This window comes from Mesocricetus auratus, unplaced genomic scaffold, assembly GCF_017639785.1.
Source record: "Mesocricetus auratus isolate SY011 unplaced genomic scaffold, BCM_Maur_2.0 Super-Scaffold_100020, whole genome shotgun sequence".
In the NCBI taxonomy this organism is placed as follows: Eukaryota; Metazoa; Chordata; class Mammalia; order Rodentia; family Cricetidae; genus Mesocricetus; species Mesocricetus auratus.
This window is the reverse complement of record NW_024429201.1, coordinates 28951545-29095723: the sequence shown is the minus strand read 5'-3', so window position 1 is coordinate 29095723 and position 144179 is coordinate 28951545. Positions and strand designations below refer to the sequence as shown.

The following is a 144179-nucleotide window of genomic DNA, read 5'->3' as shown; positions in this document are numbered from 1 at the left end:
AGTTCATGGATGACGGATGTGCTGACAAGATGACACTCTCCGTTGCCACCAAACAGATGTGTCCACACTGAGCATCCTAAAGAGAGAGAACATACTCACATCAAAGTTCCTACAAATTCAAAAAGAGGTCTCCAACAGCAAAGCGTTTTCACTAGTCTGAAAGGCTTCCAAAAGCACACACTCATGACCCACGTTAAGGACAACAGTGAGTGGGGACTTTCTATCACATCCTAAAGAAGCACGGGGCTGTAGGCTAAGTAGATAGAAAGAATGAGAGCAAATGAGTTGGAAGTATAAAATGGAGAAGTGGATGGAGAATGGTCCAGACAAATCTGGAATAGAGAACTTCCAGCCTGGATAAATTACTTAGTCCAACAAGGTCTCATGGTAACATAAGTGAACCACGATGATAAGAGCACAGTTCCAGATGGTTTTAAGCTCTATAAATAACATTTTCATCAGAAATAACTCTGAGAAAGCCCTAAAACTTACAGCTACTGTTGTAGCCTTAGCTTTGTTCTCATTAATATTTACTTAAGATCAAGAAATTACAAGCTAAGAAACAGGCATATTTCATAATTTAAAGGCCTTCCATCTTCTAAGTTTTGGCGTTAGAACTATCTCAGTACCCTGTGATAATACATTTTATTTCCTCTTACTTGTTCACATACTCTCAGATCACACTTTTTCTTTTTATGGAAATAGATGTGATATTCAAGGATAATTGTATTCAGAGGCAGGCCACCTAAGCATCAACCCTCTCTTCAATAGGAATAAAGCATCATGGTGCCATCATTTTACCACAAGTTGGGCAACATGCTGGAAAATTCTTTTGCCCACTTTTCACTCCTTGTCTAATCAGTTCTTATTCTTGTCATAGTTAGATGCTGTAGAGACGGAAGCAGCTAAATAAAGTGAAAAATGTCAATTTCATTACTTAGCAATAGGTGCATTATTTCATAAATGAATAGTGCTACCCATATTCATGTAATTTATGAATCAAAATATCATTTGAGGGAAACATGAGTGCCCAATTTCACATTTAAATGCCTGCATTAGCTGTCAGCTGGGCTAAACCCACAAAGACGAACAGCTCTACATAGATGAGGGTATTCATGGTCCACTTTTTCAATTGTATGTAATACGGTGATCATGAAGATATTTTCTGCAATTACTTCCTTCATAGCTTAACTAGAATTTCTTTTGCCTTTTACTGAATATGCACTACCTCTATGTAGCACATAATTAATTTTTGAGCCTTTAAAAATTCCATTCATTTCCATTCTATTTCTCTGTTATATTTATTGATACTTTTATTTGTTAGTAAAGTACATTTTAAGAATGTTATGCATTAGACTATATAAGACACTGCAGAGCATATTGTTTGATGTTAATGTTGCTAACATATGTCGCTATTTTTATGCTACTGTAATTTTCCAAATTAATGGATATTAATAGATAGCATCACTTGCTAGATGATCATACTGGTGTTATGCGTAAGTAAGTGTGTGCTTGTGCACATGTGGTCATCTACATGAAGGAAGAAAGAAAAAGATAAAGAACAAGGTAGGAAAAGGGAGAGACATCATGCCATCTCAAGTTGGCTGTGAAGATCGTCAACAAAAACCAAGTTGTGTGTTGTAGCTAGAGCATTCTAAGGGCTACCTTTAAAAATATGTCTTACTTCTCATTCACTTCTTTAAGTAGTGTTTTCAGCTCCTGTTGGGGGCTGCACATGTGGTGGAGTGTATACTCATTAAGCCAGCAAATCACACAACCCTTGCCCTTAGGGACTATTCTAGGGGCAGAAGAACTTAAAGGCTACAAATCAATAAGGGATCTATAGGGCCGTAAATGAGATAAATATTTTAATAGAATGGTGTCCACAGTGAGTGCGAGGGAGGAGGCACAAACTGCAGAAGAAAATATAGTGTGGTTTCTGGTCTGGTTTTTAACAAAATTAATAAGTAATATTCAATGGTGGACAGGAGTAATAAGGGATTTTAGGAGCAGGAAACCTCTCACTGATGCTTTGTAAAATTATCAGTGGTCTGTCTGGGGTTTATGAATAGGACAAGAGTCTACTGTAGATGTAGACAGGGAAAACGTCTACAGAAAGAAAACAAGAAGTGTGCAAACAAGTCTAAATAAAGAAGAACAACCTTTGAGTAGTGTGGTTAGACTATTATTAGCTCATGAATATCTTAAATGGTAAAGGTGAATCAGTTAACTCATAGAAAGGGACTCAGAAATTCAAATGAGAACAGAGGTTATTTGAGTAAAAACAGCTGTGTACAAGTGTCCTGAAAATGGGGATGATGGCACAAAAGATCACAGTTCCAATTTAATAGGGTGACACTGCTGGTTCTAAGACAGTTGTTGTTACATTGAATAGTATCCGGAGGTTACCTGATTTCTTAATCAAGAAATCCACATTTCTGTATTTATTCTCTCAGTTTTAAAAGTTTCTAACTAATATTTGCTGTGTGTGTGCATGCATGCTTATGCATGTGTGTGTGTGTGAGAAAGAGAGAGAGAGAGAGTCTATGCTCAATGGTAACAGTGGGTTCAGCATCTGATGAGTGTTTCTGTCTGCTTTGAGGATGGCATTATGATTATATCCTCAAGTAGAAGAGCAAAAGTCACATCCTCACAGAGCTAAAGGGCAAAAGAACTGAAGTCCCTCATTTAAACTCTTTCCAAAGGGCAATAGTCCCATCCTGATGGCCCAGTCATTTTTTGAGGACCCCACCTCAAACACAGTTGCATTGGTGTTGTAATCTGAAATGCAGCACTCAAGAGAAAGACACCATGCAACAGGATTCAAGCCGAATTTTTGTTTTGTGTTTTTTTTTTAATTAGGGAAAGAGATCCTAAAAGGAGAAAGGGGAGGTTGGAGACCTGCCTCCAGGGACAGGAGCAGCAAGAAAGAGGAAAGGAGAGGGAATAGACAGAGAGAGAAAGAGAAAAAGCTAGAAAGAGGAGGGTGGAAGTTGGGTGGGGCTTTTAAAAGGGAACATAGTAAATATGCACAGGTGGTGCTCTCAGTAGCTGCTGAGGGCATATCCTGCCAGGATCCCAAGGGAAAGCCAGTACAAATGCCTGAATACTAACAACTGGAAGTAAGTTTCAACATAATTTTGGGAAATAGGAGCAATCAAACTATAATGCAGACTGTTTTACTCACTCTTTGAGATTTGAGGTGCAATATAAAAGTTTTTTTTTAATTTTGTACCTCACTCAACATATCTGTAATGAAGGTATCATAATCCTAGCATGATGCCAGCAATGATGCACAGAAATATTTGAGGAAATGATAACTAGATTAATTCTAATGAGGACTTTCTCCCACAGGGAGGCTGTCTATTGATACCATACCATTTTTAGAATTGTAAATTATGTCCTGTTCATAATGGTCATTGAAATGCACTCTTGAAAGTCGAAAAAACAAAAGCATCTATCATTAATTTTAGCTGTCAATGTATATTTTCCTTTCAGATGCCTTTGCTAGAAAGTCTGAACCATCCCAGTGGCTCCATGGTTGTCATCACTGTAACTATTTTGATAAAGGCCACAGAACTGAGGGTCAATTCCTCTATTGTGTCTTTAAGCTCGCAGAACCCAGACCCTGACAGGATCCTGGCCTTAGCTGAGTTCTCCCAGTAAATGCTTCATTTTTAATTTTATTTTGTATAATTAAATTCAAACATTCAAAATTCAGAGTAGAAGGCATGTCCTATTGCTACAGTGTGCGCGCGCACACACACACACACACACACACACACACACAGCCTTGTCATGACAGTATGCAAATAAACACGATATAAGATTTTCAAAATGGTAAACCTCCCTTGATTTCAGACTTTGAAAACTAGAACAATACCATGTAAGACAGTGAAAGAACATTGAAAGCTGTACATATGCGACATCATCATGGTATATGTGACAAATTAGATTTATAACTTGAGCTATACCAAGTGTGAGTACATTATAGTGAAACAAATAAACAAATTTAGAGGACCAGAAAATAATACTCAAGCCAACCTTATGAGATTGCTTTGCTTCACAATGGCATCAATGCTAATGACAATGGCAGAAATATGGAAGAAAAAGTCAATATAATTATGTCTCACTCAGCAAAACTGTAAAATTAGAATGTCTAGAAATAGACAAAATGTTGGTCTCTTTTGACAACAGGCATATTTGTTATTAATACTTAGAATTCCTTTGAGAAGGTGAATAGCTCATTATGGCTATAGAGAATCTCAGTAAGAAATTTGAAGGATTCAAAATAACACTTAATTTCCTTAGAAACCAAAACCTATGCTCTGGATGTTCCCACTAGGTAAATGTGTCCTTAGTGTGCCGAGTGAGGGATAAATAATGTTAAGTATGCTACCACTTCAGTGTTCCTGTTGCAATTAATGTAACCCTCTAGGGAGAAAAGGGTATCATGAACACCCCTGGTACCTAAAATTGGACATTAAATTGAGTCAGATCTTCACAACTGCCTAAACTACACTTTTTAAAGCATACCATCTGAGACATCAAAGTAATAAAAAAGGCAAATTTGATACTCCAGGGCTTGCTTCTCTAGCTACCTGGATGAATTAAGGGAATAATTTAAATAAGAGCAGAATCTGGTCTATTAAGAAAATGCTTGTTGGAATAACAAACAGCATGTGTGCATTAGTCAGCAAATTCTTAACTTTCTCAAGTGTGTGAAGAAATCTGAGGATGCTGGCCAATCTCCTTCTTCTTCCTCCTCCTCCTCCTCATCGTTGCATTTGTGATAGCAACGCAGACAGAACCACTTTCATATGTAATTTGTATGTTCTTCGTTCAACTTTCAGGCCACCAAGATCTTAAAACAATTTTAGACTAACAGGAATTAGATTTAGGATCATATCCAGCTAGGAACCAGATAGTATGTTCTGGCAATTACTGTTTATTATCTCCTTTATGTGGATCCCAGACATAGGGGCAGCCACATTCCCCCATGAATCTTAAAGGTCAGAAAAACCATTTCTTTCACATTGATGATGAGGGTCTTAAGAGCAAGCAAGGCTTGGTGATCTTTACAAGATCACTTACTGCTCTGAATATTTGCTGCAGAATCATATAGCAGCCATTAGTCCATCCTGTAGATACCCTATTTGCATCCTGAACATGCTTGTGTGTGAACAACAAAACTGGGAGGAGAAATACTTATGAAGGAAAATTTTCAAAAATCTATGAAGTAATCAGTGACATCTATTTAAAGGACTATGCCTGAATAAAGAGTATACAAACTTGGATGCTTTGAGGGCAAGGTACCCAGAATGAATGGAAGAGCATCCAAACAATAGACAAGACCTTGAACTGTATTGGAGTGCGGTTGGTCCTTTCACATTTGCTTGAGTCCCAAAGAGCTAGAAATAACAAAAGAAGAGGAGGATGTATATGGGTGTGCAGGCCTTCCCTCTTCATTCTGGAGGTGAGACAGATGATCTCTGTGAGGTGAGCTGAATCCTACCCTGTCCAAAAAAAAGTGAGGGAGAGAGGGATGGAGGGAGGGAGAGGGAGGGAGGGAGGGAAGGAAGCAAACAAAAGGAGCAGCAGCAGGATCAGGTCCCTTAGCTACAAACCAGTTCTATCCAGAAGCCACACAGGATTAATGGACGATTTTGATCTATTGGGGAGAGAATATGTATGGCTTAGATATCTCCTCCTATCAAATAAAAAAATCTCAAAATGTTGTCAGGATAAAAGCACTTACACATCAACAGGGTGCATGAGCTTTCTGCTTTGATGTGTTCCTTGTCACCCAAACACATGGGGATAAAGCATACAAAGGCAGAGCTAAATGGACAAAGATGATCAAAAGCAAAATAAAACAGAAAAGATACTCAATGTATTTCTTAAATATATCCTAAAACTGTCATATGATCATCTAAGAACAGAAAATAACTGCTATTGTTTCATCTACTGTGAGCAAAGGAAACAAAAACACACACATATGCATACACATTCACACATATACCACACTATACATACATATACACAAAGTCATGTGTACACACATATATACACATATCCCATACAACACACAAATATACATCACACATGAACCACACCATACACATACACCACAGAATGCACACGTACACACACACACACACACAAACACCATACCACACCATACACACACACCAAAGAATGCACATACACACACACACAAATACCATACCACACTGTAACGTAGAGTCTTCCTACCAGCCACTTGGGTCTCATCACTGCTTTAGCGCCCAAATAACAAACAAAGCACTATATTAATTATGAAGCTGTTGGCCATTTGTTTGGTTTCTTATTTGCTATCTCTGACTTAATGTTTTAATCTGAGTATTTCTATGTGATCTTCTCTTACAGGAGAAAAGGGTCAGGACCTCTTACTCCTCTGGTGTCCTACATCATGACTGTGCCTCTGTTTCCCAGAATCCTCCTCGACTCCTAGTCCCACATATCTTGCTTTCCTATTGGCCAACAGTGCTTTATTTAATAACCCAATAAGACAAGCAGATATACACAGAAGGACTTCCCCCATCACCACACCATACACACACACCACAGAATATGCACATACATACTCAAACCACACCATACACTGAGACATGGACACACGTGCTCACGTGCACACACACCTTCCAGGCAAGTCAGCAGCTACACACAGGAAAGGAGTTGTCTATGGCTGACATCCTTCCATGGAAAACATTTACCATTGTATTTCTTCTGGCTCTTTCTGTGGTCATTGTTTCTAGGGAGCATCAGATTTCAGAAGGCAATGAACACAGCCACTCTTTGAGGACCAAATATCAACTCAAACACCTGGAGGATTAGTGATCAGACTTTCATTGCTCTTCAATACCACTGTAGGAAGAAGCTTTTCAAGAGGCATAGGTAATTTAAGACCTAGCCTTAAATGTAATTTTTTAAAATTAATTTTTATTTGAATTAAAAACAATATTATTTTACATACCAATCCCAGTTCCCTCCTCCTCCCATCCTCCTATTGCCTCCACCATCTCACAGTCCCAACTCCATCCACTCCTCAGGAAGGGTGAGGCCTCCCATGAGGGAACCATCAAAGTCTGTCACATCATTTGGGGCAGAGACTACTCCCTCCCCAGTGTATCTAGGCTGAGAGAGCATCTCTCCATAAGGAATGGGCTTCCAAAGCCCATCAGATACTAGGAATAAATAATGGATCCATTGCCAGTGACCCCATAGACTGCCCAAGTTCCCCACTGATACCTACATTCAGGGTCTGGTTCCCCAGCTGTCAGTCTACAGTGCCTGAGCTCCCACTTGCTTAGGTCAGCTGTTTCTGTGGCTTTCCCCAGCATGATCTTAACCCCTTTGCCCATCACTCCTACCTCTCTACACCTGGATTCCAGGAGTTCAAGGCATGGGGACAGCCCCAAACTATCCAGGGCTTCATCTGCCTCCATCTGATCATAAAAATAGATACAGAATGAAAGTATTTTATATAACTCAAATTTGATTTTGAAAGTGCATTTAGAAAATAAATATAGATGCTAATGCTCACTGAACTCTAAGCCTAACCGAGTCAATGGAGTAGAAACAAAGTTCTACGTGCCAGCAACTTGTGTGATTAAAGGGATTTCTCACTAATAGGTTGCACAAGATATATAGGATACAAGGTCAAAACAAAATTATGAAAGTGTGAGCATACCCATTATAATCAAATAGGAAACATCTCTGAAAATGCCTACCCAGTAGGAGAAACCTTAATATTGTCCTGACTCCAGCAATAACCCTGAGGAAACACTGAAAGACTTAAGTTATTAAAGTACACAGAAACAGCTTAGACGAAGTGGGTATGTATTTACCGATGGAACAGTTCAAATTACAGAGATGTCAGTTCTTCTCTTGATTTTTAATTTTATACACAGTTGTTAGAGTTTTGCGAGGAGCATATGAAACCTTAATTCTTTAAGTAAGTTTAGCTATCCAGCCTAGATTAATCAGAGCTCATGCGAAATCCTACATTTACTTTTACAGCCCATGTCAAGTCTATTGGCTTCTATTCATTGCTGACTGTGGCTGACCATTCTCAGTTCTTATTCTGCCCCTTGGGACTTGGGGCTCTGATCCGCAGTGTCAAGGCAGATCACCCCAGGACTCTCCTCCTTTCACATAGGCTGTGTATTTCTCCCACAGCTTGAAAGCACTCCTCATGCCTAGCATTGTGTGGTTGTGTAACCTGTCTGGTAGAGCTGAAGTGAACTGTATCCACCAGACCACTCATTCCATACTTAGCACGCACGCACACACACACACACACACACACACACACACACACACACACACCCTTTCCAAAGGAACATTTAATGCATAAACGCTTCAGTTCTGCTAACATATGTCTTATGATGGGTGTGCCAGTATCCATAATGTTTTTTCTAACCCCTGGAAATAGGATTTTCAGGCCAAAATAATGACTCACCAAGGTGCCATTTCTAGAAACCTAGTCATTTCTACCTAGAAGACTGGTCGATTTCAGGAAGTAATGAATAAGTTACCCAAAGAAAAGTTAAACCATAAAATAAATTGAAGTCTTGCAAAGGTTTTGGATGAGTTAAAGCAGTATTTTTTTCACATAAGAAAAATAACCTTAAGTAATTTTTAATGTGTGAAATTCTGATTCTTTTAGAATTAAAAAGCAATAGGAAAAACATAGTTTTAATTTTTTATATTAAGATAAACCTGGATAATGACAATAATTTATAAGACTGTTCTGAAATACATCATACATATAAAGTTGTAAATTTAACTGTCAAACACATTAATTTTAAAAAAGCCCATGCAGGTCAAAGAATTCACTCACTCTGACTTTACTTTTTAGCACTACTTTATTCAATGTGGAAAATAGGAACTGGATATTGAGAACCCCTTCTATAAAAGATCTATTTTAAAAAGAAACAAACTAAGAACAAATAAGATTCAGTTCCATGACACAGAGAATATAGAGTTGAAACTATTGTTTCTTCATGATCAGAAGATAGGCCAGAATGGACACCGGTTTCATGATTCAGATAGAGACAAAGAGGGAGGTGGGCTGAACAAGTTCTTACTTTCGTTGTACGGGAGTTTTATTCACAGGATTTGTTTTAAGTGTTAGGGGGGGTATTTTGGTTCATTTTGTGTTTGTTTTGAAGCTCAGTACCACTTTATAGCACAGATAGATTTAGAATAAACTGTGTAGCAAGGCTGATGACAAATTCATGGCAATCCTCCTATCCCCTCAACTCAGCCACCTGAAGTCCATGGTAACAGAAATGAATCACTAGAACCAACTACACAAGGGGGTTCTAGAGTCTTTGTTAGGACCCTGTTCCAACAGTTATATGCAGAGCAGTGCTTTGGGTTTGTAAGAACAATCTCACTCATTTTACTCACAGTTTACCAGGACTTTCCATTTTAGTTCTCATTAGTTCAGAAAATTTCCAATGCCTTTGATCTTTGGTACCAGTAACTCAAAGGTTTTAATTTCCAATAAAATGATCTGATTTCTATCAGTGTGTCAACTCTATGAGCAATCAAACACTTAAAAATAGTCTCTTCATCATTATTCTTACATTAAAAACTGGTTGTCTACTTCCTAATTATGAATTCATTATTTTCATTAACTTTAATCATGAGCTTTTTAATAACAACGTTGACAGGCATGAGATATCCAGGAGGGACTAATCCTCTGTCTGCTGCCTTTGAGTGTGTGTGGGGGGGGTGTGCATGTGTGAAAGATAACTATGATTACAACAATCCAAACACACTGAATCCTTACAATAATGCTATATACTTAACCTCTTCCATTCAGAATTTCTTGGATTGCAGCAAATGTGTAACTTAATGTGTGCCAATTCCAAGGGGGAATGGAATAGCAAAGAATCAGGTTGAAGATTCTTTCTGGGTGTGTCTCATAAAGTGTCTCTGGGTGGGACTAATATCTGACACAGTAGCACAGGCAGAGTGCCTTCTCCTCTGTGTGAGAGGACCTCATCTAACTCACTGGAGTCCTATGAAGAACATGAGAAAGAATTATTTCTCTTTTCCTAAATGCACTGACCCAAAGCAGAATATTTAGTCTCCCTTCAGACCCACCATTGACTCTTGTGGTTGTACTGCCTTGGGTTCAAACAGGAACCTGATTGTCATGTATTTGCCTTAGCTTGCTAACTGCAGACCTTGAGTCTTTTAGTCATTACAACCATGAACCTGTCAGTATCCTAAGCATCAAGAGGTAAAATAGTTAGTTGGATATCCTTAGTTAAAAAACAAGCCTGTCCCTACTCCCTTTCCATTCAAAGGGAAGGTACCAGCCAGGAGTTTCTTTTGTAATCTTTAGTGAAGAAACATCCATTTATCTATCTGGTCACCCAGTATAGATATCCTTCTAAAACTGAGGAAAACAACATGGAGGGCTAAGAAGAAAAATATTCTTACTTCAGATATTTATGATGCAATAGAGGAGAGAGATGGTAAGAAAAACAAACACATATCTCTTAGTAAACATTTCTCTATAAATATCTCATATTTCTGCACAGTTTGCAATAAGAAATATTGAGTGCCTAGAAGGGAATAACAAGAGGGGAAGGGATCACAAGAGAACACAGTAGAGGGAAATTGGCACGAAATGTTTTCTGTAGAATTGAAATTTAATTTCATATATATGACATAAAACAGAAGAAGAACAATAGGGAGAGAAAGGGAGGATGTCTAGAGGAAAGAAGACAAATAAAAACATGAGAGAATTAAAGTGAAGTACAATGCTAGACATGTGAAAATGTCATAATGGTATCTATCATTTGCTAACTAACGTTTTAAAAACGATTGAAGGCCTTTGTTCCAAACATTTCTCAAGGATATTTATGATGAAATGCTTAATAAAATATAGTCTGTTCTTTCAAAACAAAGTGAGGTTTGCTCACAGCCTTGGAGGATGCCACTGGTGAAAGGCCATCACTTCTTGCTATATATCGCTGTTTCTCTATTCATCTCCCTCTGCTAGATTTGAAGGCTGAACAAGATAGAAAGTCACTGGAAGGTTTGCAGCAAAAGTGTGATATAGTTTGATTTGTGACTTTAATAGAATCACTTTCTGAAATGAAAATAGCTCAAAGGAGACTGGGCCAGAAGGAAAGTGTCGTGAAATTAAAAGATCAGTCAGAGGAGAAGAGCATAGTGAGAAGTGTTTCCTCGAGTGACAGGGAGACAGGAGTGGAATTCTCTACATAAAGGCATTTCTCTTTTTAATATTTAAAATCATAGCTACTGTGCTAATTTTCTGAACCACATTCTCTTTTAATTCACTGAACTATAATTATAGAACCCTAATTAGTGTTGGGAATCCATTAAGCAATAAAAAATTCCTTCCTAGTAGTTTAGAGATATACTTGTCCTATATGAGAAATTAGGGATAATTTAATTTTGATTGTGTTTAGTTAGAATTAGTTGATTGGCAACTTATAATAAGTACTTCAATTTTAGTATTTTCTGATATGTCATGAAGCAAATAAATTTTTACTGTTTTTTATACTACATGGCCTCTCCTACTCAGACAAAGCCTTTATTTAACACTTAATATGGTAAAATCATGGAAAGGAGGCATTTGTCATCTCAACCATTGTTTCCAAGTATCTTTCCTTTCTAAACTATTTCAGTCTCAAATGGATAAAATTTTACATGTACTATAAAGAATTCTAGCTGTTTCACTGACATGATTAACCCCTTGTGTCATATAATAATGAACCTGATGTAAACTCAAAGCACACTGAAGGCAGGAAACCGATTGTGGTAAACACTAAATAAAACTGTGAAAGAAGATGATCAGTCTGTTGTATACTTCATTGTCATTCATCCCTGTGCAGTGCTATAGGGTGGAACATACCTGTCCTGTTACCATCATTCTGGCCCACTTGCCCTGAGAGCATTCATGGTTGAAATGCTCAAAGTGAAAACTGCATTTTCAACAACTAGACAATATCACGAATTATTGAAAAATTAACCTTCCTAATAGCTACAAGCAATAGTACATATGTCTGACTTGACTTAACTCTCCATCCTTCAGTTATGCACTCATCCATCAATGAGTATATACACCGATTTATCCATCATAGCAATGATGTATTTAATACTCTAAACTAGGAGATAAGCAAGGTACAGGAAATTCAGTAACTCTAAATACTAATCTTCGAAGAAAATCTACATGCTAAGAAAGAGAACATTATGCCATAAATTTTCTGCTTATTTGCTCAATAATGAAGATTCCTACAAGATGTGAGGAAGGAAACAGGACTTTCGTAGTTAGAAAATGAATATTTAGTGACACAGTTAAAGATAACCACTTTTAGAGGAAGAGGATAACACAGGAGAAACATTATCTTGGTTGTTTTAAGAGCACAATCCCATCCATTGTTTGATCAGTGAAGTATATGTAAATATATAATTATACTTTATAGTAGTTCATATTTTGTTACAATCTATGTCAAATTTTTAAAAGTAACTTGATAAATAAAAGAAAGAATTCTTACTTGTCAAAGGAATGATGCTCAACATAAGAGGTTATTTAGAAAAACCTCACAGTCTCATTTCCCTTATGGTCATGGAAGAGTAAAATTATGGCAAATGCAATCATAGATCCCTCCAACACACAGGAATTCCAGAAACGGAGTAAGTTTGAAGTTGTAAGTGTAGGCTGTCTTATTAAAGACATTTGCATCAATAAAGAGAAGTCAAGTGTGTTATACTGGTTCACTAGGATGTCTAACAGACTACTCCAATTGCAGGATCTAGGATGTAAAGTATATTCTCATTTCAAAGATTTTACTTTGAAAAGCAGCAGGGTGCCCTACTCATACAGAAAGTGAATAGGGAAGCCCTCAGAGGTGCTGAAGTTAAAGGTTATTGCAGTATTGCTCGAGCTAGAAACAGGACATAACCTCTTGACCTTATCAGTATGAAGCTACTTTGCAGGAACATAGAACACAAGAGTGACAGGGTCATGGAGAGTTACACCAAGATTCCAAAGGACATGATGAGAGGACATGCAATATATAGTTGACTTAGATCATCTGTTGGTATCCTATTAAGACAATAAATAAAGCTTTTCAGGTGAAAACTAGGTTGTTATGAAGATCTCTGGATATTAGCAATATCTGAAACATGAAATAAAATATAGGTTGAGCCAAGCTGTGGACAATAAATAGAGAAGCTGCAAATAGCAAAAGCAGAGGAACAATGATGCCCAGCACTCTTTGAGCTCACATCCTGACAGCACATACTCTAGTGGCCAGAATAAATCCACAAGATTTAATGCTTGTCCTCTGAGTTTCAGTCTTGCTTTGATTCCATTGTTTATTTCTACACCTTCATTATCATACTTTATAATAGGAATGTTTAGTTATTGTCTTTGCTTATCGGATGTATTTAATTTTTGAAAAGTATGCCTAGAGGGACTCACTACTAAGAGTTTGTCTTGAACCCTGGAGACACATTCAATTTGGATCCTTGAACTATGTTGGAAGTATTAACATTACAGGGACTCAAAGAAAGCAGAATTATTTGCATGCATTGAGAGATGATCATTAACTTTTTGGCAGTCAAGAGATTTGAAAATAAAGTAATATATTTCAGTGTCAAGTTCACAAGGAGTAGACTGTTGATGCTTAGACTTCATTGTAAGTGTGGTTAGATTTTTGAATAACCCAGGAGATAGGTGAGGTACACCTCTGGGTCTAGGTGGGCACTTGCAGAGAGGATTAATGGAGGACCACAATGAAGTTAAGCAGCACCATACACAAACTGTGGGCCTGGCATAACTGGGTGGAAGGAGAAAAACATCTGGGAGCCAGTATTTTCTATGACTCTTCTCTATCTTGCCTTTACTTCATTACTGGGTTGAACCCTTTGAAGCCATGAGCCAAAATAAATCTTTGTTCTCTTTGGTAGTCTGTAAGTTTTTTTAAATTTTTGCTCATTTGTTAGTTTTATGTGTGTTTGTTTTATCAAATCCCTGAGAAAAGTAACATAATAGTGATATCAAACAGGAATAAATAATTGAATAAATTGATACATTAATTAATTGATGAATAATTGATTTTAAAATGTCCCAGATTTATTTCCAAGCCAAACCAATCCAGCTTTATTAAAGATATTTCCCATAAACAATCATGGTATTTCAGGCAGGACATGGCAGATAATCATTAACAGTTTACAAGAACTTCCAAACTCCCTTCTTGTATGGACTACCAAAATCAAAAAGCCACTATAAAACCCGGTCTTCATTCAATGCTTTGAAAAGGGGAAGAGCTTAGAGTGAGGGCTGACATTTCATATTAAGGATGTTGTTTAACAACTTTTCACAAGCTGACCCTGACTTTCAGGAAACGAAATGAAAACGGCAAGAATATCAATCTGAAGATCGACAATCTTGTATGTAAAAGGAACTGCTGCTCTTTTGAGGTTATCATTTTCACCACAAAGTCCAGATTGCCCAATAGACCAGAAAAACCAATTTTAGTGGGTCAGGTTCCTACAGGTCTCTGGTTTTAAGGGAGTTAAGTCTATGTTGATGGTACATGGGGAAGAGGATATAAAAATGAATTTAGAGTTTTCCCCCGCAAGGAATTCTGTGCCATGGTGACCACATATGTCAACACCAGGACGTCTCTCCTGAGCCAAGAGGAGACTTTCTAAATTGTCAGGGAAAGATGTTTTCCATCACTATCATCAATCCATTTTAGGAAACATTTTGTTAGTGACACATGTTCCTTTCCCCAAAAAACAATGGAGTGTTCTGTGTGCTAACAACATAGCTTTAAAAAAAAGTAAAACAAAATTCTACATTTTTATAAAACTTGATTAAACATAGTATTTCAAACTGTAAAGTCACCAGAACTACAGTTATCAAAAATGCACACACTTTCACTTAGCATCTCCGGCACCTTCAGCCTTTTGTGCCTGGTCTGTTTTGGCGTCTCCATTTTCTGCAGGATTATTTGCATCCTTGCCAGCATCTGCTTTCCCCTTCTTCCCCTTGGGTACCTTCTCGCCCTTCTTTGCAGGGGCCTTTTCAGGCTTGGGCTCCGGCTTTGGAGGAGCAGGTTTAGCAGACAACCTTGCAGATCTTCTCTGTGGCTCATCCTTCAGCAGATTTCTTTTTGGAAAGTAATGAATAAAAATGCTTGGAGACGGTGGTTTCATGGGTATATGTAACAACCCAAAGTCAATCAACACTTCACGTTTTACTTTAGTTAGGTCTTCATAGTAAATTGTAGGAAAGTATACATTGCATGTCCTCAAAGTAAACATTGGTATCTTTGGTACTCTTGACCTCACAATCACTGAGATATTTTAGTTGCCTCAAATCAGTAGCCAGCCCTAATTCTCTGGCAGTTATCAGAAAATAGTCCTTGATATTTAATTGAATAAATGAGTTGACTTCAGTAAGTTTGAATACTTGCAGAATAATGATTCTTGGTGAATAAATTTGAAACTTATTTAAAAAAGAAGTCTAAAAGTTGAGAGGGGCTTTAAGAGAGGCAGCTGTTTTCTGGGTACTTCTGTATTTGTCTGTCAGCCAGTTCTGGAGTTATTCTGAACTCTCTGAAACACATACTGTGACTCGCATAGCTTATTCATAACAACACATTATCGAGCATCTTGCACTGAACATCTAAATGCTTATAAGGAAGTAGAAGAAGGAAAGCTAAAGACAATTATATCTTAAATCTGATATGCTAGGCATAAAAATTTAAAACCCAAAAGAAAGGGGAATACCCCCAAAAAAGGTTCTTACAATATGAATGTGTCCACTGAAATTTAGGAATCCATTGAAACCTGGAAAATTCTATTGTTCCCATTCCCTAGTTGCCCCCAAACATTTTTCTCTCCTTTAAATTCTTACATTTGTCTCACAGAGGAAAAAAAGTGATTTAGAGCCCATTGTTTTTTAAGAAGGACTGTAAGAAACTATGTCAAATATGAGATTTAACTTGGATTTATTGAATAAAGCCAGTCAATTGGTTTAGTAAAATTTCTTCAAATATTTTAAATTCAATTCCAAAATTATTATGACCTAGGAATAAAAAACACTAGCAGCACTATGTTCTCAGTTTTTGCACAAGTTTTGAGAGTTGATGGTATGTGTTTTATTTTCCTTCAAATAATAAAGTAGTTTTATCAATTTAATGACTTTTGTAATGAGTCTATTTCTGAGATTTTACATTTTAACCTCCCTTTGGACTTGATAAACACCAAAATAAACAGACTCACAATTATAACTCAAGCATTGTATTCTGAATCAAAAGATATAATCAGAGACAAGTCTTCTCTGTACATTAGATACTCAGAAAGATAGTAAAGGTGCAAATTTTTGTGGCACTCATTTTTAAAGTGTCACTCTACAGTGAGTTTGTGGCATAAGGATGGAGAGATAAAGTTTAGGGAAAATCAAACTGGCCCTTATGACAGAGGAGCAATAATTCACACGAATGGATACTTACGCTTCCAGATGGATAGCATTTATGCCTCCTAAAAAAAACTCACTTTAATGTTGGAACATTTACATCTTACTTTAATGTGTATTCTCCTGAGATATTCATAGAACACCAGGCTCACAACATGGGTCATACAAGCTTTACTTTTGTGCAATCTGTTCTAACTACTATACCATGTGCCTCAGGGATTTTGCTTACATATTCTAGAATGTTATTTAACCTAAAGATAAATAAAACCCTTTACAAGAGAGTACAGAGCCTGCATTCTGAGGCTCAGTCCTATTTTGTCCTTGGGTGCAACTCAACCCACAGAAAGATTATTCACACCCATTCCCAGGTCCCACTGCACTCCAACCACCAGGTATGCGGGAACTCCAAATGGCCCCTTTGTGGAGCAGGAGAGCCTGCGAAGGAGGAACAGAGAATTCAGTCATTCTGCAAAAAAGTTCCCCTTCAGTCCAAGTTTTAGAATGCTGGTACCTCTTCTATATGAGTGTAAGAACTAGAAAACATGAAATGTTTAAAGAAAAGGTGATGCTTTAAAAGTTGTAACTTTTTTAAAGTTTTTTTTTTTTATGTGAACTGGTGTTTTGCCTGCATGTATGTCTGTGTTAGGGTGTCAGGTCCCTTGAACTGAGGTTACAGACAATCATGAACTGTTATGTGGGTAATGGGAATTGAACTCAGGTCCTCTGGAAGAGCAATCAGTGCTCTTAACCACTAAGCTAAACTCTCCAGGCCCCAAGAGTTGTTGACTTTTATTAGTGTATAAAAATTTTGTGAAATAATGATGCACATTATGACATTTACATAAATGTGAAAATATAGATTTATCATTTTGACCTCCAGTACACTCTCTATTTTTCTATTATACCTCTGACCCCTTCCTCTTCTCAAGAATTTCTCGTATTTTAGCCTCTTTTGTTAAATCATAGTTGTAAACATGAAAGAAAACAATATATATTACTTGTCTTCCTGAGTAAATTTCACTGCACTTGTGAGTTCTAGTCCCACAATTTCCTTAAACCATCAAAAACTTTCCTATGCTTTATAGTGAAACACTACTCCGTTATGTTCATATAGCATGTTTCTTTACCCATTCATACATTGATGGACTCCTAGGTCAGTTCCATAGCACGGCAATAGTGATGGGGGCCGAGACGAACAAGGGTGGGCAAGTATCTCTGTGGAATGCTGAACTTTTTTTAGGTGTATAACCATGAAAGGGAAATATAGGTTATATGGTATAGAATTTGGAAGTCCAAATTTCAACTTATTAAACTTATTAAGTTAATATTCCAACACATTCATATAGAAACATTTTGCTCTCAATTTGGATGGTGATATCAGTGGATAAGACTGTTAAGATCCCCAAAGTGTTTAAAAATGTTGATGCTGATCTGACCTTTAAAAGTACATTTATAGATTACATTGGGTACCAATTCTACGAGTACAGGATGAAAACTTTAAAAACATTTTATTGTAACATATGGCTGAAATGGAATGCACTGTAGAAACAAAATTATTGAATACTATTTCTAACCTAAATTAGAAATCCTGGCATACATGAGCTGACAAGAATGAAGGACTATAGAACATAATGTTAACTTGGGGTTTCCTAACCATGCATTCCTGACATTTGGAACTGGACGATTTTACTTTTGAGGGCTTCCTTGTGTATATTTTAGGACTCGGTAGAATATGTAACACCTTTGTTTTGGGGGATATATTTTAATTGAAAAATATTCATACAGTATATTCTGATCCCCTCATCTCCTGACCCACACAACTCTGCCTCCTTTCTTTCTCTCTCCTTAGGAAAAAAGGTAGATAAGATAAAATAAAAATCCACAACATACATATACACGCTAGTAAAAATACAAAATCAGAAACCATAGTATAAAGAAAAAAACAGCAAGATTAAAAAATAATGCCCAGACAAAGCAATACGTGATGAAAAGTTCATAAAAAGTTCATTTTGTGTTGGTCATCTGCCACTGGGCATGGGGTCTACCTGAAGTGTTACTGATATACCCATTAAGGTTCCATAGGAGAAGACTGTTTTCTTCATTTCTTGTGGGTTTCAGATGAAGATTAGCTTCATGGTTAAGAATATGAGCTCATGTTCACTTTCCCAACTCAGCACTGGGAACTTCTGCAGCTTGAACCTGTACAGTACCCCAAGGCAGGATAACTTTTGGGTTGAGAATATTAAACATAATAAACAATCCCTTGGCTATATCCTAACCTATACATGATCTAGTAAATGGAGTCATATTTTCCTAGGTGAAAATTTCTTTGTACAGAAGTCTCTATATTGTTCATTTATCTGCATCAATAATCTGTGTTTTGTAGAGACATGTTCTATGCTTCCCATCTAATTTATAGGGGAAAATGAACTTTGCATACATTTTGAGACTTACCCAAATATTTGATAATATCAATATCATGAAATTTGGAAAATCCAACTACTATGGCTTTGTATCCACGTAATTTACTAATATTTTTCCTCCCTAAAACTAGGGAAAAATAGCCAACTAGCGATATTACAAGTTAGATTGTCCCCCTCCCCACATGCATCTGAGTTTGGTGTGCAACACCACAATTCTCTTGAGGCTGTTGCTGTCCTTTAGTTTCTGGGCTTCTTCTGATCAATGCATGTAAGTACCAGAGGCATTGTCAATCTTTTGCTTTCCTTTGTCTTGTAGGAACTAATGCAATTTAAAGAAAGGAAAACAGCATATACTGGAACAAAAGGCTAAAGATCTTTAAATGTTTGCTTCTTTTTCCTTCACAAGAGCGTGAGACAGAGGGGTATATTAACACAGAAGCAAGGTCAGAAGGGTGCTGTTTGTTTCTTTGTATTAAATGTAACTTTGAAATGGAAGGGAGGAGGAAAGAGGACAAGCCAGTGGGATGCCAAAGAGGATGGGGGGGCAATATATTGCACCGCATAGTAACAAACATATATGAAACTCACTACTATATATGATAAGTTACTTTTTAAAAGTGGGAGTAAGCTGGGCGTTGGTGGCACACACCTTTAATCCCAGCACTCGGGAGGCAGAGGCAGGCGGATCTCTGTGACTTCACGGCCAGCCTGGTCTACAGAGTGAGTTCCAGGACAGCCTCCAAAACAATACAGAGAAACCTTATCTCGAAAAACCAAAAAAAGTGGGAGTAATACCAATCATCTGTAAAGAAATACAAAATCATAACCTTTGAAGGCAAATAGAACTACCAAAGATCATACTTCGTAGGGCAGCCCAGACCCAGAAGGACACACAACATATGTTCTTTCTCGTAGAAGGCTCCTATCTTCAATCTTCAGATGTGAGTACACATCCTGAAAGAACTGTATAAACCAAGAAAGTAAAAGGGAAGTTTTGCCAGGGTACAGTTGCATAGAAGCAACAAGAGGGGGGATAGCAGAGTGTAAGTTATTTGATTGGAAAAAAAAGGGGGAGGCTCCACTTAGGGAAGTGGATGAAAATAAAAACAGAAGAAGGAGAGATGAGGATAAAATAACAGTAAAGATGCCTGGGAATGTGATATACTATAGCTACCTACTTTAAAACACCTATATTACACACACATCTACATATATATATATGATTTAGATGAAGTTTTCATCTGGGCCAACAATGTTCTCTCAAAGATCCAAAGAATATCTAATAAAAAAACTCAAAGCAAGAAATGAAAGTCACTCTTTTAAGTTATTGGCCATAGTTGTTGAAGAGAGTCCCCAAACATTATAGACTATTATTATTGTCCATGGTTAGTCTGATAGGAGGAAGGGAAGTGCCTATTGCTGACGGTACATGCACTTCAGAAATACTCTAGAGGCTTCTGAGTTAGAACTGACCTGAATACCTCCTCTTTGAGGAATGACTTCCATGGGACCAGAAGGTGTCATGAAAGCTTCCAAAGAAGAGAAGTAAACAACAGAACTACCCAGATATAATAGTTAGGAACTACAAAAATGGCCAGTATGGCATGATAATCCTAAAGTTGCAGTAGCAGTAGTTACCAGCAACTCTCTAATTGGACTTAAAACCCAATCAACAAGAGGGAAACCATGCTTCATACTAGAAAACTTGCCAACTCCCCCAGAAGACCTTGGAGAAGAATCTACAGCCAGCATTTTATAAAACTACCATAATCCTTAATTACATTCTAAAAATATTTGTCCTTATTCCCACAGAAAAATGCAGTTATCACCCCCAATCAAGGAATTGTTTCTTGGCATTATGTGGCATTATGTGGCTAAAATACCACTAAAATTCAATTGTCAGGATTTTCTCATCATTTCTCTTATAACCAATCTTCTAGGGAGTACCACTTGTCATTTTCCTAATAGAGAGAATTTAGTACTGCCCATATGCTGCAAAAATCATCAGGCCTGCCTCCACCCTCCAGTATCTGGGCGTGGTCAGTGCTATGGGGATGTAAGATATCTTCCTACATTTCCCCTTTTAGTCTAAAGATTTAGACTTCAAACAATATGTCAATATGCAAAATTTCTCAAACATATATAAAGCATATATGAATAGAAGATGATAAACAAATTATAATTTACCTATATCCTATCCTAAGTATATCTATCCCATCTAAACACTAAATTTATCTGAAAGAGATGCCCAAGTCTGAAAAACACCTTCTAATCCCAACCCTAAACTAACTCAAACAATTGTAAATTATTCTGTAGTATCAACAGCAGGGAAAGGGGACATAGTATTTTCAGAATTACTTCCTGCTGAAATGGGACGATGATAACCTCATGGGATCCTGTAGGAAGAAAATGTTAGTATAGTAAGAATCTCAAGTGGACTAGCTACAACATTTGTACCCAATCTCTGTTTGGTGGGAGATGCCTGATTGAAGTTCTTGACTTCAGTTCTAATCTTCATTGAAGCCTTTGTCTGAGGCTCTGGTCAGAGTGTAGAAGGTGCACCACATCAATTAATTAGTCTGAAGTTGTGTAGAGCCATGTAGTCCCAAACCTGTTTCAGGGTGGTACTTGTCAGTTCAGATGCATCAAGGTGAGGTAGAATCAATGAAGTGGGGCCCCATTTTCTTTCTGAAGTGTTTGAAAATTTCTGTTAGGAAATACTTTTTCTCTGTGGAAAACTCAAACATTAATGTCAACAAGGAAATTTCAGTGTTTGTATGTATGCATACTGGGAAAGGCAACAATAAGGAAGACAGTAAATATGAGGGAAATTAGACTTTCAGAGAAAAAACTGAGTATAAACAAATGACAGTCCCTAGATTTTGTTTTCTTCTCTCTTAGATCAATTGGCTCCTTGATATAATACAGAAACTCTGAATTGTATTTTAACAACATGCTTGCATTTAGAGGAGGAGACACAAATCCAACTCCAAAGCCAGCTTTTGTTTAAGTGAACTGGGACCAAAGGAGTATTAGGAAGTAAAGAGAAATAGATTTTATAGGAACAAAGTTAAGAGAATTAGACATTGATACTAAATATTAGATTCTTCTTTGTTTGATGGTTCTTTTGGGTAGACATCCTCTCCTTTAGGTATTTACATATTCAGTGTCTCCTTGTCTTTTGGAGATGGGTTTTTTCTGTCAAGACAAGGAAAAAAATACTTCTCTTTCCTTTTGTGAGGTCTCTTTGGACCTCATAGACTATGACTTTGTGGATGAGCTGTCATCTTTCCTCCTCCCGAGGCTTCTCCTGTTCTCTTCGAATCTTAAACAATTTTGATGGAATCCAAAGCTTTCATCTCCCGTGAAAACAAAGGTGAAACCATCCTCAGTGTGGTAACCCAGTTACAGAAGACAAACATGGTATGTACTCACTAATATATGGATATTAGATACAAACCAAAGGATTACCAGCCTACAATCCACACCTCCAGAGAAGCTGGGAAACAAGGAGGACCCTAAGGGAGAGGCACATCATTAGAGGGAGCCACCATAGGTTTAAAGAGCACTAGGAAATTATACACAGATCCACAAGGATGAACCCAACTAGGAATCTAAGCAATAGTGGAGAAATATTCTTCCCCTATAATGAGAATGATGACTACCTTAAATGCCATCCTAGAGCCTTCATCCAGTAGCTGATGGAAGCAGAATCAGATACCCACAGCTAAACACTGCCCAAACTCCTGGAATCCAGTTCCTAGAGAGAGGAGTTACTAACAAAGGGGTCAAGACCATGCTGGGAAACCCCACAGAAACAGTTGACCTGGGGAAGTGGGAACTCATGAACCCCAGTCTGATATCTGGGGAACAAACAGGACAGAACTGTTGGTGTCAGCTAGGAGGACTGGGCAGTCTATGTGGCCTCTGGCAGTGAAACCAGAATGTATCCCTAGTGCACAAATGGACTTCAGGAGCCCACTACCCATGGAGGAATACCCTTATAGCCTAGATACACAGGAGAAAGCCAAGGCCCTGCCCCAAATGACTTCACAGATTTTGATGATCCCTCATAGAAGGCCTCACCCTCCCTGGGAAGTGGATGGGGGATGGGATGGAAGCATTGGCTTGGGATAAAGGAGGATGGTAGGGAGATGGAACTGGGATTGATATGTAAAATAAGATGGTTTCTAATTTAAATACAATTTATATAAAAAAACAGAAACACACAAATTAAAAAAAAAAACCTGAGAAAGAAAGAAAGAAAAGAAGCAAGAAAGGAAAGAAGAAAGAAGTCATCAGACCTACCACTTTTTTTAGTAAAAAAAAGAATGAATTATCTAAATATCACACCTTCATGAGTATTAGAATAAGAAAGGTCAACTTCCATTCTGCACTCAAGAGACATAGGTCTGAGAGCAAACACAATATACACATCACCTCTGCTCATTAACAACAGAAGTGCTAGATCACATGAACACAATAAAAACTGGCTTATTTCTGCACACAAATACAGGGCACTGCAGCTGTCTGCAGCTACTTTCATTCTTGGTTGGAGTTTGCTCATCTTCAAGGCAATTTTGTTGTCCCAGGTGAACATTTATTTCATGAATTTTAACGTGAAAACTTATAAGTGTACTGGAAATAAAGTAAGGACAATCTAATAACAAACATTGTTGAAAACAGACAAGGGTTGGAATTAGTTGAAATCAGGATCAGTTCTTTAGAAACAATATCAATTCTGAAAATACGATAAGAAACAAAAGTGGCTGTCGGAATTTTAAAAAATGACCATCTATATCAAATACAAATTAGTCTACTGTTTATTTAGGTGTGGTTACTCACTGTTGTTATTTGGACCCACCAGGAGTATTCTTAAGTGTGGCCTTGTAAAATATAACCTTTTCTTTAAATAGTCATACACCTTTGCTATAAACATTTCTAGTGTCCTTTCTTTCCATTTCTAAACACAATTTATTTCTGCATGGGGAATAAAGATACTGTTTCTGGTTCTACTTTGGCAACCTAGTGTGCATCTAGAGTAAAGAGGGAGCAGAATATTTATAGTAATGAATTGTTCCTGTTCCCTGGACTCCTGATTCCATTGGTTGTACGAATATTCTAGTATTAGCTCCGCAAGCTAGAAACAGCCAAGTCACTAATGTTACAGAAAAGTTAGCTATTGAAGGGAGTGCTTTTCAACACTTTATTTACTCTGCTGTGTTGTTGTAACTTTTCTGGCCTTGATTTCTGTATACAGACCTTAAGGACACAGCTTACATTCAAATTACCATGGACTCTCACACATTCCATCAAAGTGTTCAGTATTCTGTGGTTTCGTTTTTAGAAATGCTAGCTAAAAACAAGTTGAGTAAATTTGTACAACTCTTTTCTCTTCCACAAAATCTCTTCTTTTTTCAATGTCCCAAGTTTAAGAAAGCATCATTCCATTTTTACCTCTAAAACATCTTCAGCATTCATTACAATTTGTACCTATACTATCCATTAACATGATTACTTTACTCATGCCTCAACTTGGATTCCTAGTCTCCAATATTACCCACCTTTGTCCTACTTATAGCTGCTAGTTCTTGGTGCATACATCTCCAAATGTATGCTTTTACTATCTAAGGACCTTATCAGCAATCACATTGTGTTCGTTTTCCAGGCTGCTAGCATTACTCCTGCTCTGTTTCTCAAGCAGCTCCATCAGTATCATCTGTTATGCCTCCTCACAAGCTCCCAGCAACTAGAAATTTTTTTTACCAAAACAGTTTGTTTTTTAACACTTTTTTCTTCTGCTTGGGATTTACTTGTTGCATATTTCTGTGTCTACCAAAACATTATTAATATCCAACTCAAAATCTAGTCTGCCTTCTCAATAGATAAATCAGCTGTCTACTTGTTAAGTGCACACACTGTAGAATTTCATTTATACCCTCTTATGGCATCAACTCTACATGTATACCTTTTTACTACCTGGTGTATTTACTGATGAAAGCACACACCACACCTTCAAATCTATGAATATAAAACTGTAATTTACTCAACTTTATATGTTTTGCAGGAATGAAATGTTGTAAGTTTATGAATGGAATAATAAAATGTATAGTCACAGACTTAGCGAAGCATGCAAGTACTCCATCATTCTTTTATTCGTTCACTAAAGATTTGTGTGTGTGTGTGTGTTTATCACTTGCCTTATAATGTGTGTATATGTAAACAGGAAAATTCTACAAGGATACATTTTATTTAATGCTCAGGGTTCTCTGAGAAAAAAGCAACCAATATATATGTGCCAGAAATGGGTCAAAATAAGCTGTCAACTTTTAGAAAAATGTAATCTATAATAATGTTTCCCCCAGAAAAGCTGCCAGATGCAATTTCTTATAAAGATACAGAAGTGAAATTAAATGTGTTAATTTAAGCATTATCTCTGCATAAAACATGTGTATATAGATGCAAGGTTTTACCTTCTAGGAAGTACTTTAAAACAAAATAAACACACAGATGATAGCTGACAGCTGACAGCTGACAGCTTTGTGGAAATGATGTTGGAAAAACTCTATAAATTAAATCTGTTAACTTCAAATCACACTAGGTAATATTAAATTTATAATAAAATAACAGTATCTATCAAAATGGGGACAGATCATTATAAAAACAACAGTTTATTTAATAATTTTATCAGCAATATATACATCACTTAATATTAATTTACTAGGTATCAGAAATTTTATAGTTGAACATATGTTCTTAAAAACACTTCTGCCTACATCCAGACTTGAAGGAGGTTTGTTGGAAATTGCGAGATATAATGAAGACAAGATTTTGAATTCTAGACACAGCTATTGCTGGTAAAACTTTATTTACTGACAGAATAATCTTATGCAAAACAATGAGCTTTTCTCGACTTAATTAAAAGTATAAAATCACAAGATTAAAGATAAGTTTTTGAGATTTCTACTTCTAGCAAATATGAAGTAACCCAGACTTGTTGTAAGTCCCTACCTGAAGTAATGTCCACGAAAGCCCAAGTGTTTTTATTTTAGGCCTCTGGACATAGATTTCAGGGCTCTGGACATTGATTTCAGGGCCCTGGATATTTATTTCAGGGTGCTAGACATTGATTTTAGAGCCCTGGACATGGATTTTTAGGGCACTGGATAGTGATTTTAGGGCACTGGGCATTAAGTAGCTGTGGTATCCAAATGTGAAAAGTGTATGAAGTGATCTTCACTTCATTCACTCTAGAGACTTTTCAGACAAGCTACAGAAAGGACTCATGAGTGGCATTTGGATTTTCTGAGTTAGAGAGATGGACATGGAAGTCTATAACACCAGTATTAGACAGAAGAAAGCTGTATTGAGAAGGAGAGTAGAGATTACAGAAACTGATTTTTCAGTGGAATTCAGATCAGTGCCTGTAATTAAGAAAACTTCCCTATACCAAGAGAAACGAAGGATATTTTCTGAAGATTCTGCAGGATAGGAGATAGTACCTGTCTCTCTACCTAGACTACAGCATCACATAATTGGCAAACCTGAAGTAGAGTGTTCAGAAAGGTCTTCACTCAATACTGAGAAATGAATAAATCCAAAGAAAACACAGCCTTTCCTCTACCTAGTAATTCTTAAAAAGCAAGAATAAAAACATCTACTGAAAGTTCAACATATTTACAAGTACACATTGAGAATAACTGGTGACATAAAACTTAAAATTTCAGCCACACCACCAAGATTATTAGGCATTTGGATGCCTAGAAAAATTCAAAGCCTAGAATAACCAATCAATTGAATGGAACTTAAGTGTTGGTGCTATCCTTCAAGGACAATAAAATGATTGTTAGATCTATACCCCGCACAAAAAAAAAATTCTCATGGAAGATATATGAAGAACAAATAGAACTATAAGAAAAACACACTAGATTGAAGACTGACAGTTTCACCATTTTCACCCAAAATAACCAGAAGAAAGACAATAATAGATATCTAATAGGGAGAAGTAAGCAAAAGACTTAAAAGGAGAAAGCAAAGCTCCAGGAGACTGTGTGTCCATTGCTCTGTGCATCTCAACTATGACCAGCGACCTGCACGTTACGAAGACACAGCTAGAACCACACAACTCTCATGATGTCCTGGTCAAGAGACTGTATCCCCTCAAAAGGGGAGATGAAATAAGTCCTCTTTCCTTTTAAAAAGAAATGCCCACATTGATTCTCTGAAAATATCAAAAAGTAACTAACTGGTAGGCACACTGATGAGAAAAATTAAAGGAAAAATTCTCAACATTGTATCCTAGAGAGATTCTGTCAAAAAAACCCAGCAAGTTGGTTTTACCAACAGATTTGTGCAAATGCACTTGTTAACTTGCAATCAGTAAGTATTTTTAAGGAACATAAACTAACTAAATAAACACAAAAATAAAAATAAAAACATCTAGATTAAGTCCATGCCCTAATGAAAACTTTAGACCTAGATTATGTGCTTTGCAGAAATCTATCTAGCAGCCAGACAATCATGTCCATATCTTCATATCAGAATATATAAAATGTAAATAAACTTTTACAAGTATAGACAACTGGTTTCCAACATTTAAATAATTACAAAGATGGAGAATGGATAGATTTTTAAGAAACAATAGCTGGAAAAATTAAACACCCTGGGTAAAATTATGAACTTTGATCCTTAATTTGTACTATGTGGAAATTAACTTGAGGAACTTACATGCAAATTAAGCACCTAAACAAAAAAGCATTTTGAAGATATAGAAAAATTATTTACTAAATCATGATTTAAACAATAATTTCTTGGACAATAAATGTGACTCCATTAAAGCATTGATGAAGTAGGCTTTAACATAATCCAGAAGTTCTCTTTAAATGATAATGATAAAAAACTATAAAGACAATCCACGGGCTGAAAAAAGGAAAACGAATAGTTCAGAATCTCTCTCTCTCTCTCTCTCTCTCTCTCTCTCTCTCTCTCTCTCTCTCTCTCTCTCTCTCTCCCTATCTATCTCCCTATCTACACACACACACACACACACACACACACACACCCTAGAAGTTTTTAAAAATCTTCAAAGGTCTAGAAAATAAAACAAATAGTTTGATTAAAAAATGAAAATGTAAAGACACGTCCTCAATGATTCAGAGATATAAGGAAATAGATAAGTATTCAAACATTAGTCCAAGAGTAAGAAAAGACTGGGAATGTTGCTCATTGGTTGGCTTGCATAGTACCGTCAGGCACCAGGCACAAGGTCTCAGTCCAAGAACTGCAAAATATTTCAAAATAAAATATATTCTTCCAAATTATATCTGCAAAAAGATCAAGCCAAGGAAACGCTAATAAGATCCATCTAATAGAGTGGCTATAATTAAGTATTGGCAAGTATCTAAAACCAGTGTCCTGTGCACACAATTCTGAACATGTGTCATGGTGGACCATTTTAGAAAACAGTTTCTCAGTTTCATAAAAAGTCTTAGATATTTACCCATGTCAAATAAAAACATATGTCCACACACAGGCATGTACATAAATGTTCAAGGAAGCTATATTCGGAATAGCTTACAACTGGGAATAACCCAACTGTTCATCTCAAAATAACCTTGCTGAGTGAAACAGCAAAACAAAAGAGCACACACAGCATGAATCCATTTACATAAAACTCTAAAAACTGCAAACCTATTTGTAGTACAGAACACAGATCTGTGTTAGTGTTAGAAAGAAATAGAGAAGGGACCAGTGAAGAGCCATGCCAAAAAGACTCAGTGTAGTTTCTAGGTGTGATAGATACATTCTCTATTTTTGTTGTTGACAGAGCTGCTCAGTCCTAAACCTGTGAAACCTTTCAAATCATTTATTTTAAATAGGTGTAATTTATTGCACATCTACTGTACCTGAATGAATGCAGTTGCTGAATCTATCTTAAACAATAATACACATATATACACAATACAGTCATTGTTTGCAAAGTAAACTAAGAAATGCTGAAGTTAACGAAAAGAGACAGAAAAGGAAAGTGCGTGCTGACCCAAGCTGCAGCCTTCAGCTTCCACAGCTAATGCTAAATACAGAGCCCAGCAAAGATTTGAAAGGTACCTTTCCTGAATGCAGGATCTAACCCATTCACTTCTAAACATCATGACTTCAATATGTGTTCCCGAGTCTCTCTGAGAGGCACCAAATAAAAAAAATCACACTAAATTCTGACATGGTGACAGGAATACATACATTTGTTTGCCTAGTAAAGATGTGCTGCATTATTTATGTATTTCATTGCTTTTTGGATGCTTGGATGTAAAAGTCAGTTGAGGTGATGGGGGAGTCAGAGTAAAGGGAAAATTTGAACTGTCTCTTGAATTATAGGTTGTCACTCTTCTAGAAGGGAAGGAAGAATACCTCCATTTATCCAAAGGCCAACCCAGTGAAACAGGGGTAGCCTAAACTGCCCTTTTAAACTGTCCTGTAGACCATTGTACCTCCTTCCATTCCCCCCACTTCTCCACACCACATTGTGGAGCTTCATGTATGTGGCCTCACTCCCTCTTGGAAACTTGGATAGTTTGAAAGTGTGAGAATCATTTTATTCTAAAGTGTCTTGTGGTCTTAGAACTTTATAGCAAAAAAACCACTTATTTCTTGTTTACCTTGAAAATCTATACTTGGGGTCAACAGTGTGGTATCTGAATGTACTACCTCCTCTCTTCTTAGAGAAAAAATGGAATTTGCCTTTTCTAGAGCATACATCTAAGGAAACAAGGAAGTCTAATACTTTAACAATACCAAGAATTCTAAAAGCTAAAAACTTTTAACCATCATTGGATTGGCTAATCTATAAGTTTCAAGGCAAATTGTGGTATAATAGAGAAAGATAGTGAGGTACAAGAGCCACACCAGCCTGGGAAAAGACTCATTTTTACCTTAATGAAGTGCAGGTGAATATATACAACTACTGGAAATCGATGCTTAAAACAGGTAATTTTTTAACTTGCAGTTCACATAACTAAATGGTAGAATCAAGATTCAAACTGCTTATAATCAAATCTAGGCTTTTCACACTCTACCATGCTATCCCTTTCCTAAATCTGGAGGTTTTGAGACTGTAAGACTAACTCCACAATTTGATGGTAAGGTCCTGTTGCCGATGTTCCACTTACTAATGTTATTGAACATGCAGAAATCGAGCTGTTGACCTACTAGAAGATTTTCCTTTATTGACTGGCATTCATGGCTCTCGAAGGTACACTGCGTGCTACAAGGGAGAAAAGTAATCAACAATATCACTCATCTACAAAGCCTATCACCTGAAACAGTAATATATAACAATATTAACAGAAAGATTTGGGAAATATTCAACCACATCTTGATGCGATTTAAGGCCCACTTCATGAGAGGAAAAGCATGTCTGACACATATAACATAGCCAAGAACCTGAGACTAGATATGCTATGGTCCTGTGGGGGAACCTATTACCATTACTGTACTAAATGATGATAGCAACAAAGTGACTCCTAATGACATGTTGCTACATATGAACTCACAAAGACAATGAATAAGTCATGTTCAAATGAAATAAAATCCCAGAAATGAGATGGGGAAATGGACACAATTCTCATCTGTAACCAAGAAGCTATTTACAACTGACACTTGCTGACCGAGGAAAAAAATCAGTTTTCTCCTTTGGAGTGTCACTATGTCTATTAGTCACACTTCAGAGCAGGCCCTACACCCAGGAGTGTTTGGTCAGGACAAACCAGACTCCATAATTTCATTTAATTTTTTACTTATTTTATTTGTTTGTGTATTTGTATGTGGGTGAGGGTGTACTTGCATGTGCCTGTGTGCACTTTTATGTTTAGTTTTGGTATTTTTTGTCTTAATTGGTACTTGTTTCTTTTGTTTTTGACCTTTATGTTTGCTTTATGGTACTTTGAAAGACAAAGAACATGAAGTTGTTGAGGGAGGGGAGGAAGGTGGAAGGAAGGGAAAGAGAAGGTCTGGGAGGGGTGAATATAATCAAAACATAGTGTATATGAAAATTCTAAAATAAAAATATTTTAAAACACTAATCAAAGTGTAATACATGTCCTGTAAGGGAGGGAAGAACTTAATAAGTGGGTTTCTGTAGATGCATGCATGTGTCTTCTAATGGCAGAGATACAAAAACAAAGACACGAAGATTTAAACTGGAGAGAAAAGAGCTGGAAATTGAAAGTCTAATCTTTCCTCACTTGTGTGTTCTGTCTTGAAATACAAAGAAAAGTATGAATTATGGAGTTGTGGAAGTTGTGTTGTGCAGTCCACGCTTGTAATTTGTTAAGTGTACTTCAAATGAAGTACTAAGCTTCATCCTATAAATCAGTAGTGGTTCTAAATCCTCCTGATGCTGTGACCCTTTAATCCAGTTCCTCATCTTGTGCTGAATCCCAACCCTACAATTATTTTCATTTCTCCTTCATAACCGTAATTTGCTAGCTATGAATCTCAATGTAAGTATCTGATATGCAGAATATTATATATGAGGTCCCAGTGAAAGAGTTGTTCAAAACCCCAAAAGGGTCATGATCCACAGCTTGAGATTCACTGCTCTAGATACATGCAAGCAAGAAGGATCCCAGAGTCGCCACAATGAGAACCCACACTAGCCAAGCAGCAAGCTAATACCTCATGTCACCCATTACATGCAGCAAATTTGGAAAGTTCCCTACATGAAATGATTTCATATACTGTCACTTTCTGACAAGTCTGCCAATGGTGCCCCTTTGTCAAGCATCTCTTCCTATTCTGCCAAAAGCAACTCATCTACCCCTCTGGGTTGACCTCCCTAGAGTATTTTACTACCTAGTCCTTCTGTGCTAAAGCTGAAGGAAGTATGACATGGAAAAAAACAGCCTGTTTGCCTCAAGCTTTCAAATAATTCAGTAGGAGAGAAAGAATTTCAATAGTCACTGACTACCAGGCTTTCTCTTCAATCCTTGAATGGTTGTGACAGAATGTCACTTCGCCCAAAGCCTAAGCCCTTTTAAGTACTCCTTCCAAAATCATTGTCAGTAAATAATTGGAGGAGAATGTGGATGACAAAGACAAAGACAACGAGAAAATAATTATTTGTTAATCTATTCATGAGAGGGGCTATTAATTGTCTTTGTATTTAAGGAATGCTGTCACTTTAAGTCTGTGCTTAAGACTAAGTTTGATGAAGCCAGTTGCTAAGTGTAGCTAAGGAAATCTGTGGGGAAAACATTTGTAAGTAGATCTCTTTCCTCATACTGAATGAGTCAAATAACAGTTGGCAGAGGTCATAAAAGAGAAAAGACACAAGTGATAAAATTTCATTTTGACTGTATTCTGTCATTGTCAGTTTGAATGTAACTCCAGTCACTGGTGAGAATGCGAATGTTAGGCCATGTTGAGAAACTTCTGGGAAACCCATTTGCATGGAAGTTTAATGAGGCCCCAGGGAAATAACTGAGCCTGTATTCATTTCTGGGTTTCAGCATAGACATGTATGCTTGGAAGATGGGAAGAAAGGTGTGTGCTGGAGAAGAGAGAGGCAGGGATGGGATAAGGGCAAAGACGTTCCCAAAACAAGAGTATCATGGGCATTCCCCATACATGTGAACAGACTAGCTCAGACACCGAGGCCACTGTTCTGCGGGTTTATCACTTTCTTCAGAGTGTAGGGCTGTGCTTACTGAAACAGAATAAAGCAGAAGTGACTGCATTTTATTTTCCCAGAGAAACTCCTAAGTGAGCAATGGGAATCCTTACAAAAATATACACCTCCTTAGATATTCTAGATGCTGGGGCGTGGGGAAATCCTAAGTTTTCATTAAATATATCAAAAATCTCCTATTCTTAAATATACACAAATTCTTATTGTGCCTTGTTTGGTTGTCTGTCTCTGTCTCTCTATTTCTGTCTCTATATCTTTCTCTCTCTCTGCCTCTTTCCCTCTCCTGCTTCCTTTCTCCAAAGTTCTCTCCCACCACCTCTCTCTCTTCCTCTTGCTCTTCCCAATCCTTCATTGGTAATATTTTCAAACCATCTGTTCTCAACATTTGTCCCAGAGCTGAACTTTTGAGGAACCCAAAGTGAGAAACTCGATGAACCTAGTTCCTCACCATGTCCAATAGCTCAGCATTCAACTATCTTGACGCAGGTGGTTAGAAAGGAGAGAGAGTCCATCACCACTCTGCCAGGCAGTCTCACATTTGGACATCATGTATATTAGAAGTGGTGAGATGCTCAAAAATGTTTACCTGACAGAACAATGTAAAATATCCAATTTTAAAGAAAAATAATATATTAAGAAAGTATGAAGTTTTGCATAATGAAATGATGATGCAAAAACTATAGACAGGATTTAAATGTACAAAATCAAAGAGTTAATATTGAATGTATAAGGGTTGCTACCAACAAATAATAAAAATATAAAGTAACTGCATTTTTAAGATAGATGGAAGGACACAATTAACTAATTTGCTAAGGAAAATCTAGAGTGAGTATCAGGTAACTTAGTAGGCAAATCTATTCCTCTATTTATCTCTTTGGGTAATTGTGCTTCCTATGTTGTGTTCAGTGATTCACCATTCATGGAAGTGAAATTTTTGCTGTGGAAATACAATATTGTCAATATTTTTTAAATCTTCCCTACATTAGTGTTTTGGCACTATATTTCTGATACCAAATTGACAAGCCACTGTTCTACACTCGAAATTTGCCTGGCATTTCTCCCATTCATGCCTTTGTTTTTCTAGTATTTCAATATTGTTAGGCAGTAACATATTTGCAGATTTAAATAGTGAGCCAAAATAAGCCTCCCTTTTTGAGTTTAGCAGAGAAATAATTTTTTCTTTCTTTTTTTTTTTTTTTTTTTTGGAGGCGTGGGTTGCAAAGGGCAAGAATTGGCCTGTGGAGCACCAGAGTCTGCATGCTTTGCTTTGCTGAGGGAATTGTGGGAAGCCATTTAAAAACTCTTAGGTCTTAGGCAAGCTGCTCTGTCTCTGTCTGTCTGTCAGGTCTATCTTCTCTACAACACAAGGATGACAACAACATGTGATGTCCAGGACAGTCATGGAGAGCAAGTAGGTTAATGAGTGCTGACTTCTAAAAACAACTCCTGTTCATTACTGGTGCTCAAAAGCAGAGAGTAGTACTATCACAAGGGTTTCCATATCCTAAAATTTGTTCCACGTGCCACCGTATCTCAGTTCTCTCAATCATCTCTAAAGCCTGCCATTGAACATTTAAGGTTATCTGCAGCAGAATGGAGTTCAGTTGTAAGTAGCAAGGTGAAATCATAAAACCATGTTTGTCATTTGTTCTGTTAAGTCTTAACCTGGCAGAGTATAACAATATTTTTGTAAACAAATAATAGTTATTGTTTACATGGTAAATAATAATAATAAATTAAAAGGTACATGTAAATAAACCATCCTGGTCCAATTCAAGCCTCTCTTCCCAAAAAAGGCTCTGTAACCTCCTTTGTATTCAACCTTTCCAAAATATCATATAAACTCTTGGAAATAACGGGGAGAAAAATGAAGCCAAAAATACTACAAAAGTTACAGTTGTACTTTTATCCACTCTTCTTATTTAATAATACTGTTTGCATATAGTACAGATTTTTCTCTATGATAGCTTTACTGTACTTACCTTATAGAAATATATTAAACTAGTCATCTATTCACATGGTATTTATAATATTTCCTAGTATATTGTTTTATCTATCAAAGAACAATAGCAATAGTAATAATTTTTTCTTTTCTGTTTTTTTTCATACAATGTATTTTGAACATGATTTCCCCTCACACAACTCCTCCCAGAATCTCTCCATCTCCTTAGCTACCCAAATTCATGATCTCTCCCCCTTCAAAACAAAAACAAAGAAGACAAAAACCGCAAATCAAACGAAGAGCCTAGGAGACACAATAAGAGGATGAGGATGATAGGAGGAGCAGTAGGAGGAGAAGGAGGAGAAGAAGGAGGGAGAAAACTGCTCAGAAAAAAGAGAGGGGGATTCCATTTCATATTATCCATATTTTGTGACCCAATTGCTCTCAGACACGAAATGTGGTTGATTTACCTCATGAGATGCCATTGAAGCAAACTGGTTTCCCTTTTCCATCAGGAATCAATCACAAATGCTCTTGGTTAAGTGTGGGATTTTGTGTTCACTTTCCCTTCTCTTGTTTGAACCTGTCTTGTGTGTATTGTCACAGTCTCTGTGTATCACATATATGTATCCCTCCTGTTGTGTCTGGAAGATGCTGTTTCCTAACAGTCATTTCTCACCTCTGGCTCTTACAATCCTTCTGCTGCCTCTTCTGCAAAGTTCCTGACTGCTGAGGCAAAAGTATTAGCCAAAGACATCCTACTTAGGACTGAGTGCTCCAAAATCTCAATCATGCTGTCAAGTTATGGGTCCCTGTGATAATTACCATTTACTACCAAAAGCTTCTCTGATAAAGGGTAGGCAAGGCACTTACCTGTAAATTTTCTCCTGAATAGATTTACTGTGACTTACTTTATAACAATATATTAGGCTAGTAATCTATTGATATGGTATTTAAGATATGTCCTAGGTTATGGTTTTAGTTGCAAAAAGAACAAAGGATTATCACTATTCATTCACATTTAGATATTACTGAATGAGTTTTTTTAAACTATTTCATTGAGACAAGATAGTCCAGGTTGCCCACAAACTTACTATATAGCTAAAGATAAATTTGAACTCCTCCACACAATTAGTCCTGGGGTTACTTGGTTTGGGCCTGTTTCCATTTTTTAAAAACACAATCCTAAGTCAAGAGATTGAACACTTTCAATTTTGGAAAATATCAGCAAATTTCGCTCCTTGGATGTCCCATCAATTTCCTTTTCTGTTCATGTTTCAGGGTCTAATCATGATTTCCTCACTCCTGTATTGACTGTATTAAGAAACATTTGTATTCTCAGCTGATGGTTAAAAGCAGGATTTTGCAACAATTTGAACTTAATTTTGTTTTTCTTTGTAGAATGGAGTTTAAGCTTAGTTGATTATTATAATCATCTCACAATTATCCTTGTGAGACAATGCATATCACTATGTCTTCCTTGCTTAAATGTATATCTGAAGCTCTGTGGTTCACAGTATATGATTTAGGACAGTGTTTCTCAACCTGTGGGTTGCGAACCCTTTAGGGGTTGAGTGACCCTTTCACATTGGTCACCTAAGACAATTTGCATTTCAGATATTACATTATAGTTCATAATAGTGGCAAAAAATACACTTTAAGTAGCAACAAAGTAATTTTATGATTGGGGCTCACCACAATATGAGGAACTGTATTAAGGGGTTGCATCATTAGAATGGTTGAGAACCTTTGCCTTAGGGGTTTGGTTTGTTTTCTTTTCCTTTTTCATAATGAAAATATTTTAAATGTCAGAGCTGAGAGTTTATTGGTCTTCTTGTTTCTTTTATTTCATGCTTCACAACAAAATAGCATCTCTAAATTATGTGACCACAAAGGTCTTCAGGACTTTTTTTAAACTCATCTATTGATTTTCTTTTCGGCAAAAACTATACTAAGGAAATGTAAGGAAGGAAATCCTTTTTTGCTTGCCTACAGCAATTCAAAGGCCAATGCTAAATAGTAAGCATGGAAAGCACAGATCCCAAGGCAGTAAAATGGGACTGTTAGGCTCAGTTTTAAATTAGAAATGCCTTTTCTGAATATATAAGCAATCACCTACCTATACATACAGAAATCAAAAGATCCAAGGGTTAGTTCATTAATTACAAAGGAATCAAACATAATACATCTAACTTTTTCTTCCAAAGCAAAACTTACATTGAGGAAAATTCTGATATTTAAGACATGTTACCAACATTATTTTTCTGCTCATGATTAAGAATAAGTAAATGGGCACATGCTTAGATGGGCACATACTTAGATAAAGGAAGGAGGGAATTTTGTTCAACTCTGACTCATAAAAGCCTGAGAATCCAGCATGGGACTGATCAAGACCCCCTGAATGTGGGTGTCAGTGAGGAGGCCTAGGGAATCTATTGAGCCTTGGGCAGCAGATCAGTACTCATCCCGAGTATACACACGGACTTTGGACTCCCACCCAACAATGTGAGGTGCACTCTCACCCTGAACTCTTGGGGGGAGGGTCTAGGCCCTGCCCTGTATGAAATGACAGACTATGGACACCCTCATGGAGGGCCTCACCCTCCCTGGGGAAATGAGGGGATAATGGGGGGGGGGTTGGGGGGAGGACACGGGAGGAGGGGAGGGAAAGGGAGAGGGACCTGGAACTGACTTGTGAAGCAACCTTGTTTCTTATCTAAATTTAAACTGAAAAATAAATTTTAAAAAAATGTCAACAAATACAAACATGGCAATTCATATGATAGTCAATTTCTCTTCAAATGAGCTGTTATTTATGAGTCAATATTTCTATTTCTAATCTAAACTCACGTAGATTTTCTGAAAGCTCTTACCACACTTCGTTGCTGAGTTACAGAGCATGCAATGTCAATAACTGAATCAATGATTTGTGCTGGACAATGCTATTGCTACATTAAGTTGCTAAGCAGTGCATTTCCCTACTGTCTTTGTTCTCCTCATCCTGGTAATATCCCTCTCCCTAGTAAACAGAACCTACTTCTAACAAACTTCTCCAAAATAACCTTTCCTAACTGTGTACTGTTCTACAGGAAATAGAAATTTGATACTATTAGAGCATGTGTCTTATAGCACTCTGCTTAGATATCTTTTATTAATTAAAGTAGTTATTCATTAAAAGTTATTTCCTGTAATATATTTGCATATTATAAAATGAAAAGCAATTGTTTTGAATGCCAAGCAATATTTCTTAACTCTAGAAAGAACTGAATGGTGGATGGGGCTATGTTTTCCATGGATGTTAAGGAGAGAGTTTACCAAATTTCTAGATCTTACCCCCCTTTGTTCCAATATTTATATTAATCATTATTTGATGGATAGATCACCCTGTATTCCAAAGCAGTAACAATAAACACTGGCTTGAAAGCACTTGTGAGTGAAGCTGCCAGTACTTAGAGATTGCTTGGAAAACAGTTTTCTTCATGTACATTGTTGTCTTAGAACAACCCATCATATCAACAAAACCCTCTGTGGTCTGAATCTACTTGTTTCAAAGTGAAACTTTCCTTCCTGGAGTATAAAAGCTAAGTTGTAAGATTCATAAAGCAAAAGAGAAGTACAAGGAACAGGAAGTGTAGGAAACTTTCAAAGGAAATTCCTAAAATCAGAAGCACAAGTCTCCTCCCAGCAGTTATAAAAACAGAAAGGAGTTGCTGAGGAGAGGAGACACACCCTCTCCTCATGCTGTCTGCAGTTTCTTCTGAGACTCAGCTGTCTTGAGTGAGAACCCAGGCTCGGCTCTGTGAGTAACTTCAGGAAACTCACTGGTTCACAAAGCTAGATTTGTGCGTAACCATTTCTTTGGTCTGTTGTTGCTGCCCTGTCTGGGGAAATAGACATTTGTTCAGATCTGTCCAAGAAACTCACATGGCAGATGGTTGTTGGAATCATAATAATTTTTTTTGAAAAATAAAGCAGCTTGTCTTCAAGATATTGAACTAGGTGGTATCTATGGCAACAAGAAAATAAATGAAAGGCAAGAAACATAAAGTCACTTCCAACAAATGCCAGAAGTTTAGAGGAGAGCTTAAGGAGCAGAGAGTGAGACAGTCCACCTCACGCTCAGGCAGATAGTTCTGGAAGGCTTGTTAGACAAAGGAGCATGTGCAGTTCGTGGCAACCAGTGGATATGGAGAACATACCTGCCTTACATATGCTTGCTGTAGTCTTGGAAGTGTTTCTTTGTTCTTTCCCTTTCTGGAGAGCATGACTTCTAGTGAGGGGATAGTAAATGCATATAATGGTATGCATACATACCTACAAAGATTTATGGATAAAGTTACTCAGTGAAGGCTGTTCACTGGGGCATTACTTTAATAAAAGAAACAGAATACATGTCTGTGTGAATGTGGGAACACACACATACTCACACGGATTGTATCACCTGAATCTTAAGGCATGAGGTAGTAATGGAATCTAGGGAAATTTGGATTGCAAACGTTATGAATTATCCATTACATTTAAGCCCCATATTTTTAATTTTTATGATGTTCCGATATGAAAGCTACAAATGAGAATAATTATTAATTCACCAACACAAAGTTATAAACTTAAAACATTACAGTTTCTTTGAAAATACATTTTGAAGATCCATTGTGTTGTCCCGCAATGTCAAAAGTTGAATACACATAGGTTAGAATAAATAACTGTTGTTTAAAAAGCAGCACATCTCTGGCCTGCAATGTGTTACCACTCCCGGATTTCTAGAAACAGTACTTCCAAATCCATTAAATATTATTTTTTTTTACTATTGAAGTCTATTGATTTCCTTATATTGTGTTCTCCTGACTTTGGAGTTTCAGACACTTAATTTTACATTGTGAAGCCAACTCAGCTCATGTCCATTTACAGTCCCTATCTCCTATTCACCTCTTCACCCAAAGTATATCATAATCTTCCTTGACTCTTTCGTTTTTCAGTGGTAGTCTCTTGTGTTTGCATATCTTCCCTCTTTTGTTCAACCATTTCTCCGCACTGACAATATTACCTAATTTTTTGAGTTCTTTTCTAATAACCTACTAATGATAAAACCATTCCCCACCCATTGATTAATCTCACTAAGCTAATTCAACATGATAGACATTCAACTACATTTTTCATAAGTGGTTTCCTGATGATCCCGCTCATGTACTTCAATAGAAAATGATTATTGCTTTGAATTTTCCTGAAGATTTCTCTTTGTATTGCCTTAAATAAGGTTACTTTCCTCGATCCTGGATCTATTTCATTGTTCAGTTCCCCAAAGAGAGAACAAGGTTTCTACAATCTTGAGACTACATTTCAGAAGATGTCCTCAATATACTCACAGTGTGAGTGACAGTTTGCTGAACATAAAATTCTAAATTAGATTCCATTTTCTCTGCCGAAATTTTTTCCAAGTAATTTTTATCTTATTTTTTCCCTAATGTTCTGAAATTTTAAAATGGTATCCTTGGGTCTAAGGCTACCTTACTTTATGTCAGTCACTTGTGGGCATTCTTAGTGTAAAAACACAGTTCTCAGGGCTAAGAGTATCAGTAAATTATTTCTCTGATAGCTGACTCTCATGCTATGTTGTTTGGTTCCTTTGACATCCCTTAGAAGCTGCACTTTTTATATGTAATGTTATCTTTTCTCTCTTTCATATAGTTCTAATAATGGGTTATTTTTCTGTGTTTTCTAGAAGATGCATTCAACCTTTCAAATCCTCCTCCTAAACACTTCACTTCTATCCTTTTACAGTTTTGAATTTCAAAGAACTCTTATATAAATTTGTTTATTGCATTTTCTTTACATTCTCTTTTTCTTTTATGCCAACAATGTACATTCTCATAGCTGAGATTTTTAACAATAGCTAGCTTTCAGTTGTTTTGTTTTCCTTGCTATGTACTAAATGTTGTCCTTTTGTTTCTGTTATGTGTAGAGTAGATGAACCATGAAACCCTGAGACTCAACAAACCCATGTGGAGTTTATTGGAGGAAGGGGTGATGGGACAAAGGGGAAGGGGACAGAAGTGGAGAAGGGAGAGAGAGAAGGGGAGAGGGAGGACGAAGAGAAAGAGGGTGTGTGAACTTGTGGGAGGTGCTCGCTTAAAAGGGGAAGCTTGCACATGTGTATTGAGTCCTTAGGCAGTCTAGTAACACATAAAGTGTGATGCTACCATGTAACACAGGACCCTTTGAGCTGCCTAAGTATCCTCCTGAATACCAGTATGTGTGTCCCACCCATTTTCAAGGGGCAGGGGCAGCATAATGCCTGGTTCCAACTTTAGCTCTTCCAGGTTTAAGCTCAGTATAGATTTGAGTTTATATCTTTGTTGTTGGAGGTTTGCTGACATGCCTGGTAATCCTTGCTTCTTCAAATCTATGGCTGAGTGTTAAGAAATCAGAAAATCTACATTAGTGGGGGCAGGGGGGAAGCTGTAGGTGTGTGTGCTTTGCATTGTTTGGTTATTTAATCAGTTCAGGGCCACTCAATGGCTTCCTGGGGAACTAGTCAGTTTCCCCAGAAAAAGTACAGTTAGTCTTCTATTTGAAAAGATGGAAGCCCAGCATGAGGCTTCCTGTTTACACACTACTGTTCCCACACTTCCTCTTTACAGGGAAGAACAAGCCAGGAATCTTTTAAACACTCCATCAGAGATTTTCCTTGCAGTTCAGCTCTCACTTGCACAGTCATTTCCAACCCGTGCAGTATCTATCTAGAGCTCACAGTTCTTCAGCTGTTCAGGGGTCTCTGGGTGAAAAGCGTGTTGTTTCCTTACTTTATTGTCTTTCTTGATTGGATTGACTTTCTGGGATTTGCTATGATGGCTACCACTCTTCTTCTGGAACTCTCTCTGTAGATCAGTCTGCCTTTGCCTCCCAAGTGCTGGGGTTTAAGGCATGCTCTAAGTTACCATTATTCTGTCTCTGCTTTGGCTTCTGAAATTTTCTGATTTCACCAATAATGTCTTCCTATTGAGTCTCATTTGCCTGTATTTATAACCCAAGCATCTTACCTGCCATTCTCTTGTAGTCATCTGGTTAAAGAAAGGCTAATGCATGGATGTTACATACAATAAAGGCTAATGCATGGACGTTATGTACAGTATGTTTGACTTTGGAAATTATACTATATAATATGCTGTTGTTTTTAAAACTTTACAATTACTAATGAGGTTATTGTATTTGCCTACTTAATTGCAATTTCAAAGCACTAAATTTTCCCCCCAAAAGCCTGGAAAGATATAGTATTTTTAATTAATAAAAGGAAGTACACTTAGATAGTAGGGAATATGGACACACTTTAAAATAATTTTGACAAGATACTGAATTCATCTTTTGGCCTGGAGATTGGGTAAACTTGTCAGTCCTAAAAAATGTATACATACAAGTGAAATTACATAGACAGTACAGATTGCATTCATGTATTTAAGAATGTCTATGATATAGATAATTAGATAGATAGATAGATAGATAGATAGATAGATAGATAGATAGAGACAAAAGAGGCCATGAATCTGAATGAGCAAGATGGGTAGTATGTGGGAATTTAGAAGGAAGAAATAGAAGGAGGGGAGATGGTGTAGTTATAATGTCAAAAAAAGTTTTAACAATTTATAAGTGAAAAATATACACTACTCTTATGATAACAATTATGAATTGACTACACTTTTATAATCATGAACATCACAAATACAATACTAAAAATTCAAAGAAGAACTATGTTAAGAAAGTAAAAAAATATAACAAATATGTAACCTTAAAAGTAATATTCCAATAAATGTTGCACCCTTGACCTACCTTTTGGAATCAGTTCTGGAGGTTATTTTCTGCTTTGAAAAAAATATATAAAAAATACAACAGAAGGTCAAGTATCTGGAATGCTTAAACATCTAGTAGTCACAAGTTCTTATTGTAGATACATGAGCACCAAACTCCAGCAATTATTCAAAGATTGGAATTCATGAAGGCTAAGAACTGTACTTTTTCTCTCAACTGGACAGCTTGATTTCCATCATATTCATTAGAGGACACTTTGGAACAAGTTTTAGAATATATTTTAAAAAGAATTCTTATGTTATTTCAGTATCACAGGTGATAAACTAGGAGGCCATGAGTTTTTAACCAAACTACAGCATTTCACGAAATGCCCTAAACATCAAACAAACTGTTTTCCTGTGATTCCCTTATCTGTACCTTCCAGGCAGAGACCTCTCACTAGCAGGGTTATCAAAACAGTGGAAGATTCCAGAGGAAAGAGCCCTTGTTTGGGCTGTGAAAGCAGCTATGGGGAAGGTCTGATTTACATGCTGGTGGCCAAGATCCAGGGATTATTTTCTACAGCTCCCATCAATCAATTTTAAGTGATATTGACTGTTTATACAGCCGTAATGTCAGGATTCATAGCTACTGCAAGCCAATATAGTTAGAACTTTAAAAAGTAAACGTTCTCACATACCACAGTTAAGCTAATCAAATATCCCACAAGGTTGTCTAAACAAACAATATGTGTTAGTATCTGTTGGACAACAACCATTGTTTATCATGTGTGTGACATTTGTCCTCGTCATGAATAATTTAGAGCCAGTATCATCTTTACATAATTGGCCCTGATATTTCATAAGCTATTCTCGGTGACACTATGACCATGGATCTGGAATCACAGAGACTGATGCATGGGGACCACCTGTGGGCAAAATGAAAAAACAATATAATTTTTAATTCTTTTGATTACAAATCTCAAAAAGCCTATTGAAATTCACTTAGGAACAAAAGGAACACTACATAGACTAGCATTTTTTGGGTTGTCTTCCCTCTCAGTAGCATTCTTCATACACAGTACTAAATATGTATCTATGTCCCCAGACATACAAATCCTCAGTACGAGAAAATAAATTGACAGAGAGGCTACACTGAATGAGTCGCGTGACTCCCCGGGAGATTCTGGATGACTTGTGATTTCTGTTTCTACCCTTAGGGTAATAACTAGCTGTAGGAATTAAGTATCAGTTGCTAGAGCTGATCTACACTCCCTGGAGATGAAGGCACAGGTGTAGAAGGTACCACTAGATGAAGAGAGTTAAAAACGAATAGACATCCACTCAGGCCTACAAATCTGTGTTTTATGTAGAGACTATGACAAGTAATATAATTTCAATAATATATGTAACACAATGACCATCAATAATGATTTTTAAGATGCTTACTCACATGGGTTATCCATTTAGACACAGATATTTTAAATATTTACTTTAAAAGCTAGACTCCATATTTTTTTCTCAGGCCACCATTAGAATTACAAAGGTAATTTGCACAGCCACTCTTTTAGACCAGATACATTTCCTGTAGATGGCCTTGTTTCGCTACATAGAAGATGATATTTAAAGTAATAATCTGTCATTTGAAGCAGACTTAACCTACAGTTGTCCACAGCAGGGAAGGTGTTCTTGGTTTTGCCTTTGTTCTGCTCGATACTGGTCTGCTTCTATCGAGTGCAGTCACCTGGACAGATGGTAGAAAGACAACGGGAGTAGAGTCAGAGGTGGCAAAGCTGGAGCGAGTGAAAAGCTAGGGCCTGCTCCCCGATAAGGAGAGAGAGAAGCTGGAAAACAGGCATAGAATATGTGGAGAACACCTGATGCAACTAATTTACACTACATTGGAGTCTAAAATTTTTGGTCATAGATCAATCGATCAATAAAACACTGCTTTCAACACAGAAAGTCAAAATCACTTTATACTTCAGAAAAGTCAGCTCCTATGTTGGCAAAATTTACCTCTCATGCCCTCCTATACTCTTTAGGTTTTGTTTGTTTGTTTTGTTTGTTTTTTAAAGAAGTATAGCACTGAAAATCATTTGAACTGCTTTTTAGAACATGAACTTTATGTATTCAAAAATTGATTTTTATGCAGAAATTTAAGCAGTGTGGCTTTTTGTTAAGCACTTTTTCCTAATGTGCAGCTTTTCTTATTGCCTCATTCTACCCCTGCACTTAGAGCTGGAAGGGAATCTGCTATTAGCTCAGTTATCAACACACATTACCCAGGCATGGGTAGAGATGGTGGACAGGGAAAGAACAGTTCCAGGCTCTATGTGGACACTATCAACGTAAAGTCTCTAATTTAGTTTTGCTCTGTGTTTCTTTTAATCTTGGAGATTGAGAAAAATTGTCTTTTCTAAGGGACGGTGTATCAATTGTTTATCCAATACTAAATGGTCATCCCAGAAACCATACATAGAAATAGCATTATAAAGATTGAGCTGGTTGTATCTAGGAAAATAAATGTATACTCATATGCATAGCTGCATTTAGCAACTATTAATGAAAAAGGTACCATGAGTTTGAAAAAGGACAAGTATATGGGAGGATTTGGAGAGACATAAAGAAAAGGAGAAATGTATTAACTATATTATAATCTCAAACCTTAAAAAGGAATCACTCACCATTTGTAGTCTGTTGGGGCAAAAAGTATTGGAGTAAAAGACAGTGTACAGAGAACTGTCAATAAATCAGCATTGACTTCCCTTATCAATTGCAGAAAGCAAACTTCTTAACTAGAAACCAGCTGGTAACAACAATAAATTGGTTGCTCACAACTTCAACTAATTAGAAAGCATTAAAATGCACCAAAAGTAAAGCTTTTTAACGGTAAGATAAAGTTTTATAGAAACTATCCAGTGTAAGTAAGACAGTGTAAGAAAAGAAAGGAAATTTATTTTTTTAATTTTGGTCATTAGGAATTAATAGATGTTATTAGAAAAATGTGTCAGTGTTCCCCTGGTTAGCAAAAACTAATCAAGCAAAAAAATGTGGGGGCCAAGTGTGGGAACCAATTCTTTGGAGTAGTAAATGATTAGGTTGGTTAGGAATGGAAGATTTGCATGGGAAAAGTAGATTCCCTTAAAAGGGATATAAAAAGCAAATTGCCTGGGCTCTCTAAGCAGTATAAAGGACTTAATCCTGAGGGCAAGCAAGATTATCTGGAGAAAAGTTTGAAAAACGCTGGGTGATCTGGAAAGAGGAACAGACTAACAGTCCACTGAGCAGAAACTAGTCTTTGTGTAACTCTTTCAAGGTTGGTGCAAATGACAGACAGACTCCACTGCGGATGCAGCCTGCATGTTATCAGTGGGGATGGGCAGGAAGGGATGGTTTCAGAAGACATGGCAAAGGAATGTCAGATTAAAGAACAGGATATCAGACTTTCTGAGTCTGGGTGACTGGACCATACTGATATGGTAACAAGAATGTGGACATCAAAAGTATGTCTTGTAACAAGGGAAATAATAAATGGGTTTGAAAAGTAAGTGGGAATAGTGATGTCAAGGAGAATGCCTAGAAACTAGGACAGGAGAAATACATTTGGTGTTTGTAATTATAGGGGGTCACAGATGAACCACAAGTTTAAGCCATACTTAGGCAGAGGATATGAGTAAGAGAACTGAATCCTGGGTAGGTGCTCATCTCAGGATAGAAACAAGAGGAAGTGACATCTGGGAACAATGTAGCTAGGTCGTACATCAGAGGCCACATACACTAGGAACTAAGGGTATGCATTCTCCAAATGGCAGAACTCTCCCTTAAAGACATCATGACCTTGAAAAAAGACATTTTCTGTCTCCACTATGGAGAACTAAACAGGACAGGCGTCTGCTGTGATGATTCACTCTTGATGGGTGTGATAGACGCATTGTACTGTTCAAACTAAGGCCACAGTGCTCCATTGTCCATATCTACACAAGAACTAACAGTTCAATCTTAATAATCAAAATGGGCAAGAAGGAAGGAAAAAGAGAGGACAGGCAAACAGGAGATAGTATAAGGTGCCTTAGGAATATTGACCACTGTGACAACTGTGAAAGAAAGGAGAGAGTCCTCCAGGAAGGCTAAAGAAATAACCAAAGAGATGAAAAAAACAAACAAACAAGAACACACTGTATTGCTGGAGAAGAGTTTTTCAATATTTTAAAACTGCCATCTGCCCTCTAATAATTCAGAAAATAAAGTCTAAAAATTCTCTAAAGACCCATGTTCTCAACTGATTAGATTAGATTTTATTAATTAATCTTTAATTTGTGATACAAAATATACATCCATAGCACGCTAGCAAAAAGGACTCATAGCTTTGATAGGATCAGCTCAATTTAGCTAGAAACCAATGTAGGATCATTAATACTATTTCAAAAAAGAATGTTTTCTAAGGTACTTGCTGTTAAGTAAATACATTCAATAAACATGGATAACCATGCCACCTAGAACTTTGTTTTTCTGTAACAAAGAGACAAAATAATAGTGGTTTACAGCTATTTCCATTGCTTATCTGAAACCCTATAGGTGTACACAATACAGATGGCTAGAGAAGCTCTCATTCCACACTGACTTTATCTTTTGTTTATCTTTCTGACATCTCAGTATCCAGAATGTTCCCATATATCAAGATGACTGCTTCAAATTGCATTTGCCCAGATAAATGTTATCTCTAAAATTAAATAACTCTATACTAACATTTATTCATATGCATAGAGTCGTTTTATCTATTTTAGCTTCCATCTTCAGAATAAATTCTTAATGCCAAAATGTCATTCAGAAAGGGCATAACAAATTATGATACCTCACACGCCCTCAAAAAATCAAGCATATTGTTTTCTCTGTTATCATTTGATAGGTGAAAATGCTTCTTAGTAATTTTAATTTGTACGTCTTTGGTCATAAGTGACCTTGAATAACCTTTGGTGAATACTAAGTACTCTCATTTATCTTGGGAACATTGTTCTAATTTTCTAACAATTCACTGGAAACTGAAATGAGAACATGTGATGCTTTCTCAATACAAGGGAACTTTAATGGTTTACTAAGTTATTCTTTCTATTATCAGAATTGCTATTCAGATCACTTAAAATGTCATGTGAGATAATGATTTGAAACTTGACATATTTTACACGTAGAACTCATTGCTGCATTTGTAGATAGTAAAAAATGCCCCAGACTGACTGACAAATTGACACAGACAGAGGAGGGACGACGAGCATTCACAGCCAGCTTTCCTGTTGCCATCGTCTTTTACAGATGGAAAAGTTAAATATTTCTACCACACACATCTCAAAATCACTATTAGCAAGTAGAAAACCTGTTTGAAGGAAAAAACAATAAAAAGTAAGATTTGAAAAAGAAATTAGAGTACTTTCAAATTCATAAGAAAAGGACTCACTATAGGTTTAAGCTCACATTCTCACTCTCCAGTGGGAAAAAAGGGATGGGAAAAAGGGAGCTTATAGAAGTATGACACAGGAATTCCCTTCCTATTCTTCCCCTCTCCCTAACATACCTTCTTCTAAATGCTCGTTCTTGGTCACTGAGTAGAACAAATCCCAATGTGTCCCCATCCAAGATCCTTCCTAAAGCATTGGGCAGAGGATCTCCATAGGGTAACCCTCAGTCTATTCCAAACCAATTAAATTTGCCAAAAAGTTCCTGTGTTTTGGTATCCCCTGAGTAAATCCTTTCAGAAACACAAGGCAGTTTATTTCTGTGTGTCAATCAAAACTTCAGACATACAGAATTTATGTTACAGGACACACATACAAGACATCAAACAAAACAAAAACCAGTATCTATACTATCTAAATCTGCACTATTTTAAAACATCAACGTATTCTACCTATGTTGGTGATTTCAAAGTCCTATGGAGTATTTTGATTTTATCATGTTGGATTCATTTATCAGACTTTATATGTATGTTTTACTTTTTGCATGAGTTGGTTTGTCATGGTGCCTGATTATTTTGTGAACTCATGAGATCTTAAAGCAAAATAAACAAGAAGGAAAAATGACATTAAACAACCCCAATATTAAACATGGCTTGAAACAGGCATCACAGGAAGTGAAATGAAGAAATGTTTCAAAAAACAAGTCTTCTTAATTAATTCATAATTACTTTCCTGAAGAAGTGTCCAACAGAATTGAGTCCTTGGCTACTGAAAGGCAAATGCTTATGTTTAGGAGCTAGGAAGCTTTTCCTAAATGGCTTTACAACTGGAGAGTACAAAGCATGTTATAAGAAGCAAAGGGCTATTCTTTGTACAGCTGAGCAAAATAAGCAAAATGATTCAAGTGCCATCTATAGGAAATGTTGAAGTAGGGGAAGATAATCTGCTTGATGATTGATGCATAACCTTTATACAACATTTTTTTGCAGAGTTAAACATTTCGGCTTAAATTCTAAATAATTAGAAACTTCTCATGCATTTACGCAGTGGGCATTAACATTGGCCCCTTCTGCTATTAGCTGTGATTTCACTGGTGTCTGAGTCCAAAAGGGGGACGTGGAACAGCTGAACATCTGATGCATTACTTACAATCTTTTCATGCTGGGGATGTGTTATGAGTGCTGCGGTTGACAGCTGCAATTGTTTGTAATTATCTCTATTTTCCTCATAGGTGGTCTCTCTGCTGCTACCGTTTCTAAGCAATCACATGCAATGCTGACTTCTTTTAAAGCTTGTAATACTGGGATGAACTTCCTTCCACTGTATTCATCTGCATCAGGCAAACTAAAACTGAAAGTGCCTAATGACAGCGAATGTCAAATGTGCCTTCCCTGAGACTACTGGCACAAGTTACAGGAAATGGAGACGTTTGATTATTACTTAGGTGGCTAAATAAAATAGATGTTTGATATTAAACTGAGGCAGTACTAAAGCTAAGATAGCTTATTTTGACTGAATGGTCTTGCTAGTATTGTGCAGCTCAGTGTGGAGAACTGTGTGTCTATATTACATCATAGCAGGTGGTGCTGTTCAAGACACACTACCCCCCAAATACAGCATCTGAGGTACTGAATAGTTGAAGCTGGAAGGATTTGAGAAAGGCGAGTACAAGAAAGAGTTTGTGACTCTCTGAAGCAGATCTGGAAACCTCGTGTAAAAGATGCCTCCTCACACCTCATGCCTCAAATACTACAAGGGTGTTAGAGGAACTGAAGTAACAGGTCTTAGCTCACGTTTCCTTTGTCTTGCCGTATTTCTCCACAGCTCTACACCCTGTATCAAAAACACAAAACACACAGGTTCTACCACTTCTTTTGGTCTTTGTGTCCTTATGAAGTAATCTTGGTTACATAGCATTTATAGTTAATGTTTTTGTATGTTTTCTTTTGTTCAGCTGTCTTTTGTTCCAAGGGCCCTATCTAAGATCTGAGATGAGAAAGGAATTACCTACCTACCTACAAACACACACACACACTCACGCACTCACACACACACACAATCACTCACACACGCACATGCATAATCACAAGCACAGGCACACGTACGTCCACGTACATACATGCTCTTGCACACACTAGCAACCTTACCCCCATTCACCACTCAGAAGGGGTAAGGCCTCCCATGAGGAGTCAACACAGCATGGTATATCAAATTGAGGCAAGAGCACTGCCCTCCCCACTGCATCAAGGCTGAGCAAGACATCCCACCATAGGGAATGGGCTCCTCTTCATCAGTGTTCTTCACACAAAGAGAAACTGGAAATAAAAAGACTGCTTAGCACATCATGATAACCTCTATCAGGGGAAAAGTATACAAGTACTACAAAAGGAAGTGAGGCAGAATGTTCAAAGAGGAAGAAGAGGTGTAGCACAGAGGTCGAAAAGAGTTGAGCTCCAAGAGGAAGAGGAATAGGAAGAAGACAAATATAGCATGCACAGGAAGGATATTGTTGACACTGAAGCCACCCTTTGTGTTCTAGGAAACCTAGCCTAGAAAAGAGTTACAGAATAGAAGAAAATGCTTACAAAAGATATATTTGACAAAAGGTTGATACCTGAAATACAGCAAAGAAATTTGGAAGAAGGAAAAAAAACAGGTCAATAGTCAAAATACACTAAATAAATCAGATGAATAAATTGAGTAGTAAATCAAAATAGAAATTTTCCCAAAGAAGTCACAAATAGCCATAACCAAATGAAAAAAAGTGTTATCATCAATAACAATTTAAAACTGGAAATCAAAACCATACTGAGATATCAAATTTCTCCAGTAGAATCTTTGTTAGTAAAAAATATTTTAAAAAAGGTACTGGTGTGGAAATGGCACAAGGGAACATTGGCGCACTCTTAGTGGAATCAAGGAAAACAGTACAGAGGTTAGTAAAAGAATTAAAGAATAGAATTGCCATATAATCCGGCAGGTATAACACTGTACATAGGCCCACACAAAATGAAATCTGCTTGCCAGAGACACATTTGTACTATTGTATCCATTGCAGTACTTTTAACAGTAGCCAAGAACTGGAAGCAGCCTAAGTGTACAACAATTTATGAAGGGGATAAACGAAAATATAATATTGTATCTAATTCAATATGACTCAGCTCTAAAACACAATGAAAGACTATTATTTGCAATAATGTAGATGGACTGAGATCATTGGGTAAAATTAACCAGGCACAGGAGGACAAACACCTTCTGGTCCCATGCTCAAAACTGAGATCATTGAAATTAAGAATAGAATAGTAGTTACCAGAAGCTAAGAGAGCAGAAGGCAGCAAGAATAGGAGGGAAGGGGGATTGGATTATTAAATATTGTGTCACAGTTAGGCAAAAGAAATACTTTATTGCATTTTTGTTTGCACTGGGCTGTCTGTAAGTAACAATAGTGTACTGTATACACATGCTTTAAAATTAGGAAAACAGAAATTAAATGTTTTAGCCACAAATATATTGTGTTTACTTTGAAATCAACAAAAATACAACATTAAAATATCGCATACTACAAACATGTCATACTAAATTTTAATTAATAATAAGACCAATAAAGACTTTAAAGATATATTTAAAGAGAAAATAAAATGAAAGAGAGAAAGAATAAGATTGAATCTGTGCAGATTAATGTATTTAACAATCAAAGGAAGACAGGCCTCAGCCCTTTCTTCATTTTCATGGTGGTGCAACCATGAACTGTCAGAAAAAGTGAGGAGTCTCCATGAATAACTACATAGTAAATTGATGAAAGTCACAGACCCATCATTATTCATTCTCAGAAAGCAAGTTCTCTTCCACAACAGAACATCAAGCACAGTGACCAATGCAATGCTTTAGAGTCATTAGCCCAGTAGACCACCATCCCCAAATTGATCTTCCAGAGTCAATTTAATGTACATTTTCATGACCCACCTTATTCCAGGTGAGCAGAACAATTACTTTCCCTTTGTTATTCCCATCATCATACTTCATTATGTCTGTTTCATGTATAGACATATATATGAGACCTGCTAAAGACATGTGAATAAGCATATCTTCAATTTTAGAAGAGAAAAAATTGCATTTAGAACTGATAACTGGGTAATAGAGTGTTGCCTTAAGATATTTATAGCTCAACCTTGAAATATCTTGACATAGATTTTCTTTACTATGTAAATCAAATTTTCATCAAGGTACATTAGAACATTCTCACTAGGATGATATTTCAATGATTTTTAATTATATGTATATGTGTGTGGGTATGAATACAGCCACCAAAAGGATTGGCACTGTTAGGACACAGGTGTGGTCTTATTGAAGGAAGTGTGTTACTGTGGATGTGGGCTTTGAGGGCTAAGATATGCTCAAGTCACAGCTAGTGTCTCAGACCACTTTCTGTTCCCTGAGTCAAGATGTAAGAGCTCTCAGTTCCTTCTCTAGCATCATGTCTACCTGCATGCTGCCTTGCTTCCCTCCGTAACAATAATAGACTAAACCGATGAAACTGTAAATGAGCTACTACAATTAAATGTTTTCCTTTATAATAGCTGCAATGGTCAGTGTGTCTACTTTATAAAACTTACCTTGGTCGTGGTGTCTTCACAACAATAGGACATTGACTAAGGCAGTGTTTATCACAACAACAGAAAACAAAACTAGAATACAACATGCTAATGTGACCTAGTAATCCTTTGGTTTGTTTTATTGAGGATTGTCATGCAGATCCTTCTGCAGTTGTAAGAAGGTTGGCAGAACTTCTAGACCAAAGTTTAACTCACACTCATCATTGGACAAAATGGGGGAGAAATCAACTGTTTCAACCAACATTCTTAAACATTTTCTTTTCATTCAGCCTTGAAATATGAACCATATCCCTATGGTAACAGGTACCAACTGTAGCTAATGATGAGAGCCAAAGAAGATATATTTTAGAGACCAATAATATAATGCAAATACTGCCCTTTCCTTCCCAAACCCTTGAAAAATTATATGCATAAATAATGCTATGTTCTGGATACATACTGATTTTTTTTAGAAAACTTACCTCTAATGCTACCATAATGGGAGTGAAGCCCTATGGAAGACAACTGGGTCACTAAGCCTCCATTTTCATGAACAGATTAATACTGTCATAAAATAGATTAACAACAGGAGTTTGGCTTTTGATTTCTGTGTTTCAGCCTTTAAAAACACCCAGTATTCTCTGAAAACCTCAAAATTAATGTACCATCTTGGAGGAGCAGCATCTAACCATATTTTGAAACAAGTCAGAGATTTTGTCTTAGACTTCCTGGTCCGTGGCATGCTAAGACATTAATTTCTGTCCTTCAGAAGTTCCCCAGTTTCAGGTATTCTGTTATGTCAGCACTAATGTACTAATATAAACAGTATCATCATGGAGGAGTATGAACAACAATCTATGTAAAGAATTCAATTTTAGGAGATAAGTCTTTAGTAGAAATGGGCAATAATTAAGTTCGTGTATGAAATACTCTTGTAAGATCTTGGACTCTTGAGTGAGAAAAATGGAGTCAAATCCAGGCACTACCACTTTTATAGTATATACATCATTGTTTAAATCTTGAGTATTTCGCAAAAGATCATGGCTTGATTACCATTGCAAATGTGCTCAGACATGGAGCCTGTGGAATGTAAATGGCCAAGAAGTCTCTAAATTATGAATGAACTAATCTATTTACAGGTTAATAACTTAATGGGCTATTGTGGCAAAGTGTAAGTTTTAGTAGACGAAGCTGAATGGAAAGAAGTGTTTGTGCTTCCTAACTGCCATGAGACAAATAGTTGGGTGAACAACCTGCCTCTTGCCATAGTATTCCATTTTACAGTTGGTTTAGTAAAAACATATTCAAAGCTAAGACCTTTAAAGTCATAAGCCCAAATGAAGCTATCTGTATTAGTCAGGATTCCCTATAGTCACAGAACTTATGGAATTAATCTCTCTCTCCCTCTTTCTCTCTCCTTCCCTCTCTTCCTCTATCCATAGATAGATAAACACAGTTATAGAAATAGATGGGTATTTACTGACATGACTTACAGGCTGCAGTCCAGATAATACAACAATGGCTAAGTTGAATTAAAAGTCCAGTAATCTAGTAGTTGTTCAGTCCCACAAGACTGGGTATCTCACCTGATCTTCTGTATATGCTGGAATCCTAAAGAAGTAGGCATCTATGCCAATGAAGAGATACATGTGCTAGCAAGGTGAGCATGAGCAGGCAGAGAGAGAGAGAGAGAGAGAGAGAGAGAGAGAGAGAGAGAGAGAGAGAGAGAGAGAGAGAGAGGGCACATATTAAAGGTGTGTCTTACTGCCTCAAAATCAGAATCAAAGGTGCTTAGCTTCCTGGTTCAAGATCTCGATCAAAGCCTGTTTCTTCCAGGCTTCAGATGTGGATCGAAGGTATATGTATTCAAGCCTCAAAGGTCTGGACTAGAAGTGGATTCAACCAGTTTAAACCAAACAGAAAATCTCTCACAGTGTGCTCTCCATTTTTGGGTTGTAGGTCCTTCCAGACTGATTCAATTCAACTGGTTTAGAATTAGTGTGCTTGGATTGCTATGATAGAATACTGTAGTCAGAGATTGACTACAGTATTGTAGGAGCAATAAAGTTCAGTACAACCTAATTTTTTTATACATCTGGAGACTGGAAGTACAAGTCAGAGGTTCTTATAAAGGTTCCCTTGTTGCTTACAGATGACCACTTCTCTTGGCATGTCTGCATAGCAAGGGAAGGGGAGGAGGTGATGACAGCCATAGTGTTTGTTGTTAATCTCACCTAATTACCAGTTTTGTCAGATTAGTGTCCATCTCTTACTACAACAGTAATTTTTCCTGCCTTCTTATAGGCTCTAATTCCAAATACATTGGAACTGCAGCATATGAGCGGGGAGTACAACTGTGTCCAGACTAATATGTAATCCAGATGTCTTGCATGTATAATCAGTCTCAATCAATTAATTGACATGAGTATGGGGGAAATCCTCCTTAGAAGAAAAAAATCTAATGACACTTTAAAAAATTAAATTCCAATTCTCTAAAATCTTTTGAAAACAGTATTTTCACAAGAAAAACAAGCAAACAAAAAAAACTGGCAATAACGAACTGCAACTCAAGGCAGGGTGAGGTAGAGGAAGGAAGGCTAGAGGCATGGATACAGCTCAGCGAGCATTCATGGCAACAGCATTGTGGGGCTCGCAGGGGGATTTAGCTGGGACTACAATCTGTTTCACACTCTTCCCTCTGTACAGGAAAGTCCTTTGGGTATTTAGGTGCTTTTTAAAATTCCACTAGACTTCTCAATCCCTCTCCTTGCCTTTCAATTATACAATTCAATTATCCAAATATTTTTCTGCCAGACCAGTTGGCTGCTAGAGCACATCGGCTTCCACTTCTCGGTGAATATCAAGCACAGCTATTTAGAGTATTCTAAAGATGGAGCCAGAAATGCCCAACTCTCCAACCCAAGTTATTTTGCAAATTGGAAAAATGTTGGAAAATGAATTAGACAGTATCCTATATTTAGTTTTAATCAGTATATTTCATTTCATGGTTATTACTAGCTTTTCCCTTGAAATACAGTACCTTTGTTAATTTTTAAAGTGCGCTGATATAAAAATGTACAAAAACACTTTGAGTAAAGCTTTTATGGACTATGTTAGCATATCTAAATTATAACAAAGTGCAGAAAATGGGGTAATGCAAGAGTATACAGCAACTGACTGGGGTTTAGAAGTCAAGCTGTGTGTTGTTCAATATAATAAATATGTTACAGCATCAACACTGAGAAAATGATGGTAAACACTAGAGTACATATATAAACTGAATGCAGCCAGCCAATACTCTTGAGCACTGGTTCATAAGTACTGATTTATTAGGATCTTAGGAACTCTGCTAGTCAGGCATTAAGTTACTGACAACATGAATTTCACTATTGTAGAAATATTTCATGCCACAGAAATCAGCTAATTCTACACAAAGGATATTTCCCCCAAAGGATAAGTTGCTAGATATTAACCTGAAAGCCAATTTATTTCATGCCACTGATGCTCCTTTAGAATTTTAAATATAAACAAGCTGTTCTGTTACATATACACCAGAAATTTATCCATCCCCTCTCAACTATTCAGTTCCAAGTCATTCTAGTTTGTGTATAAAATAACTAAATATATTTTAAAAGAAGAACTTCTGTTTTCTACTATCTACAGCCCCCATTCTATATGTTTGTAGGTCAGCCAAATCATGGTGTCTAGTGTCCTGACCTTTCCAATGCTCATGGATCCAGAAATTACTGAGTGTTGATGAAAAGAATCAGATATTGAGTCTCATTCTTCCAAACAGTGATACTGTAAGCAGGTTACAGAATCCAGGAATCCGAAACACATTTCTAAATGGCATTGATGATTCCAGTAAATGGATCTCAGCTTACCTTACTCCCCAAGGCATTGCTACTCAGTGGTGCCCTGCCAGTAGAGTTTCTTTTGATTTCTTATCTCATGGCCAGAAACATTTCCAAAGCTGCCTACTTCAACAGCAGTATTTCTCAGATCCCCAGGGTCTGCTTATTGTCTCTCACAATCCACCTCCTCCTCCTTGGCAGTCCCACCTTTCATTTTCTGGTAATTCTTTCTCAGCACTTTTCCTTTAATGTTGTATATGGAATAATAATTAAACTACTTAATTCAGTCCTTTATTTTCTAAGGGGCTTCTGTTTGCCAACAACCTCTTAGGCCAATCAAGCTAAGACCCTGCTTATTTGAGTTATGGAGTTACTTTAACAAGAATCCTTTTTTGATTAAACAAAATAATGTATGCACTCTCCCAAAAATTCCCCAACTTTCTTCTATATGTGGCTTTCAGTATTCATTCATATGGCAATTTAATAGTTATTAATGTTCCTCTCTACTTTTTTCTGTACACATACCTCTTTGAAAATTCATGAATAGTTGTATTTGTGCTGTTGGTACATTGTCCTCGCCTAAATCTTACACAGGAATGAATACATTTGAATCACCTACTGCAGAAGCACAAAGGAAACATAAGAGTCTCTCTCTCTCTCTCTGCCTCTCTCTCTCTCTCTCTCTCTCTCTCTCTCTCTCTCTCTCGTGTGTGTGTGTGTGTGTGTGTGTGTGTGTGTGTGTGTGTGTGTAACAGAGTCAGATGTCAGAGACAGAAATAGAGAGAGGAAGTTACAGAGAGGGATGGGTTCGCTAGAGAGAATTTATCACTGTCAGCCTGAAGAAAAAAACAGTGGGAAGGAGAGAGCAAAGGAAATGGAGGAGTATTATGTAGAAAAGTGGATACCAGAAGCCCCTAAGACATCACTTACCTGAAAGCAAACTCAGGAAACAGTTGTTCCTTTCTGAAGTGGAAGCCTTGAATACACACCCTATTGTCCCTGTTGTTTGTTTATGAGGTTTTTGTTTTGACTTGACTTTATGCTCCTAGAGATCACCCCAAGGTTCCAGAATAGAGCTAAGCAGTTCTCTACCACTGATACACACCGCAGCCATGCTCCTTTGCTCTGTTTTGACTGTGATCTGCATTGTGAAGAAACAACCCAGGATGAAATTTAACTCTTTCCAACTACTTCTCAATTTGCTACCTACTGACAAGATAGAGGCAGGACTGGGTACCCAAAATTTTCTATAGAGAATAAAGGCCTGGGAAATGGTCAACTTTCTTTATTTCTCTATCTCTTTCTTTCTTTTTTCTTTCTTCCTTTGATTTTTAGAGACATGGTTTCTCTGTGTAGTTTTGGAATCTGTCCTGGAACTCTCTTTGTAGATCAGGCTGGTCTCATACTCGGAGATCTACCTGCCTCTGCCTCCCAAGTGCTGGTATTAAAGGCTTGCTACAGTACCACCTGGGTCCACTTTTCAATGAATACTAGTTTGAAAAGAAACTCTCCTTGCTTGCCAACCATAGGCACAGATTCATCTATAGCAGGTTTGTATACATTGCAGAAGGGTCTCTTTCAGGAGAGATATGCATCAGGGGTACTAATTCTCACTGTCCTGTAGACAGACAAGTTAAAAAAAAGGTGTAAGTGTGCAAGTCCTTGTTACAGATGGAGTGTACATCAGAGCCAAGACTACACATCCACACTCGGCAAGTCAGCCAAGGTACCAATAGGAGCACTGGGAAGCTGCTCATGTGTTTGCAGTCCCTGGCCTATTCTCTACGCGGCTAACTTTAAAGACTGTTTATACATTGCCTTCCCTTACTAGCCTGGGTAAATGCTAAGTGTTCTAAAACAGCACTGAGCTCTTTTGTGCTAATATCAATGTTAAATCTTATGTTAAATTTTTTTATTTTAATTTTAAATAGCTTGTTTAACATGGCAATCACAGTTCCCTCTCCCTCCACTCCTCCCACACCTCCCCCACCATCCCCCTAGCCTCCCACCCTATCGCCATTTCCTTCCACATAGGGGATACCTAGAGTCTGTCATTTCACTCAGATCAGGGTCCAGGCACTCCCCTAAGAGTCCAGGCTGAGAGAGCATCCCTCTTTGTGTTATGGACACATGATGTCGGTTTGTATGCCAGGGATAAACACTGATCCACTGCCCAGGGCCCCATATGTTGCCCAGGCCTCCTCACTGACTCTCATATTCAGGGGGTCTGGATCAGTCCTATGCTGGCCTTCCAGCTGTCGGTCTGGGGTCCAAGAGCTCTCCCCCTGTTCAGATCAGCTGTCTCTGCTGGTTTTGCGTTTTGCCAGCCCATTCTTTGCCAGTTTGCTCATTGCTCCTCTCTCTGTGTCACTGGGTTCCTTGGGTTCAGTTCAGTGTTTAACTGTGGGTGTTTGCCTCTGCTTCCATCAGTCACTGGATGAAGGCTCCAAGGATGGTTATAGACATCAAGCTCAATATCAGGAATGGTCATTCGAGGTGGTCTCTCCACTATTGCTTAGCTTGCCAGTTGGTTTCATCCCTTTAAATCACTAGAGGTCACACTGGTGCCTGATCTGTCTTCTAACCTATGATTCCCTCTTCCCCCTATTTATCCCCCACTCAACCTTCCTGTTCCCCCATGACCTATTCTCTCTTCCTCTTCTCCCCTTCTCTTCTTCCCAGCTCCCACTCCCCCCCACCCCTCGCCGTGTTCCCCATCTGTTCAGAAGATCTTGCCTCATTCCTCTTCTCTGGGGTACCATGCATATCTCTTAGGTTCTTTCCTGTTTCCCAGACTCTCTGTCAATGGAAGTGCAGATTGTCACTATCCTGATCCATGTCTAAAATCCATATATGAGTGAGTACATACCATGTTTGTCTTTATGTGACTGGGTTACCTCACTCAGGATGGTTTCTTCTAGTGCCATCCATTTACCCTTTACAATAGCCATAAACAGCATCAAACATCTGGGGATAATATTAACCAAGGAAGTGAAAGACCTGTATATCAAGAACTTTGAGTCTTTAAAGAAAGAAATCAAAGAGGATACCAGAAAATGGAAAAATCTCCCATGCTCTTGGATTGGTAGGATCAACATAATAAAAATGGCAATCTTGCCAAAAGCAGTCTATGTTAAAATTTTATACTCACACTAAACTGTAGAGTCACAAAAGAAAGAAATCGCACACTGGCGATAGGATGTTCTTTAGCACCCAGTGGTCTCTCACAGTGGAGTCTAAAATTGTTTGTTTAGTTGTCTATCTCTTGCAAAGCCATGTCATATTTACAAAGTCTTTTCTTCTCTGTTAAATGTTTTTAAGGAGGAGAAGAAGCTAATGGTGCGGAAACTTTTGTAGCATGTAGACTCTCCACTCTACTTGACAGCTCCAGTGAAGTGCCCTTTGTTAATTAGGCAAATACAAGTAGCTTTTGGAATTATTAGTGCACGCTGCCCCTCCTTCCACCTAGGCACATGTTCAGATGGTTTTAAAAATAAACTCTTTAATCGCAATCCATTTTGTGAAATAGTATGATTTAGTATATTACATGGGAATATGAAAGGTGCCAGCTAACTCACTTAATAGTGACTTGAAAGACCTATGTTTACAAGGGATGACATGCTGCGTCTGGTAACTTTTTCTGAAGTATACAAAATGTTATCTTGCAGTGAGTGGACTGGTGTACAATTGTATTACCATAACAATAATCTGTTTATGAAACATTTACATTTATAATTTAGAAGACAATAATCAATGAAATCCTTCTAAAATTCATTTGTGCTTACTGTTGCAGACAAGAGGTGTTTGGGATTTCTACTGAGGGAGGCCAGTACACCTCCGGATTGTGCAGCCCATGATGCCAGACATGTGTACAAGCCAGGACCTCTCTGATATTTTCACGGTGTTTTCAGGTTTTGTAAGTAGTCATTTATGTCAAAAAGTAACAAAACATAAAAGCTATGCTGTGGTGGCAATGTTCACAAAGCTGCCTGGACGATGAAATTAGTAATATGCTGTGCTGTTTGACAGGGTGTCATTTTCCCACCTTATCTAAATGCAACTTCAAAACCCTGAGGAAAAAGACATTACATTTTAATTTTATGGGTGAACTACAATAGGTTCACTTTGCATTCACTGAAATTCCTATGTGCTGCTTGGTCAATATGCTAGCCAATGATTATCTAAACTAATAATTTTCAAACTTTGCCCCCTCTGCCTCCTACAATCCTTCCTCCCCTTCTTCCGTGGAGTACCCCTGGCTCTGCCTAGTGTTTGGCTGTGGGTCTCTGCATTGGTTCCCAACAGTCGCTGGATGGAGCATCTCTGATTACAACTTGGCTAGGCATGTATCTGTGAGTATAGCAGACCATCATTAGGAATCATTTCACTGACGTTTTCTTTTTTAAATCAGACCTACTTGGTTCTATCGTGGGTCTCTGGGTGGTCCTGCCCTCTGCTCCTGGCCGTCCAGACAGCGTCATGGCACGGGCTCCCTCTCATGGCATGAGCCTCAGTCGTTGGCTGACCACTCCAACAAGTTCTGCTCCACCTTTACCCCAGCACATCTTCCAGGCAGGACAATTATAGGTCGAAGGTTTTGTGGCTGTGTTAATGTCCTAGTCCCACCGCTGGGAGCCTTGTTAGGCCATGCTTGGTGGATATTCCCAGGAGGCTTGCTCTTTTTATTGAAGGGAAATGGAGGATGAGGGGTGAGAGGGGAAACTGAGGTCAGGATGTAATGTATGAGAGAAGAATAAAAATCCTTTTTAAAAAATTCAAACTTGTCTTCATTCTTTTCTTACTAAATGGAGGGAAGAAATGATGAAAATGCTCTATGTGGACAAAAACAAAATAATTAACAGAATAGTGCTCACATAGGAAAATAGAAAACAATACACAGAGGTGGACATGTAATGGAATAATTCATAGAGTGATGCTGCCGAGTACATCCATCATTTAATAGATGTGCAAAGGTTTCATTGCTCATCTTAAAAAAACAAAAAACCAATTTAATATTTATAAATACATATTAACTTGCACACATGGGTTTGTGTATGATATTCACATATATTAAACCTGGAGGAGCAAAAATTTAGCAATATTCCTAACAAAAATAGAATAACTTTGGTGAGTAATGTTTCTACACTGACTTCCTATTCTTCTATAGCAGTGTTTAATAGCTATAATCTAAAACTTTTTGAACTGCATTTTTAAAAAATTATTTACCTTTTATTTTAAAATCTATTGGCAAGATTTCACAAAACTCCTTTCATTAATTTTTTTTGAAATATTACTTATTTTTATATTCAAATACAGTTAAATTGCATTTTATTCTCCTATTTATAACTCAACTTTGGGTAACATTATACAGGAATGCTAATATCCAAGCCATTCTAAAGTCCTCTTCATAATAAAATCAAACAGAACCGGAGATAAAATAATTGAATCAATTGTCTGCAGTTGCATGCAGAAATAGACAGAGGTTCAAAGCTCAAATGAATAAAGAGTGTAATAAGGAAGTAACCCTTGAAGTATTGAGAGGTGTATAGTCTGAAGACAGAACGATTTGATGGTCATTTAATTAAGAGATGGAAGACCCAAAAATAGGTATACTGTTTCAGGAGCCAAATGTTTCTGCCTTTCACTAAAGTAAGAAATGCCAGGGTTCATTGATTTGCTCTGGTTAGGACTACAGCAAACAAAAAGTTTGCAGAAAACCAATGAGAGAGAACAGGAAAAAAAAAGAAAATCAAGTGGAGAAATAAACACATAAGTACATGGAAACACAGCCCTACCTCATTTGAAAGTCAAGGATAAGTAATTAATAAAGAAAGAAAGAAAGAAAGAAAGAAAGAAAGAAAGAAAGAAAGAAAGAAAGAAAGAAGTCAAAAACCAGTCTGGCTGAAGCTAAGCATTAACACCATTCTGTAGGGAAGTCTGCAGATGGAAATGTAAATTGAGGTTAGTTGTAGAAAGCACTAAATGCTAAAGAGAGTGACAAACTCTAACTGGTAGGGATAATCACTGTTGGTTTCTAGCTAGACCTTTGAACTATTTCAAATGAAGTACCAAGGAATTTGTGGGAAAGCTTACACATTTCTTGCACTACTCAAATAATCCTCACCTCATGCGTACAAGAAACTCTTGGAGCACATATTATAATCCACACTTTACAGATAAGAACTTGAAAGTAAGATATTTTAATAAATGTGTTAGTTCAAGTTAGAGAAGAGTGAACTGTGAGAGTTGGGGGTGGCAGGTTTGTGAGACTATGGACCAAAGATTTCCAAATTCCATCTCTTCTTTATGGAAACACTTTCAGAAACAGTAAAAGTCAACTTTTCCAAAAGTCTGGAAAGTAACTAATGGCTTGCAAGAATTCAAGGAATGTTATTAAATGAAAGTGCCTGAGTTGGGATAAAACAGAAAGTTTTGTGGTATTCTGGCTTGCCCCATTCCTATCCCTCTTTCCATTCTCCATGCTAGCTGGCCTTGAAAACCATCACTAGTGTAACAATGGGAAATAGGAAAGCAGCATTGTGGCTGTAACTGCAAGAAGCAGAGTGGATTTGAACCCCTGTAAAAGTCCCACCCACAGAGAACTGTCACTATTTTTCAAGTCTGCTTGTTCCCTGGAAACTCTCCATTCACAAAACTTGTCATTACTTAATTTGACTCAGAACTCCCTCAGTAGGAAAATATCTGCCCACAGAGATTTTTTTAAAGTAATGAGCCACAATTTGTAGCAGTATAACTTCCTGAAGTGAAAGTACCCACTGGAGAAAAGAGGAGGCAAGCTGAGATATTTAAGATGTATCTGGGGATTTGAATTTCCATTGGAGAACTTGCAGGGAAGAAGCCGAAATGTCCTTAACTTTCATCTCTCCATAATATTGCAGCCCCAAACAAGGAAATAAATACAAATACATAACTGTAAACTGCCAAAGCATGAATGTTACATAGCGATACACAAAGACCTTCAGCATGGTATAGAAACTTCACAATAAAAATTGAAATTTCTGCAGGAACAATTACTATACAAAGAACTTTCTCTGATGTGGTCTAAGAGGTGTACTAACCTGCAAGAATTCAGAGGGAAGTAGGATATTATGTCCATTTAGCAGAGTAATATTAATAGGCTCTCTTCTGTGGCAGTGAACTCCCCAACCCTCGGTTCTTGACCAGATGTGTGATACCAGGCATGTGCTTACTCCTGTGGATCAGGCCGCACATTAAATCAGGAAGCTCTTGGAAAATGAGAAATTGAATGGTGAGACATTAGTGCACTAATATGAAATTTAGCACAATTATAAAAATATGTTAACAGTGGAGTACTACTCAGCCATAAAAAAAACAATGACATCTTGAAAATGTATGGAACTTGAAGAAATCATCCTGATTGAGGCAATCCAGACACAAAAAGAAAAACATGGTATGTACTCACTCATAAGTGGATATTAGACATAGAGCAAAGGATTACCAGCATACTATCCACAACCCCAGAGAAGCTAGGAAACAAGGAGTAACCTGAGAGAGACATACATGGATCCCTGAGAAGGGGAGAGGGACAAGATCTCCTGAGGTACCTGGGAGCACAGAGAGGAGGGTGGCTAGGGGTTAGGGAGAGAAGAGTAAGAGGAGGGGAGAAGACGGGGGAGAAAGAGAACATGAGTGATCAGGAAGGTTGAGTTGGGGGAAGAGCAGAGAAGAAAAGCAAGGAAAAAAAGATACCTTAATAGAGGCAACCATTATGGGCTTAACAAGAAACCTGGCATTAGGAAAATGTGCAGGAATTCACAAGATTGACCATAACTAAAAGTCTAAGCAATAGTGAAGAGGCTACCATAATTCCTTTCCCCTATAATGAGAATGATGACTACCTTAAATTCCATCATAGATCCTTCATCCAGTAGCTGATGGAAGCAGAAGCAGAGATTCATAGCTAAACACTAGGCAAACTCTTGAAATCCAGTTGTAGACAGAGAGGCGTGATGAGCAAAGGCATCAAGACCGTGCTATGGAAACTCACAGAAGCAGCTGACCTGAGCAAGTGGGAGCTCACAGACCCCAGTATGACAGTTGGAACCAGAATAGGACCAAACCAGGCCCCCTGAATGTGGATATCAGTTGGGGACTTGGGCAGTTTGTGGTCTCACTGGCGGTGGAACTATTATTTACCCCTAGTGCACATTCCCTATGGAGTGATACTCTCTCAGCCTAGACACATGGGGGAGGGCCTGTGCACTGCCTCAAATGATGTGACAGACTTTGATGATCCCCCATGAGAGGCCTCACCCTCTCTGAGGAGTGGATGGGGGTGGGTGGAAAGAGGGGAGGGTGGGGCAACTGGGACGACAGGAGGGAGAGGGAACTGGGATTGGTATGTAAAATAAGATTGTATTTAATTTAAATAAAATTAATTTTAAATACGTAAAAAAGAAAATGTTAAATTTGTTGCAATGTAGCTTCTAGTTGGTTTAACCCATAATCAATGAAATGATTAAAGATTTAACTTTTTCAGCATTTAATTGTTTAAAAGTCACAATGTTTCAATTAAATGTTGACTCTTAGCTATTGTGGAAATGTATTTCTTCCTGTATAAATTACTAAAAGAGATAGGGAGGAGATAAACGATCATATTATTTCTCAAGGGCAACAATCCTTATTGAATCAATGTTATATCATTGTTATCTCATATAGTGTTTCCTCAAACCACTGAGAAAGAGAATGTTTGTGTATACCCACCGAAACATCCATGCCACTACTGTATGCATTGGCATGTCTTGTCACACGAATTATTAATTCTGTTCACAGGGGTGAAATTGCATAACTGTGAGTTAGCTCCTTTATAAAATTGACAGGGACTTCAAAGGACATGGAGTAAGTTTCTGAAAAATCATAAAACAAAAAGTAAAAGTAAAATACAGCAGCAGTAACTGTACCTAAAGCATATGTGGGGATCTGGCTTTTAATAATGGCAAATTATTTGATTTGCAATGTCAGTAATCCAACAAAAGCTACAAAACAATAAAGTAGGTCAATTTGAAGTAAACACAGTCAATATAAAATGCCTATAAAGAAAGATAGGTGTTTAACTTATAAAGGCTTTAAATCAGTTACTGAATTTATGCATGAAATATAAAATATACCATTAAGGAATTGAAAGATTGAAAACAATTCCTCATAGAGAGTGTAAATAATCAGGTAGTAAATATTTCACACTGAATAGAAATCATGAAGTAAAAAAATATGCTTACAGAAATGAAAAATCACTAGAAGGCCTCAGCAGTAAGTGAGCTGGTTGGAGGTAAAGGGAGATGAACTTGACCTAAAATTATCTAGTCTGAGAAACAAAATGTTGAAAAGATGAACACAGCCTCATATGTGTGAGATATTGCCGAGCATAGAAATACAGTCACAACGTAAGTTCATGAATACAAAGAGAAAGGAAAGAGCTCAAAAGAGTTTCTGAAGACATAATGACTCAAAATAATTGTCTGTAATTCCAGAGCTTTTAAAAGTTATGAGAAAGGGGCTGGAGAGATGACTCAGCTGTTCAAAGCTCTTTGATCTTGCATGGGACCTGGGTTTGGTTCACAGAACCCACATCACTGCTCATGACCACCCGAACTCCTGTTCCAGGGAATCTGATGTTCCTTGTGTCCTCCACGGGTTCCTGAGTGCATGTGGAGTGCATAAACTCCTGAAGGCACACACAAATGCACATACATGTAATAAATGATTCTTTTTTAAGTTATCGAGAAATCAACATGCTCCAAGTAAACAAAACTTATAAAATTGATACTCACACATCTATCCTATGGGAAAAATAACAGGATTCCTCAGTTTGCAATGAAAAAGCATTAGCTAGTGTGAATCCACAGGAGAAATACCAGTCACAAGTTGTTGCAAATTCATAGGCAAATGTGAAAAAAAATAGGTAATTTTTTTATTGTTTTAACTCCTTTCTGATACTTTATATACAGGACAAAAACATAAAATAATAATGATGAAGCTATATTAACAGACATATGGACTATAAATGTAGAATTTTTGTAACAAAAATGCACATTGGATTAGAAAGGGGATATAGTGATATTAGACCATACTTTGAAGTATTGTGATTACATATAGCAACATATAGTAGACTTATGCAAAATTTTGCATAAGTAGACTTATGCAAAATTTTGTTTTGCAATTCTATTGGCAATAACTCAAATATAAATACACTACACAGTAAAAGAACCAATAAATAAATAAAAATAGTATATTTTACAATATCTATTTAACACAAAAGAAAATTAATGAAGAAATAGAGAGACAATAATAAGACACAGAAAGCAAATAACAAAACGAGTAACAGAAATCAATAAACACCTCACCTACACAGAACACATATAGTAAAACTGTTTATCTCTAACAAAAAATATATTTAAAAAGAAACAATGTAAAATATATGTGCAGAATAAAACAACAAAAAGAGTAGTGGTATGGTGATATCAGATAAGTAGATTGTATGGCAATCGATTTACCAGATAAAAAGAATATTTTATAATGCTATAATGATTATCTATTAAGAACATATAGAAACTACAAATGTCCACACTTCAAAAGCCAGTGTCATAACACAGATAAAACAAAACTGACAGAATTAAAAGAATGAACAATTGAATAATAAGCACTGGAGATTTTAGTGCACCAGTATCAATGCATACAACAAGAAGAGCAATAAAGAAATAGTTTGAGAGCTGTTGAGGAGACATGATCAAAGTGTATATGACCTCTTCCAAACAGTACATTTTTATCACTTATGTGTGAAACACTATTCATGAGAGAACACAAACAGAAACGGGAAACATGGCTCAAAAGGTTTTCTTATACTGCGGTTGCGAGCCTAGCCTTTAGTGATTGAGCCATCTCTCCAGCCCTCAAAAGGTTTTCTATGAGGGAAAACTTTAAGCTTGTGTTCTTCAACCACAAGAGTATGAAATGGGACATCAGAGCAGAATGACACGTGGGTGATGAATGTCAAGTGAATGGAAATCAGCACAATTCTAATAATGATGACCCACACCAAGTTTTATGACAAATGAACAAGAACAAATTCACAATACACTAAAGTATGTGTAATGAGGCCAAAATAGTCCATAAAAGGATATTTAATGATATATATACCCCCCAAAATGAAATAACACGGGTGAAATTTTTTTACTTCAGTACATTATAAAACCAAATAGAACAGAAACCCAAAATAAGCAGAGGTAAAACATATTAAAGAAGATGGAAGTAAGCTAGAGAAAATAGAAAACATTAGAGAAAATCAACATAGGCAAAAGTAAAAGACATAAAAATGATAAGACTTTAGTTGGCTTGATCAATGAACAAGAGGAAAGACTCAAATTGCTAAAATCAAGATATGAAAACATCACAAAAGTTTTTGAGAAATAAAGTTGCCAACAAATTAGATGATTTACTCTATTCTCTGCATTTCTTATCTCGACACAAAGCCCCTCTACCTCTCAAGAGCAATCCCAGCAGAACAATCTCTCCTCACGCTTGGACACTTGGAACCTCTTGATTGCTTCTAAAAAGGAGAAATACACACACACACACACACACACACACACACACACACTGCTTTATAGGCACTCATGTAATTAGGTGATTCTCAATAAAGGAATATCTCTACTTATAAGTCAATTGATTTGAGACTTCACTTTTACAAAATTCTTTTGTAACAGTACCTGGATGGAGTTTGTTTCAGTATGTAGGAAAAGGAATGGGAGCACTAAGGATTTTGGCTAGAAATCTAGGAATCTGGGGATTGGGACATTTCAAAATTCCTCCAGAAACACTAACAACAACAATAACAGCAATAATAATAATAATAATAATAATAATCTACTAATCTCTAAGAGCATTTGCAACCTGAGCGTTTAAAATTTTTATACTGTGGTGTCACAGTGCAGTGGGGCACACTTCTAATCCCAGTATGGAGGATACCATGGCAGGAAGATAGTAAGTTTAAAGACAGCCTTGACTACATAGTGAGTTCTAAATCAGCCTCAGCTACATCATCATATAATCTCATAAACAACTCAACAAAAAAGATGAAAGAAGTGTACAAATTGAATTAGAAGACAATGAATGTCAAAATCCATGAAAAGACAAGAGACCAAACTGATGGCTGCAAACAGTTACTGCAGACATTCTTGCGTAGTGTGTGTATGGAGTTCATACATACAGCTAGAGACCAAACCTTTCAAGAATGCTGAAAGATATTTCTTTTCATGGAGAACAAGCAACAAAAAAACAGCTATTTGTAACAAAACCCTTGAATATAGAGTAATAAAGAGAAAAATATTGATTCTGTAACTCAACTGTCTGGATTTACAGTCTTATTCTATGTTCTTTATCAAATTATTTAACCTTTGTGTGTCTTGACTATTTCTGTCTAAAATGCAGGTATTTAGAGATCTTTACTGGATTCTCTTTGGCAGCAAAATTATGTATATAGGTAAATACTCAGAAGAGACACCAATAGGTAGTAAATGCCATTTAAGGAATGGAATCTATCATTGTTGAAAGTATAAGAGAGAATGTAACTCTTTAGGACATTTTGCAAAGCTGTTTAAATAATGAACAAATGGTGAAGGTAATGACAGTCATGACTCAGCACACGGAACCCTATGAAAAACACAAAAAAGTACATTTGACTGGATAGGGATGCAAGAGTATCTGGGGTTGATCTGGATCTTTCTAGTTAAAGGAAAAGATGAATGAGGATTCAGAATATCAAGACAGGAAAGATGAGATTTATTGTGGGTCTGGTTCATATGGAGATGGTCCTTTTAACACAGAAATACACATCTAAATGCAGAATCTAAAGTCTGGAGATGCAGATTTACAAGTGGTTGTAGTATAATAGGTGAGTGAGATCATCTATGGAAATCGTATAAACAGAAAAAGAACAGCAGATCAAGGATTGAAACTTGGAAAGTGTTAAAGTTATGGCAGAGCAGGAAAAAACCTGCAAAACAAAGACACAGTGGTGACAGATTTATAAGAGCCAGTAGGAGAATATTATCGCAAAACCTGCAGGAATAGGTATTTTAAGCACATGCAATATGGATGCCACCAGAAAAGGCAAAGATGGACCACGTGGTGTCTAAGTTGTATCTCCAGAACAGAAACATGGAGAAGGCAGCAGCCAGGCTTCATTGATAGAATGACTTCAAGTCACCACCAACAGAATCTACTCTAATGTGTAAGAAGAAAGTTCAAGGGTATGTATTTAATTGATCTACCTGGAGTAGTTGGCCTGTTAAACAAACTGTCTAGTATGTGGGACTTGATGTTTTCCACAATGAAAGCTCAAAGCATTTCTCTGGTAGCATAGTTAGATTAGGTTCCTGTGAAATAACACTATGGTTACTTCAACTGAAATCTGCGAAAGATCTCAAGAATTTCTGGATCACCTTTAATTCCAAATAGGTCCAGTCTGATCAGGCTCAAAAGGATTCACCCTTGAGCAATGACAGTTGACACCCATTGAGCAATTGCTGGTATCTGTCATGCTGACTTCCCACACCAATTCACTTAACCCTTAGGTTCCAGCAGTCAGTAACCAACCCTTATTATCTTTAGAGAAGATGAACTGTCAATAGAAGGAGAAGTACACTGTCCATAATCAGTATGTGCTTCAGATGTAAGTATCATTAAAAAAATCTATGAACATTTTCATTCACTCTGGGTTCAGTGTATATACTCCTTTAATTAAGTCAGGAAGAGAGAAAATTTGTCAAAAACTAAATCTGATGATAGTCAAATAGTACATTGCATCAGTTATATGGAATAAATAAGTTCTGAATTTTGCTGAAGAACTCAGTGCTCATGTCACAACTTAGATACTTGTTGTAAACTTAAGATTTACTAAAATTGGAAATTCTAGTACAAAGAACTTAAATCAGCTCAAAGTCTTCATGATTCAGGCTCCTGAATACTTATTAGGGAAATAATCCAAATCTATTAGTTTCCTACATACCTTCCTAATTTGACTTCCAGCCAATGTAGAGCACATTACCACCTAATACAAAAAAGCAAGCAGAAAGAGAAAATGGGAACTCTAAATAAGAAAGTCAGCCTCAAATAAAATTATGAAGTAAATAAAATCTGGGCTGTCACTACCCAGTCCCACTTCCATTTCCTTTATGGGCAGATGATAATTCCACAAGCCAAGGAGTCCCTTCTGATGAGGTCCTGTTGCTTTGATGGCCTTTGGGTTGCTAAGCAACATTCCTTTTGCACCCTTATGTCTGCCCTACGCATCATTGCTCACCCAGTATTGATCCTGTTGTCTTATTCATTACACACGAGAGAGAGAGAGAGAGAGAAAGAGAGAGAGAGAGAGAGCTCAAAAAATGTTCTTCAATTTTCCAGAAATGCTCATTTTCCGTATTTTCAAAACATTGGAATACATTTGGATAACTGCTCCTATGTACTGTCTTGCTGTTTCCCTTCTTGGGAAAAGATCTTTTGATCTGTGTCAGAAACCCAACAGGTCTGTGCTGAAATTTTGCAGTTTTACTTCTCAAATTTTCCAGGTAAAAATCTCTGCCTGCCCAAGAAAACAGTCATACCTTTTTATGTTATTTACAGATCAGACGAATGCCCTTCACAGCATAACATCCAATTATCAGTGTTGTGCCTTAAAAGGAGGTAGTGTGCCATTCTGTCTTCCTGCTGCCTGGAAAAAAAAAGGAAAAAGAGAAATGGCCCTCCTGGAGATGTTTTAGTAACAACAGTAGCAAAATACCCGCAGTGAGGTATTCTTCAAATACTGCAGAAGCTTGGTGGAACTGTTTTGGAAGAGACAGACCCTTGGATTATACCACCTCCTGCTCTGTTCATAAATAGGATCATCTCAGTTCAGCGTAACTCAATATGATCTCTGATTAATAGGAGGACAGATTTGCTGGGAGACTCTGTGAACGATTTAAGAAAACAGTTTGTGCTCAAGCGATAGTGCCATTCAAATATTTGGTTAAGGACATACTGGCCATGAAATTCAAGTTTCATGGTACAGTTATTGCTCTCTTTTATTTTTGCTTTTAACTTTGAAAATAACCATTATTTTTAACAATATCCAACTCTTAGTCAAAACTTTATCACAGGAACTAGCAACACAGCAGAGGTAGACATACATTGTGTTCCTGCCGCTCACTGCTGCTGAAAGGGCCAAGTATCAAACTCATAAGAAAATTCCTCTGAAGGGATTCAGGATGCCCAAGGAGTGTGGGGCAGGAAAACTGAAACCGGGTTCTGTGAGAAGAAAACATTAGGTATCATTTATCCCCAATCAGCTGCAGTGGCCACACTTCATCAATAATCCTGTGAAAACTATCATAAGAAAACAAATACAGGTAAAAAGTAGCTTAATTAAGGGTTTTTAATAATCTTATTTTTACTGCAATTTTAATTACTAAAAATATTTAGAACTTGGAAGATAGTACTCTTATATGGTGAAAATATAATTATTTAACCTGCTTTAAATTTTAATTTCATAGAGATTTAAGTTCACAGATAACAAATGTGAGATTGTCTCTTTTCTTTTTACAAGCAAGATTTTAAATATCTCAAGGATGCAATTTCTCCCAAAAGTTTTTTACTATTTTCAATTAAAAGCAGACATAGTTATGCTCAGGCACTGGTAAACACTTCTTAGTAAGAGAAAGTAAACTAATATTTTGGAGATAAATCAACGAAAATTACTCCAGCAAGATAATTAAGATTTTTAAAAGACTGGATGTTTGTGACTTTGTTCAGTTTTTAAAGATGCAGAGATAAATTTATTTTTTTACTGAAAGGGGATGTACTCTGTCAAGGATGCGATTGACTTGCACATCTGTAAACACACACATGTACATAAATACATACATATACATAAAAATAATAGTACAAATACGAACAGACAAATAACACACATATAAACATAAACACACTATACCAATTTTTATAAATTTGTACTTATATATTGTGTGTATATGTGACATAGCATGTACTTGTATGTTGTGTGTGTAAGTGTGATACGTACTTGCATGTGGAGGCCAGGGCAAGACAGTGGGGTGTACCTTTATTGCTTTCTTCCGTGTTATATCAAGACCTGCTCAGGATCACTTGTCTCCACACTACCCACTGGGACTCCATGCACATGCCCAACCAGCTGTTTGCCCTTATCCTTGCATAGCAAACACTTTTACCCAGTGAGACATCTCCATGCCTCTAACTGTTTGTACTGACTTCAATTCACAGCAAAGAGTAAATAAAGTAAACTCCTTCATAGTTTCCCATTAGCACTTAGATATAGAAATACAAGCATAAGTGACTGAAAACATTTAATATATATATTATATATATATTATCATTTGTGACTTCCCAAATAATAGTCTAAGACAAAATCTGCTTGCGATTTGAAACAGAAAGTAAACCTTAACCAAAACATTTATCCTACTAAGCCAATAAAAATATATTATATCAATTTACTATCTCCCTAGAAGTCTAATTTAAAAATATTAATAAAAATAAAGAAAAGAAAAATATTATCCTTGCCTATTAATTCCTGTCTTTTGATAATGCCACCTTACAGAAAGATTATAAGCCTTAAAATTGAGTATTTTATTATTTAAGAGTCTTCTTTTCTTTCTAAACCCTAAGGAAAAAGATCCTTTGACAGCCAGAACTTTGAAGAATTAGTGTGACAAAATACACTTCAAGCTCCATTATTTTTAGACATGTGACAGAAAGAAGTCAGATCCAGAGTTACTTTTTAGGAGGGTGATCACAATATGACATACATATTTTACAATGAGATGAAACTAATGCAATGAACCTTACCACCACATTCAATAATTCATGATTTTAATAGCAAAAATGCAAAATGGAATATAATTCCTCCACGAACAAAGACTAAAAGAAGCTTAATTATTGAATATCAGCAGCGATGAAGCTGCTTGCTGGTCAACTAAGCACAAAGAAACCCTTTCAAAAGGATGCCATGGACTCTTCGTGCACGTTATTTTATCTACAACTTATGCCCCTTCTCTCTTCTAAGCTCTCTAGGCTCTTAAAAGATTCATTAGAACAGGCTTTAAATTAAAAAATATGAAAATTTCCCAAACCTGTATTTGTGCTTTCTGTGTTGACATGGATCAGAAGCTCACGGGAGTCCACAAACAGTTTCCTAAACTACATGGTACCATTAAAAATGAAAACTCAAGAAAACAATATGACACATTTTGAGTTGTTCTATGGAAGCTTTTGGATAAGGGAAGGGCATCTGCTTTAAAACCTTGCTCGGTGAGAAATACTCAAATTACACTAAGCTTCATGATCACAAAAAGTCAACCAATGGATCCCAACCATGATTCAACAGTATCAAGTACAGTGTTTGCTCTACAAAAATATCTCACTATTTTTTGAGTCTAGATATAAAAGCAGAGACACTGTAAAAGTGGACTACAAAGTTCTATTATGCAGAGTGCTATTTATATAAGAAAGCTTCATGCACAGTGACTTGGGTAATTAAAATATATTTAAAGAGTTGTCAGAGTCCAGCAAGCAAGTACATGCTATGAACCAGATCCAAAGTAGTTTCTACTGCTTGACTGATTGGAAAAGTGAAGCATGCCACTCCGAGGCCAAGTATAGTGAATCGGTGTAGATTTTAACATCTAGGTCACAAAATCAAATACACAGCTCTCACTTTGTGAGCTCTGCTCTCTAGGAAGCCTTGTCAAAAAAGGTTTTGATAAAAGGAATGCTACGTTCAGAACGATGAAAAAAATGCAATAGTATTGAAGGTATACCAAAGTCTATTCTCGTGAAGAAGACAGCAAGCAAGCAAGACAACCTGGATACCACTTCCAAATGATGGGCTTCAATCACAACAAATTATTTAAAATGAAAAGATAAGAGGTCTAAGAAACATTAAATCAAGTCCCAAGTCAAAATATGCTGTTGTGTTTATGTTTTATCTTGTTTTTGCTTTTGATTTTCTTATAGAAGACACAACTAAATAATCTAATGCTGAACTAGAAAGTAGATCCATGCCAAAAGGTGCCATACACGACAACTGGAGTTTAATCCCTAGGCCCATACAATGGAAGGAGAAAACAGATTTCCACAAACCACCTTCTGACACTCACATATGTGCCATGACTCAAAGTAGCTCACACATTCATGAGCTCACACACACATACAGTAAATAAATAAATGTTAAAAACCAAACCTAATTGGAAATTGCCTTGCAATTTCTTGCCACTAACATATGCCCTCAGAAATTCAGGTTAGATTCACTTCAACAAATCTTGCTTTAAACTTACGTGTGTAGCTACTGTGGTTGAGGTGGGATGGGAAACAGCATTAAAAGATTTACAAATGATTTAGACTTGATCAATATGCCCTTCCTTTAAAGGAGTAAACAGATAAGTCAAGAAAACAGTTACTCAAACTGTGATAGATTCCACAATAAGAGATATCACATAATGAATACATAAGAAGAAAATTAATGCTGGCTTTTGTTCAAGAAGAAAGATATCAACACCTGAATCCGTGTCTGGATACACAAATGGACAGATTTGAAAGCAAAAGAACAGACTGATTTTAGGACAAACCTTTACTCCTGAGACTCAATTTACTTTTTCAGAATAGGAAAGTAGCTAGTTAGATCACTTTAGCCTCTTTTAATTTTGAAAAAGAATTAGACATCTATTTCACTGTTACTGTAGAAGAACAGCTGATGGTGGAAATTACGACTGGTGAGAAGCTAGAGGTTTCAGATTCTGAAGTTACTTGACAGTTCTCTACATACATGTATGAACTGAGAGATGGAATAATTTTTTTATCATTTAAGTATTTTCATGTTCCCAAGTTAACCCTCCTTTAAGCTTAAAAGAAATAAAACAGCAGGTATTTACTATAGCAAGCTTGATATTTAGGTCAGTGTTCCTGAAGAATTATTGCATTTTGCACAAGGAAACTAGTAGTAATTAGACCCAAAAGGAGAAATGTTTCCTCCTGTCCTTTTGCTCAGTTGCTGATAGAGTTTAGCCTTTAGTGTCTTAATTTAACCATACGTTGGAACAACTAGATAGTGGGAAGGAAGAACAGATTTCCTACTTCTGGGTAGAATCAATAGGCTGGGTTAGTCTGTGAAGGGAAGCGTTTGAGATAAATGCATTGTAAGGCCACATCCACATGCACTAGTCAAAGGCCCTTTCCAAATTGTTCAACTTTGTCAGTTCATAAAATAAAGTGAGCTCTCTGATGATTCTAAGACAAAATGGTATCAGAAAATTATGTGTACTAGTAGGGGAAATTAATTGTGATTTAAAAAACCATAATAAATCCTTACCCAAAACTGTCATGTCAAGACAGAAGTAATTCTCTGTTTATGGAAATATTTTTAAAAAATGTATTGTGCCTATTGGCTTCAGCATAAAAATATATAAAATTTCAAAGCAACCAGATACTTATTTAAGCCAGTTTAATCAAAATTTAATGAAAGACAAGTTGCTCTAAATATTTCTGTTATTATCTTCTAGTTTGCTGGTAGATTGTTCCTGACCTTGGCACCTTTGCTCCTCCCCCTTTAAATTTGTCTTCATGGGCTTCTGATACTAGTTTGCACAACCCTTTCCTTCTATTAACAACTCTAAAATGTTTTCCATTGCTTCAAAATAAGCACAGCTCTATACTTCAGGCTTTTGTGAGGTTTGCCCTATGTCAACCTTGATGCATTAGCTAATTCACTCATTTTACCCTTCAAAGACTAGATATAAATCACTCCAGCCCAATTAGACTTGACAACATTTCCTTTGAAAGTAATAAGAAAAGAACAGAAATAAAATACAAAGAGGACTGTGTTTATTTATAGTTATTACTGGTTAAAATTTAAAAGAACTACACAGATGCAAGAGGAAAAATCAATATTCAAGTGACTGATATTGTAATTCTAAGATAATAACAGTATTTTCTCACTAACCTCAACCTAGTTTCTCAAAAGAACAAAACAGTTCATCCTCATTGATTGTCATTTACACAATCATTCATCAGCCAAGCAGGCAAGAAAAAATATGTATTATGTTTTTAATTATATTAGATCAATAACAATGATAAAATTATTAATCAGCCTTTGAGAGTTTATTATTTATGCCATTGGCTATTAGATGCAAAATACTCTAAAGGAGCTCACTCAATATGTTCCTTTATTTATATTTTTTTCTACATATAAATAATCTCTTACCAGAACTTTCTTCCTTCCTTTCTTCCTTTCTTTGTTCAAGACAGGGTTTCTTGTGTAGCCCTGGCTGTCCTGGAAGTATTCAGTATACCAGGCTGGCCTTGAACTCACAAAGGTCGGCTTGCCTCTGCTTCCCGAATGCTGGTTCTAAAGTGAGCGCGACCAAGACCCAGCTATTGCCACCACTTTCAATGGTAGCAATAACCACCTTTGATAAGTTTCTAACTGCAGCACTACATAGGGAAGCTGAAGACGCAGAGATATGATATGTGTCTACAGAGATCTTATATGACAATTGGTTCAGAAAAACAACATATGAAAATATAAATAAATGAAACTGCAAGACGTCACCATAGAGCAAAAAGGATATTCTTAGCCATCATGTGGAATTGTAAAAGAGCTGGAGATGTGTGTAATACTTAGAAAAACTTTTTAAAGACATGTCAAATGGGTATTTTATTTTTGCACATTTCTGTGCTTCCATTTCTTTGAGTTTCATTTTATTCTGATTTTGATGAACTTTATCTCCAATTAGTTCTCATCATCTCTAATTAGTTATCATTGTGTAAATTAAAATCTATTTTTTAAAAGATATGGAACTGAATGTGAGTAGAGAAGAATATACTTAATAATGAACTGCGTGACAATTTACTTGGGGAAAATAAAAGAACAGCTTGGATAATTGGTACAGAAGAAACAGTGAGTGAGGAGCCGATTAAGGAAAGGTTGGTTGGTGGCCCTGGGAAAGTAAAGCCAGTCCAAGGAACAAACGTAGGCCCATGTAGGCACGCACTTCTCTAGAGATGGCACTGTTTATCAGTGGCTGTGGTACCCATTTGGACCTACAGCTTCTGGAGAATCAGAGCTCTTAACATTTGAACAATTTATTGCCTAATTATTGCGTGTGCCCTTTTGAAGCGTCTGTCTGCAGAACGGTTGCTGAATGAGAACACAGAGAGTGGGCCCTTGGAAAGCTGTCTCCGCGTTGCACTAGAAGTAAAATAACCTTTTATCAAATGCTTTGTGACCATTTAGAATATTGAATTTGTATTTTAATCATTGAGTTCAACAGGAATATAGCCAGTGGGAAGGACTTAATTACAAACGTTGTCTTTCTCGTGCTTATGCCCGCAATCCCAAGAGGCGCCTTAATGAAGTTCTGAGCCCTCAGACAGAAAGGTCAAATGGCTTTTCTCCCCCGGTGCCTCAGAGTGCACATAGCTGCACCTTTATCTTAGCAGATGTTCAACCAGGTATAATATTAGCCCGAGGCAAAAATTCCAGGAAACAAGAGTTCACAGGGAAGCCATTCTCTGGAATTTAATGGATAATAGAACTGCCTGTTTGCTAGTTTGAAGAGGGGATGAACTGAGATAATCTCCATTTGAATATAAATGTATATTTTATTAGATGTATAATATGCCAGGAAAATAACATTCTGCTTGGGAATAAATTTATTTCATATCAAAGACTAATAATATTTTAGGCTCCTGTCTCTTTAATGTTGAAAATGCTAATGCTGTGTTTATATTGTGCATACATCCAGACCTGAATGAGTTAAAAACCAGTGAAAATCTCCTTTGTTGATAAATTAGGCAAAAAAAATAATGGTTGAATATTCTAGTTTATCTTGGTTTTTCCTGCTTTGTCAAATTATGTTACAATGAGCAAAAATTAAATCATTATTCATTGCTTATTATAAAATCATTTGAATTAATTTCATTAATTAATACTTTGAGGATCTCTTCAATATAGAGTACCTTTTGGTATGTTTTCCGTGGAAAACATTATTATCATCTAAATTTTTATAATTTATACTATTGTAAAATATCTTAAGAGAAAAAGTAACTGTATTTATTTACACACTTAGATATTTTGACATAAGTTTGTTTTAATGACTGTACACTCATGCAAAATTTGAACAGTTGACCTAGTGTGTATCTTTATTAAACTTTTTGATACATAATCTTTGAATACAAACACACAAGTCTTTTAATGATTGCAACTGTATATAACATCTTTCCAATCAATCCTGAACAACACTTTAAAACACACACTCTTTACAAGATAAATATGTGTGGGGAAAAGACTTGGGACCTTTCAGCAAAGACTAGTTACCAAGCAACCAGCTGGGAAGTGGAGACTGGACACAGGAGTAGGGAAGGATGGGTAGTGTGGCTTGTCAAGACTAGCAGAGGTAAGAGGCCCTCGTTTCTGAAAATCTATCTCAATTGATGAGGCCATACCTGACATGGTCAAAAAATTAATAAATTCTATTATAACAAATTATGGTGTGACTAATTTGCAACACAAATTGTCGTGTATGATAAAACAAGAATGAACTAAATTTGCCTAATACACTGTTGAAGTAAGTTTATTTCCAATAGAACACACACACACAGTCACAAAGCGCCATCCTGAGCCATCAGGTTGGATGTAGGAGCCGGGCAACTGCATGAAATGATGTTTTTTTTTAAACTCAGGGAGCGAGAGCAGTATTTAAACTGTCTTCATACAATTTCATGGACACTCACCACCAGCTTTCCCACCTGGATGGTGCTTTTTAAAATACCCATCATCCTGAATATTTTCAAGAAATTGCATGCAGGCTCTTAGCCGAAAAGCAGAGGTGTGCCTTATTTTTATTGGCGGTTACTGTGGACCTTAAATATCGGTTGTCTTGGAAGCCACCAAATGATTGACATTAAACTGCAAAACTTGTAGCCTATTCTTGTATGGAGAAACAGAATAAATGAAGAAAAGCATTATGATCAGATTTTGGGGGCGCAAGAAATGTATCTATCTTGTTGACTGTTGAATAAGGGCTTCACTTTAAGACACTTTATTTCAAATTTAGTTGTGTTCTCTTGGGAAGACATGACTCGTCCTTACAAAATAAAATAAAATGAAATAGAGAAAAAATAAAGAAACAAAATCTTTCCAACAGGCACCTAAATCTCCAAAGACCCAATGGTAAGGTGGGATGGGACCTAGATCACTCCTAGAGGCAAGAAGTCTGAAACAGCTCGCAAAAAAGCGGGGGGCGGGAAAAAACCGCCCCACCGTGCGGGGTAACACCACAACCAACGCTTTCCCTGCCTCCCTCTGTATCTGGAGTCCTGGAGTACGCAGTAACCACAGTTCGCCACTTAGGCTCTATCTCTAAGACAATAGCGCCGCTCTCTGCTAGCCAAAGGGCTCGGATCTTAAGCTTCTGCCCAGTCACCTACCCCACCCGGAGTTCCTGATCATTCTTCCAGCCAACTCCCCACTAGCTGATCTGCCAAAAGGCTACAGCCATCAGCAGTCTGTCTGCTCCAGGCCTCTACTTCCCCACCCCCACCCTGTCCCTTCCAGCCCCACGCAGCGGGTGAGCCACCTTCCCGCCTGTGCTTCCTGGGGGGCAGGCAGGGAACCGTGGAGTGCCCGGGATGTCGCCCCGGGATCGCGCCCGCTGCTTTGTGACCATTTCTTATGCTGTCGCTCTCTCCTCCTCTCCGCCTGTGGGGCCCTAGGGCTTGTTTGCTTGTCCTCAACCCTGATGCCAGACCAGTTCCCTCCTCCGGCTGCTTCAACAGCCCTTTGCTTCCTGCGGTGTGTTTCTTTCTTTCTTTCCGCCTTTCCTAGGCCCAATCAAAGGTGTCTCTGTTATTGAAATATGAAGCCATTTCCTCTCCAAACCCCTTGGTTACTCAAGGCGGGAATCAATGGGCCTGTATACCCTCCTCCGAATTATAAATAAATAAATGTCTATTTGTTCAGGAGGCGTTTTCCCGCGCGTTCCAGCATCTTCCCCAGTAGTTATTTTGAATGTGTGTGTGTGTGTGTGTGTGTGTGTGTGTGTGTGTGTGTGTGTGTGTGTGTGTGTGTGTGTGAGCATGCCCTGTGACATCTGGTTCTAATCCTGGGTATGGATCTATAACCCAACTCCACCCACCAGACTCCCCCTTGCATTCCTCACTCTATAAATAAACTCAGGTTCTTAGGCACTATCATCTAAGGACACAATAACAGTTGCGGGTTAAGAAAAATTTGGTTCAACATTAGTACCAAGTCCAGTAACGAACAATTTGGGAAGAACAAGCAATTTGTGTGCAAGTTTAGGAAGTTTAGCGTGCTGTTGCCTTTCTTGCCCGCAGAGGAAAGACATCTCCCACCCTTGGGTTTTCCTTTTAAGTAGAGACTAAAACAACAAGGTGACAATTGTGTAGGGGTGTCAGCAGAGGCCACAGTTCATCCCACGGATCCCTCCCAGCATCTCCTAGACAGGGGGCAGGAGGAATGGTGTGGGTGGGGGCTTGTGGTTGGGTCTCTGCTATTCCTGAGCTCCAGAGCTGAATCGTCCGGATCTGTGCAGAGGGAAAGTCATCTAAAAGGCTGCTGTTTTACAAGGTCTGGGCACTCAGCTGCCCCTCCCTTCCCCCTGAAGTTTGCATGAAGTGCATGTTAGGCTGTAATTAGAGGATCTGGGAGGAGAACTCTCCTGGTGACGCTTTGCTTTTCTTCTGCTCTTGGTGAGAAGTGCCTCCTTCATCCCCGGATCAGGACCTCTGCCATCCAGCACCACAAAGAGACATTCTGCACACACGCGCTCGAGCGCACACACCCACACCCACACCACATTCGCCCAGAGACAAACTTAAGGTCAGGAGAAGCCGTAGCTTCACTCCATCTCCAACTCCCAAGTAAGTGGGACTCGAACGCCTCTGGACTGGATTTCAGGACAAGGTAATACTTCCAGCATTTCTGTTTGGTGGGTTGTTTTTTTCTTTTTTTCCTCTTGCATACATATCTTGGTGCCTTAAATATTTGAGAGCACTGTGTATATAATGTATGTACATTGTAAACAAATTTTATTTTTTTTCAGTATTTAACACAGTACCTCCACTTTTTAAAGTTTATTGTCAGAGAAAGTATCATTGCAATTAACAGGTTCAGCCTAGAAGAGGAGAAAGAATTAATGTTTTTCTAGCTTTGGCTACTGCTGCTATTAATCTGAGAGGCATGTGGTTTCAAGTGCTGGCTTTTCCATCTCTATTTCAACAAGCAGTTTTACAACAGCTTCGATGAGAAGAGGGTAGTACAGACTAGAAGAGGAGCTGTGGAGTGGGAATGTCCTCCCAGATTTATGACTTCTGTCTAGGAGGATAGACAGGTTTACATGAAAAAAAAAAAGTTACTTCGTGCATAGGTAATACCTGTTAGATTACACAGCCTTCGAATCACTATCATGTTGAACCTAGGTCTGTCTGGGTAACTGCAAAATTAAGAATGGATAATGATGATTAATCAATGGACAAAAAAAATTCAAGTGGTTTTTAAGAGCACTTTCTAAAAAGTTACTTAAAAGAGTTATTTGCTCCTTGAAGGAACTCACTAATGAAAGAAAGCCTGGACTCCCAGGGTTAGATTAAGTTGTTCTCTGCCATTGAATATGCCTGTTGTGCTCAAATGATGTAGTCTATTCGTTTGAAAATAAGTTGTTTTATTTTCATTTATCCCTGGAAAAGTACACAAAGTCGCCAGTCCATTTGGGGTTGAGGGTGGAAAATGTTCCTGTAAGTGGTCCAGTGTGAGGTCATAAAATAAAACATACTGGCTGGCTGTTTAGAACCCAACGGTTATTAAGAAACAAAGTCTGTGAATTAATTTCCTAATAAATGTAATATTTATTCATTCCAAATGTAGTTTCTGGTAACCATTACTATTTGATTGTTTCAATATCCAGAGTTTTCAGTAACTTTATACACATTTCAGTAGCATTTACATTTTAATGATACAAAGTAGAACCATTATCTAATAAAAATATATCATCATGGATGCATTTATTTATTTGAATGAGAATCTTTTTTGTTTTATTTAATAAATCAGAATGTCAAAGGACTTCTATTAAATATATGTGGATATTATTTTACTGACCTCTTTAGTAAAACTGTAAATTGCCTAGAAATGGAAAACTAAATAAATAAATAAAGTGCATTTTCTGCGAACTGATTGATAGATTATAAGAAAGCCAACAACCTTAAAAGACCACTGGCCCATAGGAGGAACACTCCCAGAGGTCAGTATTCCAAACAGGAGTCCTCCGTGGACCTAGGCTTTCTCTAAGAGGGGAACACCATGTTCTCATGAAGTGAGGCATTTATTTCCAGCAAGGCACTGTCTCTGAGAGGAATAACTGACACTAATTTAGAAGTACTGAAGAAACCTTCACTGAGAAGAATCGATGCATTATGTCCCTAGTGGTTTCAGTTCGTTTTCCTTCCTTTGGGAGTGAGTAACACATCCAGTATAAATACATCCAGGGTGTACAGAAAAACGTCTATGCTGGGCGGTCTGAACAGGCCCCTCTTTTAGTGTTCTGGGTGTGGAGTAGTGTTATTTCCTGACTGCTGAAGAAGATGCTTGGACTGTCTTTGCACTTCATCTTTGTAAAGATGAACACGGGTCATATTCAGGAAATAACTCCCTTCGGAAAATACCAGTTTTTATCTCCTTTTACCCGAGACATACTTTATTTTCCCAGATTACAGGCTGAAGATGAATGGTATCCTACCAATTAAAATTCCAGTAGCAGTCAAGGGCAACTTTGAAAATGAGCTTTACTTTGTAGTCTTCTGTTGCTTCCAATTAATTTCTCGACTACCTGTAGTCATTATTACTAACCACATTGCTTAGTCTATGTCATTTACGTTTACTTACCCTGTCACTCAAAAGGTAACAAAATGTTAGGGGAAGTAAGGAAAAACAGAAATATGACTATGCTAGAGATTTTAATCAGCAGTGTTTGGGAAGGATTAGAGGAAACAGCCGATTGAACAAATATTAGTGTAGAGGAGGCAAGGTGGTGTAAATTAATAACGCAGCTCTTCATTTACTCTATGAATGGGAGGGCCTGTAGTTTAGAGAGAAGCACGGTCCCTGATCGCCACCTAGTGGATATGCATAGAGGTTTTCTTATCAACCTCTAAAAACTCACTGGTTTGGGGGTCAATTGCATAAGAATTAGCCAGTTTGTTTGGTTGATACATTTTACCCCGTAACAAAATGACAGACTATGGAGTGGGTGCTAAGAATAGAAATTGAAGTAAGTGTAATTGTTATGTAAATTATAAATCAAGGCCTCACTGAACAGTTTATTGAATTCCCAATGCTGGCATTTAAAATCACTTTACTCTTCATGGGTTAATTTCCTGGCAACTTTCTGCCTTTTGAGGGGAGATAGTTTAATTACACAACTCGCATCAAATGTAAACAGATATTATTATACAGTTCAAGGAAAGGCAGATAGAGCACTATCCTGAATTAATTTCTCAAAAAGAAACACATTTCTGTATAGTTTATTGTTACTGAATCTGTCTAGATAAGAAGATGTTAGCTTAAAGGGCTAAGGTACAGACACTGTACATTCTCTATGTTTCTAAATAGATGGATAAAGATATCCAAAATTGCTTTTAGGTCTATCTTATAAAGTACTCTTAAACACTAATAATTAGTATAGAGGACAACTTTATGTATCCCTGATGCCCACATAGAATTTTAAAACATGGACTTTGCTTCTGTGAAGTTCATGTGACAAAAATTTCTTCCTAGACCAGTGTGCTTATATCTGGAACCAGTTTGACAGGGGGTTAATTCTAGTGTGTACTGCTGTTTCAAAACGCCTTTTCTCTGAGAGATATATGAGTTATCACTCCCATGGGTTTCCTTTAAGGGATATGACTTAAAAGGTGCCAGTATTGACTAGATGAGAATTAATCAAGGTGAGAGGTGAAATTCCAATTGGAAAGCTCAATGGCTCATTGGGGAAAACCTGCTGAGTTTCTCACCTGCTGAACTTCTAAGTCAGGCCTGTTGCAGCAGAATAGGAGCCCTCCTCTTTAGGAGTTCTGGCTTTTGGCTTCTTATTGTCCTTGGACGGCACTGGGACCCACATAGTAACAAAACAAGAGCCACTCACCAAATCCTGTTTTGTGAATTGCCACCACACTGGAGTCTCAGCGGGACAGAGGTGATCAGCACCATCACTCAGGTAAAGTGAAACAGGTCATCTTTATTCTTGCCAGCAATGGGTCATGTCCCAACATAAAAAAGAAACTCAAGCCAGAAAGAGGTGACACACACCTTTAATGCCAGCACTGGGGAGGCAGAGGCAGGCAGATCTCTGTGAGTTCCAGGCCAGCCTGGTCTACAGAGTGAGTTCCGGGACAGCCAGGGCTACACAGAGAAGCCATCTACATGGTATGAGTGCTGGTGAGGGGCTAGCTGAAAGACAGGTGCCCTGAAAGCAGTTCACTCTGGGATGACTGAACCTGTCACGGAGTTCTGAAGCCTCCTGGTAGCTCCCTGATGCTAGACAGACTGAAACAAATGAGGGAGGGGATTTGAGCAAGTCTCTGAAATGGTGTGATGTGGCTGGGGTATGGTTGTATGGTCAAAATTCTCAGTGATGCCTTCACCCATCTGGGGAAGGAAGACTCTTATCTACATGTCTCAAAGAAAGCCAAGCATCTTTGTTATTATTATTTTGAATATCAAATGTCACCCCACCTCTTTTACACTGTTTGCTTTTGTCTGTCTGTGACACTGGGAATTAAACCCAGGGCTTTGCACATAGGGTAACGGAAATTTTCCTTCTGCCAATTCTAAAATTCTGAAAAATTTCAACTTGTTAGCTGCTAAATTCTGATTTCTGAAAAGTCCAATTAAAATTACATCATTTCTACAGTCTTACGAGTTGAATCTCAGTCTTCATGCTGTATGACTCTTTCTTGTCCTGACTTTCACTTTAAGCTTTGAGGTTCTCCTCTTTTAAGCATCTTTCTGTTCAGTCACCAAAATGCTACTGAGCACTGAATATTTGCCAGGCATTGTAGCAGCATCATTTTCTGTAACTCTGTCCTGTACTTTGTATTAGGAAAACCCACTATAAAATAACTAGAACTCCAAAACTGAAGCATTTCAGAACCCTGAAGTATACTTCAAGTGACAGAAACAGCCCAAAAGTTCTAGTGTCTTACTGGTCAGGTGTGGGGACAATTTTGAAGAGTTTTCTTTCCAAGTCGTTTCTTTATCACCTAGCTAAGGTGATAAGGGCTGGGTTTCTTGGTTGTGTGGGTACAGTTAGGCCTACAAAGGCAGCTGTGATAGTCCTAAGCCCCAGCAGACCTAGGGTTCTGACAATGCCTTTTGTGTCCCTTTGCTGTCTGCTAGTTACAACTAAAACCAGACTGCGCATGGAAGGTTTGCTACTTGCTGTTTGTGCCAGGCAAGCCTCATGCTAGGTGCTACATAGTCATTAGTGCCAAGCATCTTCAAGTTAGTAGAACACAGGACAGCACATGGCGTGAGTCACAACTCCAGCTTGCCAGGGAGCTGAAACTTACCTTCCCCCACCCCCATGTATGCTTCTTTTGCTGTACCCAAACTCCCAAGCCTTTTGTATACCTTAAACTAGTGCTCTCCTCACACCTATACCCAGGGATCTGCTGTTGTTCTGGTCTCCTGGCTTCTTAACTAGACAGACTCTACTCATGCATTCGCATTTCAAGCCCTTTATCTCTTAAAGTAAATGTTTTGTTTTAAGTGAAAGAATCTAAAACATCTGGAGGCATCTCCTGCTTGCCCCAAATGGGGGTAATTTTAGAGTCTTCAATCTCCCAGTTGTCACAGCTCCTGAGGAGTGTTCCCTCAAGGCCTGTTTGCAAGTCCTCAAAGAGCCCAGGGCTCCTGTTGACCACATATGAGCTCAACTTGCCTTTCTACATCTCTCAGTAATTTGAGCAGAAAATATCTCCACTTCCACCCCCAGGCCAGCCAAAGCCCTCCCTGTCAAGCACCCCTGCTCACTTGCCACCACAGGTTACGTTGTCCTCTGCTCTGCGCCCTAGGGTCAGACAGAGGTATGTGTGTGCTACTGTTTGGGACTCCAACGCCAACCCATAGATCCATTGCTAGGGAGAAGGGACACTGGGAGTAGTTCTTGCCTTTTGCTCTAGCTGCTTCACTGGCAATAGTTCTAAAGTGTGTTTGTCCTTACTTTTCCTCCTCCTGGAGCATACTTGATATTCTCTATCTCTGTATATAGCTTTGTATCAAGCCTAAATCTTTCTTTGTAGTAAGATATACACCCGACCACACCTGTAGCACTGACCATGCTCGTCCGGGCGTGGTCACAGGTGCAGATATGATGGAGTGAGTTTAGGTCTGGGGACCCGGGCAGGTGGCTCTCTTGCATCCGGTTAGGGAGCAGCTGGTATGAATCCTTAGAGCGCGGGAACCTGCAGCAACCGTCTGCTTCTTGTGTGACTCCTCCCCCAAATAAATCATGTTTAACCTAATATTTGAGCCTAGTCCGTGAATCATTATCCGTGCCTTGGTAGTGGGGATGCAAGGTTCAGAACCCAAAGTCCACAGAGTTGTGGAGCTGGGATAAGATATGGAGGGGTGCACTCAGGAGAAGTAGCCATTGTGTTGACAATTTGGGTCAAAGCTGACGTTGTTTAGATCTGCATGTTTCCATGCCTAATAGATTGAGAAAGTGCTTGACATTGTGATACTAAGCATGGTCTTTCTGTGTGTGAAACAAATTGCACACAAAGAAAAAGAAAAAGGTAATAGGAGAGTTGTGTCTTAACAGTGATGGAAGTAATTTCTTTCCATTTTGGGGGACTGCTGTAAGACATAGTGTCACTTATATTTTATTATGTGTCTAAGGTCTCAAGTTAATTTACCTAAGATTTTGAAGTTAATGTGTATGAGTTTTGCCTGCATGCTTAAGGTCTGCATGTTTGTGTTGTACAGTGCCTTGCAGAGGCCAGAAGATGGCATCAAGTCCCCTGCACCCGGAGTTAGTGATTGTGTGTGTGTGTGTGTGTGTGTGTGTGTGTGTGTGTGTGTGTGTGTGTGTGTTACTGACTTGCTAGATTGCATCACCCGAGTTTGGGGTTCTTGTAAGATGGGATTCTGGACCAGCACATTTAGGGGAGCACAGATCAGCTTGCTAAGGCTGATGACCCTGACCCTCAGAGGCAGCATCTTCTCTTTCTGTAGCCCAGCGGGGTGGGCAACATCACCGACTTTTCTTATCCACGTAGCTGACACTCAGTGGTGCTCCCTGGAGAACACAATGATATTTCCCATCCCAGTGCTTTAGGTATCTCTCTGAATCCTAGACCATTCCCTGGTTCTGTTTATCTTATCCATCACTCTCAAATCCACAAATTCTTCTCAGATTCAAGTAATTATTATAACATTACATTTATAATTTAAATAAATATTTTTAAAATATTTCAGCCTCTAATTTTAAGAAAATCAAGGGGGAAGGCTGAAAGATCAGTGGCAGAGCAGTTTCCTAGATTAGATCTAGCACCACCTTCAAAACACAGCCGAAGAAAAGAACAAACCAAAGCAGCAAATGCTGAAAACTATACTGACTCTGTTCAGAGACCTTTGCAATAGAGGGTACACTGATTGGCTGGATTGAGTCGGTGTGCGGGGCAGAGCGGAGCGGGGTGGGGTAGGATGGGGGAGCGGATTCTATGACAATGAAAGAAGATTCAAGGGTGCTAGTGGCTTGGGCTAGGAATGCAGAAACAATGGAATATTCTGGGAGAAAATGGCGAGGGCAGCTTTGGAACTACCTCTGGAGATAGGCAAACTGAATTAACATATGTCCAGGGAGTAGTCAGGCTGGAAATGGAGGTTTTGAACCTCTAACGTAGACCTGTCAATGAAAATTCATGTAGAATAAAGACAGAGAGCACGTTCAGGGTGAGAGGGAAAGACAACAAGTAGACCAAAGCGAAAGCCCAGGGGGAAACAGCTAACAGAGGGTTTTGCCATGAAGACTGCTCATGTCTCTTTGGATGCTGGGTTTGAGCCCACAGCCTGATGCATCCTAAGCAGCCACATCTTCAGTCATTCAACCCCCTGTCTTATCCACTGCAAACGTTCTCTGAGCTGGGCAATAGCACATTCCATCAACCCCCATGTGTCACAGTCCCCATAAACCCTCTGCAGAGAAGATGCCACACATGTTTGTTCAATTAAATGAAATTAAAATGGCATTTCCCAGCCTGGATGTTCTAATGACAGATTTCCAAAATGTAACCCCGGATAAGCCCGCCAAATGCCTGAATTGTAGCTGTTTATTCAATTTCATGCAATACTTAGTTAACTTTAAATATATGTTGTTGCATGCTGTTGTTTAAAAAGCAGTCCATGTGTGGTACAGACGGTAATTCGCTGGAGTATTTGATTAGTCATACCCACAGTGTTTACCTTGACATATGAATGAATCTCCCACAGCACAGAGCATAAGTCAAGGATAGTTAGCAATCCATTCACTAGCCTGGATTCTCAAGACTTCTAAATTCTAAGTCAAATTCAGACTTCACAGTGCTCAGTTTCTTTTGTCTTCTCAACAACTTGGGCTTTTTTTCCTAGTTATTTCATCCAAACAGAAATGTCAGATAAACTACAATGAATAATTAAACAATTTTAACATAAACGTGTCCCCAGATTGCATGGAACATCGTCTTCTACTACACAAATGTTTCTTATGCATCTGAGATTCAAATTTAACAGGGTGTCCTGAATTTTCTTTTTTCTGAATAAAACTGGCATCCCCACCTCCAATGGGAGTTCCTAGAAATGGAACTTACCACACAAGAGTTCTTTTATGATGTTTATGAATACTTTCCTTCTGATGGACAATGAATAGAGTTATTGAATTAATTTGTGCTTCATGTATGTGTGAATGCCTTCACACATGAGTGTGCTTTCAGACTGTGTGTGTGGGGGTGTGGGGGTGTGTGTATGTGTGTGCCTGTACATGTGTGTATTTCTGTGGGAAATCATTATACATGCTAAACTGCTGCTTATATCACCAACCCCACAAAACTAAAATTACTTTTACTAATCAGATTATTATATTAAAAAATTGATCAGGCATGGTATCCTATGTTTATTAACCCTAAATTTGAAATGATGAAGCAGGGAGGTCATCGGTTCAGTGTCATCCTGGACTATATCACAAACCATTTGTCAAACAAACAAATACATGAAGCAAATAAAGTTATCAAACCAAGCCATATTAAGACACAAATTTATAGACTATGTTTAGCTATGGGATCATGGGCCTTGAATGGGTATTAGCACACACATTTCCTGATTTTGAAAATGAGACATAATTATAGGGCAGAATGATCATTTAAAATAGAAGGTCATGCATTCATAATAATATATAAGGTACAAGAGGTGTAAACTCAAATTTAAACTCATAGTATCTGGAAGAGCATGCCTCCCTTGTTAATTATTTTGCTGTTTTGCTGCCACCCTGTGGTACTTGTAGGTATTGCTCAGGATAATAACCCATTAATATCTTAACAGGTCAAAACTTCCTCACCACTAACTAGTAAGTTTTACTCTCTTCCCAAATGCCAAGAACTACAACAGTACCAAGAGAGCATTAAGCATAAAGCTCAAATGTTTCTTGAGTTTATCTATAAATTGTTTTATTCTTTTTAAGATAATCACTGAGTTAAAAGCTTTTCAGGACTATATGAATTTATATGCAATGGGTGAATTTCCTTGTATTTGCATGAATTTTCAGAGTATTTGAATTTCAGACCTGTATTTTATCATAAGTTTGTGAACTCAATAACTTCAAACTTGAGCTCATTTCCTTTTCCTTTATTCAACCTTGACTCATCTCCTGACCTTCAAAACAAAAAGAAAGACAGACAAAAAAAAAACAAAAAACAAAAAACAAAAAACAAAAAAACATCCCCAAAGGCGTTTTACTCACACAAGTAAAAACTGTGATCATAATCTCCATCACTTGGGAGAGAAAATGTCGAGTTCTCAGATGCTGTTCACAGGGCGACTGGGGTCGGCATCCTGACTTCATTCCTCGGCACGTTGCCTCTCGCCAGCCTTCCTTCTTGTTCTGGCTTCACTAACATCATTTACATCCCTGGCCTGCTGTCTACAAAGGGATGTACAACCCATTTCTGCTAGTTTCTGACTTTCCTCCTTCCTTCCTATTAGAATTTAATCATGCTTTCATTTTTGTTTGAAAATAAAAACTGGGTCAATAATGGAGGAAATAAAATCTCACTTCTTTCCACTTCCTTCAAGGGCAACTGGAAAGTAGCTAACAAGTAAATTTTGGAAATCCTGCCACCACCATAACTAGAATTCCCTGTCTTATCTACTGCCTATCTGTTAATGAAATTCCTTTCCTTCAGAGCCAACTGCTTTTGGTCATTTTCTGTTACTGTCACAAACATATCATAGGCTGGAAACCTTGAATAGAAATAATTTATTCACAGTTCTCACGATCCAAGAGTGCGGCACTAATTTCTGTTCAGGTCTGTTGAGGAGTTCCTGGTAAGTGAAATGAGAGAGTGTATAGGAAAGACACTCTGTGCTGAGACTTCAGGAAGCCAGAGAGGGAATCCAACTGAGCCTCAAAGAACTAATTCCACAAGACCAGTGTTAGCCTCTCCTGAGCGTGCCCTGCAGACTTAGCTATGTATGGACTATGAGTTTTCTGGTGGCCCCACCCAAGGACTTCACCCTTGCTCTTCACTGCTCTCCATAAATTCCACTCCTTTCACCCATGGGTTGACAACTCCCAAGTGTTAGAAATCTACCCAGGATTTTCTAACCACATTTCGTTGGACAACTCACAAGCATTTCAGACTCCCCAAGTCCAAGTGTTTCATTTCTCCCGAATTTGAAATCCCAAACTAGCTCCATCAGTTAATGGTACCATTTTGTCCCCCTTCAGTTCCTAAGGACAAAAGCTTGAGGTCACCCTATTGGCCCTATCCCTAAAGCGTCTCACCTTTTATGTCTCTGTCAGCCTGAATTTCACTGTGCTTCTCACACCCTTCTGGTTGAACTCCTGTGAACCTTATCCATTTTATCCATTGGGTTCAATGTCTCCATTCTTGATTCTAATTCATTCATTCACTCATGTCAAAGTGACAGCATTTTTTATAAAATGTAAATATGAGGTTAGTTTGCCACTTAAATATCTTCAGTGTCTTTCTACTGTAATGAAAATTGGGGAAAAAATATTTACTCAGTTTGAAAGGTCTCCATGACCTGCCTGCTGGACAGTTTCTTTTCCACCTAAATCACCCATCTAAAGTCACTCATCCTCCCAGTAGACATGAATAAATGATCAAAAGTCAAGGTAACAAAAGTGAATATAGAAATAGACCTCTAGAAGATCTAAATACTACAATTGTTAGATGAAGCCTTTATATGATGTTATAATTAATGAATCAGGTATGAAAATACAAGAAACATAAATAAAAAGACTATTAAAAATTCTAGAGCTGAAAAAATATAAAAACTAAAATTACAAATTCAGCACATAAGTTTAGACACATTAAGGCAATGATTGGTAAACCGAAAAATAAGTCTGAACAAACATAGCTAGAATTAAATGTAAGAAGAAAATCATAAAATATACTATGGGCTGTGGGAAGGGCATTTAGTCATTGTTATCTCAAAAGGAAAAAAAATGGACAGAAGCGATTTTTATTAAATGTAATGTAATTTACATCCCAACTGAAGTTTCTACTCCTTCCTCTCCTCCCCCCACTCACATCCACCTGTCCAAAAGGGCAGGCCTCTCATGGGTGTCAACAAAGCTCGGCATGTCAAGTTGAAGTAGCACTAAGCTCCTCCCCTTGTATTAAGGCAGAGCAAATCAGTATGAGGAATAGGCTCCCAAAAGCCAGCCAAAACATTAGGGACAGCCCTGCCCCCACTGCTAGGAGTCTGACCAGTAGACCAAGCTACACAACTTAGTCTACAAGTCTCACATATGTAGAGGGCCTAGGTCAGTCCCATGCAGGCCCCCTTGCTCTCAGTCCAGACTTTGTTGTTGAGCCCAGGTTAGTTGTTTCTGTGGGTTCCCTTGTGATGACACCCCCCTAAACCCCCACACCTCCCACACCCTTACAGTCATTCCTTCCTCCCTTCAATAGGATTCCTGGAGCTGGGCCCAGTGCTTAACTCTGGGCCTCTTCATCTGTTTCCATCAGTTACTAGATGAAGGCTCTCTGATGACAATTAGAGCAATCACCAATTATCTCTTGTAATCTCAGATCACAAGAGAGGGCCAGTTCAGTCTACCTCTCCACTATTGCTAAAGTCTTAGCTGGGGTCATCTTGTAGATTCCTGGGAGTTTCCCTTGCATCAGGCTTCCACCTTACCTGAAATACACACCCTTTCCTGTCATCTCTGCCAGTACTTTCCCTCTCCATATACTCCCCAACCTGATCCCTCAGGTTCCTATCCCCATCTACCCCAGGCTACCCAGGAGATCTCTTTTATTTCCCCTTCCCAGTGCCAGTGAAATTTGTGCCCTCCTTGTTACCTAGACTCTTTAGGGCTGTGGATTTAGCATGGTTAACCTTTACTTTTCATCTAATGTCCATGTCTGAGTTAGTCTAGATTACCTCACTTGGGACGATTTTTTCTAGTTACATCCATTTGTTTGCAAATTGCCTGGTGTCATTGTTTTTTTTTTTTAACAGCTAAGTAGTACTCCATTGTGTAAATGTACCACATTTTCTTTATCCATTCTTTATTTGAGGGCATCTAGGTTGCTTCCAGGTTCTGGCTATCACAAATAAAGCTACTATGAACATAATTGATCAAATGTTCTTGTGGTATGATTGAGCATCCTGTGGGTATGTGCCCTAGAGTGGTGTTACCGGGCCTGAAGGTAGATTGATTCCCAATTTTCTGAGAAATTGCCATATTGATTTCCAAAGTGACTGTACAAGTTTACATTCTCACCAGCAGTGAAACAGCATTCCCCTTGTTCCACACCATCTCCAGCATAAGCTGTGATTAGTGTTTTTGATCTTAGTCATTCTGACAGGTGTGAGATAGTCTCTCAGAGTCATTTTGATTTGCATTTTCCCTGATAGCTAAAGATGTTGAACACTTAAATATGTCTTGGCCATTTGAGATTCTTCTGTTGAGAATTCTCTGTTTAGATCTGTATCCCATTTTTAGCTGGATTATTTAATTTTCATGTCTAGTTTCTTGAGTTATTTATAAATTTTGGATATCAGCCCTCTTTCAGATGTGGGGTTCATGAAGACATTTTCCCGTTCTGTAGGTGGGCAGAAGTAATTTTTAACAAATAATAGGTTATGAGTTTTCAAATGTCAGAGACTGAAGGACTAGAAAATCTAAATAAGAAAATCACCAAACATTGAGAAGTCATCATCAGGCATGGAAGAGAACAACTGAAGACAAAATAGAGATATCATTAAATTCTCCCAATAGTGAAAGACTCTAGACAAAACAAGTAACAAAAAATTATTACTTAGAAAGTTAGCTTTTCTTTCCACCTTAATAAAAGACAAAAATCATCATGTTGATGTGACCATATCCCAGTAGTACTTACCTGACCAACCTGCTTCCTCTCAAAGCAGAGTCTTCAAGGCTGAAGGGTGTCAGGGAGCCAAGTTCTAGGAAGGTCCTGGATGGAGATATGTATTGGTGGCAGCCCTCTTCCTGCTGTCTGCTTATAGCTGATAAATGATACAATGATATCCAGGAAAAATTCTAGACACATCTTCAGATTCTCATGTCCATTTACAAAGTACCGACTAATGTTATTTTAAGTTAAAAGTAGAAGACAAACCATCACTGAGAAGTTTATTCTTTTCAAGTTTTTTAGTTAATGATACTATCTGCGTGCATGTGAATATCTGTGGTGTGTGTACGTGGGCGCAGGAACCACAGTGTGCATGTGGATGTTAGACAGCAGGCTTGGTTGAGGTGCTTCTCTTTCCACATTTTTCATGGGTTCCAAGCTATCATTCAATAGCCTAGGTTTGCCTGCTGAGTCATCATCCCCTTGGACAGAGTTGATGTTTTGTTTGAGTCACTGACAGATAAACATTGGGAACTCAGGCAAAAGCGATTCCTTCACGAAGGTTCCAAGAATTCAACTCTCAGAATGTCTGTCTTGCCCCTGTTTCTGCACTCATCCACTGCTCCCCCAGTCCTTCCCACTGGGTTATCCCCAGGCCCCTGGGCTCCTGCTGGGATGAGTGTGAGCTCTTTCCCCAGGCCCTCTATCTGATATCCAACTGGAATGGGCCCCACCCACGCTTTTCAGGGTTTTCTTGTTATTTTATGTTCATTATATTACTTCCAGCTGTTTTATTTTTATTGCGCAGCAGTCTCCTATGGAAATGCCCTTCTTCAGTGATTTAGGAATTTCTTATGAGGTTTGTCCTTTGGCAGTTCTAAACCTAAGGACGGATGAGATTAGAATTACAAAAATCAAAAGTGTGATCAGTCTAACATCCCACTCACTGTAGAAATGTCCCATGTCAGGTGTGATGACAGCATGCAAACATGAACACCTGGAGTGTCCTGGGGCTATTCATTTCACTTTAGATGACATGGGTCTTCCTCAGGATGAGCAAGATTAGCCATGCCAAATTCCATTTGTTTGTTCTAGGGAAGCCCCGTGAAGCTGCCTGCACAATGTGAAGATACATTGTATCTGCTCCACAGTTTAACAATATATTTATGAATGCAAAATGTCTTGGGTTATATTTTCTACCTTTTGTTATTGGGGGATACTGTTCCAAACACTGCAGATCACTTTGTTTCATGTGGCTGGCTTCTAAGTCATTTAACACTTACTCTTAGTATTGATTTTAATGCTCTGGAACAGAATTTGAGCTGGATAACTTTAAAACCAAAAGAAAATTTCTTATTTATATTATCATCTGAAAAGCATCTTTTGACTAACATGGGATATAAATTAATAAGATTATATTCTTGTTACTGGAAAGGTCTCCTTCTGTCTGATTGTCACTTCAGTCTCTGTGAGCCCCTATGAGCCCTGGTTAGTTGATACTGTGGGCTGTGTTCTACTGATGCCCTTGCCCCCTCTGACTCCTACACTCCTTCATCCTGCTTTTCTTGGGTGGGGGGGGGTCCCCTGGCTCTGCCTAGTATTTGGCTGTGGATCTCTGCATCTGCTCCCATCAGATGGTAGAGGAAGTCCGGCCGATGACAACTGTACTAGGCATCAATGGGTTTAGCAGATATCATTACGAATCTAGGTTGACTTTTCTTTTCTTTTCTTTTCTGTTAGTGGTTTAAAATTCACTCTCCAATTTCATCTTATTTGTTTTGTTTCAGGCAAGAAATATGCCTTCATCTTTATTCTTTTATAAATATTACATCTTCTTTACTATTTTTCTTTTCAGAGTTTTTTTTTGGACAAATATAATTATTATGTCCTTTAGTTAAATTTTATTATGTTCAGTATTTGTGATTTCCTAAACTCCTTGAATGTGTTTATATTTTTCCTCAATGTAGATTGCTTTTATTCATTATTTCTTCCAGAAATCTTTTTATCCCTCCTTGCTCTTTTCCTCTTAGATAACAATTACATGTTTATTTGGTCACTTACAGTGTCTCAAGTCTGAGTTGTCCTGTTTTCTTTTCATTGTTCAGTCCACTTTCTGTTCTTTTTAGATAATTTCAGTTGCAAATTTCCACTTCATTAATCTTTTATTCTGAGTTGCTTAACCTGTAATTAGTAAAAATTTTCATCTCAGAAAATGTAATTCTCATACTTAATATTTTATCTGGGTCCTTTGTAAATGTCCATTATGAGTTTCTTTCTGACATCTTCAGTAATTTCTCTACTGTCTACATTTGTAAAATAGACATAATAAGATTTTAATCTTATCTACTATTTCATTATCATTTCTGAAACAGTACATTGATTAGTTTCCCTTAATTTTTGCCATTTCCCTGATTATTCACCTAGGAACCTTCAATGCATTGCCATAAATTGTGACTTTTGCAGTGTTTGGTACTGGATCTTTATTTCTACAAATATTACTGATAATATTCAAAGATGTGGTGGTATCACAAAAATGTTGAATTTGGGGGACATTTTTTCAGTGTATGGTAGATGTTACCAGAGCTACACTGAAGTTAATATTACTGCCGCCCTGTTCCCAAATAGAGCTATTGAAGGCACTATACCAGTGTTGGAGTTACAAAGCTCATTTTGTGCCTGCTGGAAGCAGATGCTGTTGCCATGTTGTGACACACAATCTTCCAGGATGATTCCTTGACATGGAATAGATGGCTCATGTACAGCCCTGCTCAGTTCCTACCAGTGCATCCCAGGATGACATCTCTAAGCATCTCCATTCTCTCTGGTAAAATCATACCACTATCCCACTCCTCTGATCTCAACTGCTCTGCCATGTTGTCAGTAACAGCCGTAGATGTCTGAACTCCCTGGATCATCCACTTGACTCTAATTACGGAACATCTCTGAGCTGGTTTCCCTTCCTCCTCTGCATGGCAACCCTCTGTGGTCAGTCACGTTGGTTGGTTATCATCTCACTTGTTACATGTTGGTTAGAATGTAATTTTTCTTTTCATAATAGTCAACATCTTAAGAGCCACTTGGTTTTTTAAAAATTCTCTTCATTTTCTTAGAAGCTGTTTTGAGCAGCAGGATTGAGGATAGCCAGTCTTGTTCAGAAGCAAAATCTGCATGATTTTATTTTATTAGTTCTACTGCTCTTTATTTTTATAATATCTGGAATGAATTGTACATGTATATAGCACTGTTAAAATAATTAAAATAGGCTGCATTTCAATAGTACAATCTTGATAGTATCTGAGGATTATATTTAATGTGTCTCATAAATCGTTATATAGTTTTCAATTTCATCACCATCATCCATTTCTCTCTAGAGAATAGGTGACAGGGGATGCACACCATCATAAGTCAGGAGGCAAAAAAGTAAGGGCCTTTTTTGAAAAGTATAATATTATTTTTAAATATAAAAACTTGCAACAATAAATCTTAAAATATTACAATAAAACATGTGAGCATAGAATTAAGTAGCTCTAAATATAAATTGCATGGTTTTCTAATAACTCTATAGTCCACTGTGTTTCTCAATCAATTTTAATATGGACTTTCAGTTGCTATTGACAAGAGTTTCTTCCATGAGCTGACAAGAATTCTGCTGCTTAGACATCCCACTTTGAATAGCTTCTACTTTCCCTAGCCTAGAATGCATCACACTACAAAACACTGGCTTCTACACCTGTGAACTCGGCATCTGTGATCTCCTTGGGTGGCTCAGTTTTCATTCCCCCCCCCCTTTGGATTTTCCAAAGCTTTGATTACAAAACAAAATTTCTGGAAAAAGTATCAGAGATTGTAGTGTTTCTCTCTCTCTCTCTCTCTCTTTCTCTCTCTCTCTCTCTCTCTCTTTCTCTGTCTCTCTCTCTGTCTCTCTCTCTCTCATTACCATCATTATCATACCAGAATATTTTGAGAGTTTAAAACTGTCTTCACTTACATATAACACAAAGTGGTATGAAAGTGTCCTGAACCCAGGAACTAGGAACTAGTCCCACTGAACTTTCCTGATTAAGTAAACTGAAGATTGCTTCCCCAGTTAGTTAAATTTCTGGGTGGTCTTAAAAAAAATCTCTTTGAAGAAATCAATCATCTAATAGGACTGCAAATTTGAAGTGACATTTGTGTTTTAATACGGAAGCTGAGAATGTATAAATATCAGTCGATCATTTTTAATTTGTGTAGCATTTAAGATTTATTTTTATTTATTCGTGTAACTGAATGTGAATGTAAGTCCGGTGCCTAGGGAGGCCATGTGAAGAAGCTGACTCCCTCCTCGGCATTGGTGCGCCAGGCAACGGGAAGCTACCTCTTACTTTTAAGAGAGAAATGTCTACATACAACGTATGAGTGTAAAACTCCTTCTAAAATATTGAAGTGTAGGTATTTGGTGCTAAAAGTAGTCAAGCTTATTTAATGAGTTGTGTGAACTTATTAGTGAGCTTTGCATTACGACAATAAAATATATGACATAATTAATTTATGAAAAGAATTATTTAGGGGTTGGAGAGAAAACTCAGTGATTAAGGGCACTGGCTGCTCTTCCAGAGGAGCCTGGTTCAGTTCCCAGCATGCACATGGTTTCTCACAATCATCCGCATCTCTAGTTCCAGGACAATTGGCACCCTCTTAGGAGCCCAAGTGACAGCACAACACATTCAAGTGACACACACACACACACACACACACACACACACACACACACACACACACCACAACACACACTCACGCACAACACATCTTACCTTTACACACACACACTCTACACATGAATAAATACCGAATATAATAAAAATATTTCAATCTCCCACTGAACCCCATTTCCTAAGGATCCACAACATTTCCTGATACCCCAGCATTAGGATGGACCTTATCCTGATTTTTTCTGTTCATGTGCCAATCGGTGCCTGCATTCACTGTCTTCCATATTAAACGCCCTGACGGAAGGGCTGGCAATAAAGGCAAGTTCTGGTGTTAGATCCCAGTCTAAACATACATGAAGCCATGGCTTTAATCTTATACATTAAAGTGTGCATACAGTAAATTCAATATATCTAGGAATATGAGTAAATAAAATCTCTGCCCACTTTTTTGAGAAAATTGGCTATTATTCAGCCTTGTCATCACTTTAGATTTCATCTTCAGGTGTGAAATCACAATTTTTTTTCTGGATGTTAGGACTCTCTTGTACCTTACCCACAACAAAATATTAAGGCATTAAAAGTTGCTTTTGTGTCTGCTCCATTTTCTTTTTAAAATCCTATTTTCCTTTTGTTTTCTTTATCTAGGCAATGAAATAAATTATGTTTCAGTTGCAAAGGCATTTATTTCCCTGAAAAAAATAATGTCTACACAGCCAGCTTTCCACTCTTGGAAAACACTGGACGAGTTGGCAGTCAGTTACTGTTCACCACTCAACTAGTCATATATCTATAGTGATGATCTTCATTACCAAACCAGCTGTGTGTGTGTGTGTGTGTGTGTGTGTGTGTGTGTTCATTGCAAGTGCACAACAAGACAGGCAATCTTTGGGGTGTTTAGCATGTTTAATTTGCACCTCAGTTAAATGTACTGACCTTTACCCTCCTGACTTCACTCTACATTTCAAATAATACAATATAAATAAGGGCCTAATAATTGGAATTGGTTAGCTGACAGAGTGAGCTGACTTACATAAAATACACTAGGAAGAGATGTACACCTTGCAAATCCCTCAGGCAAGCCCCATTCTAAGTGGTGTTTGGGGCTGTGCAAATACAATGGTTGTATTTATAAATGTACTTAAGTGTGAAATCCAAACACTGAAATTTAAGTTCCCCATCATGCTGCCCAGGTTCTTCAGCGTGAGCCAAACCAGGCTTTGGTTGGAGGATGAATATTGTATGGTCTTTAGCTTAGTTTTCTTTGTTTATTTCTTTATTAGAGGAGTTATTACAAGATGCCAACAAAACTGGTAGAAGGCCCTTTCTTCTGTCTGCAATTGCTCTTGCTGCACTGGTTTTCAGTGTCTTATATTCCCCACTCTATATGAATGTCTCTTGTGTGAATAGCTTTCCTCAAATACCCATTCTGAAACAAAGAGGGGAAAAAAAACTACCCAAAGCTGCATTTGGCAAATACTAGCCCAGGAAATTGTCCAAAACTGTGGATTCCACAAAAGAGGTCAACATCCACTTACTTTTCATGTGCTTTTAATTACTGGAAAGATTTTGATTGGGCAATTATTTCTGTATTTTTAAGCAACTTCATTTTCCAGTTGAGAATGAGGCCTTCTTAAAGTGGGGATGGTGCCAGTGGGCTCTGCCAGATGCATTGTGGGTGCAGAAAATTTCAGCTTGTGAAGCAAAGTAAGTAGAAAATGGCAGGCATTGCATTGCTGTGCAGAGTAGTGTATCTAGTGCCTCAATGGCGGCAGTCGGGAAGAATGCTGGGTGTCTGTGATGACTTCAGGACTCCAGAGCAAAACATTCTTTCCATTGCCTAAAATGTCCACTATGACAATAAATCTGTAAGTCACAGTCAGTATCAAAGAAGCCAGAGAATGGTTAGAAGACTAAACCCCAAGAAATGTGATTTTAGCGGGAGTAAGAAGGAGACAACATTTTGACTAGCATGTTTGCAGAGATTCTGTCGGCACAGACATTTCGTATCAAGAATGTCTGACATACCAATTTCAAAAACACAAATGGAAAAAGAAAGCAATGGATGGACATAAAGCCAAATTATTTTGTCCTTCTGGGTTCACTTTTTGACATGGGATTTGTTGCCAAGGAGGTAAACACAGCCTTTTGATCTTCCAGGAGAACAACAATAATGGGGGATATTTTGTAAAAATGCCTACCCAAACTTCAAATATTCTTATACCAAAGAGCAAGAAATGAACCAATCAATCATCTTCCTGCTTTCTTACTTCCTTTTTTCCCTCCATGGTACAAACAGATGGGATGTACAAAAATATTAAATGTAATACAACACAGTGATAGTATTTCAGAGGTTTCTGTGGTAGAGCAAAAAGATCAACAGTACAATTGGAATCACACTGACTAAGCAGTTTCCATTCTAGGTGAAAGGTTGGCTAGAAATTGACAACTCCATACAACACAGTGCAATCCTCTGAGATTTAACAAGGTCCTTCTCTATGGATTGGATTTCATAATGGTGAAAGATATTTGGGGAGTTGGGTTACATTTTGTATACTTGCTCCTACAATGATGTTGAATAAATATTTGACTATGATGCCAGGCAGTAGCCATTTCTTCTGCTTATGCATACTGCTGAATAGAAATTGGTGCTCTTGCTGAGAGGACTATTTTAATAAACCTTAAGCACTGTCACTAGAAAAGGCAAATTGTGATCAAGAGGTTCCAGAGGGCCATGCTGTTCTCTATGAGCTGACTGGCAGGTGCATACTTAGGTCATTCGCTGCATCTGGAGAGAACATTTGGCACTTCATGTGATTTTTCCAAATGAATTTTGACTACACTAGCATGGAAGCCTGTGGGTGAGATGGGAAACTGTTTCCCTCCCCTAAGTTTTGCCCTTCGCTCTAGATTCTCTTTTTTGTTGCTCATGTTTCATAAATTAAAGTTTATTTCTTTTCATTTTACATTCCTAAATATAATCACCCTATCACTTAAAAGACCAATGTTGCCTATGTTCTTCCTTTGTGATTATCTCTTTGAACAATAGGAATCTTTGAGAATGAAATTCTTCCCTTGAAATTCAGGAATGCAAACAAAAACACCATTGCAGATGTGAATTTTATCCTGTCTTGAACTCACAGAAACTGAAATCACTTTTTTTTGCTTTCTCTCACTTTGATCCTCACCTACTGTATGGTCTGCTCCCACCTCCTGATCTAGTCATTTAGATAACTTTATGGGTTTTTCTTAACTCAATGGCTCTCTTACCACCACAACAGTAGTCTGGATGAGTGTAGACCAGGGAACAGACATGTGCCCTCTTTATATCAAGCCTGAGATATTATTCTTTAAGTCCATGCTGGCATAAGGATGAGGTAGCTTGGTTGTTTCTGAATTAGCTCACTGGTAGAACTTTCTGATGAAATCCAATGGCATTAAAATCCTTTTTGCTGCATGTTTTCCATTGCTGTTATCAACTGAAGTAAGAATTAAAGTATGCAGATCTCACTGTCTCTCAGGCAACCAAGGTACTACGGTTCTTACCCTGGCAGAAAAAGACAGACACTTTCAGAAAATCATAGAGGTGACCATGTTTTACAGACCCATCTTATTGCCTCTTCTCCTCTTTCTCTATGCTTGATAGCTGATTCTTTGTTTATATATCATAATTTCCCTTTAAGTCAGAGAATAAATATGTGGATAAAAACCAAGTTAATCAAAGGGCACAAATTTTAAGTGAATTTTCAGCTCAAGGATAGGAATAATGAAGTAGAGAAATGGAAGTGGTGAGGCTGAAATGGGAAGGGGTGAGGCTGATGTGAGAAGATATGAGAAGAGAATGGGAAGGGTTGAGGCTGAGATGAGAAGATATGAGATGAGAATGGGAAGGGGTGAGATTAGGATGGGAAGAGACGATGCTTAGGAAGGGAAGGAATGAGGCTGAAATGGGAAGGGATGAGGTTGAAGATAGAAGTGGATGAGGATGTGATGAGATGGGATGAGGATGTGATGAGAAGGGATGAGGCTGAGATGGGGAGGGATGAGGATGAGATGGGAAGAGATAAGTCTGTGAATGGAAAGGGATGCCATTGATAACATCCTTTCAAGTCTTGACGTTTCCTTTCCCTTTCTCCCCCACCTCTAACACCACCCCTTAAGCTCCATTTTTCATCTCTGCTTTTGTTTAAGCTCAAAATTTATTGGTACACAGTACAATTTCATATAGTATCTAGCTTGCAAGGGTAGAAAAATGAAAGAGAGAATCATCACATCAGGGCTCTTCTGGCTTGGAAACTGTAAATCCCCAATGAGAGTGAGGCTATTGTCAACCTGACCAGCTAAGAATTGGCAAAGTAGGGGAAGAGGCAGACAGTAAGTGTAGACCATAGTACACACACACACACACACACACACACACACACACACACACACACACACACACACACAGAGTAATATGTTTTATAGTTTTCTGCAAATAAGCTTCAAATCTTTTGTGGAAATACTTCCAAGAATGCCTAACAAGCCATGTGCTCTTGGCAAAATATGTTTTTAGGATTCAGCCTGGAATCAAGCTTTTGCATTTGATGTTCATACTGCCCGAGTCTTTGCAGTATATGTGAATTAAAATTGGTTTTCAAGTGTGGAGAAATTGCAAGCCTCTAACAATGATGACTACCAGCTGTATTGTAGCAGATTCTCCACCCCAGTTTGGTTTCTGTTGCTGTGATAAACAGTTAACCAATGCTGCCCACTGGCTGTTCCTGTTGGCTTGCTTGACTATTCTTATGCAGCCCAGGTCCACTAGTGTAGGGATGACAGTGTCATCTCAAAGAGGTGAGCCTTTCTAAATCCATTAGTAAATAGGTTTCAGACTTGACCACAGACCTGGGAACAATTCCTCAATTGAAGATACTGCTTCCCAGGTGACTCTAGTTGTGTCCAGGTGACAACTCACCAGTTTTTTAAGAGTTGTACCTGTTGTCAATACCATTGCATTCAGATGCTATGTTCTCATAATTACATCCTTACATTTCATCATTTAGATGTAAGGTACTTTCTTAAGTTAGTAGGGCATAAGAGGGAGGGTGTTTAGAAGTCATCACTACACAAATAACCACTAAGTGTTGTTTGCTCATCATTGATGATAAAGGGACTCTTCTGTGGGAGTACTCATGGAACTAGCACCATATTTCTAAAAATCACAGAAGATCAAACTTCTTCTTATCCATTGTTTTTGTTTTGTGTTTGGCTGGTTTCTGTAGTTGTTCCTTTCATTTTAATGGGATCACTACCCAACCAGAAACCCTGTCACTCTGATATTATTTCAGTGATCATAGCCATAGGACTTTCCATATAATCCTCAGAACTATGGCCAACTTTAAAAAGGTGGTGGAGGACTTTGTTCTGAACATCTAATGAAGAGATTGTGAGCCATTGTGAAAGTGAGAGACTGTGAAAATTTGAGACTTTTAATGTCATTTTAGAATGTTTAAAAAATGGAGCTATAAAGTATACCTAGCCTCCCTACATTTGCTTTTCTTTTTTTCAGAAAATACTGTCCATATTTTATGTAACACAATCATAAACAACTTTGACTTGATGACAAACCTAATATGTACATATAATGGAAACTTATACATGTATAAACATGGAAATTTTAAATAACTTTGTTGTTTATAAAATACAAGTGTGACTTAGTCATTGATTTAATGATTTTACTTGCTTTCAAATTTAGTATTTCATGGAAACTTAAAGAGTTAAAGAGACCCTCATATATCACTGTAATGTAAAAACTAGGGGTCTGAAAAAGTGGCCCAGTATATAAAATGCTTGCTGCATGAGGATGAGAACATAGCTCTCCAGCATCCATGAAAAAGCCAGGCATGACAGCACAAGTCTGTATGGGGTTGTCCTGTTCGTCTTGTTTTTGTTGACTCTCCAAGCCCTATTGAGCAGAGATGGGCAAATGTTAGAGAATCACTGACCAGCTGTCATAACAAAAACTGCAAGCACCAAGTTCAGTGAGAGAGCCTGTCTCAAACACAAAAATGGATACAGGATTGTGAAGACATCCCAGTGTCAAACTTTGGTTTCCACATGTACTTAACAGATGAGCACACCCATATTCACACTTAGACATATACAGCACCGAAACATACAAAATACTAATTACTTAATTAATTTAAAAAATTAATTAAGATGAATTTTTATATGATGTGTTGCATCGCAAAAATTCAACAGTCACTGGGTTTCTTTTAACTAGGTTAATTGGTGAATAATATATTTTCCTGGGACCTGTGCTTTGCAGACAGTATTAAAGGCTAGAACAGACTATGTTGCTCCTAGACAGATGAATGTAATTTTGATGAAATCATGCTTCAACATGGAATGATGAGGAGGAGCAGACTAGTATCAATTCTTTTAAAGATGTCTATAACGTGGCATCGAAAAGGGTAGGGATGCCACAAAGAGTAAAGGGGAGAGTCCTTTGCTACCACAGATTTGGTTTTAAGTCCTCTTTCACAATCCATGACTTCAGTAGCCCTGGGTAGTTGGCAAGGTTTCCAACACAGGCATAATTTCCCTCTTGTTGAGCATATCTTAAGCCCAATTAGAGAACATTTGTTTACTACTCAGGTATGTGTGCCGCTAGTGCACCATTAGAATTATCATGCCGTGTTGGCCAGTGCTATGGTTTACAGTCTTCACAGTGGGGTAGGACTGTTCGCTGCTTCTCTCCTTTGATAGTTTACAAGGCATATTCTGGCACTACTAAGTGTTATTTGGTCCTCCTCTCTCCTCCTGAATTTCTCACCCCCCTCCCTAACTACAGCACCTTCATTTTTCCTATTCAAATCCCTGGTAACCGGACACCCTCCAGTCTACACAATAGTCCCTTTTTACTTTTCTCATTTCTGCAGAACTCATATCTGAAAAACTGGAGCTATGACACTAGGATAAGAGTGTATATATGATGTTTGTCCTTCTAGGCTTGTGTTACCTCACTCAGTACAATCTTTTCTAATTCCATCCTTTGCCTGCAAAGTTCATGATTTCAGTTCTTCCCAGCTGAGTAGTATTCCAGAGTATGCATGTGCATTTTCACTATCCATTTCTTGGTTAAAGCACATTTAGGTACAGCTGGGGCATAAGCTGGATTTATCATTAGTTTTTTCTTTTAGGAATCTCCAAACTGATTGCCATGGTGGTTGCTCCTGTTAGCAATGCCACCAACAGTGAAGGAGTGTTTCCTTTTCCCCACACCCACTCCAGCATTTGTTGATGGTTGTTTGCTGATCTCAACCTTGCTGAATTTTTGAAACTGATGAAATGTTAAAACTTTTTAAATTAATGAAATCTGAAAATTGTTTTGATTTGTGTTTTCCTAATTGTTAGGAATGATGCAAAGTTGTTGAGATGCTTCTTAGTTACTTTTTTTTCTTGTTTTGAGAATCCACTGCTCAGATTACCAGATCCATTTTGTTGAATAGAATGTAGATTTTTTGTTTGTTTTTGAGTTCTTTATATATTCTGTATATTAATCTTCTGTCAAAGATATAGCTGACAAAATTATATCCTATTCTTTGGGTTTCTACTTAATCCAACTGATTGTTTCTTTAGCTGTGAAGAAGCTTTTTATTTTGAAGTCTTATTTTTTAAAGGAATTATTCTATGTGAGAAACAAAGAAGGAGTTAGTGAAAATTTCATTTTATTCAATATTACCTATAACACATGGCTTTATTTACATAACACCATAGTAATGGAATGATATTTAAATCTTAAAACTTAAAAGAATTATGAGGGAGCCTGATAAATGGCAACAGTGATATTTTATACCCTTAAAATTTAACTATCTTTCAAGAATTATTCATAAATTTGCTTTATTTGTCATGATTTTCTTGATGCTCAAGGATAGAATGTAATATTTTCTTCTACCCCATTTGAAGGATATACTTGTAAAAAATCACAATGTAATATTCATACTGGTTGTTACATGGGTTTCAATAATACATAGCAATTATAGGATTTAAGGGCAAGAAATATAGAGTAATATTCCATAAACAAACAAACAAAGAGAGAAGAGGTGTATTTCCTTTTAATATTACCATCATGTCAACATGTAGAGCTTAATGTTTGTTCCCAATTTTTTCTTCCAAGGACTAACTTCCTTGTTGGTTGTATTAATCTGGGAACCATGGAACAGATGACGAAAAATTTTGAAAATCTGCAAGGAGCATTTGGACAGGGATCTTGAGAGCAGGTGGAGATTACTGCAGTCACTTCTGTACTACACTACAGGTCTCTCCGAGATTTTAAATTCCTTTGTCCATCTATTGTACTTTTTCATTCTCCAACAAATTGTGAATGACCCACTAGAGCCAACTGTATGACGTTATATTTTGTAATATTACTCCTGACTATTGATGTAAATAAATAGAGAAAATGTACTTTGATTTAAAGTTGCTGAGCTTGCAAAAACTCTGTCAATATTTTCCAAGACAGGACTAGCAATAAGCCAGCTAAAATAAGAGAAGTGAATTGCCACTTAAGCATTATTGATATCATTTCTAAAAAGAAAAAACTGCAAATTTATTTGCTTAGATTGGCAGTCCTAAAATGCAGTGTAAGAAAGAAGAGCTTAGAACATATGTCTCAATAAAGAATGAGAAGGAAGATGAGAGGTAGGAGGAAGGGAAGGAGGAGGAGGAGGAGGAGGAGAAGGAAGAAGAGGAGAGGGAGGAGGGATGGTAGTTGACCAGGAATGGAGGGAAGGAAAAGGAATAATCAACTTATAATGTTCTCCTTCCCATTTCTGCCATCCTTAGTAAAATAGTCATTAATTTACTAATGTACGATTTTGACATTAATATTAACGGTTTCAAATGAACAATAAAAGCATGAATATGGGCTGTTGATTTGCCCCTTCCTGAGTCATACAGCTAGAATGTGCCTGGCAAAAGAATGAAAAGAAGCTTTACCTTTTCCATAAAGAAGTATTACTAGCCAGACATTGGTGGTACACACCTTTAATCCCAGCACTTGGGAGGTAGAGGCAGGCGGATCTCTGTGATTTCGAGGCCAGCCTGATCTACAGAGCAAGTTCCAGAACAGCCTCCAAAACAATACAGAGAAACCCAGTCTTGAAAAACCAAAAAAAGAAAAAAGAAATATTACATGCATATTACATCTTCCTATCTCCCAAAGCTTACAGGCAGAAGCTTACCTAAAATGCTATGTACTTTGTGGCCTGATCCATGGCAACTTAGTAACATGCAGAGAAGAAAAGAAATGAAGTGAGAAAGGATAAGTAAAAATTAAGGTGACAAATAGGGAAATACAAGCATTAAAAAGCACAAGAATGGGCAAAATGAAGTTATCCGATGAAAATATAGAAGACAACTGATTTCAACATGGAAAAGGAAAAGAAATTATTCAACACTCTAAGAACGTAGGCGTTTAAGTCTCCAGGCTCCTGGATTCTATTACTTATGTTTGGTTGACATAATTAACTGAGATTTCTGAAATAGTAAACCAGAGAAGAAACCACAAACAAACTGTGGAAAGTTGCAGGATGGAGGGATGACAACTGAGCAATTTCTATTTAGCATGCTTCCATCTTCTTTATCAAAAATGGCAGGAATTGAGATCCTGTGGACATGCTGGCCTGGCTGGGAAGAGCTCACAAGGCCTCAACCATACACAAAACTCGTGAGACAGCTTCGGAAAGCTGCAAGCTAGAGAGATCCTCTACCCATAAAGAGCATGGCAATTGGTTGTCGAGTGCCAAACTGTCAGCCCTGAAAATTTGTACACAAGTACTAGTGTCTGGATTGAACAGGGTATATTTAGGGATATATATGTGTAAGCATATACACGGATTCATGAAAAAGGAGGCCATGAACTTGAAGGAGAGGGTAGAGGAGTTGTGGGGGGACTTAGAGAGAGAGAAAAGTGAAAGGAGAAATGTTATATTATAATCTCAAAGAACTGTAATTCTCAAATATAGTATTACATATAAATAAAATTATTGTTTTACCTTCATCACAGTGGCTTTGCTTTAAACTATTAGTGGCCCAGCCGCTAAGGCCGTAACCTAGGGGAATTCTATTCCCCCAGAGAGCGGCTTTGCTGCTGCTAAAGGTAGTTCTAACTAAATATTGTTCTAATAAAACTCTAGATTCAAAGGCTGAGATGAAAACATGCGAGCTCAGAGAGTCAAAATAGCAACTGCTAACTTTCTCTCTTTGCTGATGTTCCCGGAAGTCACTCCCACACAGCCCAACTTAAAAACAAACAAACAGCAACAATGAAAAAAAACCCCAGGCTATGCTCCTCCCTACTACTTCCTGTCAACCAGTTGCTAACCCCACCTCTCTGAGTCCAGGTTAATTTTACTTAATTAATGCAAGTGCTGAACATCTTCACCTAGCTACAGCATTGACAAATGTAACACATCTGTGTCTCGTAAAAATAGCATCCTACAGCATAAAGTAAAATAAAGATTAGGAGGAGTTGAGAAATAGTTCAGCTGGTAGATCACTTGCCGAACATGCACAGAAACAAGCACAGAAACCCCGGCTCTGAAACTACACAAAACTGAGTTAGGTGGTGCAGCCAGTATTCCTAGCAGGGAGGTGGAGACGGGAAGTCCAGGAGTTCAGGGTCATCCTCAGCTACTAGCAGCTTGAGGCCTGCTTAGGATCACGGCTTAATAATAATAACGATAATAGTCAGGACTGCCAGGAGTTGGGAGCAGGGAAGAATCTGCACACCGTTTCTCCTTCCCCTTCCTGCCGCTGGATCCTTTATCTGCATAGCTGTTGGACCTTTATATTGGAAACTCCATTTTAAACTTGTAGCTGAGCTTCCCATTGGAGACGCACGCTGAGGAGACATTGGCCTTTGGATGTGGAAGTGCAAAGCAGTATTGATTCAGTTTCAGCGTTTTATTTCCTCAAGCTTGGAGACAATGTAGCAAGTAGTCACTATTTGTTAACTATCTCCTCCCCGGCTCTCCTCATCGTCTCACCTTGACTGACTTTTTCTTCCCTTTCGCCCAGCTCTGTTAATGTGCCAGGCACTTTCTCTGCGTTTTCTAGCCTGTTTCTTCCCTGTCTGTCTTGCTGGACACCCTATAAATGCAGCATGCTTGGAGAGAGCAAAGAGCCCAGAGTGACATCGTGAGTGGACCGTATCTCGGGATGGGCAGAAACGATAAAAGAAGTGCATTTCCATAAAATGGCAGCTGTTTGAAATTTACACAAATTAAATGGAGGCAGTTAGTGTTTTTTGTTTGTTTGTTTGTTTGTTTGTTTGTTTGTTTTGTATTTTCGAGACAGGGTCTCTCTGTATTGTTTTGGAGGCTGTCCTGGAACTGGTTCTGTAGACCAGGCTTGCCTGGAACTTACAGAAATCCGCCTGCCTCTGCCTCCCCAGTGTTGGGATTAAAGGCAGTTAGTGTTTTATGCCAATTTTATTTTTTTGTTAAGCATTTGTCACTGAATCTGTCTAAATGAATAAAGTTTTTTCTTGCATTTTAAGAAGTATAGTAACCATTGGGTTTGTTTGAAGATATAACAGGAAATAACCATTTGTCTACCTGCTGTTTGAGAAATGTAAGTACACTTTCTGGTGTTTGAAAGCAATATTTTTTAATTTTAAAAACAATACAATACAGAAATAAAGGAAAATAAAGACGCTGGAGAAATAAATGAGGTCACAGCATTAGTGACAAAGACTGGGGACTCTCACAAGTCCAACCCCCCAGTCCTCAGATATTAGCCTCGGAGCTGCAGGGTCGGGAAGAGTCAAACACTCTCCTGAGTTTCTGACTTGGTGCATTTTCAAGGGTCCAGAGCCTGTGATTCTCACAAGCTCCTGGTATTGCAGGTATCGTAACCATTTGACATGGTGCTCACATCAGAGAGTCTTAGAGGAGTCCATAGCTGCTCCCGAGACATAAATAGCTTTCCTCTGACATTTTTTCTTATGGTTATTTCCTCATGAAAAGTGACCGAGTTTCAAGTAGGCTACGTCAATTTGATAATTTTTTTAAAAATACATTGGTTTCTATAGCTATTTTTCTGGACTATTTCCCAACCAGGGAAAAGTTGTCTTCACTCCTGTTTCCAGGTGGAGAGCCAAAGACAGAACTATGGACTAGGATGAGTGGGAGGGGTTCACAGTTTCTAATTTCTAGGCTTTGCCCTCTTCCTGTCAACCAGTTGGACACCAAGGCAGCAAAACCATACACTCGCATGGCCAGACTAGAGGGGAAGGTGACGAGAAGGGAAGGACTGCAGCCTGGGCAAGACAGACTCTGGAAGGCACATCAGTGGCCTGTGCCTTCACAAGACAGACTCTGGAAGGCACATCAGTGGCCTGTGCCTTCACAAGGCCACGCAGTGTGACAAGGAGAAGGGTGCACTGACCGGGAAGTTTAACGATCCTGGGTTTCTCTCAGGGAACATTATCATTGTGTAACTGAGCAGTGTGAGTGTGTGTGTGTGTGTGTGTGTGTGTGTGTGTGTGTGTGTGTGAGTGTGTGTGTCTGTGAGTGTGTGGTGGGGGTGCTTGTTTGTCATAAGTTTTATGTTCTTCCCCCAACCACACTTTTTTTTTTTTGGTATTTAGCTGTATTCCAACAGTTCTACATTCTGCAATTGATCACTTTAGTATCAGAATGTTGATATTAGTATACGTGTATATCAAAATGTTAGAATTTTACTTTGGGATGGGTGGTGGTGGCTCTCACCTTTAATCCCAGCATTGGCAGAGGCAGGTGGATCTCTGAGTTTGAGGCCAGCATGGCCTACATAATGAGTTCCAGGACAGCAAAGGCTACACAGAGAAGCCATGTCTAAAAAATTAATAAATGAATAAATAAATAGAAGAGAATAGCAATAAAATAATTTTTAAAAACAATCTTACTTTAGATAGGGTATCCTATTTCCTAATAGTGTTCAATTATCACCAAAGTCAAACTGTACCTACCTATATATCTACCTACCTATTATGTCTACCTACATCTTACATGCATGTATGATTTTAGGTAAAACGATTTAAGGTAACTAGGTAATTGAGTTGGTAAAATCACAGTTTTAATCATGTGTATATTTACAGCAATCTTTGAATTAAATTATGTGTGATCACAGTGATACGAAAATTAATCTAGCAAGTTTTCTATCTTTGTTCATTGACCATTCTTCTAGAATGTGTTTCCTTTTTAGTTGTTGAAATTGAATTCTTGTTGTTTATGTTTTCTATATCACAATGCAACCTTTTCCCCTCTGGGACACCTAGAGTAAGCAGAACCACGACATACCTAAGACAGTGTTTGATAATTGTTTCATATTTGTGTAATTACCTCAATAGTATTAAAATTGCAGACATAAAGTTGTCTCTCTTCTAATTGTTCACCTAAAGTACAAATTTAGGTTGAAATGAGCAACTTTTATTAGCTTTAATCTCATGGACAAAGCCATTGGCACAAAAACATATGTTACAAAACCCTCAGGGGAACAATGTTTTGAAAATAAGATTAGTATACCAGGTAGACTTTTGAAGAGACTAAATATAAATGAGCTATATATCCACCATCTTCCTCCTGTGACATATTGAAGAAATGACAGCAAATATGAAAGACTAAGTCTATAGCATCAAGGCATTGGCAGTCTCCGTGGTAGAACTGCAGAGAGATTTGCTTTCAGTCCCAGAAAGACCTGGGGAGTTCTGGAGAAGCGAGTGGAGGGAGGGGGCATCAGGCAGTAGAATATACTTCTCCCTCAAGGACCTCCAGGAACAGACAGGAAACTCATTAATATAAGTATTCCAGGGAGCCAGGCTTTCCTGGAAAAAAACAAATTAGTATGAGAAGGCAGAACTCTGCAATTTCAGTTTTAAAAATAGCCAGTGTTCTTAAGGCTGCTGTGTGCATGGGAGCAAAAGAAAGTCCTTCTTGATGTTTGCCTCAGCTTTTACATCAGAACAGAAAGTACACTGCAAAGGATGAAAGGTTTGTCTTGCTTGATATTACTTTTTGCTCCTTCAAATGACAAAGTTTTAGGGGGCGGTGTCCTTTCCTCTCCTGTCTTTTGAAGAAGGACAGGCCGTGGGTGCCTCTGCCCCTTTCACTTAGATCAGAGCTGTGCCTTCCTTTCTAGTTCAGCTCTTCATTTGCCTAATTGTCCTGTGAGCATGGCAGGGACATTCCTGCCAGGGCTTGGCTGACTGCAGAGCCCCTACCTGACTGTCTAAGTCTGTGTGTCAGCACTTTAGCTTGCAATGAATGAAAAATCAATCAGTGTGACTGCAGTGGGGAATCGTGCATAGATCTAATCTAGTTTGCCCAAAATTTTAACTCTCCATCATAGACCCAAATGACTCTACAGCAATCGTGCTGCTTCGACCTGTTTTTTTTTCTCCATCATCTTTTCTATTTAGAACAAGTAAATCTAACCTGCTAAGGAAGCCACATGTGCAATGATGTCACAACTCATGCAAATATCCTTTATTTGCTCTGGTCTAAGATTCAGTTCCTAATTAAGCTGGCTGAATTACTCTTCATAAATAGATGTGCCAAATTGCTCTTCATTAACTTATACTCCAAACTCAGGGGGTTAATGTTTTAAGGGTGTTTGCCTCTTTACTAAAGCTCCTTCAACTCTCTGGAAGTCTCCATGCCAAAGGCACAGTGTTTTAAATTTCCAGATTCACAATTCTGCAAAGACAGAGTTAAACACTGTTTGGACTCTGGCTGCCTAAGAGGAACTGAAATTTGTCAAAGCTCAGTCGTCAGCTCTCAAGGGCTGTTACAGTAACTTTCTGAACAGATTGGGTTAAATATTTTTACAGACCCATTCTGTGATGATAAGGCGGTAATAATTTGTGCAGTGCAACACTCCAAAGGGTTCCAAATTTCTCAAGCCTCTTTGTATGTGATCCTCACAGTGGAGAAGGGGCTGAGCTACAAGGATGAAGAGTCTCCTTCTTCTGGTGCTGGTTTCAGTCTGTTGGGCTGATCACCATTCAGACAGCTACACTCCGGATCAAGACAGAGTTATTCACATCCAAGGTAAGAAAGAACGCACAAGTTCTCAAGTGAGCGTCACATGGATTACAGTGAGATGTGTGGTGTTCCTTCATGTCTATCCTGCTGCATGAACTTTTTCTTTCCCTTTCTGCTAATCAGTCAACATGCTCCTGGTGCGTGGATGATAATACATTGGGGAGAGGGGCATTGTAACTTGGGAACAATCCAAGTTGGGAATCTTAAGACCATCAGAGTACTGAGAGTTGGTGTGGTTAACTTTAACTGCAATTGGTATCTTCAAGTAGAATGAGGTGTGTTGGAGTTCATTTAAATACAATGTGAAGGAGAAAGCTACAGAACCAGCAACTTAAGATGTAAGGTCATTCTGTCACCATAGTTGCTTAATGATGGAAAGGAGCAATGCAAATAAGGAAAATATCAAATACAGGAGGGGCCAGCAAATTGTAGCTTACCCTGTTACAGTTTCTGTGTAAAGCTTTCCTTCCCTTGGACCAGTGTACTGGCCTTGCATATTTCTGTTGAGCTCAGCTGAATCCTCAGCCAGAGAGCTGTAGCAAGGCTAGCAGCTGCAGTACAATGCAGCTCTTTCGTCAGCTTAAGCTTCTGTTGAGGGACATCCTGCAAAAAGAAAGCTGGGAGACTTATGCAATAAGGGAAGGCAATCCATGGAGCAATAGCCTCTTACCTGCCCTTGGATACCAAACAATTAAAGTAAGGATTATACAATATAACAATTTAAATATACACTATTACTAATTTTAGATAAGTTCTGTTGGGTAACCAGCGACTTTGTAACTTTGCTAAAAGACATTCAAGAGCAAGTTACAATTTCAAGGTCAAAAGTGTAGCCTCAGAAAATTATGTTCACTGTTGAAACCCACAACTTGTAAAGGTCATTTGATAGTGTAAGTCTGGTGGAAATATTGTCCTGTAAATCTCTTGGCTGTCAAGAATAGAATTTCTAATTAACATATCTCAGTGTCTTAGACACGCCCTTTTCAGTTTTGTTTGCTTCCAGTAGCTTTATTTTTTCACTGTTGAAGCATAAAAAGAAATTATATAATCATAAATTTTCCTTTGCAACCTGCTGACTCAGCTGTTTCCTTAATGTATATATTTGTACCAAAGCTCCTGGCCAAGGCTGTAACATTTTACAAGCTGAGATTTCAGATGAAGAATAATACCCTTTTAACTTCTAGCCACAGAACTCAACTCAATTCAAGTGGTAATACTGAATCATTAGTAATAGCAACTTTAAATCTAACATAAAATAGTCTTTGTATAAGTATGCTTTCAACTTATAAGATCTACTCAAGTTATAGTATAAACCATGCAGTACAGTTAGTCTATTTGAATGGATGAAAACATTATTTTAAAAACATACTGACATTTACAAACTAATTCATTTTAGAGTAAGTTATTTGAACAAGAAAAACTCCCATAGCCCGGCTCTCAAATCCCTATGTTCTGCTGAAATTTAGTTAAAGGACTGTAGTCCAAGTTACCCAAGATCTTCACATGATTTCACAAACTATTGGACTCTTTCCAAATGCCTTGATAGTCCACATCATTTCAATTGGTAAATTCATATTCTTAGAAAGTGTAGGCTTCCCTGGAAGGGTTCCTTAAGGCTTTCAAGTGATACCATGCCTATATTTGCTGGTAGAAATTAATGCTGAACTGTGGCTTGGATCACATCATTGTGAGGTTATCCTCATATATGATCTTTTTCTAAGGTTGGTCAAATAGCCATCCCCACCATTGCCCCCTTTCCTCTCTCTTCCTTACTGCATCCACATTGAAGGATCAAGTTACAGAGCTCTGAGAATCCAGGTCCAATTGGCCTGTGCTAGTTTCAACTGTCCTTTATAATACAAATGGAAACCTCATAGCTCAGGAAGGAATCAGGAAGGTAGAGAGTTTTTGTTATACTTATGAAGTACTTGATTCTTCTCTCATATTTAAACTTTATTTGTAATAACCCAGAGGAATTAAAGGAATTGAAACTCTCACAAAATGTTATGAGCCATTTGTACTCCAATTATTAAATTGACTGGCTGAACCTCAGATTACTGAATTATTTTCTATAAGCAGTGTGATTTCACAAAGGTAGAAAAATGTTTAGAATTCACATTATTATTAAGACATATTTTAAATCCCTTATAATAATATTTTATTTTATATTCTAAATTGCCCAAGCAAGAGCAAATGATACTTAAGAGATATTACATATAGTCCTCGGATTCTCTAAGTTCCTCAGTGCCTACACAAAAGGCTGCACATGGAAGCACTGTCATAACCCAGCATGGTGGGAAGAGGGGAATCGGAGACAGATGGATTCCTGGAGCCCATTGACTATCCAGTCTAGTCTAATCAATGAGTTCCAGATTCCGTAAGAGACCCTGTCTCAAAAACATAAAAAACCTGGACAATAACCACAAATAAGGAACAATAAGTAGGATGACAGACCATGGAAGACAACTGATGTCAACCTCTGTTTTCCATGTGTTTACACACAAGCATAAACACACATATGCACACTTGTACATGGAAATATACCACATAGATAATAGTACACATATTCACACACACAAGGAACTAATGATTACACACACACACACACACACAAAACCCTAACTTTTAGGCGGTCTAAATGTTTGCCAAACATTGGATGCTTTCACTCAAACAGCAACAATACTGTCAAAGGATGAATCATTTCAACACGCTTACAACCACCATCACTGGTGCAATATAGGTGATACCACAGAAGAAAATAAAGATTGAATAAAGGTGAAGATGGAGAGAAAAGTAATTAGTCACAAAAGGATCGTAATTAAAACCATGTATCCAAATTCATTGAAGTTTTTAAGACATAGCACTTTAAGCACATAAAATATAGCTTGCAAATATTTTAAGCTTGATTGCATAATATTTACTGCTTTTTATATTACTCTGCTAAATGTCAACTAAAAGCATGTAGTTTTATATTTCTAGGTACAAATCTTCCTTTCCAGTAGCAACAAACTCATATTGGATAGCCCATCGTGTTTTATGTTCTTTTCCTGTGTGCTGCAATTGAAAAACTAAGAAAGAAATAAAATTATTACAAAGTACATATCTATAAACAGATCATTAACTGGTAACTCCTTTAGTTTTGACTGAAACTATACAAGAACGAGTGTTGACTCAACTAAAGCCCTTGCCTAACATGCTAATTTTCTGCCGGGCGGTAGTGGCACACACCTTTAATCCCAGCACTTGTGAGGCAGAGGCAGACCAATCTCTGTGAGTTGGAGACCAGCCTGGTCTACAAGACCTAGTTCCAGGACAGCCTCCAAAGCCACAGAGGAGAAATCATGTCTCAAAAAAAATGCTAAATTTCTATTTTACCACCTAATGAAAATATTTATTATTGTTTTAGCTCTTTACTTAAAAATAAAGTCAAAATCTATTATTTTAATCAAGTAATTTGTAATATAAACATCAAATTCTAGGAAATTTGAAGTCATTCAAGGTTAGTCAAATGAATAGTATCTGGGGATAATAGTCATTTTATAGAAAATTATTTCAAAATAAATATATTGAAAAATAAATGCAACACCTTTATAAAAACTGCTTCAATTTTTTGTATGTTTTTTATGGCCACAGTGAAGTACTGTTTACAACTTTAGAAGCAGCAGGACCTGGGAAACTAGAGCATATAAATGAGGCAGACTAAAGACTCATGCAATAGCCAACTTTACTCAGAGACTCAGACAATTTACACTCTAAGAGTTAAAGGAGTCACAGGAGTTAAGTGTGCAATCATGCAGGAAGGCCACACATGGGGGACAAACCGCATGCAGCAAAAACATGTGTTTTCCACAGGGGCATAGAAACAAATGCAATAGCCAGATGTAATGAATGATCTGAAGTAAACCCACTCCTGTCCACTATACCTGGGAGGACCATGAAAACAATCTGAGAACAATTCTGTCAATTCTGTGTTCTTGAAGAAACTAAGATCACAAGACTCTTGTCTTGGTTTTGGGGAGTTTTCTCACAAGCACTCAGAAGTATCCTCACAGGACTCCATTCTTGGATCATTTCTCAACACCCCCTTCCCCCGCCTTTTTTTAAAAATGCAAGATATCCAGAATAGTTTTGATTTGAGATGTTGTAGATAAAGCTAATTGTCATTTGATGTGTGAATATTCTATAAGCAAGCAAATTGTAGTATTAAAATTGTGGACACATTGTGTGTAATACTCTTCCACCAAAAACAGGGATTCCGAAATATATCCAGTACAGTTGGTTACATCATTAAATTGAATAGAAAATCTAGAAAATAGACTGAAAAGAGACCCACCCATATGATTAGAAGTTCTGCTACCTTGTATGAAGTATGCCCATATTTGCCCTTTAATAAGAACACAAAGGTTATGATATACTATGCAACTGAGAAATGATAACAACTCACAGGGAAAAATTAAGCACAGTCTTTTTTACAGATGAATGAATGAATGAGTCTATTATAGTCTCAAGTTCTGGCCATAAACACATTGTCATTTTAAGGATAACACGTGCTGAACTCTTCCAATCTACAAGTTGAAGCAAAGGAAAATGAAGAATATTAAACCAATACATGTTCTCAGAGACACTCACTGCAGATACACAGGTTAAAACAGCTACTATCAGCAGAAAGCGAGTCCCAGGTGACAAAGGGCTCTGTGTTTCATAACATAACTTCTTCCTTGGTGAATAGAGCCTTGAATCAGCCCCAGGTGGGTAGATTTGACTTCTGATGATAAGGTCAGTGTCTCCTTTAGTCCTTTGACTGGAAGTTTACTATCTTTCTGGTGATGTCCATTGTCTCCATGCCCTCTGGAGTTGTCCTTGATGCCCCAAGGCTGGATTGAACCAGAGAGGAATTCACAGTAGAGTCATTTCTGTGAGGATCCCCTTCTCTTATGTCACAGCAAAGTTCAGGTCTCTGTTCGTGGTACCACTTGTTTACAGCTCTACCTGGAGGTGGGACCTGGGAAATATAGCTAATAAATGAGGTAGACGGAAGTCTCATGCAATAGCCAACCCTGTTCAGGACATCAGACATGTATACTCTGAGGGTTAAGAGGAGTCGCATGAGTAAAGTATGCAATCACAAGGGCAAGTCACAAGCAGCAAGTACATGTGTTTTCCTTAGAGGCATAGAAACAAATAACAATAGCCAGTTGTAATGAATGATTTCAAGTAAACTCACGCCTGTCCACTACGCCTGGAAGGGCCATGAAAGCATCATCCAAGAACAATTCTGTGTTCTTGAAGAAGCTGAGGTCATAAGACTTTTGTCTTGTTTCTTAGAGTTTTCTCACAAGTGCTAAGAAATCTCTTCCATTCTTGGTTTGTGTTCTCATGAGGTATGTCTAGACACATGTAACCTCAGGAATCAATATCCAGTAATCATTACAAATAGTAGCCATTTTGCCTGGTTTATTGACATACGTTGGCTACTTGGCTCCCTTGTATAGTCAGTTATTAATCAGCACATGTACACACTCTGAGTAGTGTATCAGTTTATGTTCTAAGACTAACCTTTGATGTTTGTTAAACAAAGTAAGCCAAACAAGAATTCATCGGTCCTTTTTTACTCTTCACTCAAAGGTACATAGACAGTCCAACACATCTAAATACCCCAAAGCCACAATGCATTGTGCATAAAGCCTGCTAGAACAAGAATCATTTTATCATAGTCAGATGTGAGGAGGATTGAGAAATGGGAAGAAAGCCTTCACGGTGTTTTTATAGAGCATTTGAAAGTCTCTAGTGGAGAAGGTATGATTTAAAATGAGACTGGAAAAGTAAACAAAAACAAAACTACCATAATTTTTTGTCATCCAGGGTGACATTTTACATTTAACCATTGAAAAATGGTTAAGTCTTAAGCAAAGGTATAATCTATTATGACTGCCTCTTATAAATGACTTTGTGGACAACACACTACAATGAGTGGTCCATGAGTCAATGTGAAGTAGCCCTTTAAGAATGTGTTGGTCAGTTTGTCAGCTTGACAAACTAGAGCCACCTGGGAGCAGGGAACCACTGTTGAAGAATTGTCTCCATCAGATTTGCTTGTGAATTTGTTTGCAGGGCATTTTCTTGATTAATAATTGATGTGAGAGGATACAGCCCACTGTGGACAGTGCTACCCCAAGCAAGTGGTCCTGGGTTGTATGAAAAGCAAGCTGAATATGCCTTGGAACAACCCAGCAACCAACATTCTGTGGCTTCTGTTTTAAATTCCTGCATTAAGTTTTTGCCTTGGCTTCCCTGCATGATGAACTATAATCTATGAGCCAAATAAATCATCCATAGGTTACTTTTTGTCACAAAGTCACAACAACAAAATATGACTAGGATATTGAGGGTCTTAAGTAGTGTAGATGGAAATTCATGATGGCAGGAGTCTAGATGGACTGTTAATTTTAATGGATGTAGAAATAGCAGAACATACTGATAGAATGTGTCGCTGTAACAATAAACAGCACATTTGTTGAGGGTATAGGTAACTTTTTATTGTCGAAATTACAAGAGAAAACGGCAACCCAGATGAGTCAAGTAGCTGAACCTGGAAGCCAAAAAGAGGATGAGCTCAGCTCTGCTGCAGTCTTTTATTCCTACCTCTGTACACGCCTCTAGCCACACCCAAAAGTGGGCCTAGCTAGTGGGGTAGTTCACCACCTATATCTGTATGCGTCTCTAGTCACGCCCAAAGTGGGTGTGGCTAGCTGAGCAGTAAACCGCCCTTTTATTACTACATCATCGTATGTGCCTCTAGTGCACCACATGGCTAATGGCGGAGTCCTAAGTCTCCTCCTACAAGAATGGATATAGATAAGTGAAGTATCTTAATTATAGCCCATGGGTTTTATATTGAGTAAATGAATGTATGACAGAGACTGATAAAATGGGTTTCCATAAAAAAGAGAAAACTAAGTGTTTGGCAACACAATATGAGCAGAAGGTATATGGATTTTCTAATTCATAGAGTTATCAATATATGTTATATTTGTAACTAGATGATATAGGTGCCCCGTGATTTTGAGACTAGACAGGATAGCCTGTGGAGGGAGAATACCTAGACAGAGGCAGGAGGGTGCCTTTGGATAGCTTCACTACCAATAAGTTGAATGAGGGAGTATAGGAAAGACATGTATTCACTTCCAAAGGGTTTAAATCCTGTTCCTTAATGCATGTGAAATTTTTCTTATTATTTTTAAGTGTAAATTGGCATGACAGCACATGCCCATAATCCCAGAACTTGGGAGACAGAGTCACAAAATCATGTTCCAAACTTGCCTGAAAATATAGTTAGGGAAAAAAAACTCTTTAAATATAAACTAGCTGCAATGGATAAGAAGTAGACACTTTGATATTAAATATTATTTTTCTAGCCTTTGTAGAAAAAAAAAGGCTAGTTGCTTCCAGTAGCCTGTGTCTCCTGGGGAAGACATTGGTAATACTGGTATCCACTGCCCTTTAGAATGGGGTATGTGCTCCCAGACTATGTATAATCTTCTTTACCACAGTCTTCTACTAGCCAAGCTGCTCCTGCCATCTTTCTAACCCTTGACCATTCAAACCACTTGTGTATGACTTGAGCTGAAGTCTCCAGGTATCACGGCAGGCAGGGAAACAAACGTCAAAGAGGAGAATGAAAACTTCTTTAAGTTTGAATTAGTCAAACCGAATCAAACTTTGGGAGTCTGATGTCAGGCAGTTTATTATCAGCATATTTAAACATAGTATATTTGGAAAGAAGTTTCCTGGAGTAAAACAATCCCCTATGCACAGAGGTATGATTACATATGAAACTTATTTCAAATTCAATTCATGGAAGAAATCTAGATAGGCTACTTGTATTAACTCAATGGTCTAAGGGAGTATCTGCCCTGATCTTGGTCCTACTGATAGCTTTGAGGTCATTTGACCTACTTGCCATCTCTGTTTCTGGTTGTGGGAGCTTGGGGGACCCTCTGGCTACACAGATAATGTAAGAGTCATTTAGGGTACTAATCACCTCCAGTCCAGGTTGTGAGAGCTTGATATGGTATGGATCAACAGATGACACAGATCACCAAGTATTAATCACGTCCAGTTCCCAGCCTTACGTATGGAAGAACAGGTTTTACATCCTTTCTTTTGAGAAAATAATCCTGCTGCTTAGCATTCTTCATAACCCTAGAGATCTATGGACACTAGGACCTTCATGCTCCCAACAGACTTGTATTTTCTTTCCTTTCAGCACTAAACACAGTGCCTGACACATTGAAGACTTAATGATTCATGGTTGGTAGCAAAACAATGAAGTTCCTTAAATGATTTTCTTATTGCTTTTGTATGACTATTATATCTTTCACATTACACTCAGTTCTATTCTTATCAGTGTCCACAATTAAGTGTCCTTTCTAAAAATTATAAATCATTTGACCTTCAACTTCCTCAATGAAAAGAAATGTTCTGCATGGAAACAAAGAGATTTGAGTTCTTTTCCTTTGCCACATAAGGGAAGAGTCTCAGCAATTAAGAAATATGTGGATAATCTCAGATGTTAAAGAAAGCAGCACACACTATTGTTCCAGTTTCTTTATAAACTTTGAAGCCCTGATTGTCACCATCTTGGAAAGTATGTTTATCTTTCTTTCTTATTTTTATAACTACCTTGATAATTTCATGCAATGTGTTCTGGTCATACTCACTCCTTCCCCCACTCCTGGAGGACCCACACTCACATTCCTTGCCCACCAACATCTGTGTCCCTTTCTTGTTAAGGTCCATAAGGTACTGTCCATGTACTCCAGGATGCATGGCATTCACTGGGATGGGGTCAACCCACCATAGGCCTCATCTGTAAGAAGATTGATTCTCCCTTTCCCAGCATCTGTCAACTGCCAATGGGCCCTTAGCCAAGGGTAGGACTTCATGGTCATCTCCACTCTCCTTTCTGGGATTTCGCATGGCCTAAGCCTGTACAAGTCTTGTGCATGCTGTCATAAATGCTGGCGGTTCATATCTGCAACTGCCAGGGTGTGTTCAGAAAACATGTCTCCTTAAAGTTATCCAGAGCCTCTTGCTCTGAAAAATCTTTCGACTCCTTCTGTTGCAGTTGTCCCTGAGCATTGAGAAGTAGATGTCCGATTCATCTTAACAGTATTATTCAGCACACTGATCAATTGTCCCAATTCAATTCAATCTTTTTTCCTGTTTTTCTTAATCTTTTTATGATACCCTGATTTATTTTGCCCTCAGTCTAAATTAATAAGAAATTAATGTTAAATTTCACCTATTATCCCCTGGTAATACAAATAAATTTAATTTCTGAAAATTACTAACCAGAGATGAGAAATCTTAACAAAAGTACGAAAACCATCTCTTACTCTGAAACAAATAACAGACTTCATGTCAGCGTGCCAATGCACTGGTATTGACATTTACAACCAGTTATCTGTATGAAGAATGATGGAGAGTGAGCCCCGTCATCCCATATGCCTCTCTTGACAGAGGTATATAGACAGGGTTATGTAGTGAGTCTCAGTTAACATTGACAGAGGCACCTGGCCCAGGCAGGTGCTGAGCAGCTAGTGAGGTTGAGATTCACACCTGAGTAGTCTGTCTCTCTTGGGTGCTGTGCTCTCATGGGGGCCAGAGAGACTGCATAGAAACTTCCCCACTCTTGTGGGAGGCACTTTTTGAGTGAAGGAATAGGTAAAAATGGCCTGTGTTTTATTTCATGTAATGTAGTTCCAATTGTTTAGAACCATGTTCCAAATTAAACAAATCACTATGAAAAGATTAGTCTTGGCCCTTACTAGAAATGTACCTCTAGGCTGCCACGGTGATTTTAATAGCAGTAAGGTCAAGATAAGGATAAACAGTATTGAATACATCCAAGTATTGTCTGAAACCTTCAAAGAAATTAGGGAATGAGTAGAAAGAAATTGTGTTATATAGAGATAAAGATGAGAGAGAGATCCTATTTATTGTTTGACATTCCATACATTTATATAATAAGTTTTAGGCATTTTCACATATCCCATTCCCCCCTCCATCCTCCCTCTCTCATTGAAACCTTTCTTCCAGACAAGTCCTCCCCCTTACACTCATATCTTCATTTTGTATGTGATTCACTGAGTTTAATTTGAATTTTTAATGCCTAAGCATGAGTGAGAGGGGTTATTTACTATAGCAAAGGCAACTTAGCAGAGGCTACACCACCTAGAAAAGGAAACCTCTTATTCCACTACCTGTCAATTGCCAGTGGGCCAGAAGAGAAGGGGAGAGCTCCCTGGGGGTTGACAGACCTCAAGTGCAGCCTTTTAAGAGTTACCGCCTTAGAAGAATCAGCAGGGGGACCGAGGAAGTGACTGATCCTAGGAACTGTTTCCGGGAAGAACCGGGAAAGTAATTGACCAGCTGTTAAACACCAGATGCATGAGCACTGGCTAAATGTTCCTCAGCACAAGTTACTTCACCAGGACACTCAAGTCAGTCGGCACTGGCAAAGCTCTCTGTGTGCTAGTTTAAGTAATCCTGCCTAAGAACCCTGGGATGAAGTTGCCTTTTTCTCCTGTACAATGGGATACTGAGGATCAGAGTGATCCGGCATCATGATTTAAGAGGTATAGACCTTATGCTTAACAGAAACCTTTACTAGTGAAGAAAGGAATGAAGACATCATTAACGTGGGAAAATCAAAAGCCCATGAAGAGTTCTATTAGTAAAACAGAGATGCACCACTGTTTATATCTCCCTTATACTAAAATATGAAAAAAGTGGAAATAAAAAAGCAGAATATTTATCAATACCTTAACACAGACTTAGGTATGCATCTCAGAAATGATATTTCTAAAATGTAACATCTCAAAATTATATTTTTGAAATGTAATTCATTTGACTCCATAGAGTTGCCTTTACATGACTACCTCAAGCAGAAGGGCTTGCCTTTATTGGCAAACATTTTTTTCAGTATTGCCATAAACAGGCCTTTTTAGCATTTAAAACAGTGGTGGCATGTGTCTTTACTTTTTACTGTGAAGTTGGCAATAACAGTAACATAGCATACATTCATGATCAGGATTGCCACCACACAATGCCGTCTGTCAGTGTTGAGCTATTTCCATCACAGTCAGCTTAGCCAGAAGGCAAGGGAGGAAGACTACGTGCCTAGTGCCGGTGCCGTAGCACATTGGCCAAAACATGCGGCCTCTAAGGAAAAATATCTGCTGCCTGAGAAGACTGTGAAAATATAGTTCTGGATTAGTCAGTAGATTCACAAGAAAGAATTGGTCATGGAGACTCCATGGCTGTTAGAGAAGGACCAGAGAGCAGGGAGGAAGTGAAACAGGTGATCTTGCCGCATGTTCAGTAGAGGACAGCGTTTCTGAAGGCAGAACAGCAGCAATCACCAACCGGAAGTATGATTGTTATTATGACGTTTCCAGCATTGGGGCTTTCATTTATAATTCAAAACTAGACACCATGAGAACCCTTGGAAATACTGCCTTTAAGGAGTAAGGAACGTGAAATGAAGCACCTTTAAAACCTTGCTTGGAGATATCAGTTTTGTTAAGAGAGCAATAAGCTTTCTGTAAAAAAAAAATGTAATAGTTTATTTGTAACATCATACCATAAGCACACCTGATGACTTATTGTATGTCTTTCCTGAGGTACCACAGACAAGGTGTTTGTTTGCTTGTTTGTTTTTAAGGCTCATTACTTATTAAGGAATTCCTCATTATTAAATTTATTTTCATGCCATTATTAAACATTTGTATATAGTATACATACACAAAGTTCAAAGTTTTCAAAAGATGGAAGTATGCACACCAACAGGCAAACATCAACCCCCCCCACACACATCCACACATTTTTCTATCCTTCCAGAAAGAATTTTAAAACTTCAGTCTTTCAAATGACTCATCACAGGGCTTCAGTTGCCTCATTACTTATGTGTTTAAGATACAAGAGAAATAATTTATGTGATGAAAATAGTTTTCAGAAGAGACAGCAGGATGATCGCACAGAGCAATAGAAGTAGGGAGTGGCCCCTCATTGATCTAAAAATATAAATATGTATATGTATACTGGTGTGTGTATTTGTAGTTGTACTTACTTTATATTTCTTAGCACAAAACAGTTAACAAGGTTTTACTTTGTTGTGTTTCTTGTAAAGATGTATTTTTAGTTCCCATATTTGGCTATCTTAAAAAAATAAGGGACTACTTTTTTTTCCAACTGGTCTAGTAAATCTAAAATTCTTGAATCTGCTGGCTCCCATACACCATGGGAGAATGTAAACTGACAAGATTTGTCATCTTGTTTGACTATCTCAAAGGATAAACTTTGGCTCACGGTACCTTTACCCTTTTCCTTACCTAGGTTTCTTGGAAGGTGAACTTCAAAACAGTTACACTTCTAATAGAACTAAGGACAACAGTTTCAAAGCCGTGTTTCTAATATTTTTTTCTACAGTCACATTTGACCTGTCATTTAAAGACTTGATCTAGAGTACATGGCAAATACAAAGGTCACACTGCTTTCATTTTGTGCAGCTGAGTTAATCCTCTAGATTCCACAGCAGTCTGTAAAGTAATAACAGGGACCCAGCGGTCCAATGCATCCCAGTTAGAATTCTTGCCATGCCCCGTTGCTTCCCCTGGAGTAAACTCTGCGCTTGGAAGGGCATCAAGTCCCTCAAGTCACTGTCACTCACCATTTCTGTTAGAAACAAGTAATTTCATACTCAGAAGGTGCTCTTGGAAAAGCCACACCCCCCACTGAGCAGCTTTAATTTCCCAAATTACCTGTATGCTTTGAGTAAACACCTCATTTAAGGACAAGGTCTTCAGTTCACCTAAGAGGCTGTGTGACTCTTCAGTGAAGATAAGAATAAAATAAGCACACACTTGCAGATTTATTTGTTCTTTCATTTTAAGAAGAAACAAGAAAATCCTGATTCTGAAGATCAAGGTTTAATCTTACATTTTGCTTTTGTATTTCTGTGAGACCCTCTGCCCTGTCACTCAGAGTTTTGATTGATGCTAGAACACATCAGACTAAGCTAAGATTTAAAACCTCATGATCAATGGTGGCTCACACCTTTAAGGCAGAGGCATGTGGATTTCTGAGTTCAAGTCCAGCCTGCTCTACAGAGTGAATTCCAGGACAGCCAGGTGTACATAAAGAAACCCTGTCTGGAAAACAAGCAAACAAACAAAAAATAATTAAGACCTCATGATCAAAAATTTTTACCTTAGGCAGCACGTTGCATTCTGCCTTCAGCTCTCTTGCTTTCTTTCCTTTTTGATCCCGATGTCATTTTTTTTTCACTTGCTTGCTTAATGTCTTTCCTGGCTGGTCCATGTGATGGAAGCTGGTGACATAGAGCCTGCTAACAAGATTAAGCTAGATGTTCTTCTCCTGAAGGAGATGTGGTGGAACTGAGCTATAGTAGGGCTTTGACAGAACTTTGAAAGCTTCTGACCTGCTAGCCAGGTTTCATTCTTCCATGTCTTCTTGTTTGATAATAGACCCTTCTCTCTCCAGCCACGGTTAGTGATTTATAATCTGCAAATACATCTTCTGAAATGCAAACCAAAGCCATGGTCAGGGCCATGCTGGGGTTCAGGTTAGTGAACACTGATGGCTATTCATTACTAAATGTGCTAGACATCCTTCCTAGAGTTAAACCTTGAAATGCATAAGTCAGCTTCTACCCACATGAAATACTACAGAAGCAGCATTAACGGTTAAAAACAGAAAACATAGAAGTTGCAGTCCATTGTACGAGAGTTTTGTTCTTTGCTCTGTAATTTATGAAACAAGACCTTGGATTCATCCTGAAACACATTACAACTGTGCTAATCCCACAGATTCCCAATAACCTTTAATAAGCAGGTTGAATTTCATGTATTATTTCATTTTTTACCTGCTTGGCTCAAAAGATATTCCAAGTAGTTGATGCTGAATATCAATATGTGAAATTAGCACTAAGCACTATTCCAGTATCCTGAGACATGCTAAGTGAAAGTTGTACATAGTAACCTAGCAGTTAATCCCATGTGCTATATTCTGACAGTGTTCTAAGTGTTTCATGTGTGCGTGGTTCACTCTATGATACCTTTAACATCCCTAATTCATCTGCAAGGCAAGGAGTTTAGGGGATATACAACTAGCCCAAATGAAAAGTTATACATTGCACAGTGATATTATACCAGGGTCTCTATCACATAAAAAGTCTTATTCTTATATATGCTGCTATGACCTTTTACTTTGCATGTTGGATATTGGAGTTAACTTTAAATTGAACAACCTGGACATATCACACAACTGAGGACTCTTGTAGAGATGTGCAGTGTTTCTGTTTATACTCCAAGTCAAGTATGGCATAAAGCCCAGGTGTGTCCCTCAAACACTAAGCATCAGTGGCCCCTATGGCTATTGGTGAACATGGTTAGTCAGAAGCATCTTTTCCTCCCCTGCGTAGGATGGCTAGAAATGTTTGTTAGAATTTAGATACAGACCTGGAATAGTGGGTGGTGGTGGTGTGCGTAGGGTTAGGTATAGGTATAAGTGTAGGTATAGGTATAGGTGTAGGTGTAGGTGTAGGGGTAGGGGTAGGGGTAGGGGTAGGGGTAGGAATATTTACGTGGGGTAAAGTAGAAAGGAGATTTGTCTTTTTCTCCTCAGATTCTCTTATGATAATGAGATAATGATTGGAATACATAAAAATGTTTAATGAACTGTGTAATTCATTTTAACTAACTACTCTATAAATTCATTTTTTGTCTGCTTGCATTAACTATAGAAAATGAGAACATTGGTAAATTTGTCACACTTTTAGTTTTTGAGATTTGGGGCTAATATCATAAATGCAATGATATGCTAAATTTTGAGTGTCAATTCTGGTCGCAATAACATCAGACTACCTGATTTCAGATATTTTTATGTTGAATCAGAGCCTCTTGTATATATGTCAATAAATAAGTTTTGAGCTTGGTCTCAAGGTAAGTGGTTACTCTAACTAGTGATTTGTACATCATAAAGATTCATGGCCAAGGTTTGTTCAGTAGCAATTGTCCTAAGGCTGCAAGGACTGCCAAGCTATATAAAGGAAGCTTTTATAGTCTGGACAAGAGGTATGTTTGTCCTAGAGCTCTTACACCTTTTCTTTCTCATATCTCAAGAATCCTCAATAGAATGTGTCAAGGTCAAAGACATAAAGTGCTAACCAGGGAACCCCAGGGATGCCAAGATCTGAAAATAACAGCTGGCTTTCTAAAAGCGAAAGCCCTGCTGACTTGGCAACTTATATTATTGTGGTGCTCATTGGAAAGAGCCATGAAGTCCTTGGAGGATGAAGGCAGGAAACTAAAGGGTAAGAATAATAAAGATAGAAGTGATAAGTGTAAAGGAAGTTGTGTGCATGCACATGTGCTAGAAAGAGAGAGAGAGAGACAGACAGATAGACACACAGACACACAGACAGAGAGAATAGAAAGAGGGCAAATAAAGGGAACATCAACTGAAATAGTTGCTTTGTGTTAGAAAATAAGTATAATTTTCAGTAGACTTGAAACTTTTAAATTTTGAAGAACCTATCTCCAACCTTACCAAAGTGTGTCACCAGCATTAAGACTACCCTTCTGATGCCTAGTCTCAGCTGAAATGAGATATATGAATGCTGCTTGAAGTGCTCTAGAATAGCATGGTACAAATGTGAAATCAAATGGAAAACATACGTGCAAAAGCATGTCCTTGTGACCATAATGATAAGATGCAAGTAAAGTGTGTTTCCTTAAAGTTTTCCTGTCAGTGTTTTTCAAATTTACTGCACTAGAAAATCTAGCTGGACTTATTTAGCCTTGAAAGATTTGGGGCTCTTACTGATGGTCAGGGAGCTGTTCCATTTCTCTTGACTTTGCATCTACTTTTCTGGTATTTAAATGAAGAAAAATGGAATCGAAACAAAATTTATCACTTACCATAAAGTCGTTAATATTGTTTGAATCCCATTATTTATAACGATTGCTGTGCATGTAATTCCCAATTTTACAGTGGCTTACAGACACCTCCTGTCTATTAGCCATATCTTAATATATGCTTCAAAGCAATGACATAGAGAATGGCATTCTCTATCAGATAGCCCTTTTATTAAACAAAAAGTCTGAAAGCACATGAAATTATTTTCTGCTTCTCCATCACTACTTTTTTTGTCATTATAGCGGAAAATGGGCCCCGCCTCCTCGTGGAAGCAGAGCAAGCCAAGGTCTTCTCACACAGAGGTGGCAATGTGACACTGCCCTGCAAATTCTATCGAGACCCTACAGCATTTGGCTCAGGAATCCACAAAATCCGCATTAAGTGGACCAAGCTAACTTCAGATTACCTCAGGGAGGTGGATGTCTTCGTTTCCATGGGATACCACAAGAAGACCTATGGCGGATATCAGGGTCGAGTGTTTCTGAGGGGAGGCAGTGACAATGACGCCTCCCTGGTAATCACAGATCTCACCCTCGAGGATTATGGAAGATACAAGTGTGAGGTGATTGAAGGACTAGAAGATGATACTGCTGTGGTAGCATTGGAGTTACAAGGTAGGTATCCATAAAGGTTGCTAAGCTATGAAGGAATAATTACTCACTGCTTTTTTGTTTTCATGAGGATAACATGTAGTGGTTATCACAGTAGTAACGTGACGACGCAAAAGTCTAAGCCTACAATTTTTTATTCTTTTATATTTCGCAGTCTCATATGATTTCAACTTTCATGTTTGAGAAGTATGCACAATACTTCTGTGGAAAATTGAAGCTATTTACAGGGGGAAATGTGCAGTGAAAGTGAATTAATAACTTTTGGAAATAGTCTTATGCTATTCAAAACTTAAATCCCATTTTCTGCTTACTGAGAAATTCAAATTAGATTCTTTCATTATGCTTCTAAAATTATCTCCATTTCAAACTAATGGTAAGATTTGTAAAGGACATCTGCAGTGCAATACATGTATTGTATTCTGTAAAATGTCTGCAAAAGTTAATTTAACAGAAAAAGTAACCTCTGGGTTTACTTAAATATTCTTGCAAAGAAGTAATTCTTTTAATTACCCAGGGTCTTTTACACATCAAATGATGGAGGCATTTTGGGAGGATTTCTATTTTGTGAACATATTACATTCAATAGATTCAAAAGTCAACATGCAGGCAAGCTATGCAGGCAAATGTGTCTTTGCCATCATCTTGGTTCCTTTTTTACAAGATTTATTAACTATGCATACAGTGTTCTGTCTGCATGTATGCCTGCAGGTCAGAAGACGGCACCAGATCTCATTACAGATGGTTATGAGCCATCATGTGGTTGCTGGGAAGTGAACTCAGGAGCTCTGGAAGAACAGCTGAGCCATCTCTCCAGCCCTTCACCTAGCCTCTTAGTCCTCATTCTAGGAAAACTTTGTTGTTGAGAGTTTCTTATATAGTTCAAGCCATCTTGCTTTCATGAGTTTCACCAGTGTTCTTCACTGAAGAATGAAACTGGATGCATTGATAGGATGGCTTCTTTCACAAAATCACAGATACACATTTGCTAGGAGCTTTTATCCTGTCCTAGAACAAATTTGTGACTTTTGAAAACGACAAACACTAAATACTGGCTCTTCCAAATCCCACAAGAGTCCATAAGGCATGTAGAGCTGCATCAGTTTGATCTTCATGGTAAAATGCAACATGAAGCTGCATGGCTGCAGAATATACATTCTAACTGTAAAGAAGTTCAGTGTGATGTGTCGACTGTGGGTCTAGTTCATTCTAGTGTGGGATGCTTTTTTCTTTCAAAATTTTTGTACCAAAGTTAATTACTAAACTTTTAGAGAAAACAATAAAATGCAAGCAAAAGGCTTATGACTTCATAAAAGGATTGTATTGCATTATGTTAAAATAGAAAACAACTTAAATATAAATATAATAGACTGAATTTGAGATAATCAGAGACTATTAAAAACTTTTCTACTGCCCATAAGAAGCACTGTGACACATGAAGTTGAATTTAAATCTGAAAGATTTGGGGGGTCTTTAAAACTATTAAAAATTAAGGTATCCTATATTTCCCACTGTTTCCATCATGAACCAACTGGGGGGAAAAGGTGACACAAATAATTTATATCTTCAGATAAAGATGTGGGGGAGGGTATCTGCCACTTGATTTCTAGCTGTGAAGTGAATCATTGCACTATAGATTATCCTCCGTCTTGGGGACACATCTAGGATTGTGAAGCAAAGAGAACAAATGTCTTGGATAGAGAGAGCATTGTAGCACTTCCATTCTGTGGTCATGGGCAGAGAGCATCCTGAGAACCATCTCCGGGCTCCTCTTCCCCTTACCGCAGCAGGAGTCAGAGGCTGTCCTTCTTCTGTCGGCTGTGATCCAGCTGATAGATCCCTCAGCCAAGAACCCAAGAAAGCAGAATGAGATCAGAAGGCCTTCCTGGATCCTGGCCTGCAGAGACCTGTGCCAGCTGGACTGCTCTACAGGGACAAGGGGCGAGAGTTGATTTAAAGCCTCAAAGTCCTCTGGTAGAAACATCCAGAATCATTTAGAAAAGCACACACTAGCCATGATTGGTTGTTAGAGAACTGTTCATCATCTTGACTAGAATCTGCTGTTTTGTAGCACGTAATTTAATGCCCATACAATTACTGGGCCAGTGGGACAAGATTCCTGCATTCCATGTGCTAAGACACTAATTAGTTGCAATAATATTTCTAAGAATGCTTGCTCTGGATTATCTTTTATTAACTATGGGGTAGATACTTTGACTTGTGTCTCCCTTAATATATAGTTAATGACACAATTCTGAATTCTTCACTTGGGGATCCATCCTAAAAACAAACAAACAAGCAAACAAAACAAAACAAAAAGATCTGTGGGACATGAGACAGCTCAATCTCCTCCAATAACTATTGACCAAAAGAAATGCTTTTGAGGTACGGTAAAATACCAATTCATGCTCTCTGCTTTTACTGAAGATTGTCCTCCGAAATCCTTGACTCTTCAGCACTCTAACCCATTCGCTAATGGATGTTTGCTCCGTACTCATCTTGTATAGCACAAGTTTAAGGAAGCAATTTTTTAGGTCAATTTTTATTGAAAGCATTTTCAAAACCTCAGTTTTAGTTTTGTGTTGTAACATATAAATAGAGAAGCTAAAACTGAAAACCGTTTTCAGGTCCCTTCCACGCAGTACCTCTCTGGTGCCAGGAGACATGCCTTTATTTCTCAATAGAGTTTGTTTGCCTGGCCTGTAAATACATAAGACTGGAACTGTTTTAAGTAAAAGCCCTTGTTTTATCTGTGCCAAGGTTAGGAAACAACAGTTAAAGAAATAGTTAATAGTTGAAACAAAGAGTTATGAAGCTTTGCGTGGGGTGTGTATCATTAGTACAGAATAACATTATTAATAAGAAACAAGGCTACTGGGGCTTTTGTTAGACATGCACATTCAAGTTTCTCCAAGGAATAATCCCAAGGGGACAGTCACTTACTTGCATTGTTTCAGGAGCACGAGTGAGAAGGTAGGTGTACACACATAGTTGAAGCGTTCAACATATATACACCTTTACATGTGTCGAAGACTATATGAAACTAATTGCTAACTCCATAACAGTAATGGCCATGAAAAACATTGCGAATTTTTTTAAATTACCATGTTCCTCAGCACTACATTCCCCACCATCCTTACTGTTAGTCTGACTGTTCCCTTCCCAGAAAAATTCAGCAGTCTTTATCCTGCACTTGGTAGCTAGTAGCAGGGAACATGTTCTCAAGACACTGTTTAGATACTATAACCCATGGCTGCATCTCTTTCAGAAAGGAGACCTTTTTAGCACAAGTTTCTCTTGGGACTAGAGACAAATCACTGAAGTTGCCTACCCAAGTAACAAACAGAAAATTGTGTGATGCTTGCCACAAAGTGTGTGCCATGGAAAGGGGCTGTGAGAGACCACTGAAAGCTGACCAAAAGCTAGTTGATCTGGAAATCACGCTTTTTCTCCACACAGATCTAGACATGGATGTGCTCAGTGTTTTATCACTAATGAGGTTTCCCTTGTCTTCTTTGGACAGGTGTAGTGTTCCCTTACTTTCCACGGCTGGGACGCTACAATCTGAATTTTCATGAGGCACGGCAGGCTTGTCTGGACCAGGATGCCGTGATTGCTTCCTTCGACCAGCTGTATGATGCCTGGCGGGGTGGGCTGGACTGGTGCAACGCTGGCTGGCTCAGTGACGGATCTGTGCAGTACCCTATCACCAAACCACGCGAGCCCTGTGGGGGCCAAAACACAGTGCCTGGCGTCAGGAACTACGGGTTTTGGGACAAAGATAAAAGCAGATACGATGTTTTCTGTTTTACATCCAACTTCAATGGTAAGATGCTAGTTGCATTGCCTCGCTTTCTATTCCAGAGAACAGGTTGTCGTAACACACTGTTTGTATTTTGGTGTTATCTTCAAAGAGCAAAACGAATCAATAACAATAAAAAAACCAACCATTTAAGCTATTACAGTATTTTAAAAAGATAGACAAAATGTTTTTAAATCTTGAATGTTATAATTTTTTAAGTGTCTATATAAATCAAACAAAACTACCTAGCTCTGGTCCTGCTACATATCAACCATCCTGTCTGTATGAAGTAGTTGTAGTCGTCCAGTGGTAACACGTCCCACATTGCCATGTGCTGTCTCTGAACCATTGCTCTCTCTGCTGGTGGGCGGAGCTTCGCTGCCATAGCCCTCCCTTGCCCGGTCACAACATTGTGATCAGCAAAGTTCAGACCAAAGGAGCGCGAAGTGTGCAAATAAAGCACAATTAGCATTGGGAGATAAAGGTGGGGGTAGGGTTCCACAATGACATGGATGACTCGTCGCATCCTTCCCACTCCAGGACCTTTTGGTGTGCTGTCTCGATCATAATCTTGGGGGCCTATCACAAAATGGAATGTAGAAGCCTCAGTTCAAAACTGATTAAGAATTTTAATAATATCTTAAAGTAATTATTCTAACTTTAATAATATCAAATTAATTATGTCAAATAATTATTAATAAAATATATTAATAACTAATAATGTTGAAGACGGTAGAAGCCTGTAATCCTATCATTTGGTAGACTGAGGCTAGCGGATTGTAAATTCAAGGCAAGCCCAAGCTATTCAGTGACACTGTCTGGAACAAGGCCAAAACCCAAAACACTGAAAATGCTTTCAGACTCCAGTCTTAGCATAAACATAGGGCCTTCTACTTACTTAGTCAGTGCAAATGCACCAGTCACATGCTTGTGAACCAAGGTCTGAGCCCATAGATTTGTATTTAAGGTCCCTGGAAACAGATTTAGGGGGAAACAAAAAGGAATGGGTAGTCAATATGTTCTCTCTGCGAAAAAGGAAAAGATGTGAGACAAATTTTACTTTGCTGACCATGTGGTCACTGCTACCCAACTGAGCTTTGAGTGCTGTAGCTCTGGCCATCACAGTACTGAAGCCACTCACGCTATTGAACAGACAGATATGTGTCCCAGGCAAACTTCATTCTCAAACATGTAGAGCGTAAACTTGAACTATGGTTTACTGATCTGTCTAGCTGGCAGACCAAACTCCCTAGTTAGTGACTGTTGCAATGGCTTCTAAGCTTATACAATTTCATTAGTTTAGGGAAGCAAGACCGGTAGCATTAGTTTAGACTTTTGCTGCCTGCTTAGAGATAGGGGAACACCTCAGTTGTAAAACCCTTGCTTCCCAAGCACGAAGACCTATATTAAGTCCTGAGAACTCAAGTCAAAATGCCAGATATGCCGGGGTGCACTTATAACCCCATCAATGGAGAAGCAGAAACGAGGGCATCCCTGGGACTCACTAGCCAACTAGGCTGCTTTAATGAGAGGCCCTGTATCAAAGGACGTAAACAGTATTTCTGGGTATGACACCAAGAGTCATGTCTATAGCTGCCACATGCATGCATTCAAAACCATAAACCAATGAACACACTCACACACACACACACACACACACACAGAGAGAGAGAGAGAGAGAGAGAGAGAGAGAGAGAGAGAGAGAGAGAGAGAGAGAGAGAGAGAGAAAACACCATACTTAACGAGGGCTAGTGAACATTACATTATATGATGTGTCTGCTAAGAAAATGTGATATTATACTTGAAACTAATATGACTGAGAAAATATTCAGTGTTGGTCCCTTCAGCTCATTTATGATGCATTTTGTACTTGTTCTCATATTTCATCGTGTTAATGGGAGTTCAGTAACTAATGCAGCAGTAAGTGGTTGAAAGCAACAGTGTTCCTATGCAATGAAGAAACAGCATGGTGTCAGGCTTCACTGGACGTTTTAAAACATCAACAAACCCTCTGCCAGTAAGAGAGTACAGACCGGGTTTACATTCAGTGAACGTATCATTGATGGTCAATGACTTCCTGTGTTTGAGGCATTTTTATGCTGTAAGCTTTGACTGAGAATAAAATCTTATTGATACCTGTAATGAAAAGAACTTGAGGGCTTTTGATTTTCTTAAATGGACTTTTATGTCAGGAATGTTTTTTGATCCTTTCACATTCAAATTTTGCCTCTCTAGAAACTTGTACTGGGGTTCAGTCTTGCTACAAGCAGAATTTAAATAGCTCTTCTTTCAGTGTGGAATTCTGTCTTCCCTAGAACCACAGAAGGCTCTTTTAGTCTCTAATTAGCTAACAGAACTGCATCTGCCATCGCAGGGGGAAAGCAATTTTATTTCATCTAGAGTGACCTATTAATATGACATTTAAATGGCGATTCTACGTCCTCCAAATTCCAGGCGTTGCTCTGCTTCTCCCATTCATTGAGAAGCATGTCAGCTTTTGACTCCTTCCATATGTGTGGTTCTGTCACAGGCTGGCTGACTCTCTCTCCTTCTCTCCACAGGCAGATTTTACTACCTGATCCACCCCACCAAGCTTACCTACGACGAGGCGGTGCAAGCTTGTCTCAATGATGGTGCTCAGATTGCAAAAGTGGGCCAGATATTTGCTGCCTGGAAGCTTCTGGGCTATGACCGTTGTGATGCCGGCTGGCTGGCGGATGGCAGTGTCCGCTACCCGATTTCTCGGCCAAGAAGGCGCTGCAGCCCTACCGAGGCTGCGGTGCGCTTTGTGGGCTTCCCGGATAAAAAGCATAAGCTGTACGGGGTGTATTGCTTCAGAGCATACAACTGAAATGTGCCCTAGAAAGAGTCAGTTCTCGAGTCAAAGGGAACACGTGAAAGATTCTTTTTGTTTGTTTGTTTCTGTTCTTGTTTTTAATATGAACTCATGCAAGTTACCAAAACTGTGATAACCCTTTCTCACTTACTGTAAAGAATCGTTTTCATAAAGACCAATTCATTCATTTGTTTTGTAAAGCTATCAGTCAATGCATATTATAAATTAATATAAGAATAAGGGAAGCTAAAGAGTGGGCGTCAGAGCCTAACTGTTTTATGCTACATCATCTCAACAAAATGCCATTTCACGAACAGGGCATGCAATAGTCTGAGGATAACCAGGATTGTGTTAAGGAAAATAAGCAGCAACTTCCACAAGCACAAATTGTACATATTTCTACAACTTTGAAATATACTTCACTAAACAAATTAATTAGAACCACAAATTTGAAATACTGGCTTCTTTACAGAAACTGGGATTCTGGGAGGTGCAAAAAACTCAGTTTCACAAGGGAACAATGAACACTTTTTCTAAAAGTTAATACTTCAAGTCTCCAGTATACAAAATAGTTTACTATTTAAAATTCTATCTTTTTGACTAAAATGAAAAGCATATAGACTCAGATGCATAATAATTAAACCACAGTTAGCACTCCTAGGTCAACCCATTTATATGAAGTATAGACTTGTATACACAGATAATATTTTACCAATGAGAGATTGCTACCTTCTAATTAAAATTACCTATCAGAAAAAATGTTCTATCATTTTTGAGTAGCTTCACTGAGTTATATTTAAATTCTAAGGGATCTTTGCTAAGCGGTATTTAGAATTTACTCAGGGCAGTTGAAAAGATAAACTGCTGGACAGAAAACATATAAAATGTAGCAGCTTGATTTTATGTTAGCTTATAAAACACTATTGTCCTATAAAAATAACTTTATCCTATTTAATATTCCTTTCTTATTTACATTACATAATGAAAATCATCCAAATGAGTGAGCAGCTCTACACTTGCTTAACTAAGAAATCGAGACTCAACTTGCAAAATTGTTGTTCCTGTTTGTACACAAAATAGAGACCCTAAATAGGACCTATGTTTAGGAGGGAAAAGTAAAAACAAAATGCAGCTTTAAAGAGTCTCTCAAATAGAAAATACAGTGACTGTCAGCCTCCTTTCTGGTTAACATTTGGCAGAAATAAAATACAACACTCACACCGAAGACTACATCATCAAGCTTTAAAAGAAAAGTCAAGTCCAGGCTCAGAAAAAAGTTTTTCAATTTTAGCAACTCCAATCTCAAATAAAACTTTCTTTTACTGACTGCTGAGACCCCACAGGGACCAATATTTGTATTCAAGTAATTTTCTGGTTTCCCATTGTTTCACAGTGAATTCTGGTGAGTGGGCCTTAGTATAATAATCCAAGTGCAGCATAGCTGGTGTGTTGCTGTCAATGTAGATTCCTCCCAATGAACGTGAGTAAATAAATCTGTTTCCTGAATTGACTGTGGTTGCATCTAAAGCTCTATAATAACGGTAATACATTTTCTCTATAAATATTGAGTTATGTATATGGAAGGTATAGTGCAGTTGGAAGTCCATGAAACCATAACTCTCGTGATGTAATATCTAGATAAAGTATGGTAAGTCCACCTAGATCCTTTCTTTGAGATGCTTTAGTTTTAGAGCATGAAGATGTAGTTTTAAGTTAGGATACACAAATTACACAAGACTATAAATCCAAAGAGATGATGAGGTTTCATGCAAATACTCCTGATTGAACTCAGACTTCTAAGCTGGACACAAGTTAAAGATAATGAATGGTCTAGAATATAAAGAGTATATTATTTAAGGAGGAGACTGTGAACACCTTATGGGCAGGATTAAGCTCTTTGGAGGAGGACCGTACTTGAATAATCATTACCTATACTATAAGAATTTTGTCTGAAATGAAAGTAGGAAAATTTTGTATTGAAGTGGGTGCATTCCTTTTAGTTATCGTCATAGAACTCCACATTTAAATACAGTAGCATTTCTTAACTTTTGAATACTTAGTATAGGAAACGGTGCTGAACAAAATCTCCAAAGTGACTGTTAGCTGACTTACATCTGTACCAACTGCATACCATTTGTCCATTCTTGAAAAAAAAATCCTAGAATGAACACTGCTGGGCAGAGTTTTTAACTTCTGACTTCCCACAAAGGACCAGAATTCTGGTGCCTTTGAACTCGTAATTTAAAAGGGGTCTTTTAATGTTCTTGTCTCTCTGTTTTATTCCACTGAATATCTGTTTTCATACTTCATATCTCACTATGGATGTCTTCAAGAGAAAAGTTCTCCTAGTACAATTCAGGCATCACTCTGTAGACTTCAAGATTCCCAGAGTATCAAAGGAAGGAGATTACAAATAGATTACAAAATGTTTTCATCATTTTATCTCATGGCCCATATAAAGAACAAATTATATCTACACGCTTACTAAGACTCCCTCTTTCATTTGAAAACCCTAAGCCAAAAAGAACAAAGTCATATAAAAATACAATATAGGGATGAAGATAGGTTGTCATGTTAACACTGGAAGTCATCTTTTAATGACTGCTGCCATATTTTGTCACAGCAATATTTAGCCAAATATAGTATTCATAAATTTAAATTTTCTTTCATAAGAAGGGGGCCGGCACCTGGTAGTGTTATTTTTTGCAGTAAGATGGTCACTTGCTTTTTTGGCAATTAATGAACTCAAATAAGATTCCAATTTGGTTGCTGGCAGCCATACTAGGTTTCTTGATTTCAGTACTCCTGAAAACATGCTTGTGTCATGGAGTAGCTGACCACTAACGAAGGCAGGATTAGAAGGGAATCAATCATCAGGTTTGGTTTAGTTTTGTTTCTTGTTTTTTTCTTTTATTTGCTTGTTTCACATTGATTTTGCATAGAATACTTAGAGAAAAATCAGTTGGCAGCCAGACAACTTTTTTGAGAAGTTAATTGTGTCATATCTCAAGATTGCCAGAACAGCACTGTACAGAAAAAGTTATGAATAATACAGAAGTCATTAAGTCACAAATTGGAAGAAAAGTTAATATTTAAATGCATTTAATAGCCACTAAGTGCGAGTTTGAGGACAACCAATCTGTATTACAATAAGACTGTTTCTGTAAGATACAATGGACTGGTAACAAACATTAAAAGTCAATTTTGCTTTACTACAGTATCATTTGATTCTTGTAACTGCTAGAATCAGTCATTTTTGGGGGTGGGTCAAACCTGGTAAATACAACAGGCAGTGGTCTGTTGCTGGGGCAATGTTTTGAATGAAAACAAAACCAAAGGAGTTAGACTTTGACATTCAGACAAGAAAGAGAACTTCACAACTCCCCCATACTTATCCGGCCCACATTAAACAGCCTTGAAGAAAAACAGTTTCCAATAGAGAGGTCAATTAAATCTCCTTTTATTGTGTAAACTCTTTCAAAATGAGGAATATCATTTTCATTCAGTCATTGTTTTCATATATTTTTAATGTTGTTATAAACAAAGTATATGAGGCAAGATGAAAGATCCCATAGAGGTTATTAGTCCCCAAATAAAAGTATTTAAACCATTCAAGTGTGATGTGTTACTTCCCTCCCAAGGACATGGCTTAATACTACAACCAGATGAATAAGGAGAGTAATAGGAGGGAGGGATTATTAAGTGGCATGTAGCCTACTGAATTTAAGAAGAAACTGACATACTGCTGGCTTCTACTTCAATTGCTTGGTCACTTCATTTATGATCTTTAAAGGCTCAGCAGGCTATAGCATGAAAAAAATAAACGACCCAGCAACTGATATTGGGGTTCAAGCTGAATATGAGGGAAGGAAAGTAGTGGGTAGGTCTTATCATTACCTCACGCTGAATGGGCTGACCCTGCTGTCTCTTCTCAGCGTGGCTGGATATGAATGCCCAATCATCAGTGTGGCTGGTGAACGAATGCCTCCTACTGAATGCTGAAGGCTCTGCTTCTATCTTCTATACCACTCTAGTGCTGGGATTAACATCCTATGATTTGTTACTCTTTTAGACTGATTCAGTCTCATGTATGCCTTGACCTCAGACAGATTCATCTAACTCTTAATCCTGAATCCTAGGATTAAACGTGTGTACACTACATCCTAGCCTCTGACTACTGGGATTCTATGGCTTGTGTCTGACTTTGCTTTCTGAATCCCTGGCAAGTTTCAGTAAATCATAAACAATATATCACCACAATTCCTCTTTATTGTTTAAAACAAAAAGAGAACTATAACTAACATAAGAAAAACAATATACAATAAATACTATGAGTATATAGAATAGATATAAACAGTGAGTTTGTCAACAATGTCTAGCTCATTTACATTGGACAAATACAGAGAAAATACTTCATTATCTGTCCCATCTTGGTGAGTCCAAAGTATTGTACCTAGTTTAATTTCTATTCTAATTTTCATTATCAAAATATCTTTTAATGTCTTTCTTTTTTAATTTTTATTTTTAAATTTAAATAGAAACAAGGTTGCTTCACATGTCAATGCCAGGTCCCTCTCCCTTTCCCTCCACTCCTCCCACACCCTCCCTCCAACCCCCCCCATACCCCATCCTTTCCCCAGGGAGGATAAGGCCCTCCATGGGGGTGTCCATAGTCTGTCATTTTATCCAGGGCAGGACCTAGACCCTCCCCCTAGAGTCCAGGGTGACAGTGCATCTCTCATTGTGGGATGGGCACCCAAAGTCCATTTGTATGCCAGGGGTAAATACTGATCTACTACCCAAGGCCGCATAGATTGCCTAGGTCTCACCACCCACATTCAGGGGGTCTTGATCAGTCCCATGCTGGATTCCCAGCCATCAGTCTGGAATTCAAGAGCTACCCCTTGTTCAGGTCAGCTGATTCTGGGGGTTAAACGAGGCCAGTCTTAACCCCTTTGCTCATTAGTCCTCCGTCTCTGTCACTGGGTTCATTGAGTTCAGCTCAGTGTTTAGCAGTGGGAGCCTGCTTCTGCTTCCATCAGTCATTGGATGAAGGTTCTGTTTTCCAGACTCTCTGGCCACGGGATTGTAGGCTGGCACTCCCCAGATCTTTGTCTAAAATCTATATAAGAGAGTGTATATACCGTGTTTGTCTTTTTGTGACTAGGTTACCTCACTCAGGATGGTATCTTCCAGTGCCATCCATTTGCCCCCAAATTTCAGGGTTCCATTGTTTTTTCTGCTGAATAGTACTCAATTGTGTAAATGTACCACTGTTTCTCTATCCACTCTTCAGTTGAGGGGCATATAAGTTGCTTCCAAGTTCTGGCTATTACAAATAATGCTGCTATGAACATAGGGGAACAGATGTCCTTCTTGTATGAATGGGCATCTTTTGGATATATGCCTAAGAGTGGAATTGCTAGGTTTTATGGTAAATTGATTCCCATTTTTCTGAGGAATCTTCATACTGATTTCCAAAGTGGATGTAAAGGTAGGCACTCCCCCCAGCAGTGGAGGGGTGTTCCCTTTTCTCCACATCCTTTCCAACATAAATTGGTGTTTTGGATTTTAGCCATTCTAACAGGAGTAAGATGTTATCTCAGAGTTGTTTTGATTTGCATTTAACTGATGGCTAGGGATGTTGAGCACTTTTTCAAGTGCCTCTCAGCCATTTTAGATTCCTCTATTGAGAATTCACTGTGTAGTTCTGTAACCCACTTTTTAATTGGATCCTTTGGTGTTTTGGAGACTTGCTTCTTGAGTTCTTTGTAAATTTTGGAAATCAGCCCTCTGTCAGATGTAGGGTTAGTGAATATCTATTCCTATTCTGTGGGCTGCCTTTTTGTCTTGTTGACTGTGTCCATTGCCTTACAGAAGCTTCTCAGTTTCAGGAGGTCTCATTTATTAATTGTCAATGTCAGTGTCTGTGCTACTGGTGTTATGTTCAGGAAGAAGTCTCCTGTACCAATTCATTCTCTTCTAAGAGGTTAGGTGTAGCTGGATTTATGTTGAGGTCTTTGATCCATTTGGACTTAAGTTTTGTACATGGAGATAGACATGGATCTATCCGCAGTCTTCTACATGTCAGCATCCAGTTATGCCAGCACCATTTGTTGAAGATCCTTTCTTTTTGCCAGTTTATAGTTTTAGCTTCTTCATAAAGATCAGGTGTTCAGACATGTATGGGTTAATATAGGGGTGTTCAATTCAATTCCGTTGGTCTACCTGTCTATGTTTGTGCCAATACCAAGCTGTTTTAAGGACTACAGCTTTATAATAGAGCTTGAAGTCAGGAATGGTGATGCCTCCAGATGTTGCCTTGTTGAATAAGGTTGTTTTGGCTATCCTGGGTCTTTGATTATTGTCTGTGAAGAATTGTGCTGGTATTTTAATGGGGATTGAATTGAATCTGTAGATTGCTTTTGGTAGGATTGCCATTTTCACTATATTGATCCTACCTATCCAAGAGCATGGGAGATCTTTCCACCTTCTGCTGTCTTCTTTAATTTCTTTCTTTAAAGATTCAAAGTTCTTGCAATACAGATCTTTCACTTGTTTGGTTAGTGTTACCCAAGGTGTTTTATGTTGTTTGCGGCAATTGTAAAGGGTGATGTTTCTTTGATTTCTTTCTCAACCCTTTTATTGTCTGTATATAGTAGGGCTACTGATTTTCTTGAGTTGATCTTGTATCCTTCCAATTTGCTGAAAGTATTTATCAGCTTTTGGTGTTCCCTGGTAGAGTTTTTTGGATCACTTATGTAAACTATCTTATCATCTGCAAATAGTGAAAGTTTGACCTCTCCCTTTCCAATTTGTATTCCCTTGATCTTCTTTGGTTGTCGTATTGCTCTAGCTAGAAATTCAAGTACAATATTGAAAAGGTGTGGAGAGAGTGAACAGTCTTGTCTTTTTCATGATTTTAGTGGAATTGCATTGAGTTTCTGTTTATTTAGTTTGATTTTGGCTGTTGGTTTGCTGTATACAGCTTTTATTATGTTTAGCTATGTTCCTGTTATCCCGGATCTCTCCAAGACCTTTATCACGATGGTGTGTTGGATTTTGTCACAAGATTTTTCTGCATCTAGTGAGATGATCCTGTGTTTTTTTTTGTTTCTCAGCTTGTTTATATGGTGGATTACAGTGATGGATTTTTGTATGTTGAACCATCCTTGCATCCCTGGGATGAAACCTACTTGATCGTGGTG

General features: G+C 38.0%; 1 protein-coding gene across 2 annotated transcripts; it reads left to right on the top strand.

Moving 5' to 3' along the window:
* Positions 1-80986: 80986 nt before the first annotated feature.
* Positions 80987-140183, top strand: Hapln1 (hyaluronan and proteoglycan link protein 1). Of its 2 annotated transcripts, none has more exons than XM_021223443.2 (5): positions 80987-81272; positions 113606-113729; positions 129968-130339; positions 133857-134159; positions 136697-140183. In XM_021223443.2, exons 2-5 carry the CDS (start codon positions 113630-113632, stop codon positions 136984-136986), a joined length of 1065 nt encoding a protein of 354 aa, XP_021079102.1. In that variant the 5' UTR covers positions 80987-81272; positions 113606-113629; the 3' UTR covers positions 136987-140183. The 2 variants fall into 2 exon arrangements, with proteins under 2 accessions (XP_021079102.1, XP_012982173.1); XM_013126719.3 differs by lacking the exon at positions 80987-81272 and adding an exon at positions 112588-112670.
* The last annotated feature ends 3996 nt before the right edge of the window (positions 140184-144179 follow it).

Bases quoted from the DNA above. Each gene is read 5' to 3' on its own strand.
- Hapln1 (XM_021223443.2), top strand. From the start codon at position 113,630: ATGAAGAGTCTCCTTCTTCTGGTGCTGGTTTCAGTCTGTTGGGCTGAT. The intron at 130,340-133,856 runs GTAGGTATCCAT...TTCTTTGGACAG, and splicing joins GGTAGCATTGGAGTTACAAG to GTGTAGTGTTCCCTTACTTT. The intron at 134,160-136,696 runs GTAAGATGCTAG...TTCTCTCCACAG, and splicing joins TTTTACATCCAACTTCAATG to GCAGATTTTACTACCTGATC.